The 144,179-nt window shown below is 39.3% G+C and overlaps 2 protein-coding genes across 2 annotated transcripts; one reads left to right on the top strand and one right to left on the bottom strand.

Moving 5' to 3' along the window:
- The first annotated feature begins 1,467 nt into the window (after positions 1-1,467).
- Positions 1,468-54,453, top strand: ATP6V0D2 (ATPase H+ transporting V0 subunit d2). Its single transcript, XM_003408375.3, has 8 exons — positions 1,468-2,128; positions 18,373-18,544; positions 38,821-38,999; positions 40,499-40,578; positions 42,158-42,235; positions 49,796-49,972; positions 51,354-51,431; positions 53,399-54,453. The coding sequence occupies exons 1-8, from the start codon at positions 1,999-2,001 to the stop codon at positions 53,558-53,560; spliced, it is 1,056 nt and encodes a 351-aa protein (XP_003408423.1). The 5' UTR covers positions 1,468-1,998; the 3' UTR covers positions 53,561-54,453.
- A 61,530-nt stretch (positions 54,454-115,983) lies between these two features.
- Positions 115,984-138,378, bottom strand: SLC7A13 (solute carrier family 7 member 13). The gene is made up of 4 exons (XM_003408242.3): positions 137,694-138,378; positions 124,401-124,532; positions 120,226-120,587; positions 115,984-116,256 (listed from the first exon to the last, which is right to left on the bottom strand). Exons 1-4 carry the CDS (start codon positions 138,376-138,378, stop codon positions 115,984-115,986), a joined length of 1,452 nt encoding a protein of 483 aa, XP_003408290.1.
- Positions 138,379-144,179: the final 5,801 nt, after the last annotated feature.

The raw sequence follows: 144,179 nt of genomic DNA on the forward strand, positions 1-144,179 counted from the left end.
GCTTAACCATTTGCACACCCAGGGATTCATATTCTCTCTCTCACACACACACACACACACACACACACACACACGCACATACACAGAGGAGTCCCTAGGTGGCCCAAATGGTTAAGTCCTCAACTACTAGTTGAAAAGTTGTCAGTTCAACTCACTCAGAGGCTCCTTGGAAGAAAGGCCTGATGATCTGCTTCCCAAAGGTCACAACCTTGAAAACTCTATGGAGCACAGTTCTACTCTGCAACACATAGGATTGCCATGAGTCAGAACTGACTTGATGGCAATTAGTTTCGTTTTTGGCTTTTATACATAGCGACCCTATAGGAGAAACTATAACTGCTCCATGGAGTTTCCAAGGAGCACCTGGTGGAATTGAACTGCCCACCCTTTGGTCAGCAGCCATAGCACTTAACCACTACACCACCAGGATTTCCTTTTATACATACATGCATATATGTGCATAAAACCCGTTGCCACCAAGCCGATCCTGACTCATATCAACCCTACAGGACAGAGTAGAACTCCCCCATAGGGTTTCTAAGGAGTGGCTGGTGGATTCAAACTGCTGACCTTTCGGTTAGCAGCGGTAGGTCACTGTAGCTCTTAACCACTGCACCACCAGTGCTCGCTCTCTCTATATGTATATACTGTATTTTTATGCAAATAATGTGCACATTCTATGTATGTTTGTTAACCATACCCTCCCCCCACCAAGATATTTTGTAAGCACACTATGCTAATTTTTTTACAGCAACATGTACAAAAAATAGGCTTAGCAGCACTTATGAAAATACCTCATGGGGGGAGAGGGTGCAGTTGGCAAACAAACATAGAAGGTGTGCATTATTTGGGTAAATGCAGTATACACATACACATATACGTACATACATATGAAACAAAACTTTTGCAACATTTAGCTATGTGCTAAGCAGTCTGAAATTTTCCATTCTATCTCATTTTTGAATGTTGGGAGGGGTCCACTATCTTGATTTCATGATCTGCTACTGCAATTTGAAAAATGCGATAGAGAATAATCTCAAATATTTCTCTATCTCCAAAGCCTGTTTCAATCTAATAAAAATCTGAGAGTCTAGATTAATTCCTGGCTTGAGTACAACCAGCTATGCATGTTGGGGTACCTCACAGCTTCTGAGAGCTGGTTCCTTTTCTGTGACTAGGTTAATAATACTCACTGTCCAGATATACTTCTTGGAGTAATTGTGAGATTCAAATGGGAAAAAAAAATGAGGAGCACCTTACAAATGGTCAAATTTTACCAGTGCAGTGGCTTATTATTATAGAATGGTAGTATCTGCTTCCAGGATTTTTTTGGGGGGAGGGGGTTTAGGGGTGGAGATGGAGGGGTACTGCCCCTTACTGGGTGGGAAGCAGCTCCCAGCTTTTGGCAATTTTAAGACATTACTAACCATTTGTTTTACCAACAACTGTGTTTCAGAATTAGCATCTTAAGATTCTTCAAACTGCCTGCTCATATATGGTCTACTCGCATAAGTTCACACTTAAAATTAAGAGAAACAGGCTTTTTCTTCATATTAATAGTCCTCAAGAATGTGATTTACAATTAGCCCTTGAATTTAGGTAAAAGTTTGGGTTGGGGAAGAAAGGTTTACAAAACAGCCAGGGATCATGCTTTCCAAGAGCAAAGCTGGGGAGGGGTCAGTTTCAATGGGAGGGGAGGGGGTTGAGCCCTGACCCTCCCTCCCTATGGCTCTCCCTCCCCTCGTAGTGGTTTGCCTCCTGGGTATACTTGGGTCATCTGGCTGATTCACTGTTGCTGTAAAAACAAAACCTCTGTGCTGAAAGCCGCTGGAACTGGGGAAAACTAGTCATGAAAACCCTGACTATCAGCTGACAAATTGCTTGTTTTGCTTGATAACTACCAGCTAGTCTGATAGCTTCCAGACTAGCACAAGTCTTCAGGGGCTAACCAGGACTACAGGTCTGCTTCAGCGAAAATCTGCTGAAATCTCCTCCCCGATGCCTGACTGTGCAGAGCTGTACTTCAACGTAGACCATGGCTACCTGGAGGGCCTGGTGCGAGGGTGCAAAGCCAGCCTCCTGACCCAGCAGGACTACCTCAACCTCGTCCAATGTGAGAACTTAGAAGGTACGTGCAGCTTTTCTCCCCATTTTTAAAAAAAAAAAAAAAGGAGAAATGATGTCTCCTTCTGGAAGCATGTTTCCATGGCTTGAGTGTTGAGACCCGCCCAAAAAAACCCAAAGCAGGTCCTTATTCCCAGGGTACAGACTTTGGCAGTCCACGAACTTGAATGAGGAAAAAAAAAAAGGCATCTATACTTTCAGTATTCTGTTAAGTGAGATTCAGCATTTCCTTTCATTATCAATCTAGACAACAAATCACGGTGGTTAGTGTCAGCAGTACCTGTGACTTTGTCACCAACAGAAATGATCAACACTTTCATGTCCCTTTACAGTTCTTGCAGATACCTTGAAATCCATTTGTGCTTTCCCTATTTCAGAATTACAGTAGATGTCACGCTCGTCTTTTGACCTCAATATTTAATGCCTTACTAAAGAAGCACAACATTTATTGCAATTTTTAAAAATATTTTGATAGCTGTATTTTAATATATCTGGTTTCCTTTTAATCCTATATATTTTTATTATATGCATTTATAACATTATTCAGGGAAAGAGGTCCATAGTCTTCACCAAACTGCCAAGGGGACCATGGCAATAATAATAATAATAATAATAATAATGCTAACAAGGTCTGGTCTAGAGAATTTTATTCTAGACCCAGTTTTTCAGTATCTATTGATTTGGGGGAGTCTCTAGTGGGTGCAATACAAAAAGGTTGGAGGTTCAAGTCTACCCAGAGGTGCCTGGAAGAAAGTTTCCGCTCTGACACACATGGGGTCCCCGTGAATTGGAATTGACTCAATAGTAACTGTTTAGTTAGTTAGGTTATTGACTGGGGAGTTTGAAATTTGTCTTTAGCTGAAGCTTAAGAAAAAACTAAGAGATGTGCCAGTTTCGGGGTCAACCCAGATTCTAAAGTTCCAGCTAAGACCTCTGCCAGGTCTAGGAAAATGACCTGGGGGTTAAAGATTCCTGATTTGTAAAATGTGATCGAAATCCCTGCATGCTGGGTTGTACGAAGAAATCAGTGAGACAGTATACAAGAGGACGCTTTAAGCCACAGCATGTTCAAAGTTTTACCAAAGATGATTTCACATCTGTGTAGTGTCGTTATTATTAAGGACGGCTACACTCACTCATTTTGAAACATATTTAAGAACTCAGTGTATGTCAATTAGGTGCTCTGAACGGCCAGATTATTCTAGGTAAAGCAAAGAAGCATTAAACATCAAGCTTCCTAGGAAGAGTATTTGGAAGGCAAACAGAAAAAAAAAAAAAAAAAAAACCTGTGAAGGTGACTTTGCAGGCTGCTCCAGCAAAGCCGAACGCCCGCTCTGACCTGTTAAAGCCAAGTACTGTGGAAATGTCCAAGTTTTGATTCTCTCAGCTGATAAAACTAACTCTGTTGGCTAAGACCCTGTAATCCCAAATCCTCAAACATTTCAGTATCTTAAATTAGGAGTTGGGTGACTGGAGAATGTTAATACTGTATAGAAAAGCTACCTAAATTGAGATAAAAAGAAAACCAAACCCATCGCCGTGGAGTCATTCCAACTCATAGCGACCCTATAGGACAGAGTAGAATTGCCCGATAGAGTTTCCAAGGAGCGCCTGGGGAATTTGAGTTGCCGGCCTCTTGGTTAGCAGCTGTAGCACTTAACCACTACGCCACCCAAACCCAGAAACCCAGGCCACTACCCCACCAGAGTTTCCTAAATTGAGATAGAAAACATTAAAAACATGGGACAGAGTATAAGTTCTTCCGTAGAAGCCATTCGAATGAATTTAATGGCCAAAGGAATGCGACTTTAAGCCCTAAACAAAACATAAAATATCTTTGTGATACAAAACATGGTTTAGGCCTCTTACAAAAGAGTAAGAAAGAAACCAAGGGCAGCCATTCTAAAACCATATAAAGAATTCCAGATAATATAAAAGTAAAACATAAAAATCCGGAATTTTAAAGTTGCTCCCAAGTGTTTTCTGCTAAGGGATCTTTTGACCAAATGATTCAGTTGATAGAGGAGGCAAGAGAAGAGGAGGAAGGAGCACAAGTTTACACATCGATGTTGGCGCCCTGGTAGTGCAGTGGTTAAGAGCTCAGGCTGCTGACTAAAAGGTCTGCAGTTTGAAACCACCAGCTGCTACTTGAAAACCCCATGGGGCAGTTCTTCTCTGTCCTATAGGGTCGCTATGAGTCGGAACCGAGTCTAGGGCACCTAACAACATCTATGTCCGCACTTAGATGACTATGGTACCTTAACAGTTTCAATTTGGGAGAGAAGGAAAGGTTTCAGGCCCTTTTGAAGACCTGAAGAATGACCAAACCCGTTGCGTCAGACGGATTCGGACTCATACCGACCCATTGGACAGAGTAGAACTGCCCCATAGGGTTTCCAAGGAGCGGCTGGTGGATTAGAACTGCCGACCTTTGGTTAGCTGCCGAGTTCTTAACCAGAAAAATACACATGCATGCATACATACAGAAATTTCGGTACAATGTCAGGGAGTTCATCCCCCGCCCCCGCAAACCTATCCCTGCACCCTGCCATGTCATTTTACCTCCTGGTTTCTACCTTTCTTTCCTCCCCAAGTTTTTCAACCATTCATTTCACAATTATATTTGAATCTGTGTGCTATTCTGCTGTTTGGAGACTTCCAGAAATAGCGAATACGAGTCATCAAACCATGTTTGGGTTATAATGGTTGCTGAGAAAATTGACCTAAATAATGATTTCACTTTCTCAGTTAACAGTTGAAGACTCTGAGGCTTATAATGGTGGTGACCAACCTAACACACTGTCATAGAGGATAGAGATACCTGGGTCTCTTTTTTTCCCCTCTAATATGTCACTGCCTCCTGAATATGAATTGAAGATGTAGGAAGAGGTCTGTATCGAGTTGACGTCAGCTCCATTTTGTTCTAGAAATAAGGACTGTCCTATCTGATTGTTTCACAGGGTAGTGGGAAACAATCTGTGAAGAGCAATGCAACTGTCGTATCTGTGAATGCACTTAGAGGCCCAGCCAGCTTCTCAGCTGGATTAATAGCTGAAGACAAGAAATCAAAGACATATGTTGAGACAGAAGTTACTTTTGTGCAAAATATGCATTTCCGTTTACTTTTGCACTTCATGCAAATATGAATATAATTTTTTAATTTCATACAAATTATGGCTAAAGAAGAGCAGTGTCATTATAGTACTGCTCTATGTTAAACCCAAACCCAAACTTGTTGCTGTCGAGTTGATTCCGACTCATAGCAACCCTGTAGGAGAGAGTAGAACCGCCTCATAGGGTTTTCGAAGAGCAGCGAGTGGATTCGAACTGCCGACCTTTTGGTCAGCGTGTTTTAGAGTCATCTCATCTTCAAAAGAAAAATGTTCTGATGTCAACAAATTGTTTTTGAACCACTGACAGGGATCCCATGCTTTTGAAAAAGAAAAGATAAAGATTGTACAGAAAAGCCTTGAAAAGTCCTAGTCTTTATAACCGTGCTTAATTGTGTGCACAATTGTCTAAGTGTGGTCAGAAATACACATCTATTCCAGGGTCTGCCCCTGACTAACAGAATAACCATGACTAGTCACTAGAACCCCTTGTGACTCAGTCTTTCCAAGGTACAAAAGAGGGAAGCTACTTTGAGTTGCCTTTGTCACTGGTAGTATTTTGAGGTGGTATTCATAAAGAAATTTTAAGTTCTTTAAAAGTGGCTTTGAACCAAAATCATAACCTTAGAGGAACGCAAAATATATATTTAAAAGAATAAACACTACTATTTTCATTGGAATGTTGTTTTTAATTACAACTAAGGCTGCTATGTTGTAAGTATTCGTTCTTCTTTGAAAAAGATGTGGTGATGAAACTAACATTTTAGAGTTCTAGAATTTAGTAATAAATGGGATTTTCTAAAAAAGGTGGTAGAAGTGTCCACCTGGCTCTCAGGACATGGTGAAGACATACTGGAGTGAGCTTCTGCTTTGTCTCGCTTGCCATAATTTTTTGAAAGGGACTGAGGGTAGCTGATTATACCTTACTAAGAATTATGTCACAAGGGACATCACCTTCATTCTTTTTCCACTTGTGTCTTAGTTCAACAACTGCATATTAAATACCTTCTAGCTAGGGTCAGAAAGTCACCGGGTAGCGCAAACAGTTTGCCTTTGACTACTAACCTAAAAGTTGGCTGTTTGAACACACCCAGCGGCTCCATGAGAGAAAGGCTGGCAATCTGCTTTTGTAAAGATTACAGCCAAGAAAACCCTCTGGAGCAGTTTTATTCAGTAATACGTGAGTTTGCCATGACTCAGAATTGCCTCAACAGCAACGGGTTTGGTTTTTTGTTTGGTAGCTAGAGTCGAAGAAGTAAAGATGCATAAGACATATTCTCTGTCCTAAAGAGACCTTCACTTCTAAAGAACGTAAGTATTAGAAAAATAAGGAAACTTTAAAGAGGACAATGGTTCAATACCGATCAAAATCCCAAATGTTTACGTACTAGGCCTAGGAATTTCAAGTCCTGCAGAGAGGCCTGCATATATGTGAGATAACAGGTGTACAAAACTCTTCATGTAGCATTGTTTGTGATACCAAAAGATGGAAATAAGTCAAAGGTCCATCTACAGGCAAATGCTTAAATAAATAATTCACATAATATTCTTAGGCTATTAAAAAAAAAGAATGAGGAAGCACTCTGATATGGAAATATCAGAAGATATATTAAGTGATAAAATCTAGGGGGGATAAATAAAAATATATGTATATATTCTGTATGTTTGTCTAAATACAAAGAAACAATGAAAGGATCCACAAGAAACTGATTATAGTAGGAACCCAAGGCCAGGGTGAGTGGTCAAGGGGAGCAGGTGGGTTGTTGTTGTTAGTTGCCATTGAGTTGATTCTGACTCATGGCAGCCTGGTGTGTGCAAAGTAGAACTGCTCCAGAGGGTTTTCAAGGCTGTGACCTTTTGGAAGCAGATTGCCAGGCCAGTCTTCCGAGGTACCTCTGGGTGGGTTTTAGCCACCAACCTTTCTGCTTGTAGTGGAGCGCTTAACCACGTGCTCCATCCAAAGACTGTGTTGGGTGGGTTTGTGGGTGATAGCTGTGTACCTACTACCTATTTTAAAATTTAAAGTAAAAAATAAATAGAGGACTCTTATTTCCCAGAGCTTTCCTCTATGCTCCCTTCCACTCCACTACCCACTGCTGTCAAGTCGATTCTGACTCATAGCGACCCTAAAGGACAGAGCAGAACTGCCCCATAGAGTTTCCAAGGAGCGCCTGGTGGATTTGAACTGCCGACCGTTTGGTTAGCAGCCTTATATGCTCCCTTAGACATTATTTATTCCTCTAATTATAGCACTTATTTTTTTCTGCCTTGTATTAAAAAAACAAATCAGTTTTGTCACTTTCTTGTTCAAAAATACTTCAATGGCTTTCATCATAAGCTTTACTCTTAGTTTAAAAAGCAGTGTTGCCTATCTCAGGAGTCCTGGGGTGATGCAAACAGGTAGACACTTGGTTACTAACTGAGAGGTTGGTGGCTCAAGTTCACCCAGAGGTGAAAGATCACAGTCATTGACAACCCTGTGAAGCTAGATAGCAATTGCTCTGCAAAAACTTTCCTTGCAGCCTTGCCAAAATCGACATTTTGAGGGAAGGAGTAAAAGCCATATTGGCCTCTGGCCCAAGTAGTGATCACTAATACATATTTCTCAGATATTAAAGAAATATTTTGATCTATCATCCACTCTTGTGTCCTTGTCTCAATTTGTTCAGCAATCAAAGGTGAGACATGAGCCAACCCCCTTTTCTGCTGCTCCTACTCTAAGGGCTCGTTCTAGCTCCTCAACTTCCTTGTTCTAACTTAACCCTGCCCTGCAATTTCCACCCTTCTGTTGGAAACCCTGGTGGTGTAGTGGTTAAGTGCTACAGTTGCTAACCAAATGGTTGGCAGTTCAAATCCACCAGGCGCTCCTTGGAAACTCTATGGTGCAGGTCTACTCTGTCCTGTAGGGTCGCTTATGAGTAGAAATCGACTTGACGGCACTGGGTTTGTTTTTTTTTTTTTGGTTTGGTCTGACCCAAGCTTGATTCATTTAGTCTTGTAAACGCTGAAACTAAGCTGTGCTTCCTCACCCCAGACTTATTCCTGCTGAGAAACACTCTGAGCCATAAGCAAAGGCCACACAGTGGTGGCACACATTGACAGTGTAGAAGGAGTAACTTCTGACTAACCTATGTTTATCCTCCTCCCTATGTTTATCTTTTTGTCAACTCGGAACACATTTGCCAGGGTTCTCTAGCCTAACTCATTCCCATTAAGATGTGATGGAGCTTAGATCTCACTGAGAAATTGGTCACATGTGAGCGTGAACTTCATCAACTATCTTACCCAAATGAGTTGTGTGAACTGGTGGGTATGGGAGTTTTATCATCCAACAGTCAAAAAAAAATCAATTCCCCTCTCATTGAGGAGAGCCAGAGAGAGGGTGAGGGGAGACAGCCATTTTGACCCAGTTTGCCTCAAAGAGGAAGGTCCTGGGAAGGGTGAGGCAGGCATATGGAGGAATGGACAAGTAGGAAATTGCAGAATGTAGAGTGCAGAAGACCTCCTCAGCAAGATCCTAGTTACTGTAATGAAACATTTGAGAATTCCTCTGAAGTCAAAAAAGCTTACTTAGACCACCTCTCACCAAAGCCTATAAACCAAACTCATTGCCGTCAAGTCCACTTCCACTCAAGAGCACCTCTATGGGACAGAGTAGAACTGCCCAAAGGGCTTCCAAAGCTATAAATCTTTACAGAAGCAGACTGCCACATCTTTTTCTAGCAGGGCAGCTGGCGGATTCGAACTTTTGACCTTTAGGTTAGCAGCCGAATGCTTAACCATTGCATTACCAGGGCTCCTTGGCCACTTTTAGATAAGAAGAACATTTTTTGTCTGATTAAACTTAAAATTACCATGTTGTTGTTGTTAGTTGCCATCCGGTCACTTCTGACCCATAGAGGCCCTATGTACAGCAAAACAAAACACTGCGCGGTCCTGCACCATCCTCACAGTTGTTACACGTGAGCCCATTGTTGCAGCCACTGTGTCAGTCCATCTCATTGAGGTTTTTCCTCTTTTTCACCAACCCTCTACTTTCCCAAGCATGATGTCCTTCTCCTGGGACTGATCCATCCTGATAACATGTCCAAAGTATATAAGAGGCAGGCCATTTGTCTCATTTGTCCTTCTAGCCCCAGAGACTGTCACTGCCAGGGGCTTAATTCTTGAGTAATGGCTCTATGTCCAATACTGTAAGCTTAATCAGAAACCTCCGAAGATGTTTTGTAAAGTGTAAATCTTAAGTATTCTTGAGATACACCCCATGAACTGAAGTGTATGGATAACCAGTACGGGCAGTCCTCGGTTACAGAGCATCTGACTTACATGCAACCTGTAGTTACAAACCAACCCCCGTAAAGCCTATTATATTAAAAGCCAGAGGTACATACATCGGTTTGTAGTAACCAATGAGTGCTACTTTGCCATGTGCATCAAAACATTATTACTATTATTACTACTGTATTATGTTAAAGATGTTTTAGTGTATCTGAAAGTGTTTAATGTTTTTGATGCGTAGAAAGGTATGCTATAGACTAAGATAAATATTTGACTGATATTAGATATGAACTGTACCTAATTGCTCCTATTTACATACAAATTCAACTTAAAGACAGATTTAGGAACCGAACTGTTTCATAATCTGGGGACTGCCCGTATTAGTTTTCTCTCCTCTGCTAGACTTGAATTCCTGAAATAGTTGGTCCCATTTCATTGTTTTTGGTTAATGGTGCTTGGTATACGACTCTATCTAGTTGATTCCATTCTCCTTCAGAGAATACCAGTTTGTTATGGAAATATTCTTTCTGGTACAGAAGAATCTAAATGAGGAATTTTGACACTGGTAACTCACTGGGAGCCCTGGTGGCACAGTGGTTAAGAGCTCAGCCGCTAACCAAAAGGTCAGCAGTTCAAATCCATCAGCCACTCCTTGGAAACTCTGTGGGGCAGTTCTACTCTGTCCTATAGAGTTGCCATGAGTCAGGATCAACTTGGAGACAATGGGTTTGGTTTGGTTAACACTCACTGAACTACGTAATGAAGTGCTGTGTGACTGCACATCGTTTATTGACTCCAGGTTTTAATTACAAATTGAATCTACTAATTTTTGAGGGTCATCTGTATGACAATAATTATACAGTGAAAACTGAGAGCCGGAACTCGATGGGACTGCCTTGTTTTTCAGGGTCTTGCAAGTTTTCTGTCTTTGACAGAGTGTGGTCTTACCACTTTTCTATCACTTGTTTTAGTGGAAAATATTTGAGTTTTCCTTCTCTGACAGGTTTCTGCCTTCTACAGTTTCCAGCTTTCACAGATTTTACTGTGTTAGGTGCTATGGAGAATATGAAAAAGAATAAGATTATACTCACTTCCTAAGTAACTATCGAGTTGAAAAAACCAAACCAAACCCATTGCCGTTGAGTCGTTTCTGATTCATAGCAACCCTATAGGCCAGAGTAGAACTGCCCCGTGTGGTTTCCAAGGAGCACCTGGTAGATTCGAATTACCAACCTTTTGGTTAGCAGCCATAGCTCTTAACCACTACGCCACCAGGGCTTCCAATCTAGTTGAAAGTTATCATAATAAGTTAAAAAATTGATCATTAAAAGTATGAGAACAGTTCAAACTTATAGACAAGAATGCAAACAGTAATTATGTCCAGAGAGGGAAAGAACACCTCAGGTAAGGTGAAGGTTTTGCAGATACACTTAAATGGGAACCTAAAGGATAATACCAAAAAAACCAAAAACCAAAAAAAGACCAAACCCAGTGCCCTCAAGTTGGTTCCGACTCATAGCGACCCTATAGGACAGAGTAGAACTGCCCCATAGAGTTTCCAAGGAGCGCCTGGTGGATTCGAACTGCCGACCCTTCGGTTTGCAGCCGTAGCACTTAACCACTACGCCACTAATAGACCGTGAAAAGGCCAACGAGATTAGGGGGTGGAAGAGGTGGATTGGGATGGGAAGACATTCTAGACATTTTAGAACTAGTGAATTAAACAAGTTACTTTTGTGCCTCAATTTCTTCATCTATGAAGTGGGGATTATTGTTAAGGTTAAGAGATAATGCATATTAAAACCCTCCTGTCAGTGATAAAACACTACAAACATTATAAAAGTTTTTTTTTTTTTTTTTTAATCTGCACAAAGTTCTTATTTGCTCCAATTTACTTGGGTCATTACAAGATCAAAACAATTCTTAGGAAACTTGAGGGAGGGAGTGGGTGTGGAGAAATGAGGGGGAGAAGCAATTAAGAGATCACCACAGTAATCCAGTTATCAGATCCTAAACCAGGGAGCGAAAAGTGGAAATCAGAAGAAATGGAGGAACAATCCAGGGGATTTGGAGTAATGAGGCACCAAAGAGGACACTGAAGTTTCAGCATCGTAAGAATAGTAGTTAAGTTAGAAGAAATGGAGGAAGTGTCTGGTTAGGAGGAAGGATTTCACTGATGTTTGAGTAGTAATGAGATCTGATGGATCATAATGGTCCAATCTTGTGGTGCATGGGGTCACCATGAGTCAGGGGCTGACTCGATGGCAGCTAACAACAGCAAGGACTATTGAATAGGTTATGTAGAAATCATGAAAACGTTTCAGAGAGACATTCCAAAAACTAAAACTCTACAGCCATTGAAAACCATATGGAGCACAATTCTACTCTGACAAACATGGGGTGACCATGAGTTGGAATTGACTCACGGCACCTGGTTTATCATCGCATCAGAAGAAATATTTCAGATTCTAAGATTTTTTTAGAATCTAAATGCAAGTGTCCCTTTGGATTCAAGTTCTTGTTGGTTGAAGAAGAGGGGTTCCCTCTTGTTGCCTCTTTGCCCCTCTGTCAACTACAGTATTACAAGATTTCTACAGGCTCTGGGACATTTAGGTTCAGGATCTCACTGGCAGCTGAAAGGTTACTCTGCTTAAAAGAAACATATGTCACATGAGCAAAATATCATGGTTTTGAAAGAAATACCATTTGTGACACTTCTGTTGGCAAATATTCCCGTGCTGAGAATGTAAACTGTCAAGTAGCATAAATACCTGAACTGCCAAAATAAAAGCCAAACAAGATATGACAAAAAAGAAAAGTGTAATTGTTTTAAGTCAATTAAATAGATAACTGAACAAATAAATTCTGCAGGCAAAGAAAGAGGATGTGAGATGCATCATCTGCTCTAGACATGTCGACGAATGCCCCGTACCCTGAATCTTCACCACACAACCACATCCTGCCTGACTGCAGACCCACTCTCCCCACCTGCCCCCTTCAGCGACCAGAGTAGTCAGTTTGTACCCCATAGTGGCTTGTTGTTCTCAGCATAAAAGACGTCATACCAAGCCAACCCTGCCTACCTCCCTAGCTTCATTTCTTACCTCTCCCTTTCTCTCAATGCTTCAGCAACACTGAGCTGCTTTGAGCTTCTTGCACATACCATGTTGTTGTTGTGTGTCACTCAGTCAATTCTGACTCAGTCATAGTGACCCTATAGGACAGAGTAGAACTGCCCCATAGGGTTTCCTAGGCTATAATCTTTCATGGGAGAAAATCACCAAGTCTTTTCTCCCTCAGAGCTACTGCCGGGTTCGGTTAGCAACTGAGTGCTTAACCATTGCACCACCAGGGCTCCTTTGCACATACTATACCTCTCCTGATTCGTGGAATGCCTTCCTCCTACTCTAACATGACATTTTAAGGCTCACCTCTATCTAGCTTAACCTCCTTCGGGAAACTTTCCTGGACTTCTCACAAGTTCCATTCCTATGGTTCAGTCTCTACTTTTTCTATGTTCCCATAAGTCAAGGTTCTTGTCTATATCATTAAACTTATCACACTGTTTGACTTCTCTGTTTGTGGTACCATTAAGTACAAGAAATATGTCTGGTTCATTTTTGGGTTTCTTGTAATTAACAGCAGTAAACCCCCCAAAAATCAAACCTGTTGCTGTCAAGTCAATTCTGACTCATAGTGACTCTTTAGGACAAAGTATAACCACCCTGTAGGGTTTCCAAGGAGCAGCTGGTGGATTTCAACTGCCAGCCTTTAGATCAGCAGCCAAACACTTAACCACTGTGCCACCAGGGCCATTGACAGCAGTAGTAGATGCTTAATAAATGTTTGAATGAAAGAATCATGACTTATTAATTTCTAGGATGTTATACTGGCTCCAACATGGTGCTTAAGATATTTTCAATATTCAGATATTCATCAATATTTAATTGCTAAATACTGTGCAAGGAACCACAGATAAAAGATAATATATCTGCATTTTTGGAGTTAACGTACTTAAGACTACATAATACACTGAGTAGGTACTATGCTAAAGGTATTATCAAAGCACCTTGAAATTCAGATGAGTGAACTTGAATAATTCCGCCTGAGAGAATTAAGGCTTTAGAGAGCAAATGACATTCTCATTTAATCTGTTGGCACTATAATACAGGTTTTAAGTGGCTTTGAAGTCAGACAAATCTGGCTTTGAATCCCAGTTTATCTATGTGATTTTGAGCAAGTTATGAACCTCTCTGAGTTTCAGTATTCTTATTGTTCCCGCCTCATGGGGTTGCCATGAGTTTGGAAGGAGATCATACCTTCATACAATGTTGTTGTTAGCTGCCATCCAGTCAGCCCAACTCAGAACAAAACACTGCCAGGTCCTGTGTCATCCCCATCATCAGTTGGCAGTCAAACCCATGTGATCCATAATCTTCTCACTGGCTGATTTTTGGAAGTAGATTGCCAGGCCTTTCTTCCCACTCTGTCTTAGTCAGAAAGCTTGGCTGAAGAATGTTCAGTATCATAGCTCCACACAAGCCTCCACTGACAGGCGGGTCGTGGCTGCCTATGAGATGCATTGGTTGGGAATCAACCCGAGTCTCCCCCATGGAAGTGAGAATCCTACTACTGAGCCACCAATGCCCTCATGCTGAATACGATACCTGGTACATAATGAGCACTCAACTACTGGTGACCTTGAAGGATATGTTACAATGAGCAAGTCTGAAAGCCAGGGGTGGGGCAAGGGGAATTCTGGAGAGAGGGGTCAGCATTAACAAAAGTATTCATGCTTGGGACACAGGGTTTGTTCAGGAGGAAGTGACAACAAATGTACCTGGAATTTAACTGAATCCCATTAGTTAACAGCCAGAAACATTGCCATTCAAGGGATGCTTGGCATGCTGCAGGGAAATGATGTTGGATTTTAAGAGTAGGAAGAACTATCCCCTAGCCCAAGCACTACCACTATACAACTGTCCTTTAATCCTACTGAGCTTCAGTTTCTTTTTCTGTAACAGAAAGATATTGAAATAAAATAGTGATTATTCTCCATCCTACCTCCAGCATCTGTAGCAGATATTACTAATAAATTACACTTTTCCACCAAACTGGGATGGAGCCTTAGAACTTGCCCATCTCAACAGTTTTCTAAGCAGCTATTCCCAATAGACTGAAACTGGCTAGGTAAAACTTTTTGGCCGTGTCTGGACTAGATGTTTGACAATGCTCTTTTCAGCTCTACTTAACGATACAGTAAAACCTGCGAAAGCTGGAACCTGTGTAAGGCAAAAACCTGTCAGAGAAGGAAAACCCAAATATTTTCCACTGATAGAGAGCAATAGAAAAGTGCTAAGATTGCACCCTGTCAAAGGCAGAAAACTTGTGAGACCGGGAAAAACAAGGCAGGGCCTTCGGCTCTCTCAGGTTTCGATGTACTAGATTTTTTAGGTACTTGAAAATGTTAATGGTGTGCTAAGCCAAAAATCTAGTTGCCATGCCTTTGGGTGGGTTCAAACCCTCAATCTTTTGGTTAGTAGTCGAGTGCTTAACTTTTTGCACCAACAAGAGACTGCTAATTTTGTACTAGAATAGCTATGTTATTGTTAATCCACTGCCATGGAGTCATTCCAACTCATAGTGACCCCATAGGATTTCCAAGGCTATAAATCTCTGTGGAAGCAGAATGCCACATCTTCCTTCTGAAGAGCCACTGGTGGTTTCAAGCCACCAACATTTTGGTTAACAGTCCATCCGTTTAACTATCTGAGTCATGATGACCCCCTATGTGCAGAGTAGAATTGATGAATAGGGTTTTCAAGGCTGTGACCATTTGGAAGCAGAACACCAGGCCTGTCTTTGAGGCGCCTCTGGATGGACTTAAACTGCCAACCTTTTGGCTAATAGCCGAGTACTTAACCGTTTGCGCCACCCAGGGACTCCTAGAATATCTACATTAACATTGAATTTTCCATTGCTTTAGAGATCAATACTGAAATCTAAATTATATATGAGTCTATGTTAAGGCCACACATAGACTCGTATATAAGGTCGACCACTTGTCCGTTACTTTGTCATGCTGCGGTGGCTTGCCACCGGTATTCAAATACCAGCAGGATCACTCATGGTGGAGAGGTTTCAGCAGAGCTTCCAGACTAAGACAGACTAAGAAGAAGGACCTGATGATATACTTCTAGGAAAAAAAAAAAAAAAAAGACCAGTGAGAACCTTACGAATAGCAGCAGAACATTGTCTGATACAGTGCCAGAAGATAAGCCCCTCAGCTTAGAAGCCACTCAAAATACGACTGGGGGAGAGCTAGCTCCTCAAAGTAGAGTCGACATTAATGACGTGGATGAAGTCAAGCTTTCAGGACCTTCACTTGCTAATGTGGCATGACTCAAAATGAGAAGAAACAGCTGCAAACATCCATTAATAATCAGAACATGGAATGTATGAAGTATGAATCTAAGAAAATTGGAAATTGTCAGAAGTGAAATGGAACTCATAAACATCAATATCCTAGGCATTAGTGAGCTGAAATGAACTAGTATTGGCCATTTTGAATCAGACAATCATATGGTCTACTATGCTGGGGAGGACAAATTGAAGAGGAATGGCGTTGCATTCATCATCAAAGAGAAGATTTCAAGATCTACCCTGAAGTACAACGCTGTCAGTGGTAGGATAATATCCACACACCTACAAGGAAGACCAGTTAATATGACTATTATTCAGATTTATGCACCAACTACTAATGCCAAAGCTGAAGAAACTGAAGATGTTTATGAACTTCTGCAGTCTGGAATTGATCAAACATTCAATCAGGGTGCATTGATAATTACTGGTGATTGGAATGCTAAAGTTGGAACCAAAGAAGAAGGATTGATATGTGGAAAAAACGACCTTGGTGATAGAAGTGATGCTGGAGATCACATGATAGAATTTTGCAAGACCAATGACTTATTGATTGCAAATACCTTTTTTCAAAAACATAAACTGCAACTACACACATGGAGCTCACCTGATAGAATATACAGGAATCAAATCCACTACATTTTGGAAAGAGATGATGCAGAAACTCAGTATCATCTGTCAGATTATAAAGAAATGTGCAAAGACCTGGAGTTAGAAAACCAAAAGGGATGAACACGCTCAGCATTTCTCAAGCTGAAAGAACGGAGTGAAGAGAAAATTCAGGCCTCCAGTTGCAATTTTGAAGGATTCTTTGGGTAAAGAAAATGGAAGGAATACACGGAGTCACTGTACCAAAAAGAATTGGTCGACATTCAACATCATTCATATCACACTTAAGTAAAATTTTGCTAGGATAATTAAAAAACTGTTGGAGCAGTACATTGACCGTGAACTGCCAAAAATCCAAGGCAGATTTGGAAGATGATGTGGAATCAGGGGATATCATTGCTGATGTCAGATGGATCCTGGCTGGAAGCAGAGAATACCAGAAAGATGCTTACTTGAGTTTTATTGACTACGCAAAGACATTTGACTATGTATCATAACAAATTACGAATAGCATTGCAAAGAATGGGAATTCTAGAATACTTGATTATACTCAGGCAGAACTTGTATATAGACCAAGAAGCAGCTGTTTGAACAGAACAAGGGGATACTGAAAGGTTTAAAATCAGGAAAGGTGTGCATCAGGGTTGTATCCTTTCACCATACTCATTCAGTCTGTATGCTGGGCAAATAATCTGAGAAGCTGGATTATATGGAGAAGAACGCAGCATTAGGACTGGACGAGGACTAAATAACAACCTTCGATATTCAGATGGCACAACCTTGCTTGCTGAAAGTGTAAAGAACTTGAAGCACTTACTGATAAAGATCAAAGACTACGTACAGCCTTCAGTATGGATTACACCACAACATAAAACAAAAATCCTCACACCTGGACCAATAAGCAACATCATTACAAATGGAGAAAGTGTTGAAGTTGTCAAGGATTTCATATTACTTGGATCTATAATCAATACCTATGGAAACAGCAGTCAAGAAATCAACCAACATATTGCATTGGACAAATCTGCTGCAAAAGACCTCTTTTAAGAGTTAAAAAGCAAAGATGTCACTTTGAGAACTAAAGTGCACCTGACTGAAGTCATGGTGTTTTCAATTTCCTCATACGCATATGAAAGCTGGACGATGAATAAGGAAGACTGAAGAAGAATTGACGTCTTTGAGTTGTAGTGTTGGCAAAGAATATTGAACGGATTGCCAGAAGAACGAACGAATCTGTCTTGGAAGAAGTACAACCAGAAAGCTCCTCGGAATCAAGGCTGCCAGGACTTCATCTCATGTACTTTGGACATGTTATCAGAAGCGACCAGTCCCTAAAGGACATCATGCTTGGTAAAGTAGAGGGTCAGAGAAAAATGAGATGGATTGACACAGAAGCTGCAACAATGAGCTCAAACACAGCAGTGATTGTGAGGGTGGCACATAGGGTTGCTGTGAGTCAGAACTGACTAGATGGCACCTAACCAAAACATCATGTTAAGGTACGTAGGGGCCTTGGTGGTGCAGGGGCCAAGTGTTTGGCTGCTAACTGAAAGGTTGGCTGTTTGAAGCTTCCAGCCACTCTTTGTCAGAAAGATATGGCACTCTGCTCCTGTAAAGATTTACAGCCTTGGAAATGCTATGGGGCAGTTCTACTCTGTCTTAGAGGATTGTTATGAGTCAGAAACAACTCAATGACAGTGACTATATTAAGGCCTAATGAGGTGTAACAATTAATTATTTAATATAAAGTTATCATAAATTCAGTTAATATTGTAAAGGCTATCATGCACGCCCAAAATTTAATCTAATTTGGGATTTCGTTTAATTTCAGATCTGAAAATTCATCTCCAGACCACTGATTATGGCAACTTCTTGGCCGATCAAACAGGTCCTCTTACTGTTTCCATCATCGATACCAAGATGAAAAAAAAGCTATGCAGAGAATTTGAATATTTTCGAAATCATTCCCTGGAGCCCCTCAGCACATTTTTCACCTACATGACGTAAGTGACAACAGATAAACCTATTAAGCCCCAGTTTGATTGTGCAAATGACTCATAAAAGTTACAGGTAGGGTATTAAGCTGGAGTGGCCTTTCCTATTGTTTGTAAGCTGGAATACCTCTAAATTTTAGCAACTATAAGCTCACAGAACATTTTTACTATTAGAAAACAGATTTTATTTACTTATAAAAATAGCCACGTGGGTGGTACTATCCTCCACATAAAGGATTGTTTTCATTTTTCATCTTAAAAAATAATCAGCAGTACTGATGGTTAAGGTGTTCTGGCTATTTCTACTGAAGGCGAATATTATGGGACATTTTTGGATCATTTGTCTTTGAATGGAGGTGGGACTGAAGTATCAAAAATTGTCAAGACCGCACCTAACCCTTCCTGATTCCCATAAGACAGACAGAAAGAGTGGCCCTGTCACAGTTATATGTGTTCTATTTTTTTCCCCCTTCATTACCAATGGTTCCAGCTTTTTCAGTTTGAGGGCTCCTCATTCTTAAAAACGTTTGAACTCCCGCACAATAGCAAATTGTACTTTTATTAATTCAGTTAATGAGTTTTACTTAGTGATTAAAAGGGGCATTTGAAATGACTTTGTGCCTCTCCAATAGTCTTAGCTCACAAGCCAGAACAAATGTCGTCAATGGATGAGCTGTTTTTTACATAGACACATTTTAGATGTAATGTACACAATTGTGCGTGCCAGGTCCAGTCCTGAGACTGGTGCCCAGCACATGGGGATTCAATATATTTGTTAAAAGAAGCAAAAAATGAAGAAATGCAACATTACAGAAACTAGAAATTAATCAAAAGGGAAGAGAAGAATAGGACTTTTCAGTGAACACTGTGCTTGGCTGTAGAGGTAGGAAATTAGAGAAATTTTGTATGAACAAAAGAAACAGATCATTGGGGTTTGTCGAAGTGTGATATTGGGAAGTGACCACGGATTTCCAACTGAATACGAGAATGGCTGAATGATGTCAATGGTGCCTTCTGAAATGAAAAGCCAACTTTGTACCTCTGCTTCAACCTCCACCTGGTGGATTGGGCTTGGGCAGGGGCCTATCTATGGAACATGGCACCTAGGGCAATTAGTGTTAAGTTGCTGAACAATCTCTCGTAGCTGGCAACGCACCTTCCTGCTAAGGTATAGCCTTAGCTACACCTCTACTTGGAACCTTGTAACATGACTTCATTGCCTCAAGCACCAGGCACTAAAAATGATCAGCTTATCCAACCAGAAGGATACTCTTTCCATTCTTTATGCTTTCTTCTTTCCATCTGTTTCTCTATCCGTCCATTCTTGTGTTCTATAAATAACAGTGACTCTCTCCATCAGGCACCTTTATAGTCGGTGAACAAGACAATGGAGCTAAGAATATCCGAATGTATCTGTGAAGCTGAACAAAGCTAAATAGACTCTAACTGCTGAACATGACTTTAATTTGAGGGTAAAATAACGCATAAGTCAGCAAGATTCCTCACACTGTGCCAGATATTTCTTGAAATCTAAATATGGCAATCAGAAAATATTCTGGAAACAGAACTGCATTTTCAGGCCTTAGGCACAGAGGAAAATCAGTGTAACCTTCCTGCTGTTGATAGTGGACAAGACCAGAAGTAAAGGCCCTTTTGTTTGGCATTTAATATCACATCACACTATTCGAATATCAAATTTACTTAATGAATAATTAAGGAAACAAACAAACAAAAAAAAAGGTAAGTCAAGGGACAAGATTATAATTGCTCCAAGAGATCAGAAAGGTATCCCTCCATTCCACGTGTCCCCTTGTTCTCACCCAGTTCCTCTCCCCAAGTAACCACTTTCAGTTTCTCAACTATTTTTTCCAGAAAAAAATATTAATGTCTCTGTGTGTATTAATACACACTCTCCACATCCCATCCCCACATTTCAAATTTATACAAGTGTAATCATATTCCTTCAGTACTTTTTTCACACAACTACCTAGATTTTCATGTTTCGTGTGTACCATGACAGTTTACAAGTCATCCATTGATAAGTAACTAAATTGCTTTTTTTTTCCGTTACAAAAACATTTGTGATTCATTTCTTTCTATGCAGCTCTTAAACTTATTTTTAAGTGGTAAGCTGAAGGGATATCCATTTTTTATTTTGGTAAATATTGCTAAATTATTTTCCACAAAGGTAGCACCAATTTGCACCCCCAAAACAGTGCATGTGAGCACTTGTCCTTACACCATAACCAACACTGGATATTATCTTTTTAATTTTTGCCAGTCCAGTAGGTTAAAAAACAGTATCTCTTTGCTTCAATTTCTATTTCTTTGTGAGTGAGATTGAACATGATTTCACATTTATTAGTCATATGTATTGGCTGCCTATCTTAGTTACCTAGTGCTGCTGTCACACAAAAAAATACCACAAGTGGGTAGCTTTAAAGAAGAGAAATTTATTGTCTCACAGTTGTGGAGGCTAGAAGTTCAAATCAGGGCATTGGCTCCAGGGGAGGATCCTTCCCCATCGGTGGCCCCAGGCGTATTTTTCTTTTCGCATTCCTTGGCTTGTAGACAGTTCTGCCATGGTCTCTTCTCCTTGTCTGTATCTTTCTCTCTGTGTCTGTGTTCCCCTTTATGAAACACAACTCAGAAGTAATTATGTTTAGGACCCAACCTATTCCAGTATGACTTCATTAGCATAACAAAAAACCCTATTTCCAAACCAGGTCATATTTACAGGTATAGGGGTTAGAACTTCAACATAACTTTTGGCAGGACACAATTCTATCTATAACACTCCACCCTTTGTCTCCCCAAAATTCGTATCCTTCCCACGTGCAAAATATATCACCCCATCCCAGCATTCCCAAACTTTTAACCCATTCCAACATCTACTTTTAATGCTAAAGCTTCATCTTCTAAATCACTTAAATCAAGTATGGGTGAGACTCTGGGTGTTTTCCATCCTGGGGCAAAATTCCTCTCTGTCTGTGGGCCTTTGAAATCTAGAATACAATTTATCTGCTTCCAAAATACAATGGTGGGATGGGCATCAGGTAGATATTCCCATTCCAAAAGGAGAAATTGGAGGTAAACAAGGTATCATGGGTACCAAGCAAGACCAAAACCCTGCAGGACAAATCTCATTAGATCTCAAGACTTGAAAATAATCTTTATTTTAAGGTACCATGTGGGTGTTGGCCTCACCCTCTGGGCATTAGCCCCATTCTCCCAGCCCACCGGAATGGCAGCCGCAGTGGCTGTAACCCAGGTAGCATCGCCCTTTGAAACCCTAGAAGCAGCAGCTATGTCCCCTCCCCAGTGCTCCCTTCAACATCCTGCTGGGCTCTGAACTGCTCCTGGGAGCTCCTTTCCTTTTCTTGCGGGACAGCAGACAACCTAATCTTAGACCTGGAAGGAGCCTTAGCATTAATCAGGCAAACATCCCTATTTCACAATAAACTACATGTTATTCTAGTTAAAATATACTTTGTTTCTTTGAAACACACACACACACACAAATATTTATAGCCATTGTTGTTGTGTGCCATCCAGTCGATTGCAACATAGCTACCTTTTAGGACAGAGTAGAACTGCCCCAATAGGGTTTCCTAGGCTGTAATCTTTATGGGAGCAGATTGTCAGGTTTTTTCTCCCACAGAGTGGCTGGAGGGTTCCAACCAATGACTTTTCAGTTAGCAGCCGAGCGCTTGACAATTTCACCACAAGAGCTCCTTATTTATATAATCATTCTCCCATTCTCCAGTTGCTGTCAAGTCGACTCCAACTCATAGTGACTCTATATGACAGAGTAGAACTGCTCCATAGGGTTTCCAGGGAGCGGCTGGTGGATTCGAACTGCTGACCTTTTGATTAGCAACTGAGCTCTTAACCACCAGGGGTCCATAGAGTGATGTATAAAAATTGTACACAAGAATACAGATAGTCACAAGGCCTGGGTAGAGTGTTTACACTACAAGGGAAGTAGGAAGGCAGTTTTGGTAGTGTTCGTATTTAGTAAAGAAAACCTGTTGCTGTGGAGTTGATTCTGACTCACAGCAACCCTAAAGGACAGAGTAGAGCTGCCCCTTTAAGGTTTCCAAGGCTGTAAATCTTTAGGGAAGCAGATCGCCCCAACCTTTCTGTCAGCAGCTGAGCGCTTAACCAGGGCTCCTCAGCGTTAGTAACAGACATTTTCATTTGCCTTCTCTCCCTCTTGGTTATAAATTTTTTGAATTAATTCTTTAAGTATATCTGCACTTGGTATAGTACATTGTTGTTGTTGTCTTGTGACATCAAGTGAATTCCAGCTCGTGGTGACCCCATATGTTATAGAGTAGAACTGCTCCACAGGGTTTTCTTGGCTGTAATCTTTATAGAGAAGCCCTGGAGGTGCAGTAGTTAAGTAATTGGCTGCTAATCGAAAGGTTAACAGTCCGAACCAACCCAGTGGCTGTGCGGGGGGTGGGGAAAAGGCCTGGAAATCTGTTCCCTTAGAGATAGAGATTACAGCGTAGAAAATCCTATGGGGCAGCTCTAGACTATCGTATAGGGTCACTATGAGTAGGAAATTACTCGATGGCAATGGGTTTTTATACAGAACTAGAAAAATGTTTTCACAGAACTCAGCATTTTTATGTTTTATATAGCACTTGAATATTGGTTATTTATTGAGCCAATATGTTAGGGGAAAAAACTTGATGTCGTGTTTACAGATATATTTCGTTTGGCCATTTCAGTGTTTTTTAACAATTTTTCAAATACATTTAAGCAGAGCTTGAGTTCTCCAGTTAGCCACAATCTCCAACACTCCTTATGGCCTTACCATCTTCTTCATGCACTTAGGTTACGTATCAGACCCCTGAAGATACTTGTTTATGAAATCTGACCTAGATGTTTTAGCTATATCTCTACACTGGTGGTGGGTTCTACACAAGAATACTGTAAGAAAGCGGTTTTATTTCCATTTTTAAATTAGAGAAACCGAATGTTGCTGAGTTAATGAGTTTTCTGAAGTCACAAAATTATTAAGAGTCTTGAAAGGGGTTCTACTCCAGGTCCATTAGTCTAGAAAGCAAATAACCTTGGCACTGCCCCAGTAGTTTATAACAAGTCAGACACACCAGAAATACCTGTGTGATTTAAAAAAAAATATGTATGTTCCTGATCCTTGCCCCAGGAAATTCTGATTTAGTGGAGCTTTGAGTGAGGCCCACCTGTGTTTTGAAAAGGCTCCCAAGGTTATTCTGATGTTCCCCTCTGATTAAAAGTTCCTTTTGATGGTGTCTTAGCTCCATGGCTTGGGAGGTATTTTCACAAATATCTCAGGAGTTTCCCCCCATACTTATCTACACTGATAGCATCATCTCCCTGTCAGAGACAAAAGAGATCAACTGCACCAAAACAAATGTCTTCTGAATGGCAACCCATGGTTCTTTCCGCCATTTGCATGTCTCTTGCCAGCACTGGCAGCACCAACTGTCCCCTGCAGAGCCTAGAGATTTATTACCATAGCAAAGGGTGTACGAATGAAGGGGAGGTCTCACAATTCTGAAACCATTTTTTTTTATTTCTCTTCTATAGTTTGCAAAGTCAAGTATCTGTCTAGCACCCATGAACTTCTATCAAATAGATTTACCTCCTGTCCTGTTAGGAAGTGTCTAGGACAATCTTACAGAAATGATTAAGTCAACCCTGTACAGACAGCCTAAATTTAAGTTGGTATATCAAGTTCATCCTAAGCATTGCACATTTTGTGGGATATAATTACTGTATGTGTGAAACTTGTTTTGAAGACGTGGAATAGATATTTTTAAATACCTAATAGCAGGACGATCTGGAGGTTTTATATACTATAATTATACACAGTTGTGTGAAACAAAGGAACGAATCCAACAGCATTTTAATGAAAAGACTGTTTAATAGAAGCCTGAGTTGTTTTATTTTTCTTGCCTCCTACCTAACACTTCCCAGCAGCATCTCAACTTCTCCTCCCTTTGGAAATTAACCATCTTTTTCGAATTATGTCTTCAGCATTCAAAGCATTCCATCTCAGGGTCTGTATTCAAATTTTCAGAATATAGGATCATCATGGAAATAGAGTCTTCGGTACTTACATAGTAAATCAAGAATCTTGTTAAGGATCACACACTGAAGAATTCACTGGTTAAGGCTAACCAAAGTTCTAGATGAATCCCAGTGATACAAACATTCTACAGGCTCTGCACTGTGCACTACAAGAGAGTGACCAACCATCCTGGTTTGCCTGGGACTGAGGGGTTTCCCAAGATGTAGGACTTCCAGTGGTAATACTGGGAATGTCCTAGGCAAACTGGGATAAACTGGGTAATCTTATCACCTGACAGTTAAAAAATGAATTTAATTAGAGCTACTGGGAGCTGTAGAAGCCATTAAACCAAAAAAAACCCAACCCAGTGCCATCGAATTAGAGCTGCTTTAAAAAACAAACAAACAAACCCCATTGCTGTCAAGTCGATTCCAACTCACAGAGACCCTATAGGACAGAGTAGAGCTGCTGCCCCATAGGGTTTCCAAGAAGCACCTGGTGGATTCAAACTGCAGAGCTTTTGGTTAGCAGCCAAACTCTTCACCTAGGAGCTTATATGCCAATAGAGCAACCAGATGTGTCTACAAATGGCCATAACATCAGACAGAATTAGGTAACAGCTATGGTAGAGTCTTGAGCATTCAATTGGAGGAACCTAGAGGGTAGAACAACCAATTCAGATTTTAAAAGATTTTGCAGGGAAAGTAGAATTGAACCGATGTTAAAAATGGGCATTAGATTGAAGGAATAACTTGCGCATTAGAGAAGGATGAAAGGATTTTGTGTTTGGAAATGATAAATCATCTCAGACATGGCTGAGGCCTAGACAGGAGCAGAGGTGTAGACTGAGCTAAGAGAGTAAAGAGCCTGGATGCCAGGTTAAAGGCTTTAACATTAAGTCTGTAAGGCCAGCCTGGCTGCTAACCAAAAGGTCAGTAGTTTGAATCCACCAGCCGCTCCTTGGAAACCCTATGGGGCAGTTCTGCTCTGTCCAAAAGGGTCGCTATGAGTGGGAATCACTTGATGGCAGCAGTTTTCAACTTTTGGAAAAGGATAATGGTAATGGTAGCGCAACAAGTTGAGTGTAATCAATGTCACTTTATTTATACTTACAAATGGTTAAAACGGCAAAGTTTTTGTTTTATATGTTTTACAACAATTAAATTTTTAAAAAACAAAGGAAGGCTTTTCAGAAAGGACACTACCATTTGCATGCTTCTTGTTTGCTGTACCTGTCACTTAACTGTCAGCACCATTGAGATGAGGAGTATTTTCCTACCGGGAGGCTGTATGACAGAATTGTTGAGCACTGGGGAGCCTGATTCTACCCCTGGGACTTAAGACAATTTAACCTCAAAGCTTTAGTTTTTCATCTAGAAAATGGAAGAATACCTGTTCTTAGGATTATTGTGCATCGTGCCTGCCACATAATGCTTGTTCAATAATCAATAATTGCTATTATAATGCCTTATTTCTGGAGCATACATAAAATAAAGTGATCAAGTCCTCATAGCCAGTATGTTGTTGTTGTTATTAGCTTCCATTAAGTCAGCCCCGACTCATAGCAACCCCATGAACAGTGGGATCTGACCATTGTGATCCATAGAGTTTTCATTGTCTGATTTTTTGGAAGTAGATTGCCAGGCCTTTCTTCCTAGTCTGTCTCTGGTGAAACCTGTTCAGCATCATAGCTATACACAAGCGTCCACTGACAGACAATTGGTGGCTGTGTATCAGATGCGTTGGCTGGGAATCAAACCTGGGTCTCCCTCATGGAAGGTGAGAATTCTACCTGCTGTGATTCTACTGAACCACCACTGCCCCCTTAGCTAGTAAGTAGAGAAGCTAAAATGTGACATCAGGTGTGTCTCCAAAGGTGATGTTTTTTCTTTTTACTTTTCAACTCTAAAACCAAAACCAAGTCCGATGCCGTCAAGTTGATTCTGACTCATAGTAACCCTATAGGAGAGAGTAGAACTGTCCCATAGGGTTTCCCAGGAGCAGCTGGTGGATTCGAACTGCTGACCTTTTGGTGAGCAGCTGAACTCTTAGCCACTGAACCACCACTGTCTCCTAATGTGAGGGAATTGTTCTGATGTATATATTAGGAAGATGTTCCCCTTGGTGTTATAAAAGAGGCCTTGAAATGATGGGGCTTGAACCAGACAAACCAGTGAAGAAGCTATTTAAAATATTTAGATGACGGAGAGGGGGACAGAAGCTGGCTGAATGGACACGGGGCATACAGGGTGGAGAGGAGGAGTGTGCTGTCTCCTTAGAGGGAGAGCAACTAGAAGTGCATAGCAAGGTGGATATAAATTTTTGCATGGGAGACTGACTTGAATTGTCAACTTTTCAGTTAAAGCGCAATAAAAATAAATAAAATATTTAGATGAGAAGTAGCAACAGTAAAGATAAGAAGAAGGGGACAGTGGTTAGATACACATTTGGGAGATAGGCGTAATAGAATTATGTATTTTGATTTATGTCAGGTGAAAGAAAACATAGTGGTTCCTAAGAGTTCTAAGCTAAGGGAAGAGAGAATTTATAAGATAAAGAATTTTGATTCTTATTTCTAATAATAAAAAAAAGAATACGAAATGCAGGAAATTATATAAATAAATCTCTTAATCTCACCATATTTCTATATTTGACATATTTCTATGCTCTTCTATATTTTGCAGAACTAAAATCACTCTGTCAGTAAAATTTTGAATCTTAATTTTTCTCTTGTTCTATCAGCATTTTTCTCATGTCAAAAAAGAAAATTAAACCAACATTTTTAAATGACTATATAAAACTTTCCATCCATCACAGACATTTTGGATGTAAGTTTGTCTGCCCCTTACCCCAAAGTCTGCATTAGTGTTTAATTTGTTAAACTGATTTTGGTAATCAGACTCTCAATTGTATTGTTAGGACTGACTATGCGACACCATTGTGATTTGTGATTCTGAACCTCTATTGCCCAGAAAAATTTCTTCTGAAGCCTTAAAGATTGTGCTGTCTTAAAGGTTTCATATCGGTAGATTCAATAAGAATGTTTCAATCTGGAGCAAGTACAAGGCAAAAATGTCTCAACTGTAGCTGCTGATAAGGTCTTCAGCATTTCAAACTCTCAAGTGCTTTGCGAATTGAAAAACACTGGTACTGTTCTGCAAAAGCAATACTTGCTGCATCTGTACCTCAGTGACGTTCATTTAATTAGGAAAACATTTATTAAGTGACTGCTGTGGGTGAAACCTGTGCTAGATTCTAGCATTAGAGATGAATTGAATATAGACGTTGCTCTCTAAGGCAGTTGCTTAAGGGGTAGATTCCGAGACCCAGTAACCAAACCCAGTGCCTTCAAGTCGATTCCGACTCATAGATTCCAAGACAGTGCCTCTGAAATTATGATTCAGTAGGTCCTGGAATGTGTCCTTTTAACGAGACTTCCAGCTGTCTCTGATGCAGGTGAGAAATACAACCAGTAGGTTTTAACTTTGATCCACAAAATACCAGCTAAGGGATCTTGAAAAAAGTCACTCAATTCCTTGCTTTCTTCATCTGTAAGACAGAAATAATAATTATATGCAAAATCGAGCTGTGAGTTTGAAAACAGGACAGGCTATGTATTTTGCAGGGCCTAGTACAAATTTTTTTTTTTTTTTTAGTACAAAATGAAAATATGGGCCCCCTTTTTAAAAAATAAGAATTTCAAGAGGGCGATGTTATTGTTGTTAGGTGCCACCTAGTTGGTTCCAACTTATAGCGACTGTGTACAACAGAACAAAACACTGCCGGGCCTGCGTGATCCTCCAATTGTTGCTATGTTTGAGTCCGTTTCTGCAGCCACTGTGTCAATCCATCTCAGTGAGGGGCTTCCTCTTTTGTGCTGACCTTCTACCCTACCAAGCATTATGTCCTGCTCCAGGGACTAGTTCCTCCTGACAGCATGTCCACCATCCAAGGAAACAGCAGAGCATTAAACCAAGTGTGGGGTCCTGTGCAACTATCCAGATTGTGCTCCCATGAAGCTGGCCTTGACTGAAAATGTATACATATAAACTATATAAATGTACCCACACACGTATATGTACACAATGCTCAAAAATAAAATATAATGTTCCACCTGGGAGCAAGAAAAGATTTTCCTAAAGAAGATGATGCCTGAGACTTGAAGGATGGGAGCATGTTTGTATGTGGACATGGCTGGGACAACGCACACCTGGCAGAGAGAGCACAGACTAAGAGGCTTAACTTGCAAGAACTACTGCTAGGTTGCTGATGCCACACAAGGTCAGCAAAATGATTGTCTGAGGATTAAGGAAATAATGGATGTGAAAGAGCTTAGGATGCCGTCACAAATAGTTCTCCCCTGTTGTCAGTTGCTGTGGAGTTGATTTTGACATTGCTCCCCTAAGATTTTCAAGGCTGTGACCTTTCAGAAGCAGATCACCAGGCCTGGCTTCCAAAGCACCTCCGGGTGGGTTTGACTGCCAAGCTTTCAGCTAGTAGTTGGCACCACCCAGGGACTCCCCTTGGTGTTTGTTGTGGAGTCAGGAGTGACCATATAGGACAGAATAGAATTGCCCCATAGGATTTCTTATATGGGAGCAGATCACCAGGTCTTTTCTCCTGCAGAGCTGTTGGTGGATTTGAATTGCCCACGTTTTGGTTAGCAGCCAAGCACTTTAACCATTGAGCAACCAGGGTTCCTTGGGCTCCCCTTGCTGTGGCATGCTAAGAGCCGTGTTCTTTCCTTTGTTGTTCATCCACTTGCTGGCTAGGCATCAGTCAACCACCAGGGGGCATGTTTGATCCCAGGAACCTGTTTGCCAAAGTAATACTCCTTCCCCAACGAATTGTTTGGTGAAACAAATTTGAGAGATTAAAATCCACCGTGGTACAAATCCAGATATTCACTACTCTAGAATAATGGAAAAAGAGCACATATTTTTTAAGTTTTTATTAAAATTTATTTAGTGCTTTTTTTTTTATAACCCAGCACTTTTACAATCAGTTTCAATGTATTAATTCATTTAATTCTCATGACTTTGTGAGGTGGCATAAAAATTATTGGGTTTTTTAAAAATAAGGAAACAGAGATCCAATAAACACTATATTTCAATACCCATTTCCCAAAGTCCCGAGGTAACTACTGATAAGTTTGGTGCATATCTCTCGAATTTTTTTTTTTCTATGTGGAAACAAATTTCATATGTATCTATATTTTTATATATATTAAAAGCAACCCTGGTCATGCAGTGTTTAAGTACCTGGCTGCTAATCAAGATGTCGGCCATTTGAACCCACAAGCCACTCTGTGGAAACAAGATGTAGCAGTTCACTTCCCTAAAGAGTACCCCTTGGAAACTTCTCTGCTCTATAGGGTCATCATGAGTCAGAATCAACTTGACAGCAACAGTTATATGTGTAAAATATAGATAGTTGGTTTGATTGTTTTAGGAAAGTGGGATCATGTATGTATTGTCTAAAATTTGTCTTGTTTTTTACATAATCTATTTAGGCATTTTCCGTAAATGTGTATAGATCTATCTCATTTAACAAATATGTCATCTCCCATTGTGTGAGGTGTACTCTAATTTATTTAGTCATTCACCTATTGACCATCTAGGCTGACTCGCTTCTCCGCTATTTCAAGTAATGCTGCGTTGGACTTCATTGTACATGTATCTTTGCTTTCTCATGCCAGAATTTCTTTAGGACTGATTCCCAGCAGTGAAATTGCTTTGTCAAAGCATATGCAGGTTTTAGATTTTGATAGATATTACCAGATTGTTCTCTCAGACTTCAACAATGTCCAGAAGTCTTATTTCTTTCCTACCCTTTGGGCTGTGTGTTTTCTTTCCTTGTTAGAAGAAATAAGATTCTCCGGTCTGCTGTGACTGGTGTTTTGAATACTCTAAAGACTATGATAGACACAGAATGTTTAACCTGGCTAACGGGCAAGAAGAATTTCCTTATTGGTGTTTTCTTATGAGTTACCAGAATATTCATATGCATGGATAGGGAAGGGGCAATATTGGAAGAACCTCTCTAGTATTACAATAATTTCTCCTGGATGGAGAAATTAAAAAAGGACAAGCAAGGAACAGGCAGCTATAACTCCTAGAAAGGGAGCTGGGGGTAAGATACCTTCACTTCTGTTTACTCTGTGGGTAGCAGAGCTAATATATTCATATGAACATAGAGAAAAACTTACTCGTTCATTGAAAAAATGCTGTTTATGTTCCCAGTCTGATAGAAGGTCTGATCCAGGTTAGAAACTGGCAAAATTGTCACGAAAGGAGAGACTGGAAGGGGGAGAGTAAGTGGGAGTATGGAGTAAGGTGTATATAAGCTTATATGTGACAGAATGACTTGATTTGTAAACGTTCCCTTAAAGCTCAATAAAAATTATTAAAAAAAAGTACTAAATAAAGTCCCTACCTTCAAGGATATTATACTACATAAAGATGGATAAGCATTACCTGCAAATAACTATATTTGAAATTAACATGTAAAATGACTCACCTAAGAGAACATAGCCAATTAGTGGCAGACTTAACTACAGAAATCCATACCTTATCTTGTATTAGCTATGTAATATGTGTTTGAGATTGACAGCTAAATATTCTCAACATATACCACTGATACTACCAATGTATATTGAAAACTAATCCTAAAACAGAAAAAAAAAAAAATGCATTGCCATTGAGTCAATTCTAATTCATAGTGATCCTATAGACAGAGTAGAACTGCTCCATAGGGTTTCCAAGGCCATAAATCTTTAGGGAAGCAGACTGCCACATCTTTCTCCCATGGAACAGCTGGTGGGTTAGCAGCTTTTTGGTTAGCAGCTGAGCACTTTAACCACTGCACTATGAAGGCTCCTCTAATTTAACCATAGGATAAGTATAATGCAGAAATTTAGAGGGGAAAAAATGTATTATCACTTCTAGCTGGAGACATTTAGAGGTTTAATGGCAAATGTGGTATTTGAATATGAACTTGAAGAGTGGGAAGGATTTCAACTTTTAGTGATTGGTGGGAAAGGGAGGAATTCTATGTCTAGAGATGAAGAGGACAAACAAGTTTGGGGGATTTTGAATCCAAAACATGCTAAACCAAGATTGTAAAGAATTCGAAATGCTAGAGAAGAGAGTTTTCCTAAAGATTCCAGAGCTATCAAGGGTTTGGGAAATGCATAGTGAGCCGTAGTTTTGTTCTAGAATATACTATCATAGGCAATGTCGACCTCTCAAGTAATTTTTCAGGACTTTATTTTGCCGGAAGGGAAAATGAATGGGACATCAAAATTAATTCCCCTTAAAATTATTTCCATTTTCACCTCCTCTACTTAAAAAAAGGAAACTTCAGGGAAGTAAGAAATGCTACCAAAAATGGCAAATTTCAAGAGGAAGCAGGGTGTTTATCTGATTATTCTAAACCTCAACAGACTATTCAGCAATTAGGCAAAATGGCATGGCTGCCCCATTTGAGCAGATGCGGTGAGCTTCAGATGGAACAAACCTGGGATGTGACTGAAATGTTCACCAGTGTAATCAAGGAAAACTTTCATTTGAAAATTAATATAGTACATTATATATAGTATTTTAATTAATATAGTACATATATAAAACAAGTATCTTTTCCACTTCCAACACGGCTCTTATCTTCCATGTCATGATCATTAATGGTACGAAAAAAAAGCCAAACCAAACCCATTGTCATGAAAATTCTGACTCATGGCGACCCTATAGGACAGTAGAACTGCCCCCATAGGATTTCCAAGGAGTGCCTGCTGGATCCGAACTGCCGACCTTTTGGTTAGCAGCTGTAGCTCTTAACCACTACATCGCCAGGGTTTCTTCACTAATGGTACAACATATTAAAAGTGAATCAGCACCCTAAGGAAAGGTAACCGAACCTGTAAGTAATGAAGTCACTTAAAAAATGCACCAAATATATTTCAACGCCCCTCCCCTCCCCCGGCTTTCCATGGACAATGACCTCTGAAGAGGCATTTTATGTGCCTGCATTGTCCATGCATACAAGTGTGACCCAGCTAATATAGCACATAATTCTGGTCACCAAAAACAGAAAATCGTTGCCTTTGACAGCACAGTCTCAGGCATTGCGGAGGAAAGGGTGCTGACTCTGTCTTCTGAGTAAAAAGGAACTCGTAGCAATCAAGGCCTGACATAAAGATGTGATTTCAAGCCTCCTGTGATGAAGCCAGATTTTAGCTGCAATGCTTTTAAATAATGAGTCTGTCGTAATCAGCAAGTTATTTACTATTCAACTGAGCCCAAGAGGAGACATTTCAGACTGAAAAGCATTGAAGTGCCTTCATCTAACAAAGGGATTCAGTCCTTTCTATTTTTTAAAAAAGTGGCTACCGTTCATGACAACCTGTTAGCAAGTGTTGTTTTGCGAGATAACATTAAACATTAATGTTCAGACATCTCAAAGGAAACATATACAAAGCAGTAATCACACAAGGACACACCTAGGTTACAAGATGCAGAACAGAATTTTATAAAACAGGTTTTATAAAATAGGTGTAAACCAGAGGTGGGGCCAGTATCCCAACAGGTAAAAAGATTTATGGTCTTGGGGATATTTCCATCCTTCCAAATGACTGTACCATTCACCACACCTGGGTTGATAACTCCTTATTTTCCTAGAGCAATCAGCTAATTTAGAAAGGATTGTATTGCCTAGAACTAAATGAAAAACAACAGAGATGTGGTGATCTCAGGCTTAATAAAAGAATATAAATAATTGCAAAATTTTCATAGATTATGTGGTTTATATAATTTTAATTTTTTCACAGATTATATAGTTATACAATTTTGATTTTTTACGTGGTTTATATAATTTACAATGTTTTGCTTCCATTCTTGCGAAGTCCAGTTTATGGGCAAACATCTGTCTCTAACAGTGCATGATCCTTTATCCTATCCACCCTTCTAGTACTTTTGTGTGTATTACTAATCATAATGTCAACCATTTAAAGTTAAAGAAATATTTCCATGTTAAAACCAAAGAAATGGAGCTTTTGTTAAACTGGTTTTTAAGTGGCAGAGCTGGGCTTACAATCAGGTTTAGCTCTTTCAAAGCCTGGGTTCAGTCTACTATGACAATTTTTTTTATGGTTTGCAATCTGTTTATGTCAATGGTCTGATTTAATTTTCACGATGACCATGTGAAGACATGGTATTCTCTTCTCTCCTATCCCTTACTACCAAGCTTTTGAAAGGGATCGTCTACAGTCGCTTTTTCTACCTTCTCACTTAACTTACTCAACCCTCTTTAGTCTTGTTTCCTATCCCATCATATCACCAAAACCATACTAATTGCTAAGTCCTTTCATAACTCACCTTGGTATTTACAGCTCTCAGCTTCCTTTGTCTCTTGCATTCTGTGATAACACTTTCTGTTTTCCTTTTAACATTCCAGCCCCTCCTCATTTTTCCCTGCAATGTCTCCTTCCAGGCTTTTAGGGTTTTGGGGCGGAGGGGGGGCGCTCTGCCTTATTTGCTCTTCTAAATATACACTTACTTTTTAATGGTTTAATTCACATCCATAGCTAGAGAAGTAATCAGACCAACTAATAAAGGGCCTTGAACACAATGATGAGAAATTTGTGTATTATTCTAAAGGCAGAAGGAAACCATTGACAGATTTTTAGGAAGGAAAATGACATGATGGGATTTGTTTTTTGGAAAGGAGCATGGACTAGAATGAGTTAAGACTAAAGTAGGAAGTTATTACTGCAGTTCAGCAAGAAAATCAGATGACCAAACTAAAATGTAAGACTGCATTAAAAGAGGAATTTAGGAGACAAAAGGAACTGGGACTTAATTGATTAAATATGATATGCAAGGAAAAAAAAAATGGAATGACTCCCAGTTTGACTTTGATGGCGATTAGGTCGTGATATCCCTGCTTAAGACAGGGATTGCAGAAGGAAAAAGAGATTAGGGGAAGTGAGGTTTTGAGACAATAGGAATGAGATACCTATGAGAAAATCAGGTAGCCATATATCCTGGAAAGAAAGTAAGAGAATATGGATCTGAGATTGGGGAGAGGGTTTGACTAGAGCAAAAGATTTTCAAATAGTCAGTTTCTACACAGTAGAAGAAAGTCATGAGTGACATCTTTGAAGTGGAACTTACTGAGTGAGAATAATACTGAAATGAAACTCTTGAAAAAATAAATATAAAAATTAAATTAAAAAAAATAGTATTGGATTACAAGCCAAAGTATAAAGCAAACATCCATAAGTTCATACTGATAAAAACAAAAAGCAAATGAATTAGTAAATGGGAAAGAATAATTTCAAATGATTTATGCAGCTGCTCAGCACTCAAGGAGGGGGATCGTGACTCCCCATTTCTTAAGTGTGGGCTGTGCAGAATGACTTCCTTCTGAAGAGTACAGTGTGGAAACCTACCCCCCACCCCCCACCCGCCAAAGACCCCATTGCCTTCGAGTTGATTCCAACTCGTAGCGACCCCATAGGACAGAGTAGGGGTTTCCAAGGAGTGGCTGGTAGATTCAGGCTGCCAACTGACCTTTGGTTAAAAGTGGTAGCTCTTAACAACTGCACCACCAGGGTTCCTCAGTATAGGGTTGGGTGGGAAGAGTCACTTTACAGTAGAGAAACTGACCAACACCACTGAGCCAGGTGAGCAAGGTCAACATTAATAGTTATAAATTATGTTAATAGTATCCTTGATATGAGGTGAAGAAAATACCACTTTACCTCTGTGATTTTTCTCCCAATAATCCATACCCCCAATCTTATGAAAAAGACAGGAAACTTCCTATAGTGGGGCACTCTACAAAACACCTGACCAGTATCCCTCAAAACTACCAAGGTCATCAAAAACAAGGAAAGTCTCATGACAACTAAATGCAATGTGGTGTCCTGGATGGGATTGTGGAACAGGAAAAGGACATCAGGTAAAAACTAGGAAAGCTGAGTAAGCTATGGACTTTAGTTAATAATATCAATATTTTTTCATTAATTATTAACAAATGTACCAAATGTACCCTATGTTAATAATAGGGGAAACTGGGTGCAGGGGATATTGGAACTCTCTGTACTGTCTTCAGAATTTTTCTATAAATCCCAAACAGTTTTAAAAATAAGGTCTATTTGTAAAGAATTGAATGCTGGTTTTTAATACCTCTGCCCACCATTCTAGTGACTGTGTCTTCAGAAAGGGCCTGGCTCATTTCTTCTGAACTCGTCTTAGCTTCACAGAGCTACGTTTGCCTTACAGCATGTTTCTCTTTTTCCGTTTCATGCCAGAGTGCTGAGTGAACATCAGCCATTTCTTAACTGTTGCTTCTGATACTTAAGCACTCAAAATTTTTATCCATAGAGCAAGAGTTCCTCTAACTCACCAAATTATGGCTCTATGTTATTTGGCCATTTAACAGCTATTACATCAGCCCAGAATTTGGTAGTTAGCAAAGGGGAAATATGTTTTAGTTATCTTCACGATCCTTTAAAGAAGTCAGGGAGCAAGATAAAAAAGAGCTCTAAGACAAAAGGGAAAATGTTCAAATATTGTTTGGTTTAAGCTGTTTTAGTTGAAACTAATCAGGAGCCACCGCATTAGCTTTGGGGTCCTAGCTTTGCCTCTTTACAACAGTGTGACCTTGGGCAAGGTCATTAATCCCTCTCAGCCTCAGTTTCATTGTATTTTTTAAAGTGGTGGCCGTTGTGGTCTTTACAGCATTGGACTGATGCCAGGCTTGAGTGAGAACATATATATAATGCCTGGCATACAGGAAAATCCTCAAAAAGAATTGGCATTTTAAAAAATTACTATTATTACTATTTTATTAGTAGCAATTATTATTATTAATTTTTTTTGAAATTCAGTAATTTATCAGTTTTAGGTGACTTCATGATTTTCACAGGTGCCAATATCAGAGTTTTAGAATAAAAAATTTAGGACTAAAAATGAGGACATATGTGGTACAGTGGTTAAGGGCCCTGCTGCTAGCCAAAAAGTCAGTGGTTCAAACCCACCAGCCATTCCATGGTAGAAAGCTGTGGCAGTCTCGTCCCATAAAGATTACAGCCTGGGAAACCCTATGGGGCAGTTCTGTCCTGTCCTGTAGGGTTGCTATGAGTCAGAATCAACTTGATGACAATGGGTTTGGTTTTTTACGTCTAGACCATGAGTAGCAGAAAAGTTAATTCTGCCTCTGTCACTACTTATGAGCACGATTGTCGAAAAAATGAGTTTGAACTAGGTGAATACCCAGGTGTGTCTTTAAGCTCAAAAATTACTCAGGCAACATCAGCAATTATTTCATTCTTCACCTCCATATGAATGTCCCTGGGGAAAGTAAACTGTCCTCTAGGCACATGACACCCCTAAGGGCCAATTATAATTTCGTGTCTGGTGCATATGTATGATGCGGATGAGGGAGAGGGCAGGAAAGAGAATCTCCTTACCACGGGCCAAGCCCTGGGTTCTCACTTGGTTTCCTGAACTATGAGAACTGGTGTTATTGTCCCGAAACAAGGACACTTAATAAAAGTTGGAATAAATTTGAATCCAATCTACAGAGCCCTTGCTCTTCACAATGTAAGGCACAACCTCTCCAGCAGCAAAAAAAAAATAATAAAAATACTGAATACACACACATGCACACACACAGACACCTATGTACACAACCACACACACCCGCTATACAGGCATAGGCCTGAGTGTTACAGGTGGGCCAAATCTTTAGTGTTGTTGCCCGTCAACATTGGTCTAGTAAACCCAAACCCACTAACGTCAAGTTGGTTCCAACTCATAACCACCCTATAGGACAGAGTAGAAGTGCCCCCTAGGGCTTCCAAGCCTGTAAATCCTTTACAGAAACAGACTGCCACTTCTTTCTTCCGCATTGGTCTAATAAAACCAACAAACAAAAAAAAACCAAACCCATTGCCGTTGAGTCGATTCCGACTCGTCGTGACCCTATAGGACAGGGTAGAACTGTCCCGTAGAGTTTCCAAAGAGCGCCTGGTGGATTCGAACTGCCAGCCTTTGGGTTAGCAGCCGTAGCACTTAAGCACTAAGCCAGGAGGATTTCAGTCTTCTGTATATTGGGAGTGTTAGCAATTCACATGCTTTCACATTACAGGGCTGCTGTAGGGAACAATTAAATGTCTGGAGCCTGCTAAGGATTATCAAGGGCTAGCAATTTCCCTCTGAGGTAATTACTTGTGAGTGAGCCATAAAGGGACAGTTAAAAACCCACTTCTATTTTAATGTCATTTTCAAGAGATAAAAAGGATTAAAAAAATTCCATAATATCTAAATTTGGTAGTGCTGTTTTGGAGGGGAAGAAGCTTTACAGCCCTGCGCTTTTTAAAAAGGCATAATTGGCCTGCTTCAAAAACTTCTGTAGTTAGAATTTTTATTGGGGGTAAATCATTAGAAGCTCCACTATGAAGCAGACTCTCTTTTCCAGCCATAAGTGAGTTCTTACACAGGCAATCGGTAACCCATGCAGCCAGCGCCAGTAACAATGTTTTCAAGTGTCTCAGTTAATTTTCATCCAGTGATCTGTGGCAGTGGTTAAGACTATACAGGGCCTCGATTCAAATGGCCAGTTTTTTAAAGCAGATGTAAGATTCTCTAGGTCTGTGTTTCTTGACATCTCAAGCCCCAGCCCATTCAGATAAGTCAATTTCATACCTTCACCCACTCTCACTACATCTGACAATTACTGTGTAGGGTCCATCTCCTGTATATTCCTGTCAGTCAAGGTTTCATTTAGCTTTAGTTGGTTATTTAAAGTCCCTGGGTGGTACAAATGGTTTGCAGCCGTCTGGTAACCTAAAGGTTGGCGGTTGGAACTCACCCAGTGGCAGTGCAGAAGAAAAGGCCTGGCAATCTGCTTCCATAAAGATTACAGCCAAGAAAGCCTTATGGAGCTCTTCTACTCTGTCACAGGGGATTGTCATGAATCGAAGCAGACTTGACAGCACGAGACAACAGTTGGTTATTATGGCACTGCATATGTCTTTTCCACCCATGACACACTCAGAGCCAAACATTTTAGCCCATGCACATCTCCCAAACCCCAGAGTTTAAAATAAAATGGGACTCACTTAGTGGAAGAGTGTGTGCCTGAACTGTGGTGTGTGTTATTTACTTGGAGGATGCTTCTTATCCTAATAATTGTACTACTTATTCTAAACCAGGTGCAGTTACATGATAGACAATGTCATCCTATTGATGAATGGTGCACTGCAAAAAAAACCTGTGAAGGATATTCTGGTGAAGTGCCACCCGTTGGGCAGTTTCATGGAAATGGAAGCAGTCAACATTGCGGAAACAGCTTCAGATCTCTTTAATGCCATTTTGGTTGAAACACCGTTAGGTATGAATGCATAAAAGCAATTCTATAGCTGCCTACGTAGGCTATCAAAGTTATCAGAAAATGTACTTTCAATTCAAATTTTCCCCCATGAGTACGGTGTCATGCTATACAGGTTCCTAGGAACTGAAGGAACAGTAAAGAATCATCTAGTCTAGCTCCCTCATTTTTCTGGTCAAGACAAGTGAAACAACTTGCTTTGGGTCACAAACAAGCTATTTGTAATAGTGAAGGAACTGGGCTCATCTCCTAACCTCCAAACCTTTGTACTTTGTACCCTACTGTGGAAATTAAAGATAGAATTTGTAACTTTTAAAAAAAAATTGTCTACTTGGGTTTTACGTGACTAGTTCCTTATGTTTTTATTTTAGGCTTCTGTGTAAACAAAGTTGCATATAAACCAACAACAACACCCTGTTGCCATCGAGTTGATTCGGACTCATAGCAACCCTATTGGACAGAGTAGAACTGCTTCATAGGGTTTCCAAGAAGCGGCTGGTAGATTTGAACTGCCGACCTTTTGTTTAGTAGCCGAGCTCTTTATCACAGCACCACTTTATTTAGTATTATCAGGAAGCCTGGACAGTAGCAATTTACTTTTTGTGTGTATGTGTGTGTGTGGCCATTTCAACATTTTTTACCATGTATAATTCAGTGGTGTTGGTTATGTTCATCATGGTGTACTGCCATCATTATTCATTTCCAATTTTCCCATCACCCTTAACAGAAACTCAGTGTCCCCTAAGCAATGCCTCCCTTTCTGCCCCTCACTCCCTCCTGTCCCTAGAAATTCACTATTAATCATCTGTCAAAATAGTTGCCCTTCAAAACAGAAATTTAAAAAAGTCTTATGTCGTCATTAAGTGTCTAATACTGGAGGCAGCATAGCATGGTGGAAAGGGCATGAGCTCTGGAACTGGACAGCCGGGTGTGAAGCCGGGCTCTCTGCCCAGTCCTAACAAGTGGCTCGGGGCAATTCAACTCATTTAAGCTCCCTCATTTTAGAAATAATGGCATCTTACTATAGCACAAGGAGCCCTGGTGGTGCACTAGTTATGTGCCCAGCTGCTAACCAAGAAGTTAGTAGTTTGAACCTGGCCAGTGGCTCTAATAACTCCTATTATCATCATTAAGACACCCTCGTGGCACAGTGGTTAAGCACTGCTAACCAAAAGGTTGGTAGTTCAAATCTACAGGCTGCTCTGCAGGAGAAAGACATAGACGTACCAGTCCACTTCCGCAAAGATTTATAGCCTTGGAAACTCTACGGGGCAGTTCTATCCTGTCCTATGGGGTCGATATAAGTTGGAATCGAAAACAGCAGCAGGTTTGGCTTTTTGGTTATTATCATCATTATTGCTACTTTTATCTAGTCCGGGTTACCAGTTCATGCACTCATCTAATCAGGAGTGAGCACGGAGTGGTGTGTTTGGGATACATTTTTCTAAAGTTTGTAATCATGCTTTTGATTATTTGTTGTGTGTGATCATTTCTGCTTTCAGCTCCATTCTTTCAAGACTGTATGTCTGAAAATACTCTAGATGAACTGAATATTGAATTACTGCGCAATAAACTGTACAAGGTAACTGTTTCTCCAAATATTGTTTTTCTTTATTTAACAATATATCATAACTAGAGTTCTATATTAAAAGTTGCTTCGTACATTAGCCAACCTCTTTTTTTATAGTTACCAAGCTCTGCATTTTGTAATATAGCTCTTATCATCCTGCCCTGTCTTCTAGTTAAATACGTGCATGTCAACTTTCCCTAACCAGTAAGATTCTTGAGAGGGAATAGCATGCCCCATTCTTCTCTGTTGGGGCAGTTCTAGCTGTCCTATAGGGTTGCTATGAGTTGGAATTGACTCGACGGCACTGGGTTTTGGGTTTTCTTCTCTGTATCCCTAGCTCCTTGCACAGTGTGCAGAACATAAAAAGTGCTGATTGGATGGATGGGTGGTGGGTGTGTAGAAGATGAATGGGGTGAACCATATCAATTCATTTTAAAGCCACCAGCGTATATAGTGAATCTTCTGTTATCTAGTGTTCATCTCTGCCCTTGATCCTCTGACAGGTTCCCTGAATCTCCCAATTCAGTTGTAATCTACTGCCCCTGTGCAGCATACCAGATGACTGCCTTATGTATATATAAAGCATGCTATGAAGAAACACATGGTCTTCCCAAAAGCATAATATCACAGGCAATCTTATTTTTATAAAAAGAGATATGGGCTCAGAGAAGGCATCCTTGAGAGGCAGCTAACAGAGGCACTGCTCTAAGCAATGTAAAGGTGTTAATGGACTTAATCTACTCAGTAAAACTATGATATTTGTACCATCCCACTCCTCAGATGAGAAAACTGGGGTGTGGAGAGAGAAGGTGGACTTAGCAAGAGTCCATTGCTGTTGTTGTTATTGTTAGGTGCCTTCGAGTCAGTTCCTATGTACAACATAACAAAACACTGCCCTCTCCTGTGCCATACTCACAATCATTCCTATGCAGAGCCCGTTGTTGCAGCCACTGTGTCAATCCATCTCATTGAGGGTCTTCTTCTCTTTCCTGACCCTCTATTTTACCAAGCATGATGTTCTCCTGCAAGGACTGGTCCCTCCAGATAATATGTCCAAAGTTTGTGAGATAAAGCCTTGCCATCTTCACTTCTAAGGAGCATTCGGGCTGTAATAGAGTAGGAATTCATACACATCGATCTGGCTCTACAGCCTGGACTTCTGTGCCTTTCCAGTATACCCTCCATGCTCAAAGCCATCCAAAATGTATATTCTGGGCACCATGTCAGTATAGGATCAAATCTAGAATTATTTGCTGAGCTTGAGTCTGAGTTCTGTCCATAAAAGAGCTTGTTACTCTTGTTAGAACAGTAAGACTTAACCGTGTGAAATAACCTAAGAACCATGTAAAAAAATGCTTGGTAAGGAAATATAAGTTATGGTAAGTGCAATTGAGTTTATTCTTTAGTGGAGTTTTCTTTTAGTCTGTACAACGTGTTGCTAGGTGAACATTTGCACCAAATGTATTATAAGATAGCTCCCTAGGGGAGAAGTGTTTCAATCTCCATTAAAGCATTTTATAAGCCTTGAAAAGCTTATCTAGAAATTTCCTAAAGGAAAGTATATTTATTTTATCATCTCTCTTTTTTTAAGTCTTATCTTGAGGCATTCTATACGTTCTGTAAGAATCATGGTGATGTCACAGCAGAAATTATGTGCCCTATTCTTGAGGTAAGAAAGAGTCCTTGAGCTTTTTTTTTTTAATGCCAAATAATGTCCTTTACAGTTTTCATTGTTTAACCCCATTTCTTTTTTTTTTTTTTTTTAGCCTTAGAAGCACCTTTATCTAGAGATAAAATGAACAGTACATTTATATACATATATATAAAATCATTATATACACAGTATAATATATATGCTAAAAAAACCATAAAAAAACAAAAACCATGTGTAATACATAATCAGTATATATTACACATAACTATATATACAATCATTTGATGTCTTCAGTTAAGAGTAATATTTTCCAAGCTTTCCACATAGAAGAGATTATTTGGAATTAGAAAAAAAATAACACATAAAAATGCTTGATCATGGTTAATTTGATGTAGCATGCAGAAAGTAGATAATACTTAGTTAAAAACTTAATAGACCATGGGCAATTGTGGACTATATAGATAATTACCTATATATAACACTCGTAAAAATCACCCAAATTCCCTCCGTAGGGAATCTTGGGGAGCTGGGAAACCCCATAGCATGACACCAAAGTTCACTATGTCTCTGTTCACAGGGACCTAGTTCCTTATAAAAAAATACGAACCCTAAAATACAGAGCTGTGCAAATTAACTACTGAGCAAGCATTCCAACTCTGAGCAAGAAGACTTCTTGGAGCAGGAGATTCATAGTTTGCAAGTATATTTAATTGTGTGTCAAATGTCATCATTGGTGTCTTCCTCTTTAATTAATGTTATACTCTTTTTAATTCTTTATTATAACAGATTTCATCTGTGCTCTTTAATACCGAACAGCATTCTGGACTTTCCTAAGGCTTTGCTTTGCTCTGTGAAACTAAGTTTCATCTAAAGAATCTCTTTAATCATTAGATTTTCGCCTCAGTAATTTCATCAGTGGGTAGATACTTAGATAAGCTCAATGACTTCTCCAATTTCCAGAAAAGCCTGATAAATATTACCCTTTGGGGGGAAAAAAAAACAGAATAACTTCATCTGCATATATTTTAGCCTAATGTTCTAGAACTATGTATGATAAAATTAGTTCTTAAAGCATTAAAATTTTACAGTTACAGCTTTTCATGTTGAAAGTTTCAAAATAAAGGCAAAATAAAGCTCTTTGAAATAAGAAGCTTATCACTGGGGAAATCCAAGAAATATCATTTATACTTATCCATATTACACGGAAAGTAGACATCAGATAAATAGCATCTTTTCATGGCATAGTAAATGTCAGAAAGTAAGTTTATCTCTTTCAGATATGCTAATCACATTTATAACATAAGTAACATAGTGACCCTATGAAGCAGTCCCTTTCTTTTTATAAATTCAACTATTAGCCATGACAGAAGAAGCCACATTGTCTATGGCTCAAAAGTATAGTTTCTATCTGGCATAATTCTTGTGGTTTAGAAATGGTTTGTGTACTTTATACTCAAAAATATGTGAAGTAGAAGTTACATTAAAGCTCATAACTTTACAAAAGGTATACAATATGGCACTATTAATAGCAAAAATTTATTGTGGGTCACATACTATGCTAAGTGCTTTATATACCTGAATTTACTTGGACTTCAAAATAGCATGGAGATGAGTGACTTAGTATCTCTATTTTTCCAAAGTGGTAGCTGAGGGACAGAGAAGGCTAGTGACTTGCCTGACATTACACAGCTAGTAAGTGGTAGTCAGGATTTGAACCCAGACAGCCTGCCTGGCCCCAGAATCTGTATGGTTATCCACTATATCACATTGCCACTACATTAAATTATCATTCACAATTCTTTTTGTGTAAAAGTAAGCGCTAAATTATAAGCAAGATCATACTATACTTACCTATACCCGTTGCCGTCGAGTTGATTCCAATTCATAGCGGCCCTATAGGACTTCTCCATAGGGTTTCCAAGGAGCGACTGGTGGATTCAAACTGCAGATCTTTTAGTTAGCCAAATTCTTAACTACTATGCCACCAGGGCTCTAAGATCATACTGGGGTACTATAAAAATCAGAAATAATACAGAATTGTGTCTTTGCAAACCTTGGTAATGTGAATAGGACAGAATATGATTCAAAAAAGCTCACTGTTGAGAGGGTTTGATGAAATTCTCTATGCCCAGTGTTCTCATGGCCCCTTTCCTATCCCATGATACTAATGCATTAGATTTGATATAGAAATCCATTTAATTATCTTCATATATTTATATAGAAATATCAGTTGCAATAGCATGCAGTTATAACCTTTCTAATGATATAATCACAAGAGGTTTATCAATTTTACATAAGTATCTTAGGTCATGCAATTACCCCTCTTTTATTTGTGCAACTGGAAAGTACTTACGGTTTATAAACTTCTGTATATATTCTCATTAAATCTCATTTGACAGGAGGCTTCAAAAGATTTAATATGGTGGGAGAAAAAGCATTCACCCAGGCTTGCGTAGGAAAATTTGACCTAACTACAAAATTGTAACTTCATACAAAAAAATAGACACCAATTTATGTTCCAGGCAAGTGCGCTGAACTGTACCGTTAGGTTTTTCTCCCTGTTTTTCTGATTGTCTGTGTGGTTAGTGAACTATAGTGAAAAAATAAACACAGAATGTGTTTATGTTCTCTCCACTGGTCAGCACACACTGCTAATAAGGCTGGCCTTGATTCCAGTTCATTTCATTCTCTTCCATTGCCATCCACACCTCCACCCACTGGCTTCCACCAGGTATACTCTCCCTCGTGCAAGGAATGGGCTAGAATGTGTGACCTGAGCAGCCCAACTCGATCATGCGCAAATAATAGTGATCTTGAAGAATTTACTCCATAAGTCGACAGTGCATTTTTATTTTTTGCAACAACAACAGAAATTAAGTTATGGCTTTAAAATGAATGCCTATTTGTAGGGAGGAGTAAACGGTAAGTAAGAAGAGACATAAGACATCCGATTTACACTGCCAATCATCGCACCAATCCTCTGCGAAGAAGCAGCGGTTAAGTGAGACTAATACCATCCCACTCACACTCTTTTACAATCAAATGTTGTCCTAGGCTGGGTTCTGTAGAGGAGCAAAACCAGTGATGTGCATATATAAATACATATATATAGAGAGAGAGAGAGCGCCATTATTAAGGAATGGCTCACTTGATTGTGAAGGCTGGCAAGTCCCAAATCCCCGGGTCAGGCATCAGGCTGGAGGCTCTTTCTGACTCACGTGGCAGCAGGGTTTGATGAACCCAAACTTTGCAGGTCAGATGGCAGGCTGCTGGCTCATGGGGCAGCAGGAGCTGGTGAATCCAAAATCTGCAGGTCAGGCAGCTGGTAGTTTTGTCCAAAGAACCAGAGGTCAGAAGATGACGAGGCAAACACAGGATCAAGAGAGTGCGAACTTTGCCAGAACATCCATATTATTGGATGCAGCCCCCACTTCTAAGGAAACTCCCCTTTCAACCGATAGGCTACTCACATCAGACCACAAAATGGAGGATGAGTATATAATATCTGCCAAACCACTGAGAATCATGGCCTAGCCAAGTTGACACATGTGTTTAATTAACTGTCTGCTTAGGGATTGTCAAAGAACAATGTAGCCCTTTTATAATTCCAAAATTATAGTCCTTTTCAAGAAAAGGATACACACACTCATACACGGAGAGCTTCTAGACTAGAAGAGATGAGTAAGGTAGGCACACAGACAGTTATAAAAAAGAGGAAAATTAAGGTGTAATACCAGTTCAAAAGAAGTCATATCCAGTTAGAGAAGTAGAAGAGCTTGTTATTGAAAAGGTGGAATTTGAGGAGGCCTCTTGAGTGGAGTTAAAATTTTGATATGCCGAGTTATGGAATGGAATATATGCTATTGTATAGAAGAGAGAAAGAAGCATTTGCAAAGACAAAGAGTTGGAAAGTGTGTGGAGGATTCAGGTAACTTGTTGTATCAATCAAAGACTTCTTGGCATGTCCTCTCCCCAGCTACTTGTCCATCCTACTTTTCCAACTCTTGTTGTTTAGTGTTGTTGAGTTGGTTCTGACTCATAGCGACCCTATGTACAACAGAACGAAACACTGCCCGTCCTCCGTCTATCCCTGAATGCCCTTTGTAGTGTGCCCTCTCCCTCCCTCTCAGACCATGTCTCACATCACTTCCCCCTGGCCTTCTATGCTCTGGTCACACCAGTCTTCCTTGAAATCCTTGAATATGCTGGATTTGTTCCAATGATAGGGCATTTACATTAGCTGGTTTCTCACTCAGAATGTCATTCTTTCTAAATTTAGCAACTGCTTCAAACTGCAGAAAGATCTCACTAAATACTTTGTTCTTGTTGTTAGATGCCATCAAGTCAGCTCCAACTCATTGACCCTCTCTGCAACAGAACGGAACACTGCCCAGTCCCACACCATCCTCACAATTGTTGTTATGCTTGAGCCCATTGTTGCAGCCACTGTGTCAACCCATCATGTTGAGAGTCCCTCTTTTTTGCTCACCCTTGCTTTACCAAGCATGACATCCTTCTCCAGAGACTGATCCCTCCTGACGACATGTCCAAAGTATGTGACACGTAGTCCCTCCATCCTTGCTTCTAAGGAGCATTCTGGCTGTACTTCCTCCAAGACAGATTTGTTCCTTCTTTCAGAAGTCCATAGTATATTCAAATTCTTCACCAACGCCATAATTCGAAGTCATCAATTTTTTGCTCTTCTTTATTCATTGTCCAGCTTTCACATGAATGTGAGGCGATTGAAAACACCATAGCAGCTGCTTCCCTAATACTTGAACAATAGTCATCCCTCCAAAATGTCACGCTTTTCTTCATGCAGCCTCTTCCCCCAGGATGGCTTCAGTTGCCTTGGGTGCCTGTAGTGTAGCCTACACTATCCCATTTCTCTCCTTAAAATCATAACATCTTAGAACTAGAAAGCTCTGTATAGAACATCTAAGACGGTTACCTACATTGTTGCCTCCTCCTGCTCTAATTTTTATTTCAAGGTTTCTTATTGCCATGAAATCTCCATCTTGCATTTCTTCTTTTTTTCTTGTTGTTTGGTGCTGTTGAATTGATTTTCACTGATAGTGACTTCATATGACAGAGTAGAACTGCTCCATAGGGTTTGCTAGGCCTTTCTCTCCTGGAATTATTGTTGTTGTTGTTAGGTGCTGTTGAGTCGATTCCAACCCATAGCGACCCTATGCACAACAGAACGAAACACTGCCCAGTCCTGCACCATCCTTACAATGGTTGTTATGCTTGAGCTCATTGTTGCAGCCACTGTGTCAATCCACCTTGTTGAGGGTCCTCCTCTCTTCCACTGACCCTGTACTCTGCCAAGCATGATATCCTTCTCCAGGGACTGATCCCTCCTGACAACATGTCCAAAGTATGTAAGACGCAGTCTCACCATCCTTGCCTCTAGGGAGCATTCTGGCTGCACTTCCTCCAAGACAGATTTGTTCGTTCTTTTGGCAGTCCATGGTATATTCAATATTCTTCGCCACCACCACAATTCAAAGGTGTCAACTGTTCTTCGATCTTCCTTATTCACTGACCAGCTTTCACATGCATATGATGTGATTGAAAATACCATGGCTTGGGTCAGGTGCACCTTAGTCTTCAGGGTGACATTTTCGCTCTTCAACACTTTGAAGAGGTCCTTTGCAGCAGATTTACCCAATGCAGTGAATCTTTTGATTTCTTGACTGCTGCTTGGAACTATTAGGTGGGGTCAAACCTCCAAACTTTCAACTAGCAGCTGATCACTTCACCCTTGTGCCACTAGGGCTCCTCCTCTTATTCCTAAAACCAAGCCCAATTCTGACTCATAGCAACTCTAGAGGACAGAATAGAACTGCTCCATAGGGTTTCCTAGGAATTTTTATGGAAGCAGGCTACCACATCTTTCCCCCGTGTAGTAGTGGTGGGTGGATTCGAACTGCTGACCTTTTGTCTAGCAGCCAAATGCTTAACCAGTGCATCACCAGGACTTCTCTTATCTCTATAAGGTCTAAAATTACTGTCAGGACTGATTAATTTCAGTAGCTAGAGGCACCCGCCTTTGCCTCCAAGTAAGGCTACTCCCTGCTTCTGGCTCATCCATAATTTCCATGAGGACAATCAAAAAGATTAGATAAAACTAAACTTTGGCTCTCCTGACAGGAAACACCTGTTCTAACAAAAGAGTTCCAGTAAAATCTGTTGCAAGTCTGGTTTTGTTATTGGTTAGTTAGTCAAAATGTAAGCGAATTAAAAAATTTTGTACAGCAATTCTTTTTCCAGCCTTAATGCAGAAAAATCACCTTGGAATTTTATTAAAATACAGATTCTGGTTCAGTAGGTCTGGAGTACAGCCTCAGACTCTGCATTTCTAACAAGCTCCCAGGAGATGCCAAAGCTGCTGATCTATGAAGCATACTTTGAGAAACAACACTGTAGAGAATACTGGAGAATTTCAAAAGTGGTAGAATCATAAACCATTCTGTTTGATTCAGTAAACAGTTAAGATCTTCTTATGTGTTGGGCAATGCATATTAAAAGATGAATGATGAACAAAATAGACAAGTCCCCTCAAAGATTTTACTGTCTAGTGGGGAGAAAAATACAGATTTTAAATACATAATGTGGTAAGTTCAGGATGCTTTCGGTATATAAAGAAGAGTTTCTTAAACCAAGGACACCATGGCCAGCACCCGTGGTGGGCAGAGGAGGAGCCTTGGAGGACAGACTGAGATGGAATGGTTAGAGTACATAGGAGCAGAACCAAGAGACCGTAGAAACATGGAGACCACAGGAATGAAGAAAGAATTTTAAGAAGGAGTGAGTAATTAGGTAAAACAAAAGTCTGACATGGGTAGGGGAGCTCAAGTGCCCAGCATACAGAGTATGGCAGTATATGGCCATGAGTATATGGTAACCTACCTTAAAGATGACGCAACCAAACACTATCATCTTACAAATAAGAAAACTGAGACGCTGAGAGAAAGATAACTTGCCACAAGCCATGGATCATTAGCTACCAAGCTAGATTTATTGACACCTAACTCAGGATATTAAAAAAGAAAAATAAAATCATGAGAGTGTCAGCAAATGGTAGGTAGCACTAAGTTTCACTACGTAAAAAGTATGCTAACGTCAACTATTAGAAAGTGATACTAACATGTATTATGTGCATTTATTGTTCTAAACCCTCGGCTGGGCACTTCCACTTGTCTTGTTCTCCTTGAATGAAGCCCAAAAAGCAGGTAAGTATTATTAGTCCCGTTTTTATGGAAAGGACTCCAGTGGTGTACGTGACAGAGACACATAACTAGTTGCAGGGTGCCTGGGAAATAAAGTGTAGTGAAACTTCAAGAGTCATAGGCCATCTTCTCTGCTGTGTGGTCTTTTTCGGGCAAGTAAATTTACTCCATTATAAGAAGAGTTTAAGGGAACATTAATAACACATGTCTGCTTTGTAATTAGACGTAGCTCCAGGAAGGATTGCAAACCACTTTGGAAATGAATTTGTCTACATAGAGTTCTGTTTGTACCGTTTAGTGGATGATTAGATTTCACCAATATTATGTTTTGCAAATTTAGTTTGAGGCTGACAGACGTGCTTTTATCATCACTCTTAACTCCTTTGGCACTGAACTGACCAAGGATGACCGGGAGTCCCTTTACCCGACCTGCGGCAAGCTGTATCCTGAGGGCCTTCGCCTGTTGGCCCAAGTAGAAGACTTTGAACAGATGAAGAGAGTAGCAGATCATTACGAAGTACGTGATTACACCGGGTTCCCTGAATGTCTTACCATTCCCAAATGGCACGACATAGTTCATCACATGTACTTTAAAAGCTCATATGTCAAATTATTATTATATTTTTTTATCTAAAGCAAGTACAATGATTTTAAGGTAGCAAACAGTGTCTCTTGCTGTAACTATTCTCCAAAAGAAATATTTCAAGTTTCTAGCCCAAACTGGTTTTTTTTTTAAAGGTTCCTGCCAAGTGAGTACTTGTTTAATTCCCCAAGGGGTGGTCATTTGAGCACTTCTTTTGAAGTGCTCAATAAAGCAAGTTCCCCATGAGACTGCTGCAGTGTTCTGGAAATCTGAGCTCACGCCAAAGTTATGTAAAATAACCTGACCCAGCAGTCCTTTCAAGTGTGGATTGGGTAAACAGGGCAAGGTACAGAATGTCTACACGGACTGCAAGGGAGAGTATGCATGCATTGGCTTGTATGACTCCCTTTGCTGAGTGGCCAGAAATAGGGGAAGGAAACAGGGCTGTTCATGTCCTTCTCCTACTCCAGCATCCAGCTGCTCTTGGAGAGCCTGCAGTGTCTCAGCTCACAGTTATGAGCCTCCTCCCTTAGAACTGCAGACATTGATACACATACCCTCCAGGTGACTTTTCCAGACTACGGTGACACTCTTTTCCTGCATTTTTCTCAAGCCCTTCAGGAAAGATAACCAATAACCAGTTGAGTAGACTCATGGCGATCCCATGTATGTCAAAGTAGAACTGCACTCTCTTGAATTTGACTGGCTTATTTTGGGGGGAGCAGATGGCCGGACCCTGGGTAGACTCAAACCACCAACCTTTCAGCTAGCAGCCAAGCTGTTAACAATTTGTACCACCCTAGGAACTTCGCTGGAAAGACAAAAGTTGGCAAATTATGGATAAACATTTGTAATATGTCATATGAAGTTGCATGAGGCTTTTTTTTAGCATAGCAATAAAATTTCCTCAATTTCCACACCCCTCACTTAAAATTCCATGTGAATTGTATCGATTGTGACAGAACCCATACTTGACAAGCCACAAGCTTTCACTGAGTCTCTATAATGTGCCTCACTAGCCCTTTTTTTTTAGCCCTAGGAAACTGAACGCGGAAGTTGGCTCAAACAGTGTACCGTACATTGAGAGTAGAATTGTTTTTTCCTCTTGCCTTGTAAGCCTAAATAAGCCAATAGGCTAGAATAGCATCCACACTCTCTCCTTACTTGGAATTTTTTTTTTTTGCATTTTCTCAGGAGGCCAAAGATCCTACAATAAATAGGTGCACGATTTCTATTTTGCTAGGAAAATACATTTGTATACATTTATGAGAAGTGAATATTTATTTAAAAATAATCTTCTGTCTCTGTTTTTAAGGTATACAAGCCTTTGTTGGATGCTGTAGGTGATAACAATGGGGGAAAGACATTGGAGGACGTGTTTTTTGAGCATGAGGTATAAGTGGAAATGCTATTAACCTATGTGCTCTTTTTCTCTTACTCTGGATTTTAAATGTTTTCTTACTTTGTAGTGGTGTTACCAGGGCGGTGTGAGGAGTGTGGACCACACCGGGGTGATACCAAAATGGCTGTCCGTAAAATTTTTGTGCAGTGCGAGCTGTGGGCACTGGTGTCCGAGACGCTGACAGGCCAGGCTGGACACCTGCAGGTGACATGGCAGCATGGGCTGGTCCAAGTCTTGGCACATGTGGTGGGGGAACACCTAGAGGTGGCAGGCCTGGCCAGATTCTGTATGGTCTGGTACAGAAGAAGATCCATTGGTGGGGAGGGTGACACCACGAGTTTCTGCACTGGGTGACACCAACCCTAGTGATGTTACTGTTACTTTGGGTTTTCTTTTTACAGCTGATTGGGCCAATTAATTAGGCACAATCCTAATTTGACAGGGCATAGTTAATGGTTAATTAGTGTCTCCTCCTTGAAGAGACAAAGCCACCACACATGATGGCCTTGTGCACAATTGCCCTACTCAGATGGATGTGCACAGAGCGAAGCTCTGAAAGGAATGCAGCTATTCAACAATTAATAAATATAGAGAAGCAAAGCTAGGACATACTTATGATCAAATACTAAGTATTCTCATGGTACACACTCTATCGGCGTATCTGCTCCATCCTTTCTTCCACAATGGGTCTAACTATGGTTATAATTATAACTGATGGGCACAACTATAACTCTCAGGAATCATTTGCGTAAAAATCTATTCAGAAGGTCTAAATTTTTCTGTTCCCCTAGAAAAGGCAGGAGAATATTGAGCCCATTTATAGTTCATTTCTGGGCCACTTACGGTTCAACACAAATTTTTGGTGCTAGGTAAGAGTCCTCAAGTCTAGAGAAATTTTCTAGTGTATTACTATTCATTTGTCTGAAACCCCTGGCTCTTCCATGTCAACCTGACAGGGACTAACCAAGAACGCTGACATTTACCCAAGCTTTGTGGTTAAGAGTTGCTCTTGGGAGCAGTATGTTACCTTTCTCTAGGGACTGCTCTGTAGGCATTTTCCTGCAGCTCTCTAGTGCCTGTCCTGGGAAGAAGTAAAAATGATGCAAGTTCCTCAATATGTTGGCGATGTTTAAAAATTTCACAATGTTGCACTACTGCTTCAAAGGAGGCTGTTAAGGAAGCTGCTCTTGGCAGAAAATATGAGCCTCTATTCCTGAGAGCGGGAGCTCCCACTTCCTGATTACTTTGCTTGATGTTTTCAGAGCTGCCTGTGGGACTCAGCACCTTGCCTCCTTTTTCCATTCTAAATGTCAAAGTGGAAAAGAACAAAGGAGGAGCTCCTTTCCGACTTTATCCCAGTTTTAAAAAAAAATTTTTTTTTTTTTAAGTTTCTTTTGCGCATCTACCTTTCTGCAGAAAGAAAACATTTCAACTGTGTGTGAAGTGGCTGCAGGGCATCCTGAGAAAGCTCAGAATATCACTCAGTCTGAATTCCAGGGGCTCATGGCATTGCTCAGAGGAGGAACAGACAGCCTGAAACCTTTTGAAAATTGCAATAGTTGTGGCTGAGGAGAAAGACTTTACTTACCTAAATGAGATGAGCCTGATAGCTGGAAGACAGATACTACTACAGAGTTACACACACACACACACACACACACACGAGAAGTTCTCCTAGGAATCTTTGTGCTGGTGTCTTGTGATTCTACCAAACTTATTTTTAAAGCACAGTTGTCTCTACACTTATCTGCAGATTGACACCATCGCTTTAGCACTTGCCACTTTGCCACTGTTTTCCTGTATTTGGCCTGACTCAGATATCGTTTGCTTAAATAGAAGCGAGCACAGCACAAGTAGATTAAGTGCAAGCTGTAGTTTAATATTATTTCACAAATGCAGTGTGTTCCAAAGAAGTTCATGGTTCATGTTATTTATTTATTCATTTTTTCCTTCCTCAGGTAAAGATGAATGTGCTGGCATTCAACAGGCAATTCCACTACGGCGTATTTTATGCATACATAAAGCTGAGGGAACAAGAAATGAGAAATATCGTATGGATAGCAGAATGCATTTCCCAGAGACATCGAACTAAAATCAACAGTTACATTCCAATTTTATAACCCAGGAGAGGGCCTCAAATGCAGAAAATCATAAATGCTAAAAGGAGGTTATACAGGAAAGTAAGAAATCTGTTACGTTATCTAGGATACGCAAAAGTAAACTACACTCTACCTTCCATAAATTGCAGAATCACTGGAAATAAAATAAACCAACCCAGAAATACAGCATGTCTTTTTTTTTCCAGCGGCCTTAAATCTGGCTTCCACATTTATGTCTCATTGTTCACTGTCCCTTAGACTTTGATTTCACTTAACCCTATCGTACTTTTTGTATTCTTGTTGTGCTGTGCTAAAAATCAAGACTAATAAAAGTATTTTACTTCTGCTTTTTCCATGCAGCTCCACAGGCCCAAATGCTGAATGGTTGTTTTACTTTTTACCTTTTACTTCCCTAGTTCCATAAAAGTCCAGAGCCAGGGGTAGCCAACATGGGCCACATGTGATGGGAAATATTGTAGATCTTCCCTCCAATAAAGTTTGATTTAGTAGGCTTGGGAAAGCTACACAATTCCAAATCATATTCCCTAAATGCAAACTGGAGCGCTGGTGGTACAGTAGTTAACAGCTCATGCTGCTAACCAAAAAGGTCGGCAGTTGATCTACTAGCCACTCCTTGGAAACCCTACAGGGCAGCTCTACTCTGTCCTATAGAGCTGCTACAGTGACAGTAACAGGTTAAGATGGAAGTAGTGTTAATTTTGTTATCAACAGGCTACCCCTTATAAAGTCATTTCTCACAACTTTAAATAAAAGGTGTATCTCTCTTTCCTGTGGTTTCCTCATGCTTTGCCTGAGAAGAAAAAAACAAGCCACGGCTAATTGTATCTCATTCATGCAGAAGTATGAATCACAGAGTCAGTACATGGGTTATGGATTCTCCATGAAACCCCTGAAGGACGGGCACATAAGCTATCCAGAAAGAGAAGTCAAACTCTGCTTCATTCCTTCCTTTAAAAATAAAGGAGATTCCTTAAATGTAAAATCTATATTTGCTATATTTTAAAATTAAACATATATAAAACCAAACCCACTGCTGTCGAGTTGATTCCGACTTATAGCGACCCCATAGGACAGAGCAGAACTGCCCCATGGAGTTTCCAAGGAGCATTTGGTGGATTTGAACTGGTGGCCTCTTGGTTAGCAGCTATAGCACTTAACCACTACAGCACCAGAATTTCCTAAGTGTATAAAAAAAAAAAAAAAAAAGTGTATATACATATGTGGAAATCCTTTGAATGAGAATATTGTAGAGAACTAACCTATAGTAGTATCTACAATTAGCTGCATAGACCAAGGAGTAAATCCATTTTTCCTCAAGAATCCAACCTTTATATTAGCAAAACACTTTAGTAGTTTTAGTGTTAGTATTTTTTAAACATATGGAAAAATAGTGACAAAGTCAGGGCCTCACCTCACATCTGTGTGGGAGGCCCAGGACACATCCAAATTTTGTAGAGGGTTCCAGTGCAGACCAACCCACTGAGGCCAAAGACCCTTCCCAGGTGCTACACCTGATCTGGAAAGCTTCCTCTGCTGACCTGTTCCTGGTTCCTGCAAGAGGCCGCTGTCTCTCACCCCAGGGCCTGGGTCAGGAGGTGTCTCTACATTTTAACCTTGATGGCCACAGTGGAAGGTTTAAGATTTAGGGGCTTCTTTAGAGGTTGTTGCTGATGGGAAAGGGGTAGCTTAGAGAAAGGTATGAGATGATTCTCAGTCTAACCCCCCACTCCTACCCCACCTCTGCATGCTATGGATGGGACTCTTAATGTGTGACAAGGTTATAGGCTTAAGTTATAACTTCTCCCTTTTCCTCTATAAGAACAACGAAGGCCACAATCTCCCAACCTCAGCTCTTCAGGTCCCTGAAGACTCTAACCATTATATGAATATAGAAGAAAGGAACTTCCCTCACAACCCCGTGGGACAAGTACTGTGTGCCCCCGTTAGTGATGAGACACATCTCAAACTTGAACTTGAAGTCTCATAGCTATTAAGTGGTGAAGCTGGTCTCTGAACTTAAGTTTTAGCTGTCATGCCTCAGGGAACGTGTCTACCGTAGAGAACCACAGATCATTAGAGAAATTTTATCTTCTATAAAATGAGGTCAAAAGATTAGGTATATATAACAAAGTAGAAAACAGTAATGCAAAAATGTATTTCTTGTTCTGAGTAATTGAAACTGAGGCTCTTGTCTTCCCTTCCCCGCTGATCTCCAGCAAATACCTTCCAGCATTTCCTTAAACCCTCAGATTTCCACCTCTCTAGTCTGCTGCATTTGGTCTTGGAACATTGTTTTCCATATACATTCTTACGCCTGGACTTCCTCGCAGTCTGCAGTCAATACTGCCTGTACACTCCAGCAGTCTTTTCAGCCACTGTCACTCTCCATCCCTCACTCTCTAGCATTGCTATCATAGGTTTGCTTGTTGCCCCTTCCCTGGTGACCCAAGAGCAGGAACTTTGAGACCTCCAAAGGTTTCACAGTCTGGGGAAAATTTGTGATGCTCTAGTAGGGGCATTGATGGTTAATGGTAGAATTCTCACCTTCTGTGCATGAGACAGCTTCAACTCCTAGCTAGTTGTTGTTAGGTGGTATCCAGTCAGTTCCCACTCATAGCAACTCTAGGTACAACAAAATGAAACACTGCCCAGTCCTGCTCCATCCTCACAATCGTTATGCTTGAGCCCATTGTTGCAGCCACTGTGTCAGTTCATCTCATTGACGGCCCTCCTCTCTTTTGCTGACCTTCTACTTTACCAAGCATGATGTCCTTCTCCAGGGACTGATCCTTCCTGACTACATGTCCAAGGTATGTAAGATGCAGTCTCGCCATCCTTGCTTCTAAAGAGCATTCTGGTTGTACTTCTTCCAAGACAGATTTGTTTGTCCTTTTGGCAGTCCATGGTATATTCATTATTCTTTGCCAATACCACAATTCAAAGGCGTCAACTCTTTTTCGGTCTTCCTTAATCATTGCCCAGCTTTCTCATGCATATGAAGTGATTGAAAATAGCATGGCTTGGGTCAGGTACATCTTAGTCTTCTAGGTAACATCCTTGCTTTTCAATGGTTTAAAGAGGTCTTTTGCAGCAGATTTACCCAATGCAATGTGTCTTTTGATTTCTTGACTGCTGCTTCCATGGGTGTTGATTGTGGATCCAAGTAAAATGAAATCCTTGACAACTTCATCCTCTTCTCCATTTATCATGATGTTGCTTATTGGTTCAGTTGTGAGGATTTTTGTTTTCTTTATGTTGAAGTGTAATCCATACTGAAGGCTGTGGTCTTTGATCTTCATCAGTAAGCACTGCGGGTCCTCTTTCCGCAAGGAAGATTGTGTCATCTACATAATGCAGGTTGTTAATGAGCTATTAAAGAGCTGGAGCTAGAAAACCAAAAGGGAAGAACACACTAGGCATTTCTCAAGCTGAAAGAACTGAAAAAAATACTCAAGCTTCGAGTTGCAATAGTGAAGGATTCTGTGGCGAAAATATTAAATGACGCAGGAAGCATCAAAAGAAGATGGAAGGAATACAGAGTCATTATACCAAAAAGAATTGGTCGACATTCAACCATTTCAGGAGGTAGTATATGATCAGGAACCGATGGTACTGAAGGAAGATGTCCAAGCTACTCTGAAGGCATTGGCGAAAAATAAGGCTCCAGGAATTGATGGAATACCAACTGAGATGTTTCAACAAACAGACGCAGTGCTGGAAGTGCTCACTCATCTTTGCCAAGAAATTTGGAAGACAGCTACCAGGCCAACTGACTAGAAAAGATCCATATTTATGCCTAGTCCCAAAAAAGGTGATCCAAACCAATGTGGAAATTATCAAACAATATCATTAATAGCACACACAAGTAAAATTTTGCTGAAGGTCATTCAAAAATGGCTGCAGCAGTATATTGACAGAGAACTGCCAGAAATTCAGACCGGTTTCAGAAGAGGACGTGGAACCAGAGATATCATTGCTGATGTCAGATGGATCCTGGCTGAAAGCAGAGAATACCAGAAAGATGTTTACCTGTGTTTTATTGACTATGCAAAGGCATTTGACTGTGTGGATCATAACAAATTATGGATAACATCGTGAAGAATGGGAATTCTAGAACACTTAATTGTGCTCATGAGGACCTGTACACATAGATCAAGAGGCAGTTGTTTGGATGGAACAAGGAGATACTGAGTGGTTTAAAGTCAGGAAAGGTGTGTGTCAGGGTTGTATCCTTTTGCCATACCTATTCAATCTGTATGCTGAGCAAATAATCAGAGAAGCTGGACTATATGAAGAAGAACAAGGCATCAGGATTAGAGGAAGACTCCCGGCCGGTACACGTCATGAAAAGCTACCACCCGTGGAGTTTTTGTGTTGCTGTGATGCTGCTGGTTTTAGCAAAGCTTCCAGACTAAAACAGGCTAGGAAGAAAGGCCTGGTGATCTACTTCCAGAAATCAGTCAATGAATACCCTATGAATCACAATGGTCTGATCCACAATGATCAGGGAAATGACGCAGGACGGAGCAGCATTTAGTTCCATTGTGCATGGGGTCACCATGAGTCAGAAGTTTCACTTGACAAAAGCTAACAAGAACATGGGAAAGTAGTTGCAATTCTGAGGACATTTGGAAAACATCAAAGGAGAAATTTAGTCATTTCTTCTTTTTTTTTTTTTTTTTTCTGATGAATGAGGAACATTGACTGAGAGCAGTTGGAAATAATCTTTCTGAATCTGGGCCAGTTTGGCCGAGCATTGTTAGGTAATGATGGAATTCATCTGACCCGACTGAAGACCCTCCGCCAATAGCAGCAATGTAATAAGACAATGAGAAGGTTAAGAGAAATCTTTGTAGAGGGAAAAAAACTTCAGTGATTGGATTTCAGGGACTTCATTAATATTAATTCTTCAGTTTACCACTTAACAATTATTGTCAACAATATCTTAACAGATCTAACAAATAAGACATAGATATGAAAAAGAGTATGATTATAGTTTCTTTGTATTTTGTCTTGTTAGTTTCAGGAGCATACAATAGTCTCCCTATTCCTTGATTCATTTAATTACTTTTGAATCATTTTCTTTCTGCTTCAGCAAATAGCAGCATTAATACTTATGTGTATGGAGTAGAACTTCTGAGGAATGTATGGGGTATTATTCAAGGATATCATTCTTAATGAGTTCATCCCTTCTGTCTCACTATGGCTGATGCTTCAAGTATGGATGGATACATTATAACTACAATACTAGGATGATTAAACTATAAGGCCCAAACCACCTGTCCTAAGTAATTGCCCATCCTTTTTCTCCTTTACACCTTCAATATTTCATTTGGCTTCCCGTTAATTACTTTCCCACTTTCTCTTCAATCACTTTGTGCTGCAGTTTTCAGCTTCCATCACTGACTTGATCACTCATTGAAGTTCAATTCACCAGAGCGTTGTTCAATATGGATAAAATCTGGCTACTAATGCAAAGGAAGTCAAGTTGGAATTGTCTTTGAAAAGATAGAAAGAGTCCAGTGTGAATATCAATGTATTACAAAGGAATTGTCTCCAGAGAACTAGCCCTGACCAAATACGCGAACACCATTGTAAAAGCTAGCATCTTTGACAAACTAAAAATACATCTGTAGCTCTATGATAAGAGTAGGGCTATCAGTAGCCTTCTGGTCCCCCTGAGCCTTGTGTACTTGCTAGCCAGTAAAAAAAAAAAAAAACGCCAGTAGAAATCTCTTATTGTAAAAGTTGGAAACAAGTTAAAAAAAAAAAAAACTACAAGAAAACGTAAGTCATCTTTCAGGTAGCAAGAGATAGGCCCCTAATCAATAGAGGTGACTATCATTATGGCTGGCTGTGGTGGTTTTACAACATGTCAACAAATAACTTAGACACTTCTCCCACTAAGAAGTGGAAACCTTTGTCTTCTCTCATTGAATCTGAACTGGCCTTGGTGACTTGCTTATAATCGACAAAATACAGAAGTAACCCTATATGACTTCCAAGGCTTGGGATAAACGGCAATGCACCATCCACTAGTGCTTGGAGTCCTGAGCCACCAGGAAAGTAGTCCAACTTTCTTGAGCCTTCCATATTCTGAGATAGCCAAGCCACATGGAGAGGCCAAGTATGGGCACTCAGGACAGAAGCCCCAGTTTAGCTCTTAACCAATAGCATCAACTACCAGCCAGGTGGGAAACCCTGGTGGTGTAGTGGTTAAGAACTACGACTGCTAACCAAAAGGTTGGCAGTTTGAATTCACCAGGCATTCCTTGGAAGATCTATGGGGCAGCTTTTCTCTGTCCTATACGGTTGCTATGAGTTCAAATCTACTCAACAGCAATGGGTTTTTCCAGCTAGGTGAAAGAGCCGTCTCGGAAATCTAGCCAATTGAGCCTCAAATATTAAGGCTCAAGCCGATACCTGACCACAACTGCATGAGAGACTCCAAGTGAGAACTACCTAGACAAGCCTTTCCTAAATTCCTGAACTGCAGAACCTAGAGATAATAAAATCATTGTTTCAAATCACTAAGTTTTGTTACTTTATTTTGCAATAACAGAAAAGGAAACAATGTGCTCAACAATCATCACTTAATATGTCAAACATATTTTTGTATTCTCCCATAAGTCCTTTCCCAATGTGCTGCAGTCATCTCTGCAAGTAGTCAGGAAGGGTGTAGCTTTCCACACACAATCACCTACAAATGAGCTTCACCTCTAACCTAGAGGGACTACCTCTGTACCATTTGAAGACAGAACGCCAATTCCAAGAGGCAGATGTGACCAAGCAACACCAGTTGCCAATGGAATAGTTTTATTTCCCAGTAAGACTTGGCTTTGAATTTAGCTGGGCATCTTGTCTTGACAATGAATCTAGCTCTCCAGGGATGAAAGCCATTATCTTTGTCATCTTTTGAACAAACAGCAATTCCAAAATTTAAATTATTTGTACATTTTTAGATTCCACTTCTATGGGTTGTTTTTAATTCAAGCATTTAATTCGATATTCAGCTATAAATGTTGTGATGCATATTTCATTGTTAGATGCTCACTTTTCACATTTTTGCTTTCTTTGTTTTTTGTGTTTTGTATCAATGTAGTGGATTACTAATACATTTCAGCTGATTTCTACAACATGAGGCATTTTTAAAAATTAAGAGATTGAATGTAGGCCTTTCCTTTTGGAAAAAAAAAAAAAATTCATATAGCACCTTTTCTACTCATGTTAACCTTGTTAACCTGACTGAACTAGGCCCAAAATGGAGTTGCTTGTGCTGAGTCCCATGTCGGCAAACCAAAATCTAAATTTCTATTTCTCGTAAATGCCTAACTTTCCCTGGCACAGAAGTCCAAGTCAATCCACTGACTCCCCCAGAAATGGAAGCCTAAGCTAGGAATCAGGACTTTCCCGCTGAGCCTAACCTCGTTCGAAATTTCCTCTTAATACCAAAGGAGGAGAGAAGATGCTGCCAGCCAATCCAAAATTTGTCCAGTATAAGCTTCCTTGTTATAAAACCTTTTTGCTTTGTACCATGCTTCAGAGCTCTTGTCTGACTTCTAGACTAGATGTTCCCCAGTTCATGAACTGAAAAATAAAGCTTATGATTCATAACACACACACACACACAAAGCATATAGCTAAGACTTTAATAATCTTCATGATCGGGTATTTTTTTAATTCAACAGTGTATTTCTTAGGACTTTTGGAGGCATGGAAGAGAAGGTGACCACAAATCTCAGTTCCCCTGTGCCCATATCATGTGGTTGTACACAAGGATTTACCCTGGGGGTGATGATCACATGATTTCTGCTGAATAAATCAAAAGGCTTTTCAGTAGAAGGAAGAAAATTATGCAAGATCCATACATGAAAAGGAACACAAATCACGTTTTGAAGAATCAACATATTGCGGCTGAACCCTCTGTCCTGCGCTGGGTGTAATCCTGTGGAATACCAGGATTATCCTGGCCATGGGATTCATCATGAGTCCCTAACAGTGGTTTGAATCCTTTGGGTTTGTATAACCCTTTAAGAATATGATAAGCACTTTGGACATCCTCAGAATAATAGACATCTGCACATTCACCCCAAATTTTGCATAATATTTGAAGGGACAATGGATTCCCTAAAATCCACTCATGGACAACCTCAGGGTCTATAGATTCTAGGCTGAAACCTCTATTGCACAGGTTATCAGCGGAAAGAAAATGATGAGATAGAAAGTAATGGATAAGATAGGATTTTAATCTGAAAAAAAAGAAAATATAGGTACTCATACACGCTTTCCGCCTCTTAGAAGGGCATCTTATTCAACTGAGCAAGAAGCTTGAGGATAGAGGCACCGTGCTTTGGTGGAGAAGGTCTCCGCACCTGGCCAGTAAGATTCAGTCACATCAATCATGGGGATGAATGGAGTGACAGAAGTCACAGCCATTTTGCCCTCATACTAAACCAAAATTATAAGCCAAAGCATCTGTATCTGTTTTTAAAACTATTGATACTCAGATCCACTAAATGTATTACGCAATGATACTGCTTTTTTCGCAAGAAAAGTAGGAGAAAACTCTGTGAATTGATTATAAATAAACTCAGACCTGCGACGTTTCCTGAAGCTTTTCTTCAGGGCTGAATGGTCAAATAGGAAAAAATACTTTTAAGGCTTCCTCTTTGGTGAAATAGAAGAAAATTGGGCTTTCACATTCCCTCCTGGCACCTGAAATGAATCATTTCTATCTTCTTAGTCATCTTTTATTGCTTAAAGTCAAATAAAAGTAAGTCAAGTGGAAGAGTGAAGAGTGGGCAGGCCAGATGCATAACCTCCTTAGTAAATATTATAAATCCAGGAAGAGCAGGTGGATTTAAATCAGTATATTTCCCAGAAGAAAACATATATTTTTATGTGCAGGAAGTAGCCTGCATTACCCTGCATCAGCGAGGCCTTTTTCAGGCAAGATTGTGGAGAAAATGATTCTGTGTAAATAAAAACAGCTGGACACACTGCTTGCACCCTCGTAAGCCACATGGAAACCATAAATTGGCTTACGACAGGAGTGATTTTAAAATATGGGAAGACAGCAGAAAGGAGAAAAGGGATGCTTCTGTAAAAACAAAGCAGGAATCATCAGTGGAAACCTCCACAGAGCATACGATTTTTTTCAAAATTGGCTCTGGGTTCAAGCCATGAGAGTAGCCTACTTAGAGAGACAACTTACCTGAGGAAAAGCCAGTGAAAGCAAATGTCAGGTGGTTGTTGAATGCGAAGCATACTCTTTTAAAGTCAAGCTAATATTTTAACCTTTTTCTTCCTACGTTTTATTTAGGTTTCTCCTATGTATTTGCCCAATAGGATATAATTATCAATAGTGCTAAATTGAATCAGGCAAAAGTAGACTCACACATGAAGGCTGATTTCAAATATTAACTCTCAGGCACTATGGAACCAAAAGGCTTTAACCTCTTAGAGACCAAAGTAAGGCAGTATGACAGCTTTTGTTGAACATCCAAGGACCCTCTGGAATAATTAATTAAGTGCTCCATATACACCTTAAGAAGGCTCTTCTCAAATTCAGCAAATTGAGATAGTTAATAGAAAATGAGCCCCCACCTCTAGCATTCTATAAATGTGATTGTGGGCACAAAAGAAAAACTGCCTTTTTATTAACCTAAAACCAAACCCACTACCATCACGTCGATTCTGACTCATAGCAACGCCATAGGACAGAGTAGAATCACAGGGCTTCCAAGGCTGTAAATCTTCACGGAAGCAGACTGCCATGACTTTTCCACCAAGTGGAGTGGCTGCTGGGTTCGAATCATCAACCTTTTGGTTAGCAGCTGAGCGCTTAACTATTGCACCACCAGGGCTCTTAACCTTTTAATTAGTCTTCTTATTTTATAAAGTAGATGTAAATTGAAGGTTTTTCTATTCAAGCTCATAAAAGTGCTACCAATCTGCTGAAACAAGTTTTGAGGGACTAATGGACACTGCCAACCAATGTGAGCCCAAACCCAGAATTTTAGAGTTTTTTGAGTGTGTGTATATGTGTGTGTGTAAACATATACGTGTGTGTTATGGACAAGGGCGGGTTATCCAATAGCACAGTGCTAACCTGGTTTACCAGCTCATCTCTAGTGAACAATTTCACATGGGTTTCGCCACATCTTTTATTAAATTGTTCACTATGGATTAGTAAGTAAGCACAAGTAGGCTGGTGCTTACCTTGCTTACTGGGTCATCCACCCCTGTCAGGGACTGTAAATTTGAAAAGAGGCTTTGATTCTGTACGAAGGTGCTTTGGGGTTGGGGAGAGAGACAGATGTCAGGCATACCCAGAAGTAGAATCTTTGATGTGGTGAAAAAATGTGGAATTGTTCACTACAGATGATCTGGTAAGCAAGATAACCACTGTGGTTACCTTAACAAAGTGGTTACCTTGTCTATTGGGTAATCTGCCCCTAGTTATAGATTGAATTGTGTCACCCACAATATGTGTTGCAAATTCTAACTTCCTATACCTGTGATTGTGATTATAATCCCATTTGGGAATGGATTTTCTTCGTTAGGAGCCCTGATAGCATACTGGTTAAGAGCTCAGCTGCTAACGAAAAGGTCAACAGTTCAAATCCGCCAGCCACTCCGTAGAAATGCTATGGGGCAGTTCTACTCTGTCCTATAGGGTCACTATGAGTCAGAATCAAATTATCGGCAATGGATTTTTTTCCCTTTGTTATGTTAAAAGGCAGTATTAGTGTAGGGCATATCTTGAGTGAATTTCTTTCAAGATATAAAAGTAGCAGATTAAGCAAGCAGAGATGGGGGAAAATAGATGCCATGCCACATGAAGACCACCAAGGAACAAAAGAACATAAGCTGAAAAGAGACAAGGACCTTTCCCTAGAGCTGACAGAGAGAGAAAGTCTCCTAAACTATGATAAAATAAATTTCTGTTTGTTAAAGCCACCCATTTGTAGTATTTCTGCAACAGCAGCACTAGATAACTAAGACAATATGATACTGGCATATGTGAGTATGTGGGAGAGAGACATATTTTTTAAATCAGAGTTTCTCTGGCAGCTTAGCAAAGCACACAGCTTTGCTTTAGGTGGGTTATAGGGGTGTAGAGAGGTTGATTCCCGCAGACTCAGGGTGCCTATGGCCTCCAGTTTCCTCTCACCAGGATCATCTCGTCTGCTTTTGCCCGAGTGCCATACAAACGTCATCATTTTGCATGCACATAATGAGGTGGAAGTAAGGAAGCACTGTTTTAACCAAGCGAGATAGCAGATGCCTCTCATGGTTTCTCCAAAGTGATAAAAGTCCAGACTATCGGAGCCCATTTTTGTATTTTTATGATATCCTTCATGGGCTTCAACACACCTGGTCAGCATGTTTGGTTTGTATATGCCGGAGAGATTCACCTCCTCTGTATTTTTGTATTACTTGTAGCTAGGCCTTTGTTGTCTTACAGCACAAATTCAGACTAAATAGCTACATGATATCCCTATAAATAAATAGACATCCGTATATGACTATTAATGTTTCTATAGTAAATTCATCTTTAATCACCATAATCTTGATCTGACAACCTTAGTGTGTGCACTTGAATATTCTTTTGTTTCCTTGTTAATTCAATATAGCCATCTAAGAAACTGAAACCCGTTGAGGTTAAGGGCTGCAGCTGCTAACCAAAAGGTCAGCAGTTAGAACCCACCAGGTGCTCCTTGGAAGCTCTATGGGGCAGTTCTACTCCGTCCTTTAGGGTCTCTATGAATCAGACTTGACTCAATGGCAACAGCTATCTAAGAAATATCTTTATTTCTCACTGCTATATCTACCCTAAGGGACCAAGAAATAAGATGCATTATTTAAACTGGATACTGAAATATAGGCTTAAAATGGGTCCTTAGAAACAAACACGGCATTTCAGAGCTAGAAGGCACCCTAGTTTTCCAAATAAGGAAACTGAAGTCAGTGGAATCAAAACTAGACCTGTTTTTCAAGTGTCCTGACTTCCATTCCCATTATCTCTTTCTTTCCCTCTCTCTCTCCCTTGTCTCTATCTCTAGGCCTCCCTCACCGCCACCCCCCCACACTTATTAGTGTTGGCTCCATTTTTTATATTCCCCTTAAGTTATAGCCTCCAGTTTGACTAAGGTCCTTGTTAGGTCAGAAGACGAACTGTGACAATGATGCAAATACCATGAAACTACCTTACAACACAAAAAGGAAATTGGTTGTCTCATGTTACTGGGAAGTTAAAGGGCAAATGTACCTAGATGGCAGGGTTTAAAGATTTCATTGGAACCTGTCTCTCTGTCTCTGCCCGTGTAGTGTGGTCAGAGATGATCAGTAGCAGTTCCAGTTTACGTTCTACCAGCTTCCAGCCGTAAGAGTCCCTCTTCTCCAATAGCAACAAAAAAGTACTGGGATTGACAGCGACTTGTCTGCTAAGGCATTTCACGTGAACCTTTCCAATTACAATATTTACCACTCTACTAATATTTGGGAAATCAGGAAAAAATATAAACAATGATATGCTTTTAATTTGTTTTTATAATTATTGGATAGTAGAAACTCTTTATTTTATTTATATTTGAATACATAGTAATTACCAGGCCATATCATGCTCACAGCAATTTAAGACTTCTAGTTGGAAATCATTTTGCCATTGTCCAACCTTAATGCCAAATACATAAAATTATTTAGAATGTGTGTTACTAAAGCTTTGGTTTATTTAAAATATTTAATTTAAAATGTTAATAATTAAGTTACATTGTGACATCTTAATCTCTCTCATCCACCATATACAACCAAAAACCCTCCCAATTCTACTAACAAAAAATATTTCTTTCATCCATTACCTAAATTTAATCTTTTATCATTTCTTATCTAGATTAGGGCTATAAATTCCTGGCTGTCTCCTTTCTGTGCCCTTTTAATCCATTATTCTCACTGCTACCAAGATAGCTTGTAAAAACCTAAGATCATATCATCTCCTAGTTTAAAACCCTTCTATATTGCACACAAAACAAAATCAAACCTTTACCGTGACCTACAAGGCCAGAAATGGTCAGGCCTTTGGCTATCTTTCCAATCTCTTTTATTGGCTTCTGCATGTCTATAACCTCACTCTCATTGATCTTCTTTAAGGTTTTCAATACCCTGAGCTCACTCCCATCTCGGGGCCATCACACATGTTCTTCCCTCTACATGAAATGTTTTTCCACTGGATTTTCACATGGCTGGCCACTTCTTTCTTTGTGGTTTTAATGTTACCATATTGTTGTGTTGGCCAGCTTCAGTGGGTGTCTTTCATATCGTCATCCAAAAACTTGAAATATCAACCTTTGGAATTGTGCAAAGGTCAACCAGTACACAGCAGTGTTGCATAGTACTTCATCAAAGAGGTCCTTCAGTCTTACAGGGATACCTTCTGTTGGTCTCTTTCAAAGTATCCAATTCTTTTACCTTGTAGTTCTTATCACAATTTGTAACCATAAATTTATGTATTTGTTTTGTAATATTGGTCCTCCACATCTAACCATGCTCTCTGAGAGTAGGAAATTGATCTTTCTGTTCACTGCTGCATATACAGTATTTGGCAGAAAGCCTAGCCTAGGGTAGCATTTAATATGTATTTATTTAATGAACGAATGAGCTCATTCTTCCACCTGTAAAATTCTATGATTCAAATATTAGAAGAAAAGGCCGGAAAAAAAAAAAAAAAAAAAAAAACTAGGCCAAGGGATCCGTAAATTCCCATCCGGGTACAAACATTTTTAGTGCGAAGGAAGATAGAGAAGGCAAAGCAAGCGAAGCATACTGCACATGGTTGGCACACAGTAGGCATTAACACATATTTGTTTAATGAATAAATCTGTATATGGGAAAACTATTCCATCAGTACCCACACCTGACCCCTGCAACAAAAGGGGGAAGCAGATTCTGGGATCTGCACCAAACACAGCATTCACTGAGTATGTGGGGGCAGCCAGATCCCAATTCTTTGCTTGTGGTAGCATTTGGCATAGTGCTAACAGTCAGAGGCCAAGTCAGTTCCAGCCCTGAAATATACTTCGGCCAAGAACTACTTTACTAATAGAGCCTATTTCCTGTGGTCTACAAATAACGGGTGTTGTCAAAGGACAAACCCAAGAGATAAGTAAGTACACCAAGATTGTTCCATGGTGTCTCCCGAACACCAGCACAAGCCTAGGCAATGACTCTCAATCCAGTCTGCCTGCCCAAACACTGAACATCCACCTTGGGATTTATAGACTCTAGAATACATGAATAACTGGTTAATTTCCTCATTTATGAAGTCATTAAAAGAAAAAGATTGGACTGAACTACCAAAGGAGATATACTCTACCATGCACTGCTTATTCAACTAATTATGTTATCTCTCCTTCAAAGTGTTCAAGGCATATAGATAAAAGCAGAAACAGAATATTCCACTTCAGTAATGAAAATTAATGGGTATATTACAGGGGAAAAGACAAATGATATTAAGAAAAAGGAGAGGGATAGATATTATTTCAAACATCTACAAATAGCATCTAAGGTTAATTGCAAAGTTCCAAACATTACTGAACCCAGTGTCTGTCTATAAAGCTCCAACCTGAATATCATCCATCCTACCAATATGGAACAATCTTAGATAGGCTACTGTACTATTAAGCTAAGGATCCCTGGTGGCACAATATTTAAGTGCCGCGCTGCTAACTGAAAGGTTGGCAGTTCAAACCTACCCAGCTATTCTGTGGGAGAAAGACCTGGCAATCTGCTCCCTTAAAGATTATAGCCAAGAAAACTCTATGAGGCAGATCTGCTCTGTCACATGAGGTCACTATGAGTTGAAATCGACTTGATGGCACCTAACAACAACTATTAAACTAGAGAGGCATTTTCTGAGATTTTCTGAAATAGCTGTTTTGGGGCCTCCACAATTATTACATCTGCATAATATGCTTTTGTGGTTGTTATGTAGCATTTAGGAATCTATTCAAAACAAACAATTAAATGTGGAAGCCTTGAGGTGGGTGGGAGGAACATTCCATAATGGAGTACTTCAGGAGTTGGTTAAGATTAAGCAAGACCATGTCCAAACATAGACTAAAAGCTACACGAATGCGTTGACTCTTATGAAACCTCTCTGCAGTTATGCAATTATTTTTCAAGGTGAGGGATGCTGGGAATGTACTTGCTATGGAATAGCTTTGTATTTCCTCAGTGATACTCAGTCCTTTTAGGCTTAATAATAAACATCATCTTGTCAAATATTTCTCAAATTCATCATTCCAAAAAGAAGAGAGTTTCAAGGGAGACACTCCCCAAATAAATCAGCTCAGTAGCCCTAACGCTTCAACATATTAACTTAGGAAGACATATGAAATACAGGTCTAGAGGAAGGAAAGTAATAAAAGATAAAGATGTTTGGGCATATCGGTCTTTATTTGTTGCTCTTCTGACCAGCTGCCCCTTCTCTAGAACCTATGTTATATTCATGCAGGAAGATTTTTTTGAGACAGAGCTACATCAAAGATTATTGTTTGCATTGATAGTATGGGAGAATGGAAATTTAAAAGATCAAGGGGTCAAAGGGCAAAATGGTTTTGGAGATGAACTTCATTCTCCATATTCTTGATAATGGAGAGGTGCCCCACCTGCATGGAGGACCTCTCTTCTCAATATGTTATCGCATCACTCTCCAAAATGGGTCTCCTTTACTCGCTAGGCAGAGTTTAGCAGATGAGGTTTCATAAACAAATGATTTGAATTGTTGGGCATTAAACAAACAAAACTGGGCTCTTAGAAATCAATTAGTTAGAGGAGAGAAGCCCTTGAAGAGACAAATCTTTCTTTGGAGTCTGAGAATTTCAATCATTTCTAATTTCCAGAATATTGTGGCCTTGGCAAGTTACTTAATTTTAAAACTCAGTTCCGTCATCTGTGAAAGTGAGATTGTTATCTATACCTCTTACATTTGGTTAAAAAAAAAAAAATACCTGTTGCTGTCAAGTCAATTCCAACTCATTAGAAAATATGTTTAAATCCTTAATACACAGCCTGTCACAAAGTAGGTACTCAATAAATATTCTATTTGTATCTCATTTAGACTTGGGTTAAAATGACTTTTGTGTGTCATTTTACCAGTATCTCTGTTACTAGATTGAAAGCACCTGGAAAGTGAGGCCATTTCATATTTACCTTTGTATTCCATTATTTCACAACACAATGCTTGCTCAAATAAATCACACATGCTTTTTAAAATAAAATCAAACATTTGATCTAGGATATTGACACACATAGATATATGATTAAAATAATTTTACTTTATTCCCAGATTGCTGTTGGCTGCAGATTCATAAATTCTAATAAATGATAACCCTCACTCTCCATACTAACCTGCACAACGCCGTGTAGTCTCTCTCTCTCATTTCAGCAATTTCTTCTGTTACTAACCCAAGGCCTCCTTTTCCCTTCCACCTTCCCCTAACCAATTAGAGCAGTTCATGCGTTTGTCCTGTCAATTCCAGTTACTCCTTCCAACTCTCCTTCTCCTTTCCCTTCCCAAGTCTTTCATGGTAACATCTGCATCCACAACGGACTTCTTGGTCATGTCTCCTGTTTTGTTTCCTGGGACTTATTGCTCCACTTCTTTCAGTGTCCTTCCCTGCCCAGGCCTCTACTTAGTCTTTAGTAACTTCTTACAGAAATTTCAATAAATATGTGCTTGCCTTCTTAAACAGAGGGCTCCACACAGGACATAAACTCTTATCACTCGAAATGCCTGCTCCCCCACTTCTGCTGGTAAAAAAAAAAATACAGTGTTGGCTTGGGAACTGCTAAGCTGAATAGGGTTGTTAGCCCTTCCTTGAAATGACTCCAGATAAACGTGTGGTGTTTTCTATAATTTTCATGCCTCCTTTCTTGCTCTTAATATAATGCTGTTGTTGTTGACAAGTGCCGTTGAGTAAATAGCGACTCCACGTGACAGAGTAGAACTGCCCCATAGGCTTTTTGAGGCTGTAATCTTTATAGGAGCAGATTTCCAAGTCTTTCTCTTGTAGAGCTATTGGGTGGGTTCTAACCACCAACCTTTCAGCTGGCAGCCAAGCACTTTAACTGTTGCGCCACCAGGGATCAATGAAATAGCCGTTATTTTTTATTACCTTTCTCTAGCTCCCTTCTAGTGATTCTGATTGATGCTTACCTACTGGGGGCAATAAAACTAAATTTTCATGCCAGTTCAAATCGTCTAAAAATAAGACTACATAGAGCTAAATAAGCCTTCACACCTGGACTTTGTGATGCTGCTTTGAATTCTCAGTAATTTTTTGGCTTGATGGATTATTTTCTATTTCCTGAGTGCTGAGATTACTTTGTTAAATAACTGCTGGGTACGTGAAGGGTTTTTATACTATTAGTCTTGTTGTTGACAGGAAGTAGTGGAGCTGAATCAGCAGACTGATATGTCCTCTAAATCAGTATGAAATAATGTCCTGTGACCATACAGAGACCTCGGGTACAGGCAGTGCCAGCTGCCAGACTTAATTACAAAACCAAGCCTTTAATGCCTTCTGATTATTAAGTATTCCACTGAGTATGTGTGTGATAACAAAACGGCAGAGGATATTTTCTTCCCAGTGTTCTGCCAAATCTCAGCTTGCACTTAACTCTTTGGCTGAGCATATTTCCCCTTTCTGTTTCATTTAGGTAAATTTTGCTTTTTTGGCTTCCTGTCATGTGAGGTTATGTTTACAAAAAGGCCATCTCTTACAGCCTGTATTCTTTGGGCAGAAGGAATTTCACAGCCTACTGTCTGGCTAATTAGTAAGTAAAGCTGCTTAGACGCGAGCTTCTATGGAAACATCAGATACTCCCTTATGTCAGACTATGTGTTTTAACTGACATTGAAAGAAAATGGACCTAATGTTAAGGAACAGTTTAAATCAAGATCCTTTACTAACTCAGCTTGACTTTTAAAATTGGAAGTGAGTAGAAGTCAGTTTCTTGAAGGGGGAAATATGTGCCTTTAGTGAGAATAAGAAAAACAAAACAAAACCTGTTGCTGTCAAGTCAATTTCTACTCATAGTGACCCTATAGGACAGAGTAGAACTGCCCCATAGAGTTTCCAAGAAGCACCTGGTGGATTCGAACTGCAACCTTTTGGCTAGCAGCTGTAGCTCTTAACTACTACATCACCAGGGTATCTGAAATAAAAAGAGAGAGAGATACAATTTGTTTCATACAGTTTGTGGAGCCTACCTTTGTTTCTATTAACTTTAACCGCTTAAAGGGCTATGAAACCTGTATGCTCAAAGAGCTTCTCTGTCTGAGTTTGTGTAGTTGTTATGTGCTGTCGTGTAGGTTCTGACTCATAGCAACCCTACGTACGAAAGAAGGAAACACTGCCTGGTCCTTCACCATCCTCACAATCATTGCTATGTTTGAGCCCATTGTTGCAGCCACTGTGCCAATCCACCCCATTGAGGGTCTTCCTCTTTTTTGATGACCCTCTACTTTACCAGCTTGATGGCCTTCTCCAGGAACTGGTCCCTCCTGATAACATGTCCAAAGTAGACGAGATATAGTCTTGCCATCTTCACTTCTAAGGAACATTCAGGCTGTACTACTTCCAAGACAAATTCGTTTGTTCTTCTGGCAGCCTGTGGTATATTCAATATTCTTCGCCAAAGGCATCATTACTTCTTCGGTCTTCCTTATTCTTTGTCGAGCTTTCACATGCATATAAGGTAACTGAAAATACCATGTCTTGGGTCAGGCACACCTTAGTCCTCAAAATAACATCTTTGGTTTTTAACACTTTAAAGAAGTCTTTTACGGTAGATTTGCCCAATGCAATACATCATTTGATTTCTTGACTGCTGCGTCTGTGGGCGTTGATTGTGGATCCAAGTAAAACGAAGTCCTTGGCAACTTTAATATTTTCTCTTTTTATTGTATATTGCTTATTGGTCCAGTTGTGAGGATTTTTATTTTCTTTTTGTTGAGGTGTAATTCATACTGAAGGCTGTAGTCTTTGAGCTTCATCAGTAAGCGCTTCAAGTCCTCTTCACTTTCAGCAAGCAAGTTGTGTCATCTGCATATCACAGGTTGTTAATGAGTATTCCTCCAGTTCTGATGCCCCGCTCTTCTTCATATGCTCAGCATACAGATTGAACAGGTATGGTGAAAGGATACAACCCTGGCACACGCCTTTTCTGATTTTAAAACCACGCAGTCTCCCCTCATTCTTTTCAAACGACTGCCTCTTGTCCTATGTACAGGCTCCACACGAGAACAATTAAGAGTTCTAGAATACTCTTAGCAATGTTATCCATAATTTATTATGACCCACCACTTGTCTGTCTGTTTATCGTACTGTGGTGGCTTGCACATTGCACTGGAAGCTGGTATTTCCAATACTGTGCTCATGGAAACCTAATTATTAGCCCACAGAGCAGACAATTAGCCAATATGTCTGCAGTCTCTTCACATGTTTTTAATTGATGCTCTGGCTAAGATTTTTTTCTCTGCGAGCAATAGAACCTGACTCTGGCTAATCCAAGTGACATAGTTCATTGAAAAGTTTGCTTACAAAATCAGAGGAAATGGAGGATACATAGACTTTGAGAAGGACAGAAATCAGAGTAGATCCAAGGAAGTTATTAGGGCTGGTTGCTCACAAACCTTCTCTCTAGGACACTCGCATCAGGTGACTCAGCCCTGAGAACCTGCCATTTCTGAATATCTCAATTCCTTTGCAAATGCCTGGGTAGGGAGTATCCTAATGGACCAATCAGAATTAGCATCTCTACGCTTGGATTAATAGCAAATACCAAGGAATACGGAGTGCGAGGTGTAAGGGAAGGCAATACAGACAAGCAATACAGACACTTGGAGAATTATTATGAACTGAGCAGCCACCCCAATTTCCCTTGACTATTATTGATGAGCTCATAATCAGGCTCTTGATTCACATGGCTATCAATAAAGCATTGGTTTTCCTATATTTTTACCTTTTCAAATTAATAATTTCAACACTTTATTAAATTCCTACAGTGTGCCAAGCAGAAAACAAAACCGCAGGCATAAAAAAGATAATTTCTTAATTAAGTGGGGGATGCAGGTGTGTAAATAATGTCATTAGTAGATATCCTGCAGGGCTCCACCTATTTAGGAAGTTAAAAGCCTTGAAGAAAAGCACCAATCTATATACACCTAAGATGTCAGGGAAAACTTTCCAGAGGAAAAATGTTTGGGTTGAGTCTTGAAGGATATGTGGGACTTTGTTGTGAAATAGTGGAAGAGAGGCATGCACTATAGAGAAAATGCATTTTCAGTGCATATAGAATCTATAAAGTGTAACAGACAGCATGGATAATTTGGGACCTGCAAATAGTTCATTATTGCTGGAGCTTTGGAATCTGAAGGAAAAGTTGATGAAAATGAGTCTGTACAGAAAGGCAGGTCCCTGAAAGTTCTATTATATAACATTAAGGTGAACGGACTTGATGCTTTAGGCAATAGTGAATCACTAAGTGGTTTATTATTTGGGGGAGTTACATGATAAAGTTCGGTTTCAGAAAGATCACTTTGGCAGCAATGGGGAGGAGAGTGTAAATAAGAGGAGACCAGGTATAAGAGAGCAGCAATAGAACAAACAAGGTAGATTATGAGGCTTTGAATTAAGCTAGCAGCAGTGGGAATGGAGAAGAAAAATGAAGTTGAGAGACATGCAATAGAATCAACAGATCTTGTAAATCAATTGGATGTGAGGAGTGAAGGAGAAACAGCCATCCAGGAAAAATCAGTCTTCTTTCTCAGGCAACAAATTCGATAATGGATGGCTAACTGAGATAAGGAACTTAAGAAGAAAATGATGAAACTCTTTTGAGCCCAACTGGATACATGGGTCTGTAGTCAGGAGAAGAGGGAATGACAGCTGTATTTCTGAGTCAACAACATCATGTAGCAGACCAAAGTATGGGCACTGATGAGGTCTCAATGTATAATCTTTAGAACAAGCAAAGATCTGAGGATGGAATCCTGGAGACAACAATTAAGGGATGGATCAAGGAAAAGAAGATTGAGTTGGAAAATCTAGAATAATAGGAAGATCAGTTAAGAGCAGAGTCACAGAAAGTATACAAAGAAAAAGGGAGTTTCAAGAAAGAGAATGTTTCAGTTGAATTAGACTTAGCTTCAGTTTTTTTTTTTTTCAGTTTAGTTTACAGTTTACAGTTCTTTCTCATATAAATCAAGTACAGAGCCAGGCAGCCAGTACAAGTGTGGTGGCTCCATGATCATCAGGTTCTTTCTACCTTCTACTCAACATCCTGATAGTCTAAGATAGTTGCTCAAGATTCAACCCGGTGGAAATGAGGACACGATCAAGGCTTTAAGGACACTTTTATTTGCATCTTATACAACACTTCCACTTTGAATCCACTAGCAGAATTTAGCCACATGGCCACATCAGGCATTAAGGTAGGCTGGGAAATACAGATTTTATTCTGGGCAACCATGAGTCCAGTTGATAATAGGGCTCTATTTTACTAATGAAGAAGGGAAAAATAGATCCTAAGAAGCAACAGGAAATCTCTGCCCCACAGTAATTTGTGAACAATAACATAAAATGAAGAGAGATTTTGTAAGGACTGAAGAGCGGTCATTGAATTACTCAGTGGCAACCTTGGCCCAAGTAGTTTCTTAGAGTGGTAAGAATGTAAATCAAATTGCAGTATATCAAGGACTGACCTTAAGATAAGGCAACTGAAGATGAATATAGATTCCATTTCCATAAGCTGGCCCGTGAAAAGGAAGGTGAAAAGTAATACCATGGTTAGTTCAGCACCCTCATGAGAATGTAGCTCAGGAAGAGCCTAGGACAAAGAATTTGTTCAGGTGTCTTAGAATCCTAGGGTTGCTATGACAAAATACCACAAAATGTGTGCCTTTAAAGAAAAAAAAAAAATTATTGTCTCACAGCTCTGGAGGCAAGAAGTCCAAATTCAGGTTGTCAGCAGGGCCATGCTTTCTGTGTCTCTCCCAGCTTCTGGCAGCCCCAGGAATCTCTTGGTCTTCTTTTGCTTGTAGATGTATCTTCACATGGTGTCTTATCTCTGTGTAACTTGTCTCCCTGTCTGTTTATGCCATTTATGAAACACCACTCAGAATGGATTAGGTCCCACCTACTCCGGTATGACCTCATTAATTTAACTGATAACATCTACCAAGAAAGAATCTATTTCTAAACAAAGTCACATTCACAGGTGCACGGGTTAGGACTTAAACATATCTTTTCTGGGTGGAGGGGTACAATTCAATCCTTAACACTGGGTCATGTGCAAACTGAAGCAGAGAAAGTCAGCCATCAGAAAGGGAAAAATGGAGCAACTTCCTTCTCCTGGAAACTGCATCCCCCTCCCGCCTTTTCCCAAAACAGTTCCATCTACATGGTATTTTTGAGAGATGCTGTGTTTTTAGATGACCCACTACCTGGTCAAGGTTGATTGGCCAAGGATAAGTCTGACCCAAACTGGTCCAAAGAACCCAGCTCCATGAACCACTTGAATGAATGAGGAATGGCTAACTGACTCAAGTTAGGCAATGCTTCCCTACTATGGGATTTTCAGATTTTAGACTAGAAAAATATCAAGTCAATTTTTTTACAGTGTTTGAAACTATAAGCTGTAAAATTTGCTTTCATCATGTGTTGAAAACCAAATTGCAATTAGAAAAAAGAATGAAGTTAAGATTTAGAGGAATTAAAGATAAAGGACTGACAGAAAGAAGGAAAGATGGGCTCTAGCAACATTTAGATCTTTGTATCTGGTCGTTCCAGAGACCCGGGCAGCATAGTTTCCTTTGAGATTTATGAGATCATCAGGTTCCTTATAATAAAATTCGCCTTGCTGCTTAAGGAAGGTCCACCTAATTTTCTACCCTTTCCAATCAGAAGTGCCTAATTAATACCGAGGGGAACATGTTTATATGTTCAGGAAAAAGAAGCAGGAAAAACACTGAACACACAAAAAGATGAAAACCTGAGTGTATACTCAAGACAGCAGTCCTGTTTCTGGCTGCCCAGAGCACCCTTCTGAGGTAGTAGTCCTTGCCCATGATTCCTACAGTCTTTGCCACCTCAATCCGTGGCCACAGCTATTTGAATCAGGAGAAGGTACCTGATTCTTTCTACGGTCTGGAAAGAAAAGATTCTTCTGTAGCGTTTGGAGTTAAGGTGTGTAGAGACTGAGTTCATGAAGAGTCAGGGCTAAGACTATGATATGCCATGTGCAAGCTGCAGCTGAGGAAGCCACCCTCAAAAAGAGGAAAATGGAGCCCTCCTACAGAGAGAAGCACAAGTTACAGTGGGCCTCTGAGAGACAGGGTCATAGAGGGAGTACCTGCTGCCTTGGTTCATGAAAACCTGTATAACTTTCAAGAATATGATCTTTGGAATTCGTTAAACCTAGGTTTGAGCCCTAGATCCTCTACCAACTAGTATGACCTCACAAAAATTGCTGAACCTCTCTAAAACTCAATTTCCTTATCTGTAAAACGGAGTTGGTATCATCCTCATAGGCTGTTGTTAAAATCAAAAGATGTATGTGAGGTGCTGAATAGCCTCTGGCCCATAGTAAGCTTATAAATCAATTATAATGTAATATGATGTGATAATATACTACATAATTATAAACTGTATAATATAATGACATAAATATACATAACTATATGTAGCATATAATAGTATATGATATGTATTGTATAGCATATATTTGACAATAAATAACAAATAGAAGTTAAGCTTTTTTCATTTCTAATTCCCATAAATTTCAGATCCTGTACTAATTTCTCAATAAAATCCATGAATCTTTGAAATAATCTTTCCTTCTATTTTACCTGGTTAGACTGAGCTTCTGTTTCTGACTGGCAGAGTGAGAAGGACTAGATCCTAGTCCACAGGGTGAGCTTGGACAAATTACCCCCTGAACCTGCATCCAGCAGTGTTGACCCCTCCACCCTTTCAGAAGAACTCCTTTTTCTTGGCTTCTGTGACACTACACTCCTAGCTTTCCTCCTGCCCTGCTGGCCATGGTGTCCGTCTTTTGTTGGCTCAACTTCGTTTACCTGACCTTAAATAGCAGAGCTCCTCAAGGCTTGTTCCTAGGTCTCTTAATTCTTCTCTCTTCATATTTTCCAAGTGCATGGCATCAATTATGATTTAATTAAGTCCTTTACTCTCAAACCTATCTTTAGTCCAGACCTATTCTTCTAAATTCTAAATCTGCATATCCCACTATCCACTCAACATTTCTACTTGGAGGTCTGAAAGGCATGTCAAAATCTACAAGTCCATGGCCTTTTGTTCCCAAATCTAGTTTCTTTCCATGTTTTCTATTTTGATACTACCACCCACCCAACCATTCAATTTTGCAAGCCAAGAGCCTGTAACTTCTATTCAACAGCAATCCTCTCCCTTACACCCCAGTCTATGACTAAGTCCTGCCAATTTTACCTCCAAAATATTTCTTGAGTTCTTCTACTCCTCTTTCTTTATCGCCATCACCTAGTCTAACCCATCCTTATCTTTCACTTGGCCCTCGCAATAGCTTCAGAAGTTGTCTTATAACATCCTATCATATTTTTCTCCATCTGTTCTCCTTATTATAGCCAAAGTTACATTTTAAAAATAAATTTCCTCAATGGCTTTCTGTTGCTCTTAAGATAAAAACCAAATTTTGTATCATGGCATAAAAGCTGCTGGGTAATCTGGTCCCTGTATACAACAGGAGTGTGCTGTAGCTCGCTCATACCAGCTAGTACTGGCTCTTGAGACCCAATTGTTGAATTTTCAGGAATTTTGAAAGCTGATTGCTGAACCATTGGTAGTTTGGAATTGACCATGATGGGAGAATGTACACCATGGACATCAACAAACTACAAATCAGGACTTTTTCCCCCCTAGAGAAACAATTTGCCGGCACACCACTGCCTATCGCTCTCTCCAGCCTTAATTCCCTCTTGCATTCTGTGCTTTCAGCACACTGACCATCTTTAAGTTTCTCTAAGTGGGTGGTGTAGTCCCTGGGTGATGCAAATGGTTAACACACTTGGTTGCTAAATGGAAGGTTGAAGGTTTGAGTCCGCCCAGAGGCACCTTGGAAGAAAGACTTGGTGATCTGGTTCCAAAAAATCAGCCATTGGAAGCTCTATGGAGCACAGTTCTACTCTGACACGTACAGGGTTGCCATGAGTTGGAATCAACCCAAATGCAATGGGTACGGTGGTGTAATATGTCTTTCTTCCTCCTACAAAAGACTATCAAATGTATTTCCCTCTCTACTATAGGAATTATAAACTCTAAGAGATTATGACTGTGTTTGTTTGCCCAGCATGGTATCCTCATTGCCTAATAGTGCTTGGCACATAATAGGTGCTCAATAAGCACTTACTAAATAATTATCTGCTCTTGCATGAATTTTATAAATCTTAAACTATGTAATGCCTATGGTAATGTCTTGAAAATTATAAAATAAGATGTACATGTGATTATTTTTAATGAAATATTTTGTTTCTTGAATATATGCTTTTCTTTATTTCTATTAGATTCTTTATCTTCCACTTAAGATGGTATCACAATTCATTTTCTAAATTATGACATTTTTATTTCTTTAAATCAGTCATAGTTGAACATGATATTAATTTGAATTAGATATGGCTTTTATTATCATAATAAAATTATATCAAAAATAGATGAGGGTGATATTTACAACAGGTTCTTTGAAATTTCTTCTTTCCCATGTCAATTCAGCTTTCCAAAAACACATACTCTTTCTCTTTATATACTGATATAATTAAAACAAAATGTTAAACAATTTCTTCTCAAAAGAGATTTGCTTAAATTATCAGTACTCTCCTGAAAAACACTTAGAGTAACTAATGTAGTGAAATTTCCATCAGCATCATAATTATTAAGATGATATCCACTGGCAGAATTTTCCATTTATATGGGAAAGGAGCATGTTAATGGCTATTTTCTTACCAATATTTTTAACTATTTGTTCATTTTTCATGCTGCTTTCTTCCTCCCAATGCATATTTTCTTTTATCCTTAAGGCACTAAATGAAAATTACATTTAATTTAGCATGTGAACTAATTGGTCCAGTCAATACTTTCTGCAAAGACCATATTTTTTCTTGATGTGTCTATTTCTTCTACATAATTGCATCTTAACTTGGAAGATTATGATGCTCCATCATGGGGTAATACGGGGTAATTTTTGCAACTTTTTGCCATAATCACTGGGTCAGGGGGAGGGGGGTGTTTTTAATCGAGTGGGTATGTTTTAGCATAATATTGAGGATCTAGTCAATTCCTTGTGGCTACACGTCCAAATTATCCCCATTTGAGACATAACAAAAACAAAGATCTTTTATAGAGCAAACAGATTAAGTGGTCAGTTTTAATCTGCGAGTTGGCCTGTCCCCACTGGTTTTCTTATTCAGATACCTGGATATCATCCAACAATGCAACGAACCTCTGTTGTAAAATTGTGCATTTGTTCATCACCTTGTTAAAACTGCTTGAGTGTCTATCATACTGAAAATATTTCCTGTTCATCAATGGAGCATTGCTCTAGTTATATATTGTCTTTCCCTCTCAGTACACAATCAGTTGTAATTAGTCTCTGGCTCCAAGTTTATACAAAGTGAACAGAGAGTTGTACAGTCTTTCTGTTGTATCGGATCATTGTATACAGCCAAGCCATAAATTCAGATGAAAAATAACCTCATTCTCTGGTAAGAGAAATAGCTTGGAATTTTTTTTTTTTTTTTTTGGCTTGGATTTTCTCTGTATAGTACTTCAGCTGTCCTCATATGACTATCTATGTGGATTTACCTTCTACAAACATCTTTCTCTTCCCTTTATTTTTTAAGTCAAACATAATTTACATACTAATAGTGTTGTTCTGCTCAGAATTTAGGATTCTTTCCTTTTTATAATACTTATAGCTCATATGTCTTGCATATATACTATTGTTTGAAAATTCATCCTAATTCGGTGTCTTACAAAATGCTACATTTTTTTTCATTTTATTGTAATATCTCACTGGACTATTCTGTGTATTACATTTGTAATCTCTTCCTCAAGTCCAAGGACCACATCAGGCAGAGAAATTCATACAGAAAAGTGTTTAGGTTATGGTTTAAGGTAAAAATCACTACTTTTTAAATTATCAAATACTGTGTTTGATATATCTAAGTGCTTACTCCATCCTTGCTCTTTCTCCAATCTTCCCTCAACTCCCAGACTAGGTCAAATCCCCTCACTATGTTGTTGTTGTTGTTGTTAGGTGCCATTGAGTCAGCTCTGACTCATAGTGACCCTATGCACCACAGAACTAAATACTGCCCGTCCTGCGCCATTCTTACAATCGTTGTTATGCTTGAGCTCATTGTTGCAGCCACTGTATCAATCCGTCTCATTGAGGGTCTTCTTTTCCACTGACCCTGTACTTTACCAAGCATGATGTCCTTCTCCAGGGACTGATCCTTTCTGACAACATATCCAAAGTATGTAAGACACAGTCTCGTCATTCCTTGTTAAATGCTCTTATAATACCATGTTCTTTTCCTAATGACTTTTGTCTCAGTTTGTAATAACACATTTATTTTTTAGATACATTAATTAATGTCTAAATTTCCCTTAGACTGTAAGCTCCATAAAGATAGGCACTGCATTACTGAATATATAGGCTAAAGTGCTTTAACAAAGAGAACCCCAAATAATGTGACTTATACAAGTTGCAGGTTTTTTTTTTCTCTCACATAACATTCCAGAGCTGGGCAATCCAGAGCTAGTGGGATAGCTCTGCTTCCCTCGACACATAGTTTCCATCTCCAAACCAAGAAGGCTGCCAAGTTCTTGTTATCTCCCAGTCAATGGGAAGGGAAAGGGAAGCGGAGAAACACAAGCACAATCCTTTAAAGGGTGAGAGCCCAAAGGAGCAAACATCACTTCTACTTTCCTCCCATTGGCTACAACTTAGTCATATGACCACACCTAATTGCAAAAGAGCCTAAAAAATGTAGATTTAGGACATTAGGTGAGATTGGACACAGAGGGATTACTACCTGTTTCTGCTGCAAGATCAGTGTCTATTATTACTAAACATTGTATCTCTAGAGCTTGCCACAGTGCCTGCTCCAGAGCAAATTCTCAATAAATATTCATAGACTGAATGTGTGAGTTGATTTCCGATCTTCACCCCCTCACTGACTTTCACCCATATCTGACCCTGCCACCTACCCACCCACCCCTAGCCCCACTGAGATAGCAGCGGGCCCAGAAGAAAAAGCAGAAGAGATACAGAAATGTGTGAGAGGATGTATGTGTAGGCAGGAAGCAACTCTTTTTTTTAGGGTGAAGCTGACAAAGTTAATTGATACCTGTACTGAGAATCCTTGATTTTTAAGATGAAATGAAGACATTTCAGAATACATCCAGGTAGTGAGGTCTTCCAGGTGCCGTCATCCTCTTCATCACCCATCACTCTCAGTTGAAGGCATGGCAGTTAGTCTTCCAGTTGAACAGAGAGGCTTGTTAAAAATGAACACACACACACATATTACACACACCTCCAAAAACCAAATATTAATTCTAAGAGACAGTGCAGTATAAACCAATAATAAAGAAAAGAAACATTTTTTCTCTTCCACAATTGAATTACTACTTGACATCATCAATGGAGGAGCCCTGGTGGCACAGTGGTTAAGAGCTATGTCTGCTAACCAAAAGGTTGGCAGTTGGCATCCACCAAGTGGTCCTTAGAAATCCTAAGGGACAGTTCTACTCTGTCCTATAGGATCACTATGAGTTGGAATCGACTCGAAGGCAAAGGGTTTATTACCAACTAAAATAAATGGGAAATAAGATCTTGGCTGTCCAAGGAAAAACGCTTTTTCTAAATTTTATTGATTTTGTTGTTGTTGTTATTGTGGATTAGAATATACACAGCAAAACATATACCAATGCAACAGTTTCTACAGGTACAATTCAGGGACATTGATTACATTCTTTGAGTTGCATAATTTTTCTTTTCTGAGTTTTTCTTCCACTATTAACATAAACTCACTGCCTTCTTAGTTTCTATCTCATCTTTTGAATTGCTGTTGTCAGTCTGATCCCATATAGATAGCTCTTAAAAGAGCATAATGCTCAAGGCAGTTATTTTTTACTAGGTAAGCTAAACTATTGTTAGGTTTTAAGAAGATTCAGGATATATTTTTGGTTTAAGGTTTGAAGGTTATCTCAGGGCAATAGTTTCAGGAGTTCATCCAGCCCCAACGCCCTGGGAAGCCTGGAGTCCATGAGAGCTTCTCCAAGGAAAAGTTCATTGCCACCAGTATAAACAAATTATCACCTATTCGCAATTTAAATGTATCATCTGTAATCTGGACACTAATTTTAAGCCCAGTTATTAATATGCACTAAATTTACATATATATGTGCATGTATATACATTTTTTGTGTGTATTTAATATATAACTATTCATTTCTCTGTAAAATCTCTATCATTTTTCCGTGGAATTTTTCCATATTCCCTAGTTAAAGGATATGTATTCAGCAGGCATTCAGTAGTTATACACGAATGGTGACCATGAAAATGCTAATATGGGGTGTACCAAAAAAACAAGCCAAACCCACTGCCGTCGAGTTGATTCCAACTCATAGTGACCCTGCAGGACAGAAGTAGAACTGCCCAACCGAGTTCCCAAGGAGCGCCTGGCAGATTCATACTGCCCACCTCTTAGTTAGCAGCCGTAGCACTTAACCACTAGGCCACCAGAGTTTCCATATAAGATGAGTTACATTCAAAATTTCCTTCTCATTCAGCAGGCATGGATTATTTCCCCGTGGCAGAATTCCGGGAGCAGAAGAAATCCCAGGAGGGACAGTGGTATTTGTCCCTGACTTTGTGTGCACCTCCCTTACCTTTTGCTCCAGGCCATCTCCCACAGTCCTCTCCAAAAAAAAACCAAACCCACTGCCGTCAAGTCCATTCTGACTCATAGCGACCCTATAGGACAGAGTAGAACTGCCCCATAGAGTTTCCAAGGATCGCCTGGCGGATTTGAACCACCGACCTGTTGGTTAGCAGCCGTAGCACTTAACCACTACGCCACCCTCCAGTAAGCATAAATGGTAGCACCTCGAGCTCTGCCAGCTGCTTCTCAGCTGCCTTTTAGAGTGGATTAGATAGCCCCAGAAGTGGTCCCAGGCCTCCTCTTCCTCCCAACAGATTCTGCACTAGAGCACTGCCCCACCCCCACCCTCAACATCAATTAGATGGGCCTTTAAATGCTCATGGACCCCTGGTGATGCAGTGGTTAAAAGCTTGGCTGCTAACCAAAAGGTAGGCAGTTTGAATCCACCAGCTGCTCCTTGGAAACCCTATTGGGCAGTTCTACTCTGTCCTATAGGATCCCTGTGAATCGGAATCCACTCTACAGCAACTGTCTTGGCTTCGGTTTTAGAATGGTCATATACCTAGATCAGTGCAGTACCATTGTTGGTAACAACAAGGGCAACGCAAACAAAATTTCACATAGGGATTTTCACTTTAATGTCTGACTGGGTTGGCACTTCAATCAAAATGACAGTTGTGAGAAATTTCTTGAACTTGAAACTGGTTAGAGTTTTCTTAAGCGAAAAGCCAGTAACTTGGATTCACCTTTTATTAATTAATTAAACACATTAAGTAATCTCAGCTGGCCCAATTAGTTCATTAGTTTGGTCCTACATTAGGCTGGATCTGGTCTCTTTGGCAGCTGTCTTTAATGCCAACTGAAACTGTTGTTGTTAGGTGGTGTGGAGTCTATTTTCAACTCATGGAAAAGCCCATGTGAGGGAGTAGAACTGCTCCATAGGGTTTTCTAGGCTGTAATTTTTACGGGTTCAGATCGCCAGGTCTTAGGCAGAGCCGCTGGGTGGGCTTGAACCACCAACCTTTTGGTTAGCAGCCAAGCACATCAGGTAAATTCTGCACTGATTCAGGGCATTTTCTCCAGTACCAGGAAAGCATCACTGTACAAGAGGTTTATCACAACTAGTGAGTCAATGTTAACTGAGCCATGATTTTATAGCTTCCTATTTATCAGATTATTTCCCATTTCCACTCTCAGAATACATTTGAGGTCCTGAAAAGTTTTTGCCTGCCATATGGTAGACGTATAAATGTTTCTCGAATTAAAGAATATTTTTAGCCTCTTTCTTACTTTATAGGACAAAACTTTTCTCATTTATTATGTTATGTGTAGGTTTCCCAAATTATGAACCATTTGTTTTTATAGGTGGTATTATTAAAGGGATTTCTATGGTTAAATATGTTTGGAAACTTTGAGTAAAATAAAGTTCCTTTTCTGAATCATTTAGTGGAACTGGGTTGTCTGAGGTAATAACAATCAAAATAACATTTTGGGAATGCCCAGGACATGATTTATTTGATTCTCTAAAAGCTGGTGTTAATTAATTGACCATCATAATTCAATACGCCTTGGTAAAGTTAATATAAACCAGATGAGTTGGATTTGCCTAGTCCCAGGAACTAAAAAATAGTTTCCAAATAATGCTACTAAAAATTGTTCTAAAGATAAAGGCCTGACAAGCCAAAATTTCAACCTAAGGCCTAGATTTAGTAGAAAATACAATGATACATTTTTTGGAGTTATCGAATTGTGATTTTTTTTCAGATATCTAATATATTTTATATGCAACATTACTAAGTATTATAATTATTATACCACACAACAGTAATAAGTATTATGCTAATTCAATTGTATACTATTTTTCAGTATGATATCTCAAGACACTGGTTTTGGCATTTCATTAGAAATTATAAGAGATAATATCAGGACATTTTGTCCAAGATGTGGAGATAGCCAAAAGGGACTCCTAGGTGTCCTTTTAGTGGAGTCCTAGGTGTCAACAGAAAGATTCTTGAGAATTATCTGATTCTTTATGGTCGCTATGAGTTGGAATCGACTTGATGGCAAAGGGTTTGGTTTCAGAGCCCTGGTGATGCAATGTTTAAGAGCTTGGCTGCTAACCAAAAGGCCGGCAGTTCGAATCCACCAGCTGCTCCTTGGCAACCCTGTGGGGTAGTTTTACTCTGTCCTATGGGGCGGCCATGGGTCAGAATTGACTCCACAGCAACGGGTTTGGGTTTTATACAGGTTTTATAGGGGTATGACCTTTGACATTCTTTTGTTGACTAGGTCTTTTTACAACTCTGGGGGATAGAAGTTAAATTGTAGAAAACTGATAATAATTCAAATAACTCTAGTTCACGGCAATGCAAATTAATTTTGTTTTGAGAAGAATATAAATCTCTGTAAGTCAAATTCTCATTTGAACTAGTTTTAGCATCTTCTTATCCCATTAATTAATAACTTAAATAAAATGTTGATAGTTATTCATTTTATATTTGTTCATGATTTTACCATTTTGAAATTTCTACATTAACAATAAAAGATGTCCCTGTCTTTTAGAAGCTCACAATTTGAAATGAGGAGCTATCCCTATGCACTAGACCTATAATAACCAGTTGTCTTCAAGTTGATCCTGACTCATGGAGACCTCATGTGTTGCAGAGTAGAACTATACTCCATAGGGTTTTCATGGCTGTGACCTTTCAGAAGCAGATCACCAGGCCCTTCTTCCAAGGTGCCTCTCTATGGACTCAACCCTCCAACCTTTCAGTTAAGTAGCCGTGTGCTGTTTGGCCCAGCCAGGGACTCCTGTACCTATAATACATGTCAGAATATGGCAAGTTCAATATAGGAGTCTGAGAGTACTATGGGAGCTCATTAGGGAGAAGATTACTTTTACTCAGAAAGCAGTGATTTCAAGAAAGGATTCGGACCAGTGTCTTTTGATGAAAAAGACAGAAAAAAAGAAAAGCAGTTGAGGAGGGGGTATAAATACATGGAGATGGAGAAATAAATGGAATGTCGAATAAACACCAACTAGGTCAATTTAATCAGAACAAAGGAAATTGTAAAATTTAAGGGCAGAAAAGGAGAGACAGCTTTTGTTAAGAAAGACAGTCAGAGAAGAAGAAGCAATTGTTTCTCTTGGGTACTTTCTCCAAAACTGATACTATTTCAACAGCTTTAAAGTAATATGTCCTTATTATGGCTTTGAAGACTATGATAAAAATACATTAGAGAAAAAAGTGTGAAAGCAACAGCCTGAGACACTTAAAGAGGGAGTCAGAGAGTGGTGCCATCTTTATACACAAAACACAAAACCTCCCATATCTTCCGCTCTTCATCCCATCCCCAACCAACAGTGTAGCCTCACTCCCTGATGTTAGATTCTGGCTCATCTCTAGCTAAAAGGTAATGTGCAGGTGGAAATAATATGACTTTTGACACAGATTTAGGTTCAGCTCTTGATTCTGCCATTTTCTAACTCTGGCCTGGAACAAGTTAATTATGCTCTCAGAGTTTCAGAATCTTTTTATGTGAAATAGTTTTATTTTGGTTCTTACGGTCCTTACTTTTGACATTGGGGGTGACAAGGGTAGTGAAGCTGAAGGAGATGGGCAAGGGATTCAGCATTAGTATTTTCCTAACTTCTCTTTCTCACACAAAAACTGAAAGGGTGTCAGCTGCCTGCTATTGTTGAATTGGCCCTTGAGGGTGAAGAGGAGTTTCTATTACTCTACGCAGGAAATGGCAAGCGAGGTTCAAGAAGCCCTATCTACGCTCAAGTTTCCAGTGATAAAATCCAGATGACAGAGACTGGGAAGAAGAGTAGCATTTCATCCTCTATTCTGGTCATCATATAAGAATATGGAACTGAACTGCCCCGATCTTTAGGCTGTCCCCAAACAAATATTTCGTAAGTCAGCAGATTGTCCTACATTGACCCTGTCTACATTCCTTATGCTCCTTCTTACCTTCTCTCCACCAAAGCCTCAGCTTTCCCCATCATGTTCTTCTCCCTTTGCAACTTCCTGGGCACTACCATTTTTCAACCTTCTCCAGAGTCTGGAAAATTTTATTTGCTTCCAGCATAAGTTGTGAATTGTAGTCATTCTCCCCTTTGCCTGAGTCCACTGTGGGGTAGGGAAGAAGAAGCTGCAAAGTGGAAGAGGAAAGAAAGACAATCTTCCAATGTGAGTTGGTGTTTGAGGTTTCAGTTTGTTTTTCTCTGGTTGTCCTCAAGGATATAAAACAAGTCAGATAGCCTCCATCCATAAGTCTCTAGAAGAGATTCATATCCCCCTGCTAGTATAACTTTAGATCCTATATTAGAAGAACAGCTGTCCTCTTCTCTCCTTGGTTGTAATTCAAAGTTCCTACCCATGGACTTAGCACAGGAGGGTTACATGCTCAACTGTACCTTCCCAATAACTAAACTCACCTCCCACCCCAACCCAAGTCAGGAAGTGGGGGATAGTTGGTAGAGCCTAATCACATTGACCTAATTATGAGAAATAAAGATAATATAGATGAAAACTCTATCATTTCCTAAGACGGATGTTTAACAAATGATGGACATTTTAAGGATCAGAAGTGTATGTAAGTATCTGAAAGAACTCTAAACATTATCCTAAGCTTAATGGGATATAAGCATTGTAAGATTTTGAATAGGTGAATGGCATGTCCATGGCTATGCTTCAGGAAGATTAAATGATACCAATGAGGAAGATGGACTGGGGAAAAATATAACTAGATGCAGGAAAATTAATTAGAAGGTTTTTGTAGTAACTGCTATTAAAAGACATTAAGGGCTTACACTAGAAAAGTAGATGTGGCAATGGAAAAGACAGAACCAATATGAGAAATACTGTCAAGATAAAATTAAGATAGATAGCCGTTTGAGTATTGGGGTTGAGGGAAGGGACATTGCTGGAAAGATATTAAAGTCATTGAGAGGTAAAAGTAGAGTAGTTTTGGTAGGGAAGAAGTTAAATTTTGTACATGCTGAGTTTCAAATACCAGTAAAACATCCAAGTGCAAAAGGCTCGAGTAGGCAAATGGAAATATCAGGGTACAGTTAGGTAACAATTTACCTCTTTGCAATTGAATCAAACAATATAAAGCTTTTGGACATGTTGACAATTTATTCTCTCCATCAGATAAATTTTAAAAGAAGCACAAACATTTGGAAATAATTTTTGCCATTAAAAAAGTTGAGAAAAATAATATCAGTCATTTTCAAGATAAGAAGAAAACATAAATTATAACTGAATCCCAGAATGGTTTGCCTTCAGACACTTTCCAGAAAATGTGTTATCAATGACCTAGAGACTAGACGTTTTTGTCTGTGTGGTATGCTAATTATACTCCTGTTTCTGAAGACTGGTTCGTATCGTCTTTTGCTCTTCCGTGTAGTTTTGATTGGCTTTCTTTCTGTTTTTCTTTATTCTGGAATGCATTCCTTCAAAATAAGAAAATATCACATGGCTTAATCATGTCCTTTAATATACTCAAGCTTTTTCTCAAGTAACTAACCATAGCTAATCCTTGTTCAAAATAATGAAATAATGCAAGAGAAGTTGGGTAGATCTGGTGGGGAGGGTAGCAAAAGGGGTGGGAAGGTTTGGGTGTGCTACAGGGGAGGCTTGCTGGTTACTTCTGCACAATCCCAGATTCAAAACACACTGTTTGGCATTTGAGTTCTAATTCTAATAATCAGCACTCTCATTTTCAATTTTGCTGAAAGTTTTGTGGTGTCTTTAAGGTGCCTTGATACTTGTGGGATGAAAGGCAATTCTGCCTTAAAATGTCAGAAATTCTTTCATCCATTCTATCTTGTTATAAAACTAAGAATCAGGAAAGCATGGATGTCTGAGATCTCATGATGGACTTGTTCATTTCATTGTTGCCTGAGTTAATGGAGCATCTAAAGAGAATTTAAATAAAATTGCCTCTGTGGTACAGTTATTTTGTACAACACACATAATAACAATAAAAAAAAAAAAACCAAACCCATTGCTGTCGAGTCGATTCTGACTCATAGTGACCCTCCCTATAAGACAGAGTAGAACTGCCCCATCGGGTTTCCAAAGAGCACCTGGTGGATTTGAACTGCCGACCTTTTGGTTAGCAATCATAGCTCTTAACCACTACACCACCAGGGCTTCCATAGTAATGATATCCATTAACAATTACTGAGCCCTTATTATGGGCTGCGGTGCAATTAATTACCTTTGTGTGCGGCCTTTCTAGCCATGGTATTGTAACTCCCACCTAGGTGATTGTGTGATAGGGTAACTGTGGCCTACCAAGGAGACTGGGCAGTTTCGCCTTAAAAGAGAACCAATTCCAGAGCAGAGAAGAGGAGCCCAACATCACCAAGGAAGGAGAGACAAGCAGGGGAGATCCGGTAGCAGGAGATGGCACATTGGGCTTCCCGGCCCATGGAGTGAGGAGGCTGAGTGCCTTTGAGGAGAGACTAGGGCCAGGGAGAGGCATGCCTGTGAACACGGCTGGGAAAAGTCTATCCTGATGGAAGAATTGTATTTTGAGTGTCCCTGAGCCTGAATTGTAGTTGTTACTTCCCTAAAAGAACTCCATAATTGTGAGTATGGTCTATTAGTTCTGTGCGGACATTGCAATGAATTATCTAACCCAGCAGAGAGTGTTGTGGGAGGGACAGTTAAGTGTCAGAATTGATAGAGATGGTGGAGAGAGGAGATTTATCTGGCCACTGACTTATAGGAGTTAGCCTTGAGCTGTTGATCTTGGTTTTCCTTTCCCTTTGTGGGGTTAGAGGAGGTCAGACACGGCCCCCGTGCCAGTTTTACATGTGCTAAGCAATTTATATACATAATTTCATTTAAGTCTCACAACAACCTTAGGAAGATGAGATATTGCCAAACACACTTCCACTGCCAATGTGAACCAGCAAATAAAATCTCCATCTCCACTGTGGAGAGTGATAATTGTCCTTCTCCAATCTTTTTGTATACCCTGTGTATACTCTTTGAGCATTCTCACGAACTGGTGTTTAAGGCCTCATTTCACTAGTTGTAAAAAACCAGCCGCCATTGCGTAGATTCCGAATCATGGTGACACCGTGTGTGTCAGGGGAGAACTGTGCTCTATAGGGTTTTCAATGGCTGATTTTTTGGAATTAGATCACCAGGCCTTTCTTCTGAGACGCTGAACCTGAACCTTCAGTCTTTCAGTTACCAGCCAAGTGCTTTATTCATTTACACCACCCAAAGGCTCCTTACTGGTTTACCGCAGCTGAAAATTTTTCAGTGCACTTGTGTTCTACCTAAGTCAGCCATACTGTCCCTTCTGTTACTACTTATTCATGAGTTTGCGAATGAACGTTTGTCCTTATCCGACCATAAGCTGAGTCTTCCACTGACTGAGGATTGAAGCCTACTAATACTTTGGGATTCTACAAGGGCCACTCTTCAGCTGCTAGACAAGGTGAAGAAAGCATATGGCACTGTCCCATTAGTGGCTTTTTCCCTTATCCCCAGATATGTGCCCATAATCTTTCAGTGGCTTTCCAGAAAAGAAACCGAAGAAACTACAGCATTAATTCTTCAATGGTTTGGGTTTTCAAAACCATATCTCTCTGTTTCAGCCTTTAAGCTTATAAAATATTCAGACATAAATTATTTACTTCATTCCAGAAGACTTTACACAAATTTAATAACTGGTTTAAGCCATTTCCTTTATATTGACCTGAGGTAACTTGGATTCTGTTGAATGAGCATGAAAAACAGCACAGACATTTGAGCCCTTGCTTTTTAGACTGTGATTTCTGCAGAACTTGCAATCAGACTTTTTAAAGATTCCAAAACAAGAGTGGGTTTTAAGTTCCATTGTGACGTCAAGAAATATGTGAGCCAGACTTTTTCAGTGAAAAACACAACGCACGTTTCCTGTGGACAAGAGAAAATAATATTATCTTTCAATTTTATGTATTCCTTTTAAAAATACAAATTGTTGTGATAAGATTGGGACCAAAAGATGATGGAACTCTAATTGGAACTCTTTCTGGTGCCCAGAATGAGCCCGACAGTTCAGAAGGGGAAAAGGATTATAGAGGCCACAAGCTTTTATGAGGAACACTCTGTTCTATGGAAACCTCTCTGCTGCATTCCATTTGTTTTAATGAGTTCTGTTTAACACAATGCTAAATGTATATTGTATGAATTGAAATTTGATGTCACATAATCAAATATGATATTTAGTATAAAACTCCAGATAGGATTAGCCTCTTAGTGCTGCTGTAACAGAAATACCACACACACACACACAAAAAAAAAAACCCCACAAGGGATGGCTTTAATGAACAGAAATTTATTTCCTCACAGTTTAGGAGAGTAGAAATCCAAATTCAGGGCACTGGCTACAGGGGAAGGCTTTCTCTCTCTGTCAGTTCTAGGGGAAGGTCATTGTCTTTTTTTAGTTTCTGTTCCTTGATTGTTTGGCAGTCTTCATGTGGCATTGCATCTGTCTTCCCCATTAGTGCTTGCTTTCTTGCTTCTGTGACTAATGTGCTCTTTTATATCTCAAAAGTGATTGGCTTAAGACACACCCTGCAAGAGGCCTCAGAGAAGTAAAGCATTACTGAAAAAGAAGAAAAAAGTGGGAAGCCTCACACTGCCTGATTTTAGAATCATTATACTATCACGGTTGTCAAAATAACCTGGTACTGGCACAACAACCGATACATAGACCAATGTATCAGAAATGAGAATCCAGACATAAATCCATCTACATATGAGCTGATATTTGACAAAGGCCCAAAGTCCATTAAGGGGGAAAAGACAGTCTGTTTAACAAATGGCGCTGGCATAACTGGATATCCATCTGTAAAAAAAAATGAAACAAGACCCATATCTCACACCATGCACAAAAACTAACTCAAAGTGGATCAGAGACATAAATATAAAATCTAAAGTGATAAAGATCATGGACAAAAAAACAGGGACAATGCTAGGAGCCCTAATACATGGCATAAATGGAATAAAACATTATTAGCAATGTACAAATGCCAGAAAAGAAACTAGATAACTGGGAGCTCCTAAAAATCAAACACTTATGCTCATCCAAAGGCTTCATCAAAACAGTAAAAAGATTACTTACAGACTGGGAAAAAATTTTTGGCTATGACAAATCTGATCAGCATCTAATCTCTAAAATCTACAAGATACTGCAACACCTGAACAACAAAAAGACAAAAAAAAAAAAAAAACTATTAAAAAATGGGCAAAGGATATGAACAGACATTCACCAAAGAAGACATTCAGGTGGCTAACAGATACATGAGGAAATGCTCATGATCATTAGCCATGCAGATCAAAACTATAATGAGATACCATCTTACTCCAACAAGGCTAGCATTAATCCAAAAAGCACAAAATAATAAGTGTTGGAGAGGCTGTGGAGAGACTGGAACACTTACACATTGCTGGTGGGAGTGTAAAATGGTACAACCACTTTGGAAATCAATTTGGAGCTTCCTTAAAAAGCTAGAAATAGAAGTACCCTAAGGTCCAGCAATCTCACTCCTTGGAACATATCCTAGAGAAATAAGAGCCCTCACACAAATAGATATATCCAAATCCATGTTCACTGAAGCACTGTTAACAATAGCAAAAAAGATGGCAACGACCTAGGTGCCCATCAATGAATGAATGGATAAACAAATTATGTTATATTCATACAATGGAATACTACCCAAAAACCCAAAATGGAATACTATGCAATGATAAAGAACAATGATGAATACACAAAACATCTCCTAACGCAGGTGAATCTGGAAGGCATTATGAAATTAGTTGCAAATGGACAAATATTGTATGAGACCATTATTATAAGAACTCAAAAAAAGGTTTAAACGCTGAAGAAAACATCCTTTGATGGTTACAAGGGTGGAGAGGGAGGGAGAGTGTATTTACTAACTAGGTAGTAGACTAGAATTATCTCAGGTGAAGGGAAGGACAACATACAATACAGGGGAAGTCAGCGCAACTGGACTAAACCAAAAGCTAAGAAGTTCCCTGAATACAACCAAACACTTTGAAGGACAGAGTAGTAGGGGCAGGGGTCTGGGGACCATGGTTTCAGGGGACATCTAGGTCAATTGGCATAACAAAGTTTATTAAGAAAATGTTCTGCATCCCATTTTGGTGAGTGGCATCTGGGGTCTTAAAAGCTAGCAAGCAGCCATCTAAGATATATCAATTGGTTCCAACCCACCTGGAACAAAGGAGAATGAAGAACACCAAAGACACAAGGAAAATATAAGCCCAAGAGACAGAAAAGTCCACATAAGCCAGAGATTCCATCAGCCTGAGACCAGAACTAGATGGTGCGTGGCTACCACTAATGACTCCCCTGACAGGGAACACAACAGAGAGTCTCTGACGGAGCAGGAGAAAAATTGGGTTAAGAGCTCAAATTCTAATAAAAAGACCAGACTTAGTGGTCTGACTGACACTGGGGGAACCTCAGAAGACATTGCCCCTGGACTCTGTTAGCCCAGAACTGAAACCATTCCCAAAGCCAACTCTTCAGACAAAGATTAGACTGGACTGTAAGACATGATATATACTCATGATGAGAGTGCTTCTTAGCTCAAGTAGATACATGAGACCTAATGGGAAGCTCCTGTTCAAAGGTGAGATGAAAACGTAAAAAGGGACAGAAGCTAGTTAAATGGACATGGGAAATCGGGGTGGAAAGGAAGAGTGTGTTGTCACAGTATAGGAAGAGCGGCTAAAGTCACATAACAATGTGTGTATAAATTTTTGGATAAGAAACTAATTTGAACTGTAAACTTTCACTTTAAATAAAGCTGTCCCTGCCTCCTATTTGTATAGTCTGATTAGGCCAAATCATGGATGTGATTAAGACGGTTACCAAAATAAAAGAAGGTAAAGATCTTGATTTATTTAAGATAATGTTAACTACCATTCATTTAGAGTTTACTGTGTGCCAGCACCAAGACAAACACTTTATCTAGTTTTTATATATATCTCATTCAATTCTCATAACAAATCTAAGCAGTAGGCAGTAACTTATGTTTATAAGTAATGAAACAGGTTTAAAGGTGATAAAACAGGTTTAAAGAGATTAATTACCCTCTCTCTCTAAGTGCTGAGCATCCTGCATATAACCACTTTTACCAGTTAAGATGATTTTGTCTTGAAGTAGAATAACTGGGTAAAAGTGTCTTACACAATAATATTCAATTAAGGCACATAATAAGAAGTCTAGGGCAGGCAGTTGTAGTGTAAGTTAAGTTTGCCTCCATTTCTCCACGGTTAAAAAAAAAAAAAAATTGTCAGAAAAACAGTGCTTACAAAAAAAAAAAAAAAAACTCCAAAAAATTATTATCTATATCTTCAGAGACATAAGTGAAGATATTGCATTCATGAGCCAAAACAGCATGCTATAAGTAATACAGGAGGAGGCGGGGCCAAGATGGCAGAGTAGTCAGATACTTCTGGTGGTCCCTTACAACAAAAAAAGACCTGAAAAAACAAGTGAATTGATAATATATATGACAAGCTAGGAGTCCTGAACATCAAAGGCAAAGTTAAGAAATCAGACTGAGCAGCAGGGTGAGGGAGAGATGGTTCAGAGGAGTTGCCGAACCTAACTAGATGGGAACCTGCAGCCCTCATCCCTGATCCCCTGGCGCCACTGCAGCAGGGCTGGCGGTAGCATTTTGGATGTGGTCTCTTAGGCACAGAGAGCTGGTGGCACAGAGTCTACTCACGCCTCTGAAATTAGTGAAGAACTGTGCTCTTGGCATAAAATTAGTGCTTGCATCCCCTTTCGAAAGAACTCTCTCCCATTTATGTGATCCCTCCTACCCTCTACCCCAGGCCCTGAGCTGGCTTCGGTGATGGTCGATTTCCCTGGGCCTGAGACAGGTCCTGCTGTGCACACAGACCCCTTCTCCTAGCTTTGGAGAAGGAAAAATTTACAAACAGGGAAAAAACAATCTCTTGGCTCCCCTAAGCTGGGAACTTAGGGCAGAAGTGTCTCCTATCCAGGCACAAGTGGTCCACCAACTTTGAATGCCTTTGACCCCTGCATGGATCCATGTGCCCCCATTTCAGTAATGAGGCCCTTGTCACAGTGCAAGGGTATATGTACCTGAGGTCTGACTTTTACTGTTTCAGCTGTGCAGTGGAGAGGCAAGTTTTTGATGTTTGACACCGCTCTGCTATTAAACAGGACCCTCACCTACCCACATCAGGGACCTGAGGACTGGAGGCTCCACCCACGCCACCTAGCCTCCTGCAACATGAGTCCAAAGATAAGTGGTGCCTCCCAGTCCTTACAGTTAAAAGCATTGGGTGCCTATGGTAAGGCTACAGAACCCACCTACCTGTGAGCTCTAGAGAACAGGGGCATGCCTTCCTCACAGACACTTGGGGGATGGTTATCAGCCCCCTGTCTTGCTCAGAGTGTGACCCCTACTGCAACCATAAACCTGTACACACACCACTGCTCCTCTAAGAACATAGGAGAGAGCCTATACCACGCACTTGCTGACCAACTACTTGGACACCTGAGCTGAATCCATACAAGAAAAGTGAATGAACTTCTAGGCGCATATACCTGGTAATAGCTCTAGCCATCTGATGACAGGACATTAGAGCTTTAAAGGCTCCAGTAGTCAAGCTAGTTCACTCAAGCAGCCTATTTGGGTATATCAAAACAAAAGAAAGCAAGAAGCTAGGACACAGTGAGCAAACATAAAACAAATGAATACAATAACTTATAGATGTCTCGGAGGCAACAGTCAATATCAAATCACATTAAAAAGTGACAATGATTGCTTCAATAAGCTCCCAAAACAAAGAATCAAGGAATCTTCTGGGTGAAGATGTATTCCTGGAATTACCAAAGGTAGAATACAAAAGATTAATACGCAGAACTCTTCAAGACATCAGGAATCAGATCAGGCAAAACACAGAACAAGGCAAGGAACACACAGATAAAGTAGCTGAAATTAGGAAGGTTATTCAAGAGCATAATCAAAAAGTTAATAGGCTGCAAGAATCCATAGAGAGATAAACCCACTAACAATAAAATTTCAGAATTAGACAATGAATAGAAAGTCAGGTGAGCAGAACCGAGGAAATGGAAGTTAGAATTAGTGAGACTGAAGACAAAACACTTGGCACCAACGTATTTGAAGAAAAATTATACGAAAGAATTTAAAAATTGAAGAAACTCTAAGCATCATGTGGACTCTATCAAGAGAAATAACCTGTGAGTGATGGGAGTACCAGAACAGGGAGGGAAAACAGAAAATACAGAGAGAATTGTTGAAGACTTATTGGCAGAAATCTTCCCTGATATCATGAAAGATAAGAAGATATCTATCCAAGAAGCTCATTGAACCCCACACAAGGCAGATCACAAAAGAAAGTCTTCAAGACATATTATAATCAAACCTGCCAAAATCAAAGATAAAGAGAGAATTTTTAGAGCAGGTACGGATAAATGAAAAGTCACTTACAAAGGAGAGTCCACGAGAATAAGCTCAGACTACTTGGCAGAAACCATGCAGACAAGAAGGCAATGGGATGACATATATGAAGCCCTGAAGGAAAAAAATTGCCAGCCAAGAATCATATATCGAGCAAAACTGTCTCTGAAATATGAAGGCAAAATTAGGACATTTCCAGATAAACAGAAGTTTACAGAATTTGTAAAACCAAACCAAAACTACAAGAAATACTAAAGGGAGTCCTCTGGTTAGAAAATCAACAACATCAGATAACAAACCAAGACTAGAACACAGGACAGAGAAACCAGATATCTACCCAGATAGGGAAATCACAAAAATAAATCAAGATTTAAAAATGCTCAGAACAGGGAAATAGAGAGGTCATTATGTAAAAGATACGAACATTAAATCAATAAAGAGGGACTAAAAAATGTAGTCATAGATCTTTCTTACGGAGAGGAAGTCAAGGCGATATAGAGAGATAAAAGATTGGTTTAAACTTGGAAAAATAGGGGTAAATAATAAGGTAACCACAAAGGAGACTAACAATCCTACACATCAAAATAAAACACAAGAAAAACATAAAGAATCAATAAAAACAAAATCAACGACAATGAAAAAGAGGAAAAGACAATTTATAAAGAAAAACTACTTGGCACAAAAAATTAAGTGGAAAAAAGAAACTGTCAATAACACACAAAAAAAGTCATCAAAATGACAGTACTAAACTCATTCCTATCCACAATTATACTGAATGTAAATGGACTAAATGCATCAATAAAGAGACAGAGAGTGGCAGAATGGATTAAAAAAACACGATCCATCTATATGCTGCCTGCAAGAGACACACCTTAGACTTAAAGACACAAACTAAAATTCAAAGGATACAAAAAAATATATCAAGCAAACAACAATCAAAAAAGAGCAGGAGTGGCAATACTAATTTCTGACAAAATGGACTTTAATGTTAAATCTACCACATATGATAAGGAAGGACATTATAGAATGACTAAAGGGACAATATACCAGGAGGATATTATCATATTAAATATTTACATACTCAAAAAGTAATACAAAAAGTCTCTTGCAAATTAAAATATGCAATTTAGGGGGAAGATATAAAGAAATCTCCAAGAGTTAGAGCAAAAATCAAGAAGTAAACAAACAGAGAGAGAGAGATTAACTAAAAATAGGGGGAAAAAAGATAAGAAAGTCAGAATACCAGTCCAGGAGGTCAACATCAAAATAATAGAAATACCAGAAAAAGAGAACAACATAAAGGAGAGGAGGAATTTATCAATGAAATTATTTTTTTTAATTTCACCAAAACAAAAGGTAATAATTTTCATACTGAAAGACTCCATGGAGGGTCCAACACAATAAGTAAAAACAGAGTCACATCAAGATACAATATTGTTAAATTTCAGAATACTGGAGACAAAAAAAAAAAAAATCCTAAAAGTCTTCAGAGGGGGAAAATAAACAGGTCACATTCAAAAGATTAGGAATTAAGATGATTTTGAATTTTTCAACAGCAACATTGGAAGTTCAAAGTCAGTGGAGAAAAAGCCTTCAAGATTCTGAAGAAAGACTGTTTCGACCTAGAGTTCTATAACCAGAAAACTATCAATCAAATGGAGAATTAAGGACAGTCTGATATATGGAATATCTCACAAAATTTGTCTCCCATTTCCCTTTTTAAAGGTAATTAAAAGTAAGCTACTGGAGGACTTGCTCCACCAATACAAAACAATAAACCAAAAAAGAAGGGATGTATGGGATAAAAGAAACAGGCGGAGGCAAAGAGAACTCCCAAAATGTGGGCAAAGAAGGACCCCAGGATGACTGCTGTGCATGAGGCATGAGGGTAAGCAGTTGAGATTGGATCATGTTCAATACTATTTTTAGAAAAGCACAGGGCCCCATACCTGTAGTCATTCTATGCTCTAGGGTGAACTGATAACCGTAGTGAAAGTCGGTGGACCATCAGTGTACTGATGAGATCTACAGTGATAAAGGAGGATGCCAGAGATGGAATGAGGAGGCAGTCAGGCATGTGCCTAATAGTCATGGTTACACAGAAGGCTCATATCTCTCTTTCAACCAATAACTTAACATGAGCCTTCTGATCACTGTAAACTGAATACAGAGAGAAAAAGGAAAAAAAAAAAATCTTCCAGAACAAGAATTCTCCTATAAATACATGTGCACTTGTATATGTCTGAAATTATCTCTAGAAGAAGCTAGTAACAGTGTTGCCTCTGGGAGAGAAACTGAGTAGATTTTTAAAATCACTTTACCCTTTTGTCCACTTTAAATTTTGTACTATGGTCTTGAAGTATCCAAAATAAGATAAAATAAAAACAAGTTGTGGTCAGATTCATGGAGATCCCATGTATGTCAGAGTAGAAGTGTGCTTCATAGGGATTTCAGTGGCTGATTTTCAAAAGTAGATCTCTGGGCCTTTCTTCCAATGCACCTCTGGGTGGACTTCAACCTCCAAACTTTTGGTTTACAGCTGAGTGCTAAACACATGGGGTTGCTGTGAGTTGCAGTTGACAGCAACTGGTTTAGCCTGCCTTACCTTTGCCCTGGAGGGAAACATTATACGTATTACATTGGACATTAAACATGACTATCCTTTTTCTAGAGAGAAACACTGTATCTCCCAAGGCTCCTTCCTTATATTTCCTATAGAAGAATCCGACCCGCAGCGACCCCATAGGACAGAGTAAAACTGCCTTATAGGGTTTCCAAGGAACAAATGATGGATTCGAACTGCCAACCTTTTGGTTAATAGCCAAGTTCTTAACCACTATGCCACCAGGGTTCCAGAGCAAAGACTATCAGAACATATACAGTCCAGAACAAAGACTATCAGTGCTTCTACTTGCAAGATGTCCAAATAAGTGAGAGACTCTTGGAGAATCATCTCCCATCATGCACTAATAAAATACATATTCATACACACACACACACACACACACACACACATGTCATGGATTGAATTATGTCCTTCCAAAAATGTGTGTATCAATTTGTCTGGGCCATGATTTCCAGTATTGTGTGGTTGTCGTTCATTTTGTGATTATAATTTTGTGTTAAAGAGGATCAGGGTGGGATTGTAACACTCTTACCCAGGTTACACTCCTGATCCAATGTAAAAGGAGTTTCCCTGGGGTGTGGCCTGCACCAACATTTATCTCTCAAAAGATAAAAGGAGGGGGCCAAGATGGCTGACTAGGTAGAAGCTACCGTGGATCCCTCTTACAACAAAGACTTGGAAAAGCAAGTGAATTGATCACATACATGACAATCTATGAACCCTGACCATCAAACACAGATCTAAAGAGTTGACCTGAGTGATATGGGAGTGAAAAGCCATGCCCTGAAGCAGTGACCACCTCTGGAACCGGTGTCCCGTTCCAGTCTTGAGCCCTCACGGTTCCCTGGTGCCGAGTGGCAGGGTTGATTGTGGCTTGCTGAGGCAGGGCAGGCATGGGACACAGCCCTAATTCCTAGACCCCTGGGGTAACATCGGTAGAGACTCAGCCAGCGCCAGGAGGCTGCACACTGATGCGGCTAACGAGAGAACAAGCAACCACGGGGAAGCAGTGACTGTTTTTGGAGCCTGGAGCCAGCATCTCAGTCAGGAAACCTTGGTGCCAGGCTTTGGACTGGGTGCAGGGGAGCTGAGCATGGCTTCCTGAGACAGCCCAAGCAAGGGCCGCAGCCCTCGCCCCCTGAAGTGACCTCGGGGGAAGCCCAGCCAGCCCAGGCAGGCAGCACAATGATGTGGCAGACAGGAGGAGAAGACACCGGGAGGCAGCCACTGGTTTGGGAGCCTGAAGCGCGGCATCCCAGCCAGGGAACCTTGGCGCCAGGCTTTGGACTGGGAGCAGAGGAACTGACCACGGCTTCTGAAACAGCACAAGCTCTGGAAGGGTGGGCCTGACCCCTCAGGAATCTCAGATAAAACAGTCATCTCCAAGCAAGATAAGTAACTTTGTCTATATTGCTGGGTGCTACTCTCTCCTACCTATATGATCCCTCCCCTCCCTGCACCAGGCGGCTTAACATTGGAATTTCCTGGGCCAAGGAGTGAAGTGCTCTGCCCGTTTTTTTTTTCTTTTCTTTTCCTAACCCATTCTCCTGGCCTGAGAGAAGCACCTACTAAAAACACAGGGATGAGAAAACCTTCCCTGACTTCCCTAAATTGGAATAAAAATACAGAACCAGCTCCAGCCAAGCATATGGGATCCATAGTCTTTGGCTTTCATCCCTACTGGGAACAAGGTGGCTATTATAATGCAAAGACAATTCTGATAGAGATCTGACTGTAATTGTTTTAGCAGATCACTGGAAAGACAAGTTTTCCAGGTCTGATATCTCTACCTATTAAACAGAGCCCTCACTGACCCACAATGGGGAACTGAGGGCTGAAGCTCCACCCAAACTACCTAGCCTCCTGCCAAAGGGGTCTGAGGATACTGACACCTACCAATCTTTAGAGGTACATGCATTGGGTGCCTAAGGTACAGCTCCAGAGCCCACCCACCAAAGTGCTTTAGGAATAGAGGCACACCTACCTCACTGGCACATGGGGGAAGGATTTCAGCATCCTGCCCCCCCGGAGTGTGACCCCCTGCTGCTACTAGAATCTGGTGCACACAACTATCACCACTACTCCTCTAAGTTAATAGGTGACAGTCTGCACCACACACTTGGTGACCCAAAATCAGAACACCTAAGCTGATTCTATTCAAGAATAGTGAATGGACTCTTAGGCTTATATATCTTGTAACAGCCCAAACCAGCTGGTAATAGGACATAAGTGATTCAAAGGCTACAACAATCAAGACAGCACAATCTAGTAGCCCATCTACGTATATTGAAAGAAAACAAAACAAGATAAGACTCAGTGAGCAAATATAAAATAAATCATCACAATATCTTATAGACGGCTCAAAGACTGCGGTCGGTATCAAAACACATAAAGAAGCAGACCATGATTGCTTCTACAACTCCCCAAATTAAAGAATCAAAATCTTTCCCAAATGAAGATACAATCCTGGAATTGCCAGATGCAGAATATAAAAAACTAATATACAGAATGCTTCAAGACATCAGGGATGACCTCAGAAATGAAATAAGGCAATCTACAGAAAAAGCCAAGGAACACACTGATAAAGCAATTGAAGAAATCAAAAAGATTATTCAAGAACATAGTGGAAAAATTAATAAGCTGCAAGAATCCATAGAGAGACAGCATTCAGAAATCCAAAAGATTAACAGTAAAATTACAGAATTAGACAGTAGGAAGCCAGAGGAGCAGAATCGAGCAATTGGAATGCAGAGTGGGAGACTTGGAGGACAAGGCAATTGACACCTACGGAGTTGAAGAAAAGTCAGATAAAAGAATTTTAAAAAATGCAGAAACCCTAAGAATCATGTGGGACTCTATCAAGAAGCATAACTTGGGTGTGATTGGAGATCCAGAACAGGGAGGGATAACAGAAAATACAGACAGAGTAGTTGAAGATCTGTTGGCAGAAAACTTCCCTGGCATCATGAAAGATGAAAGGATATCTATCCAAGATGCTCATCGAACCCCATATAAGATTGATCCAAAAAGAAAATCACGAAGGCATATTATCATCAAACTTGCCAACCAAAGATAAAGAAAAAATTTTAAAAGCAGCCAGGGATAAAAGAAAAGTCTCCTACAAGGGAGAATCAATAAGAATAAGTTCAGACTACTCAGCAGAAACCATGCAGTCAAGAAGGCAATGGGATAACATATACAGAGCACTTAAGGAGAAAAACTGCCAGCCAAGGATCAAATATCTGGCAAAACTCTCTCTCAAATACGAAGGTGAAATTAAAACACTTACAGATAAACACAAGCTTAGAGAATTTGCAAAAACCAAAGCAAAGCTACAAGAATTACTAAAGGAAATTGTTTGGTCAGAAAATCAATAATATCAGATACCAACACAACACAAGGTCACAGAACAGAACATCTTGATATCAACTCAAATAGGGAAATCACAAAAACAAATTAAGATTAATTTTAAAAAAGAAAAAAATGCTCAAAACAGGGAATCACTGAAGTCATTATATAAAAGATCACAATAATCAAAAAGAGGGACTAAATACAGTAGGCATAGATCTTCCATATGGAGAGGAAACGAAGGCGATATAAGACGATACAAGTTAGGTTTTTACTTAGAAAAATAGGGGTAAATATTAAGGTAACCACAAAGAGGTCTAACAATTCCATAATTCAAAATAAAAACCAAGAAAAACATAACAACTCAGCAAACATAAATTCAACTACTATGAAAATGAGGAACACACAAATTACAAAGAAAAACATCTCGGCACAAAAAAGTAAGTGGAAAAATGAAACTGTCAACAACACACACAAAAAGGCATCAAAATGGCAGCGCTAAACTCATACTTATCTATAATTATGCTGAATGTGAAGGGACTAAATGCACCAATAAAGAGACAGAGAGTCTCAGACTGGATAAAGAAACACAATCTGTCTGTATGCTGCCTATAAGAGACACACCTTAGACTTAGAGACACAAACAAACTAAAATTCAAAGGATGGAAAAAATATATCAAGCAAACAACAATCAAAAAAGAGCAGGAGTGGCAATATTAATTTCTGACAAAATAGACTTTAAAGTTAAATCCACCACAAAGGATAAAGAAGGACACTGCATAATGATCAAAGGAACAATTTACCAGGAAGATATAACCATATTAAATATTTATGAACCCAGTGACAAGGCTGCAAGATACATAAAACAAACTTTAACAGAATTGAAAAGTGAGATAGGCACCTCCACAATTATAGTAGGAGACTTCAACACACCACTTTCGGAGAAGGACAGGACTTCCAGTAAGAAGCTCAATAGAGACATGGAAGACCTAATTGCTACAATCAACCAAGTTGACCTCATAGACTTATACAGAACACTCCACCCAACAGCTGCAAAGCATATATATTTTTTTTTTCTAGCGCACATGGAACATTCTCTAGAATAGATCACATATTAGGTCATAAAACAAACCTTTGCAGAATCCAAAACATCGAAATATTACAAAGCATCTTCTCAGAACACAAGGCAATGAAGCTAGAAATCAATAACAGAAAAACTAGGGAAAAGAAATCAAATACTTGGAAACTGAACAATACCCTCCTGAAAAAAGACTGGGTTATAGAAGACATTAAGAAGGGAATAAAGAAATTCATAGAATGCAATGAGAATGAAAACACTTCCTGTCAACACCTCTGGGACACAGCAAAAGCAGTGCTCCGAGGTCAATTTATATCGATAAATGCACACATACATAAAGAAGAAAGAGCCAAAATCAGAGAACTGTCCCTACAACTTGAACAAATAGAAAGAGAGCAACAAAAGAATCCACCAGGCACCAGAAGAAGACAAATAATAAAAATTAGAGCTGAACTAAATGAATTAGAGAACAGAAAAACAATTGAAAGAATTAACAAAGCCAAAAGCTGGTTCTTTGAAAAAATTAACAAAATTGATAAACCATTGGCCAGACTGACTAAAGAACTACAGGAAAGGAAACAAATAACCCGAATAAGAAATGAGATGGGCCATATCACAACAAACCCAACTGAAATTAAAAGAATCATATCAGATTATTACAAAAAATTGTACTCTAACAAATTTGAAAACCTAGAAGAAATGGATGAATTCCTAGAAACACTACCTACCTAAACTAACACAATCAGAAGTAGAACAACTAAATAGACCCAAAACAAAAAAAGAGATTGAAAAGGTAATCAAAAAACTCCCAACAAAAAAAAGCCCTGGCCCAGACGGCTTCACTGCAGAGTTCTACCAAACTTTCAGAGAAGAGTTAAACACCACTACTACTAAAGATGTTTCAAAGCATAGAAAATGATGGAATACTACCTAACTCTTAAAAAAAAAAAAATTTTTTTTGTTTTTTCATTCTATGAAGTCAGCATATCCCTGATACCAAAACCAGGTAAAGACACCACAAAAAAAGAAAATTACAGACCTATATCCCTCATGAACATAGATGAAAAAATCCTCAACAAAATTCTAGCCAATAGAATTCAACAACATATCAAAAAAATAATCCACCATGACCAAGCGGGATTTATACGAGGTATACAAAACTCTTTTTTTTTATACAAGATTGGTTCAATATTAGAAAAACCATTAATGTAATCCACCATATAAATAAAACAAAAGACAAAAATTATATGATCTCATCAATTGATGCAGAAAAGGCATTTGACAAAGTCCAACACCCATTTATGATAAAAACTCTCAGCAAAATAGGAATTGAAGGAAAATTCCTCAACATAATTAAGGGCATCTATTTTATTTTATGCAAAACCAACAGCCAACATCATTCTAAATGGAGAGAGCCCGAAAGCATTTCCCTTGAGAACGGGAACCAGACAAGGATGCCCTTTATCACCGCTCTTATTCAACATTGTGTTGGAGGTCCAAGCCAGAGCAATTAGGCTAGACAAAGAAATAAAGAGCATCCGGATTGGCAAGGGAGAAGTAAAATTATCTCTATTTGCAGATGACATGATCTTATGCACAGAAACCCTAAGGAATCCTCCAGAAAACTGCTGAAACCAATAGAAGAGTTCAGGGGAGTTTCAGGTTACAAGATAAACATACAAAAATCACTTAGATTCCTCTACATCAACAAAAAGAACATCGAAGAGGAAATCACCAAATCAATACCATTCACAGTAGCCCCCAAGAAGATAAAATACATAGGAATAAATCTTACCAAAGATGTAAAACACCTATACAAAGAAAACTACAAAGTACTAGTGCAAGAAACTAAAAGGGACCTACATAAGTGGAAAAACATACCTTGCTCATGGATAGGAAGAATTAACATAGTAAAAATGTCTATTCTACCAAAACCCATCTATATATACAATGCACTTCCGATCCAAATTCCAATGACATTTTTTAATGTGTTGGAGAAACAAATCACCAACTTCATATAGAAGGGAAAGAAGCCCTGGTTAAGTAAAGCATTACTGAAAAAGAAGAAGAAAGTGGGAGGCCTCACTCTACCCAATTTTAGAACATATTATACAGCCACAGTAGTCAAAACACCCTGGTACTGGTACAACAACAGGCACATAGACCAATGGAACAGAATTGAGAACCCAGATATAAATCCATCCATGTATGAGCAGCTGATATTTGACAAAGGCCCAGTGTCAGTTAACTGGGGAAAAGATAGTCTTTTCAACAAATAGTGCTGGCATAACCGGATATCCATTTGTAAAAAAATGAAATAGGACCCATATCTCACACCATACACAAACACTAACTCCAAGTGGGTCAAAGACCTAAATATAAAGACTAAAATAATAAAGATCATGGAAGAAAAAATAGGGACAACGTTAGGAGCCCTAATACAAGGCATAAACGGAATACAAAACATTACTAAAAATGACGAAGAGAAACCAGATAACTGGGAGCTCCTAAAAATCAAACACCTATGCTCATCTAAAGACTTCACCAAAAGAGTAAAAATACCACCTACAGAATGGGAAAAAAATTTTCAGCTATGACATCTCTGACCAGCGCCTGATCTCTAAAATCTATATGATTCTGTTAAAACTCAACCACAAAAAGACAAACAACCCAATTAAATATTGGGCAGAGGATATGAACATGCACTTCACTAAAGAGGATATTCAGGCGGCTAACAGATACACGAGAAAATGCTCTCAATCATTAGCCATTAGAGAAATGCAAATTAAAACTACGATGAGATTCCATCTCACTCCAACAAGGCTGGCATTAATCCAAAACACACACACACACACAAAAAATGTTGGAGAGGCTACGGAGAGATTGGAACTCTTATACACTGCTGGTGGGAATGTAAATTGGTATAACCACTTTGGAAATCTATCTGGCGTTTCCTTAAAAAGTTAGAAATAGATCTACCATACAACCCAGAAATCCCACTCCTCGGAATATATCCTAGAGAAATAAGAGCCTTTACACGAACAGATATAAGCACACCCATGTTTATTGCAGCACTGTTTACAATAGCAAAAAGCTGGAAGCAACCAAGGCGTCCATCAACAGATGAATGGATAAATAAATTATGGTATATTCACACAATGGAATACTACGCATCGATAAAGAACAGTGATGAATCTGTGAAACATTTCATAACATGGAGGAACCTGGAAGGCATTATGCTGAGTGAAATTAGTCAGATGCAAAAGGACAAATATTGTATAAGACCACTATTATAAGATCTTGAGAAATAGTTTAAACTGAGAAGAACACATTCTTTTGTGGTTAAGAGAGGGGGGAGGGAGGGAGGGTGGGAGAGGGTTATTTACTGATTAATTAGTAGATAAGAACTACTTTCGGTGAAGGGAAGGAGAACACTCAATACAGGGAAGGTCAGCTCAAATGGACTGGACCAAAAGCAAAGAAGTTTCTTGGGTAAACTGAATGCTTCGAAGGTCAGCGGAGCAAGGGTGGGGGTTTGGGGACTATAGCTTCAGGGGACTAAGTCAATTAGCAAAATAAATTCTATTAAGAAAACATTCTGCATCCCACTTTGAAGTGTGGCGTCTGGGGTCTTAAATGCTGACAGGCTGCCTTCTAAGATGCATCAATTGGTCTCAACTCACCTGGATCAAAGGAGAATGAAGGACACCAAGGTCACAAGTTAATTACGAGCCCAAGAGACAGAAAGGGCCACATGAACTTACATTATCCTGAGACCAGAAGAACTAGATGGTGCCGGGCCACAACTGATGACTGCCCTGACAGGGAGCACAACAGAGAACCCCTGAGGGAGCAGGAGAACAGTGAGATGCAGACCCCAAATTCTCATAAAAAGACCAGACTTAATGGTCTGACTGAGACTAGAATCCCGGCGGTCATGGTCCCCAAACCTTCTGTTGGCCCAGGACAGGAACCATTCCCGAAGACAACTCATCAGACATGGAAGGGACTGGACAATGGGTTGGAGAGAGATGCTGATGAAGAGTGAGCTACTTGTATCAGGTGGACACTTGAAACTGTGTTGGCATCTCCTGTCTGGAGGGGAGATGGGAGGGTAGAGAGGGTTAGAAACTGGTAAAATGGTCATGAAAGGAGAGACTGGAAGGAGGAAGTGGGCTGACTCACTAGGGGGAGAGTAAATGGGAGTATGTAGTAAGGTGTGTATAAGTTTATATGTGAGAGACTTGATTTGTAAACTTTCACTTAAAACACAATAAAAATTATTAAAACAAAAAAAAAGATAAAAGGAAAGGGAAGCAATCAGAGAGTGGGAGACCTCATACCACCAAGGAATCAGCACTGGGAGCAGGGAGCAGAGTGTGTCCTTTGCACCTGAGGTTCCAGCACTGTGTTGCTCTCAGACCAAGGGAAGACTGATGCCTCAGAAGGACCTTCCTCCAGAGCTGACAGAGACAGAAAGACTTACCCTGGAGCTGGTGCCCTGAATTTGGACTTTTAGCCTACTGGACTGAGAGAATAAACTTCTCTTTGTTAAGGTCATCCATTTGTGGTATTTCTGTTACAGCAGCACTAGATGGCCAAGACAATACACATGTATACATACATACACACACACATACATGTGTGCGTATATGTGTGTGTGTGTATATACATATATACCTTCTTTGGCCCCCAGCCCAAAGAAGTCTACATCCTAACCCCCAGAACCTGTGAAGATGTTACCTTACATGGTAAAAGAGTGTTTGCAGATTGTGATTAAGTTAATGATTTTGAGATGCGGAGAGTATCCTGGGTAATCCAGGTGGGCCCAATGTTACTACCAGCATCTGTATAAGAGGCAGGAGGATCAGAGTTAGTCGTAGGAAATGTGATCACAGAAGCAAAAGGTGGGATTGCTATGAGGAAGGGGCCATGAGCCAAGGAATGCAGGAAGCCTCTAGAATCTAAAAAGACAAGGAAATAAATTCTCCCCTGAAGCCTCCAGAATGAAGGCAGGCCTGCTGATACCTTGATTTTAGACTTCTGACTTCAAGAAGTGTAAGAGGATAAATCTGTATTGTTTTAAGCCACTAAGCTTGTGGTAATTTGTTATAGCTGCAATCAATCCTGTTCAGTTGATGTCAAGTCAGTTCCGACTCATAGCGGCCCTATGGGACAGAGTAGAACTGCCCCGTAGGGTTTACAAGGAGCAGCTGGTGGATTCGAACAGCTGACCTCTTGGTTAGCAGCCATAGCTCTTAAACTCTGTGCCACCAGAGCTCCAGAGCAGCAATAAGAAACTAACACACACACACATATATGTAGTTGGGTGGTAGTGGAACAGTAAGAGGTAAGTTTTATTGTACACCCATTTTAGACCTTTTGATTTTTGAACCACGTGATTGCATTGGTATTAAAAAAATAAATTTAAATTAAACTTTTTAAATTATAAAAGCATGTTCTCATCTAATTTAAAACTAGATGGCCCTTTTGACTGTATTATATATGGCCAACATTCACTCAGTTTTATAAATCTTTGTGCTTTTTTTTCAGACATTGCTCAGCATCTTAAAACATCCGTGATTTGAATTTTAGGTTGAAATAATCAAATAAGGATAGGTCATGAAATAAAGGTTCTCTTTTCTTTTAAAGCTCAAAACACAGGGTTTTATTCAGATATATAAAAATTCCTACAACTCAACCACAAAAAGACATACAACCCAATTAAAAAATGGGCAAAGGACTTGAAATGACTTTTCCCCAAAGAATATACACAAATGGCCAATAAGCACATGAAAATGACCATATCATTATTCATTAAACCAAAAAAATCAAATCTGTTGCCATTGAGTCAATTCTGACTCAGAGTGACCCTACTGCACAGAGTAGAACTGCCCCATAGGGTTTTTTAGGCTGTAATCTTTATGGAAGCAGATTGCCACATCTTTCTCCTACCTTTCAGTTAGCAGCCAAAGTGCTTAAACCACTGTGCCACCAGGGCTCCTTATTATTCATTAGGGAAATGCAAATCAAAACCACTATGAGATACAATTTCATACCCACTAAGATGGCTATTATATATATATATTAAAAAATAATAATAATAACAACTGCTAACGAGGATGTGGAGAAATTGAAACCCTTATCCACCGCTAGTGAGAATGTAAAATGGTGGAGCTGCTATGGAAAACAGTTTTGAAGCTGCTCAAAAAGTTAAATACAGAACTCCCGTATAGCCCAGCAATTCTACTGCTAGTACATACCCAAAAGATTTGAGAGCAGAGATTCAAACAGATACTTATATACCAATGTTCACTGAAGCATTATTCACAATAGCCAAAAGTTGGAAACCATCCAAGTATCAATCAACAGATGAACGAATCAACACAATGTGGTATATACATACAATGGCATATTATTCAGCCATAAAGAGAAATACAGTTTTGAACCTTGCTATGAAATTTTTTTTTTTTTTTTATGACATGGATGCTATGACATGGATGCTATGACATGGATGTGCCTTGAAAACATGTCAAGTGAGATATCAGACATGAAAGGATAAATATTGTATTATTCCACATACACGAAATATCTAGAATAGATAAATGCATAGAGACCAAAGTAGACCAGTGGTTACCAAGGCTGGAGGTGGGGGGAAATGAGGAGTTATTGCTCAATGATTACTGAGTTTCTGGTTAGGGTGATAAAAAACCTTTTGAAAACAAATAGTGATGATGGTTGTAAAATATTGTGGGTGTAATTAATGTCACTCAGTTGTACTTAAAATGGGGAATTTTTTTATTGTATATACTTTACCACAATAAAATTTTTTAAAGTGAAAATAAATGGGGAGATTTGAAAGATATATATATTTATTTTACAGGAATAGAAAGTTTTCATTAACATATTGGTTAAGTAAATATTAACTTACTATCCTGTATCAATAACAGTGTGAATGAGCATAATGGGCCCTCAAATGGCCTAAAAGAACTAAACCAAGTTCTTTCGATGTTTGACAATGTAACGCAGGCTCAAGAACACATGAGTTTGGCATTCGTTATACCTGGTAGTGACCTGAGAAATCATGCTGTTTGTTTTATGGTTAAATAAAGGAAAGCTTGATTTTTTCATCTTAAAGTAACAGAATTTCCTTACATAGAAATACAACCCTGAAACTTTGCTCCCTACAAATTACAGTGTGACTTCTGTACTTCCAGGTGGTTTGTTTCTCGTGCTTCAAAATGAGCACATACAGTATATTCTGGGACATATCTCAGCATGCCTGAGTCACTGGCATAGAACTGACACTTAGGCAAAATGACTTCTTTCCTTCCCACTGGCTTCTTGTACAAGGTATTAAACAAAGCTGCAGTCTGCAGCAGCTCAGAGAGATGTCAGCTCGGTCTGCAAGTCATTCAGACACACCCAGCCCATTTTCTAAGCCTAATGGAAAGACGTCAGCAGAGCCACTAAAGTACCATTATTTCCTTCACCATCACGTTGTTAGTCAAGACAACAAAACATAGTGTTAATAGCAACATCAAGAGTCTTGCTTGTCAAGAATTCCCAGGGCTCTCTTTGTCTGCTGGGACGCCCTGACATCAGGATTATAGTAATTCAGCTCTAGAAATTACCTGGCTATGTTCCTGAAGCCAAGTTTATGGCTTATTTTGAAATACTCATCCCAGCTTTTCAGGAGACATTGCTAAGATAGAGGCTTAGAGTACTATTTTCTGCGGGTAAAGTTTGAGATCCTTCCAAAATTTCAAATTTTAGTTCCAACTGTAGCATGCTACAGTATGCTACCTACAAAGAGAAGCAAAAACAGAGTAGCCTTCACGAATCAGCATCTGTAGCTGGAAGAGGTCACCACACACACTGGGAATTGAGTTTGATAATTACGAGGACCTAGGTTAGCCCTTTGTAGTAGGGCTGAATACTGTCTCCCACGAGACGTGTCCATCTGGAACCTCAAAAAGTGACCTTATTTGGGTCTTTGCAGATATAATTAAGGATGCCAAGGTGGGATTATCCTGGATTTAAGGTGGATCCATAAGAGAAAGGAGAGGGAGATTTGACACACAGGGAGACACAGGGGAAAGCCATGCGAAGACAGAAGCAGGTATGGAGTAGAGTAACGCATCTACAAGCCAAGGAATGCCAAGGAGTGCAACAAGGGGCCATCAGAAGCTAGGAGAGAGGTACGGAGCAGATTCTCCCTCAGAGCTTCCAGAAGGAGCCAAACCTGCCAACATCTTTGATTTTGGACTTGCAAGAGAATAAATTTCTGTTGTTTCAAGCCAACATGTTCGTGGTAAATTTTTACACAGCCCTAGGAAATTAATGCACCTTCACAGAGCTATTTTAATCTGCTCTGGAGAGAGAGGAGACCAGGTTGCACAGTGGTTAAGGTTTGGCTGCTAACCAAAATGTTGGCAGTTCAAATCCACCAGTCGCTTTTTGTAAACCCTGTGCGGCAGTTCTACTCTGTCTTATAGGGTCACTGTGAGTCAAAATCGACTTGATGGCAACAAGTCAAGTCAATTCTGGAGAGAGACGAGGTGTTAGCTTCTCATGCAGCATCTGCTCTGCTGATTTCGGGTGCAAACAAGAAGTAATATCTCTAAGGCCCTATATCCACAGTGAGTATGAAAATATGTATGTTCATATGCAACAAATTAATTCCCAAAGTATCTCTGGGACACATAGGCAATTGTCATTAATACCACTTTAGAGAGTACAGCAGATAATCCTCTTATCTAATGTCATCAATAAAATTCTTGATGAACAACAACAAAAAAAAACCAAACTCGTTGCCATCAGGTTGATTCTGACTCATAGTAACCCTAGAGAATAGAGTAGAACCACGCCACAGTTTCCAAGGAGCAGCTGGTGGATTCAAACAGCTGACCTTTTGGTTAGCAACCTGAGCTCTTAACCGCTGCACCACTAGGGCGATGAATTCTTGATAGATGGCTTCAAAACAGACTCCTCTTAAGGTAAACCTGACAGGAAGGCTAAACACTGATGTTCAGGAGTGGTACAAAAGGAATTGGAAAGCAGAATATTTACTGTTCAAATATTCTATAAGGTCTTATTTTCAAAAACAATAAAATACAAATACTATATAAATTCATGTTGCAATCCTCCTGAGAGACAAATTTAACCCTTGTTTTCTTGTTGTGGAATGACATTTTCCCTGAGAAATTTCACTGAGTTTTCAGGCTTTCCTGATAGTCATACAATCTTAGAATGGGCAAGTCTAGCCCTAATGTAGGAAAGACTTAGGTGTGTTGTGGTGTCAAAGCAGTGACTGGAAATATAGTATTTAGAACAAAGGACGTGATCGCTCTGCTTTTCCCTGATACACTCGTTACCCGTCTGTTGGTTTGTTGTACAGGAGTAGCTCTCATGTCGCTATGCTACTGGTATTTCAAATACCAGCAGGGTACCCATGCTGGACAGGTTTCATCAGAGCTTCCAGACTAAGTAGAAAGGCGTGGCAATCTAGTACCAAAAATTATCTGGTGAAAACCTTATGGTAAATGTGCCAACAATCATAAAAATGGCACAGGACTGGGCAACTTTTTGTTCTGTTATTTTTAAGGTCAGCATGAGTTGGATCCAATTTAACAGCAAGTAACAACGAGAACCCTAATATAGTCAGACCATTACCTGGAAAGTCTTCATTGTTTACAGCATAAAAATACAGGGCACTTTTATGTAAAAAACAAAAGGGTATTGTCTGGGGGTGGGGGTAGAGGGTGTAGGGAGGTCAAGGTATTCAAACAGAAACTCCTGAAGACTGGGGATGTTTAATCTGGAGAGGAGAAGGCTCAAAGCCATGTCGTCAAATATCTGAAAGAATGTCACATGAACAAGAATTAGACTTACTCAACAAACAGGTAGTACTTACATTTAGCTCCATTACAGGAAAAGCTTTTGGTAAGACAGATCTGTCCAAAGATAGGACCAGCATCATCTCTAGCAAGTAGTGATTCCCCCCACCTCTATATGATCATTGGCCAGGCAAATTATTTTATGGGTGTGCAGTAGATGTTTAAGCTTTCTCCTAGTCTGATATTATTCAAATCTGTGGTTCTTCTCACTTGTAATCTGAATATCTTTCAGGTCTCCAGATTCTGAAGCTCTGATCCTGAATCTGCTCACGACTTCTATGGAACTGAAGCACAGGAATCATTTTTCCACATACTGTGTTGAAAGCGCATAGGAACGGGACAGTTAGGTAGTTGTATAACTGGAGTGGAGGTACATATGAAGGGAACATTTGATTCGTAAACCCCACATGGGCAGCTGTCTAAGGGAATAAATAAGTAATATGATATTTTTTATCCTGTTAGCCTGAATGTGTTATTGTTTAAGTTTGAATAATGTTTACGGATATGCCAAAAGGTAATGGGGCATGAAGAACGGGGAGAAGTTGTCCTTAGTAAGCAAGAATGGGGTTTCCAAGTTGGCTGATAAAGCCCATGGATTGCTCCTCATACCTGACAAATCGCTTAACACCTGTGACCTCTGAGAGACGAAAGCAGGTAGGGAGCAGGGCTGGTTAACGAAGGTTGCTGACCGTTTCCCGACACTGCCTCTCTGCTTTCTGAAAGGACACCTCCAGATCCTGTAAAATTCTAAGCTAAGTAAGTGGATTTTTAAATTGCATGACACTGGATGCGTGTGAGTGTTGGGATGCTACCCACTTAATGGAGCCTGGTGGCAAAGTGGTTAAGAGCTCAGGCTGCTAACCAAAAGGTCAGCAGTTTGAATCCACCAGTTGCTCCTTAGAAACCGTATGGAACAGTTCTACTCTGTCCTATAGGGTTGCTATGAGTCAGAATCGACTCGATGGCACATAACAACAACCCAGTTAACTATCTTTTATAGACACTTTACACTTAAAACTACATAGTTGTAAGAGGGCAATGGTAGTTCAGTGGGAGAATTCTCACTTTTCATTTGGGAGACCCAGGCTCGATTCCCAGTCAATGTACCTCAGATGCAGCCACCACCCATCTGTCCATGTGGGCTTGCATGTTGCTATGATGCTGACCAGGTTTCAGTGAAGCTTCCAGACTAAAATGGACTAGGAAGAAACCCCTAGTGATGTACTTCTAAAAATCAGCCTATGAAAACTCTATGGATCACTACGGTCTTGTCTGCAACCGATCACAGGGCTGGTGCAGGACCAGGCAGTATTTCACTCCACTGTGCATTGTGTCACCATGAGTGGGGGCCAATTGGACAGCAGCTAACAACCACAGCAACACAAAGCTGTAAGCAGGCCACATTTTAATCAAAAGAAGACATAGTAATGTTATTCTTCTAAGGCACCTCAGAATTTAAAGAAAGATGCCCCAAGCAAAATACCTAAAAACTCATTGTTCTAAAATAGCTTTTAGGTGTAAAAAATACCACTAAAGGGGAAAAAAGCTAACAGAACTACTGAGGTTATTCTTTTATCGTCAAATCAGCATCAAAAGAGGACTCAGGAAAGATGAAGGGAATGCTGTTTCATTTTTATCATTAACTTTTATTACAAGGTCACAAATTCAGTAGAAAGAAGTGGGGTGCAGAAAAAAAATGGAAACATAGGGAAGACATCATCAAGGTAACAAGCTATGCAGAGAGACTTGGGTTTTTTATCAAATAAAACAGAGATTTAATTATGCATAAAGATTTCTATGTGATTTTTAAACCATGGATAGTATTCTTCCTCAGGTCAAGGACTGTCCTGGGCACTTTTATGCACATTTTCTCATTTGAGAAAAAAAAAGTTACTAAAGGAATTTCACCACTAATGTGCCATCGTGTGTTTAATCTTGATTTGGAATTTGGTACATTTTTAGAAGGCTGCATTTTTAACAGTTTCTACTTCTGTCATCTGTTCATCAGACTCATCCGGGAGACAAATACTGCATAGTAATTGTAAATAACAAGTCATTTTCTCAAACCAAACCAACTTTAAGTTAAAATGGATTAAAGGTATGTAAAACCCGAGTCCGCTAAAAATAAAGAGAACGATATAAATATAATGCATTTTGGGCGATTTCACCAATGGTATCAAAACCAAGCACAGGTTGACGGCCACTGTTACCAATAGAAATGGCAAAGACACCTGAAAAGAACAAAATTAAAAAGAAAAATTAGACATAAAATTCCTTATAAGGTACCTGCACATTTCTGTAAAGACACAGAAAATAACATACAAACTAATGATACAAACCAGGCTAATTATCTATGCAGTTAGATAAACTTGACATAAACCCAGAGGAGTTAAGGTAAATGCCTGAGCAAAAGAAAAAGTTTAAGCCTCTTATTCCCAGGGTATTGGTCAAAGGGAATGAGTACCACATTTGCACCGGTAGGATTTACTGGTAAGATTACAACCATCTGTTGATTTAGGTGGCATGATTTTGTTAAGACAGAGTTCCTGAGATTCAGTGAAAATCACAAAGATAGATGTTCCCTGGAAAACACCTCAAGGCAATAAGACATAATCACAAAAAGAGATCATCACACCCTCTGTTACTCTGAGTTGATCAACAGATAAATATTATGAGTTCATAGACTCAGCATACGAAAAAACAAAATGAATAATTTGGCCAAAACAATTCTCTCTCTCTCTTTTTTTTTTTCCCCAAAAACCTTAAAGCCTCATCCTTGGCACCCCCTTTGTATAAGGATTGTAAGGGTCCTGCATCAAACTTTTTCCAACCTGGAGAAAATTCAGCAGGCAGCCACTTTTGAGGTATCTTTAAGAGACAGATATGAATCCATACCCTCGAAACACAGCATAGCTAGCCACCGTTTATGAATTCTTTTAATTAGATGGTTCTTTATTTGAGGCTTAAGTCATTAAGAGTCTTTTCTTAATTTGTAAAATACCCTGAGAAATACAGCCTATCACTGACTGCTTAGTATTAGCTATGAAATAATTGAGAGGGAGAAAAAAGCACTCACACGGGTATGCAAGACAAATTATACCCATATATTCAACCACTTATATCTAAGTTGTCTTTACCTTCCTTTTTGGTGCAAATTTGTTGAATAATAGCCATCAATGTCAGACCTTGAGCTGTTTGCAAGCCTTAGCTCATTTCACCCAGCATTCCTAGAAACCCTATGAAGCAATTCTACTCTGTTCTATAGGGTTGCTAGCAGTCAGAATTGACTCAATGGCGATCGGTTTCCCAGGAGGTAGGGGTTATTCATTCCCATTTTAGAAATGAAGCAACTGAGATGCAGAGGTTAAATAACAAGTCTAAGTTCAGCTAATAAGTTGAACAACTGGACTTGAGCCCAAGCTCTTAATGATTACCTTATACTATTTCTGAGTGCTGTAACAAATTCATCATCAGTTAATAACTTTTTTAAAACTGCATCTAATTAGGGTCACTGATCTAACAAAAGTGGGGGTCAGAAAACAGAAAAGAGAGGAGAGATTAAAAAGATGCAGTACGTGAAACTATAAGCAAAGTGGACCTTGGAGACCCATCACCAAAAGGGACCATAGACTTTAACCCTGCTCTAGATTCTAGATTAGGAACGCTCCCTCTCACGTGTTCTCCAGTGGCCAATTTGTGGGAATTATACTATGGTTTCCGTTCACCTGACAGTCCAGATAGATTACACGCTGCCTGAGGGCAGGGGTCAAGTCTTATTCCTTTTTGTATACACAGCACCTAGCAAGGCTCTTAAAGTATAGTGCCTTCTCAATAACTGATACCCAAATACACAAGCAGTTAGAGGACTGAATGAAAGAAGTAGAAGGGAGGACTGAAAAGGAAGGATCGCTATAAATCAACCAGAGTTGGTGATTAGAACATTGCTTTCTTTCTTCCATGTTCTTTCTCATATCTTGCACTTAGTGAGAGGCAAACACCTTCAACAACGCTGCCTGGATTTGAATCTTGGCAACATCCCATGCTAGCGTGAACTTGGGTGAGCAAATTAGCTTTTCCTAAAACCTTTCTCTTCATCTGTAAAACAGGGATTATGTTAGTACTCACCTTTTGTATTACTGGGAGGATTAAATGTGACAATCCAAGGAAAGCTTTTAACATGATACCTAGCCAACCAAGACTATACTTTGATAATCAGAATATCAGGGCTGCCTTTCTCCAATAGTCTCTTTATGCTGCCATGTTTTTATTGTTTCCTTTTCTGTGATTAAAGAACTGTACTCTCCTGTGAAATTCCTCCTCATTCAGACTCAAAGTAAAGTTGAAAAAGGAAGAAAGACCTAGCAATCTACTTCCGAAAATCAGTCAGTGAAAACCCTATGGCTTATAATATTTGTACACAGGGTCACTATGTTACAGGGGCCGACTCAATGGCCACTAACAACAATAGCAGCAACAAAGTTAAAAAGGTGGAGTTTGCTGATGATCAAATAAAGTTGATGTTTCAGGACAGATGTTATCACTTGTGATCCCACAGAAGTACTTGCCTTGTCCATTTCTCATCTGCTCAATCTCATATTGACTGCAGAAGTCACAGACAATACTAGCTCTCAAATGACCCACTAATGGCTTCCATTCTTACTAGCATGTATAAGTAGCTATATAAGAAAAAAAAGTAATCTCTAGTCAAAGGACTAGTAATGATCTGACTACTCAGAGGACTATCTTTTTTTTTTTTATTAACTTTTATTGAGCTTCAAGTGAACGTTTACAAATCAAGTCAGACTGTCACATATAAATTTACATACACCTTGCTCCGTTCTCCCACTTGCTCTCCCCCTAATGAGTCAGCCCTTCCAGTCTCTCCTTTCGTGACAATTTTGCCAGCTTCCCACTCTCTCTATCCTCCCATCCCCCCTCCAGACAGCAGATGCCAACACAGTCTCAAGTGTCCACCTGATATCATTAGCTCACTCTTCATCAGCATCTCTCTCCTACCCACTCTCCAGTCCCTTTCATGTCTGCTGAGTTGTCTTTGGGAATGGTTCCCGTCCTGGGCCAACAGAAGGTTTGGGGACCATGACCACCGGGACTCCTCTAGTCTCAGTCAGACCATTAAGTATGGTCTTTTTGTGAGAATTTGGGGTCTGCATGCCACTGATCTCCTGCTCCCTCAGAGGTTCTCTGTTGTGCTCCCTGTCAGGGCAGTCATCGGTTGTAGCCAGGCACCATCTAGTTCTTCTGGTCTCAGAATAATGTAAGTCTCTAGTTCATGTGGTCCTTTCTGTCTCTTGGGCTCTTAGTTATCGTGTGACCTTGGTGTTCTTCATTCTCCTTTGATCCAGGTGAGTTGAGACCAATTGATGCATCTTAGATGGCCGCTTGTTAGCATTTAAGACCCCAAACGCCACATTTCAAAGTGGGATGCAGAATGTTTTCATAATAGAATTATTTTGCCAATTGACTTAGAAGTCCCCTTAAGCCATAGTCCACAACCCCCCGCCCTTGCTCCACTGACCTTTGAAGTATTCAGTTTATCCCAGAAACTTCTTTGCTTTTGGTCCAGTCCAGTCCAGTTGAGCTGACCTTCCATGTATTGAGTATTGTCCTTCCCTTCACCTAAAGCAGTTCTTATCTACTAATTAATCAGTAAAAAACCCTCTCCCACCCTCCCTCCCTCCCCCCTTCATAACCACAAAAGTATGTGTTCTTCTCAGTTTATACTATTTCTCAAGATCTTATAACAGTGGTCTTATACAATATTCGTCCTTTTGCCTCTGACTCATTTCACTCAGCATAATGCCTTCCAGGTTCTTCCATGTTATGAAATGTTTCACAGATTCATCACTGTTCTTTACCGATGCGTAGTATTCCATTGTGTGAATATACCACAATTTATTTAACCATTCATCCATTGATGGACATGGACTATCTTTTATAATAGCCTAAAAACTCATTCTTCTAAAAACCATTTTGACATTAAACTAAGCCTAAGAGATTTTATATCGAATAAAACCTATCTAAAAAAATGAAAATTAAAACCAAGACCAAATTATCCTTGCATTTCACAATTTGTTGAGTAGTAAAAGGATCTACACATAGATGTTCTGAATGTAGTCTTCAAATACAGTTATTACCAATGTCTTCTATCTACACAGAAAAAAATAGAAAATCCATTTTACCTTATAAGGTCTTGGTAGATTAGGCTCCTGGTATCTCAGTTTTATTAGTCCTGCTATTAATAATAGAGTCCAAAAAGAAAACACAAAAAAAAGATAGTTTATCAACTCAATTAGGCTTGTTGAAACAATCATGAAGGATGCCATAATGACAATTACTAGCACAGCTATTAATGGAGAGGAATGAACATTAAGCATATTAAATAACAAAGGCAGCTGGCCCTCTTGGCTAGCAATATAATTCACTCTTGATGATGTAAATACAGAACACCAAACATTGCTAAATAATGAGGCAGAAATACCAAGAGGAATAACCCACGTCAATGATGGGATAACTCTGTCAGCCCATGTGATAACCACAGTATCTGGAGAAAAACAAGAATACACAAAATGCAATGCATTAAAAAAGAGAAACTAATGATAAACCTTTTAAAATTATTTCAGAAGGAAAGCAGGAAATTTGAAGCACAATAAAGAATATTGACGTTTGTTTAAGTTCACTGTCATTTCCTTATTTTATACTTACATAATACCTTCTGCATATGTGTATTTTCGTTCTTATCACATTATATCATATGTGTATTCTCCAATAGACCACAAACTTCTTGAGGGCAGGGATCATTCATTTCTTTTCAGTAAATTCAGTCCTTCACTCAGGGACAGACATTTAGTAAATCTCTAATAAATATTTGTTAAATGGGTTGATTTTGTTGAGTGCAAGATCAAATGCATGCATATTTTCTAAAACTAGTTTACAGAGTGCTGATAGTTGCACTCAGAGTCAAAAAAAAAAAAAAACCACAGTGCAAATCTGCTAACTCAGGAATTAAACTTACAATGGACCCATATTATAGGTCAATTTGAAATACTTCACACAAGAAAAAATGAACCATGCAGACAGAGAATACAAATTACACACAGATAAAAATATTTATGAATTTGGGAGCTTGTCTAAACTATAGACCAGTGGTTTCTTAACTGGAGGTGATTTTACCCCCTTGGGGGACATTTGGGAATTTCCGGAGATATTTTTGGTTGTCACAACTGGGGAGGGGAGGGTAGGAAGCTGCTACTGGCATCTATTGGGTAGACGATTACAAGGATTCTTCTGAACATCCTGCAATGTACAGGACAACTCTCCATTAAAAAAGAAAAAAAAGAATCATACAGCCAAAAATGTCAATGGGGCTGGGATTGAGAAACCTTGCTACAGACCAACATTTAGAAATTGTTCTCATCTTTTCTTTTTTAAATTTAAAGGTGAAGAGACCTACCCCACTGCGGTTACGACTCGACGGCAGTGGTTTTTTTTTATGAAGAGACCTACAGAACAGTAATTCAGTGTAAATCGGTAGACACAAAAAGGTTGGTGTAAATAGCTTCAAGTGCTTCTTCACTTTCTCTTTAACACTATTCTACCACACTGGGTCTTGTTTAAAAATATCCCCTGTCTCATTTCAAATAATGTATTATTGGTTATACCTCCTGGACACCCATGCCTCCACATATCTTCCATTTCAGACACATTTCAGAAACACTCCTTTTTCTAGTAAAGAAGTCCTTGTTCTCCTTTGATTTCCCATTTTGCATTTACAAATGTAATTGGTTATAATTAGTGTATCTTTTAGTTCAGCTCTGCCCGCACTGTCTGGCAAAAACCACACCACTTTCTACATAGTCTTTATCTCTTTTCCACAACTGATTTTTTTTTTTTTACTCTTTTCCACAAGTTATTTTTTCTTTTAAAATTTTTATTACACATGCACTTTGTAAAAAGTAAATAAAGTAAAAAGTAAATGTCCTTTTTCTCACCAACCCATTACTCACACAGCCGAGATGTAACTACTGTTAACATTTTTTAAATATTCTTCTAAGAAATGTTCTATACATATACAAGCATCTGTGGGGGGGGTGCATGTGTGGACGTGTATGTGTTTGTGTGTATGTATGTGATTATGCATGCTTTTTTCACTTCCAATATATCTTGATATTAAAACAAACAAACAAACAAACAAAAACCATTGCCGTTGAGTCAGTTTCCACTCATAGCAACTATAAAACTGATGGGATTTCAAAGGAGTGACTGGTGGACTCCAACTGCCAGCCTTTTGGTTAGCAGCCAAGCCCTTAACCACTGTGCCACCAGGTCTCCATCATGATTTTAGTAATACAGTCATCTAATAATTATTTAAATGAATCCCCGATATTCCATTCTATAGTTGTAAATGAATTTATTTCCCCATCCTGTATTGGTGGATTTTTAGGTTGTTTCCAGGTTTTTTTGCTAATATAGAACGTGCTTTAATGAATACATTGTGCCTTCAGCTCTTCGTAGTTACGCAATTCTGCTCTTTGAGCAAATTCTTAGAAGCGGGACTGCTGACTCAAAAAATATACATGCACACATACATATGTTTAAATAAGCTAGATATTAAAAAATTACCTTCCAAAAATGATTGCACTAATTTATGTTCACACCAGTAAGTGATTTTAAAATGTCTACTTTCTTCTCAGAATTCTTAGCCACTCCTGGACACTTGTGGCCAGCTATTGGCAGACTGTTTCTGGTCAGGGAAATCTTTTAACCTGTGCTTACACTTGGTGTTCTTGAGAGTTCTATGTCATATTTAAAACTAGAGAACATTGGCACAGAAAAAAATACTCTAGAATGGTAACTAAATTCTATGGGGGCAGAGGCTAAAAGATTTCCCTAAGGCTTATATGCCTGAAACAATAAGTTTTGTAAATCAAATTACAAGCAACTATAGTAAAAACATTTCATGAGCCTTCCACACATGCCAAACCTATTACGCCACCCACAAAATTGTTGTACTCACTATGATATACCAGAGGGTATATTCATAACATTTTAACAGTCAGTATGGCTACAGCACTGGCAGTCATGACATATGCCAGCCTCAACCAACCACAGCAACCGCACCAGCTGATCAGTGGCCCTGACCATACTCATAATTGAATTCAAAAATGTATTCTTTCCATAGTCAAAGCATGTAATTGATCACTGCGTGCTTACATCCAGTTTTGCACTTGGTTTGTTCCCACAAATACTGGGAATTTTCACAAACCCTTAAGATAGCTAGACCATTATGAGTCAACATTAGATACCATGTGGCTGCATCCTGCATGGCAGTAACAAAGAACTGAAGCAAAGCTTGCTAAGACTGTTATTTTAAAGCCTCCGTTAGACTTACTTCCAGTGCCTCAATGATTCAACAAAGTAATAGTAGCTGCTCAATTGAGATTAGTCCTAAATGTACTGGATTTATCTTAGAAGGTGGGTGACTCAAGGTTTAATGCTGTTTTGAGGAAATCACTAGTCTTCCACTTTCCCTGCTTCTCATTTCTTTCCAAATTTCCCTTCATTCCTTGAATCTGTTACTCATTTTTAAATGTATGTTTATCTCTTTAAAATATTCTTTTCATTCTTTATTCTACAATTAGAGTCCTAAGATAGTTACCTTTCAGTCAAATTCCAATAAATTCAGGGCCTCTTGCTACCATAAATTTTAGAGATATGTATGGTTGTTGTTACTGTTAGCTGCCATCATGTCGGCCCTGACTCATAGTGACTCCATGCACAATGAAACAAAACGCTGCCTGATCCTGTGTCATCCCACGATTGTTTGCAGATCAGACAACATTTCATTGCGATCTATAGGGTTTTCACTGGCTGATTTTCAGAAGTAGATCATCAGACTTTTCTTTCTAGTCTGTCTTAGTCTGGAACAACTACATTATTTTACGTCTTAATAATGTTAACTATGCATCAATTGACCGTTAGCATCTACTCTTTCAACTGCTAATATCCCACGTTTCAAATTCATCATTTTTCTTGTCACCTAAAAGAACATCATAAATCAATGTTTTGAAAGTTTTAGTAGATAAAAGCACCAATTACATAATGTCCCTCAGTGAGAAGAAATCATAAAAGGCATACCAATATCTCGAATCCTATAGAAAGTCCATAACCATGTTTAAATATGAAACTCCATCCTAAGCCAAATCAGACTCTTTGGTCCTTCTGTTTATTATAGAAAATTACAAGTTGACTCTATATAAGCAGAGTAATGAACAGCAATCCTGGCTGATAGAGTGATACTTAAGAAATGCCCAAAGACCAGAAATTTATTTATCACCTTAGCCACTTGCATACATACCTGAAAAGAGAATTTCTCTGGGCGTCAGAACACTCAGGTAGGAAATGTTAACCAGTAAATAAACCAGGGTCACCAAAAATACTGCAGTAAACATGCATTTTGGAATTGTCTTGTGGGGTTTCTTCAGCTCTCCTACAATACATTAAAAAGCAAAGTCATAATCAATAAAAATTAGTTCTTAAATTTACCTTAAAAACTACTTCACATGTTAAGTATTGGGTTGAATTCTTCCTCCCATCCATCCTCCTCATGCACGCACACACACACACTGGGGAACTGTTACACACGCACGCTCTTTCTGAGTTTGGCACAAAATGAAAAAAAGGGAAAATTTTCTTCATTTTCCCTGTAGATGGTAAAATTATGAAGAATAAACACACTTGGATTCTTTTATCAAAACAATGCCTTAGGCCAAAAAAAAAAAAAAAGTAATTCTTGGTAACATGAAAATTCTGATTATTTTGTAGCTAATCCAGCCTGAGGTTGAATTATAGAGGGTTTCTTTTTTTCTCCCTTTCCCAATTTCACTTACAGTTTTGATACCTCCATTCTCTCCACTCTGATTCCTATGAGTAGCAAAATCAGAGACAGGAAAGAGAGGTCGGTCACAGGAAGGGAAAACTAATAGGTTTAAGTGGTTTAAAGGTAGCCGATTGAAGCTACAATGAAAAGTCCAACACCATCTCCAAGTGAGTAGAGGAGCAGGAGAAAAGTTGACTCTCTGAATTCATAGTTAAGGAATGTCTTGCACACTCTTCGTATCTTCCTATGGGTGGTATACCAGCCACCAGCAGTAATGATGATGGACAACACCAACCCTTCCTCATATTATTAAGTATATTGTAATGGGTTACATTTTGGGAGCTGCTCCCCAGGATTGTTGAGTTGTTACAAGATGAACAACTGTCAAGATTTGAGCCAAGATATGGCTTACCATGGAGTTAAATTGTTAGTTGAATGGTATTAAGCAACAAAAACAGACCCAACAAAAACAGTGATTGTGCTAGTAATTTGCTGACAATCTGCAGAAAGATGTTATTCAATACGGGATGTTTCAATCACTTAGCCAGACCAATACTGAATGAGATTATTTCTCACCATCTCTACTGTTCCCAGTCTTATCCAAGTCACCACGTTCTCTCACCTGGAGTATTCAATAGTCTCCTAATTATTCTCCCTGCATCCATTCTTGCCCACTCTCTACAGTCAAAGGTATGTCAGACCTTGTCACTCCTCTTCTCAAATCATTCCAAAGGCCTCCCTTCTCACTCAAACTTAAAGTCAAATTCCTTACAAAGACCAATAAAGTCCTTTATAATTTGCCTGTCTCTGCTCCATCACCTGTTTTCCTCTCCTGCTATTCCTTCTTTCATTCATTCTGCTCCGGCTACACTAGGCAACTCACTTGTTATCTATCACACCAGAAATGTCCTTACCTCAGGGCCTTAGTAATTCCTTTGTGTGAAGTACTACGCCCCCAACCTCCCCAGATATTTGTATCTCTATCTCCTTCAGTTCTTTACTCGAAAGTCACTTTTCCCATTTATGCTTTCCCTGGAAACTCTGTCTTAAATTTTGCAACATGACCACCTATAATCTGTTTTATTTTTCTCCTTAATATTTAGCACTAAACCCTGGTGGCGTAGTGGCTAAGTGCTACGGCTGCTAACCAAAAGGTCAGTGGTTCAAATCCACCGGGCTCTCCTGGAAACGCTGTGGGGCAGTTCTACTCTGTCCTGTAGGGTCGCTATGAGTTGGAATCGACTCAACGGCAGTGGGTTTAAAGACAGTATATGGAAACCCTGGTGGCATAGTGATTAAGTGCTATGGCTGCTAACCAAAATTGGTGAGCAGTTCGAATCCACCAGGTGCTCCTTGGAAACTCAATGGGGCAGTTCCACTCTTTCCTATAGGGTCGCTATGAGTCACAGTGGACTCGATGGCAACGGGTTTGGTTTTTTTTTTTTTTTTTTTTGGTTTTGGTTTTGGTAAGATACTATATACTCTGCTTACTTATCTTGTTCATTATTTGTCTCCCCCACTAGAATGTAAATTCCAAGAAGGCAATGATCTGTTTACTACTATATTCCCAGTGTCTAGAATTGGACTTGGCATATACTAACCGCTTGATAAATATTTGTTGAATGAGTTAACAAATTAGCCCCTGCATAAGATTTCTCCTAGGAAATTCCAGGAGGAGGTGGCCTCTGGAGTATAAACTGCACCGTCTAACACAGGATTCATAAAGACATTTAGAATGCTTCAGGAAATGTGAAAAAGATGAGAAAGGCCATAACTGGAACTTCGGATCTATTGGTCTATTCCAAGGGAGATTCAGACCCATTCTAGCTTTAGGCTTCCAAGACTGAGTAGCTTGAGAACAAAGTTCCAACAGTTTTGACTTCAATGATTCCCCAAAAGATGGCAGAAAATATTACAAATAAATACATGAACTAGATGTTAAATATTTTTGATCCCTGAATTGAGCATGGGCTATGAGAAAGAGAAGCAATGCCAAATACAGTAAAATGTAGAAGTAAAATATATGAGAACAAAAGAAAAAGAATAGGAAAGGGGAAACTGTGGTATGATTGTTACAGCATACATGAAGTAGCATATTATTTAAAGAAACACTGTAATAAGTTAAAGATGCACATTATAAACTCTAGCTCAACCACTAAAAAATAAATCAAATAGATATGCTAATAAGCCAACAGTGGAGATAAAACAGACTACTAAAAAAAAACCCATACAACTAATCCAAAAGAAGAAAGTAAAAATGGAACAAAGAATAGACAGGAAAAACAATAACAGCAAGATGACAAACTTAAGCCCAATGTATCAGTGTTATTCTTCTTAGGTGCCGTTGAGTCAGTTCCAATTCATAGTGACCCTACGTACACCAGAACAAAACACTGCCTGGTCCTGCACCATCTCCACAATCTTTGTTATGCTTAAGCCTATTGTTACAGCCACTGTGTCAATCCATCTTGTTGAGGGTCTTCCTCTTTATGGCCTGAATATTCCTTTTAAAAGGCATAGGTTGTAACGTTGGGTAAAAAGTCAAGAACTAACTATACGCTGTCTACAAGAAATCCACTTGAAATAAAGACAGGATAGTGTAAAACTAAAAAGGTGGAAATGATATACCACATTAACATCATACCCCCCAAAAAATATGGAAACAAAATAGACAATTTAATGAACTGGGCAAACACCTAGGGTTACCAAAACTGACTGCAGAAGAAATAGAAACTCTGAATAGTCCTATGTCTATATGAAACTGAATTTATAATTTAAAAACTTCCCTACAAAGAGTGTTCCAGGTCCAGGTAACTTCACTGGTGAAGTCTTTCAAACGTTGAAAGAGAAATGCTGCCAATATAAAAGAAACTCTTTAAACAAATAAAGGGTGAGGAAACACTTCCCAAATCATGTTATGAGGCTAACATTATCTGACAGCAAATATAGAAAAAGATATTACAAAAAAAGAAAACTACAAATGAATATCCCTCATGAATCCAGACACAAATAATAAAACAAAAACCTCCATCATGAATATGGCAAAATATTTGAACAGGAGATTGTGAATGGCCAATACATACATGAAAAGGATGTTTAACATCTTTAGTCATCAGGATAATACAAAGCAAAACCAAATAAGATACCATTACATATACATTAGAATTATTAAAATTAAAAAGACCAAGTGTGGAATAACTGACTATACATTGCTGATGGAAAGGTAAACTAGTACAGCCACTTCAGATTACAGTTTGGTAATTTGCTGTCAAGTTAAAGACATACTCGCCATAAACATCCACTGCCGTAGGGTCGATTCCGACTCATAGCGACCCTATAGGACAGAGTAAAACTGCCCCACAGAGTTTCCAAGGAGTGCCTGGCGGATTCGAACTGCCGACCTCTTGGTTAGCAGCCATAGCACTTAACCACTACACCACCAGGGTTTCCATACTCACCATATGAACCATCAATTCCATTCCTATGTGTTTCCCCAAGAGGAAAAAAAAAAAAAAATAGTAATCCACAGGAAGACTTGTACAAAAATGCTCATAATAACTGTATTCGTAATAACCAAAAACTATAAACAGGCCAAACATATATCAACAGGTGAGTAAATAACCCAAGTGTGGTATGGAACACTGGACAGCAATAAAAATGAACTACTGACTGAAATAGCAAATCTCAGGAACATTAAGTTGAGTGGAAGAAGTCATATACATACTGTATGATTCTGTTTATCTGAATTTCTAGAAGAGGCAAATCAAGCTATGCTAACATGGACAGAAAATCAGTGGTTACGTGGAGTCGGGGCAAGAGGAAGCGATAGACAGCAAAGGGACACCAAGGAACTTTTTGGAGCAATGGAAACATTCTATATCTGGACATTGATGGTAGTTACACAGGCTTACTACTTTGTTTAAACTTATCAAACTATACACTTAAAAGTTGAGAATTTTGTACTACGTAAATTATACTACCACAAAGTTTCTTTAAAAAAAGGAAATAAAAACAAAGTTACAAATTTGCCGACCTTTTCTGTGATGACCAAAGGCTATCAGTAGTGTGCTAGTACCTAGAAGATACTTTGGAAAAAAAGAAAACATTTAGCCTGTCCTTTTTCAAGGTAAATATAATAATAAGGAAGAAAGAAACTACTTTTGGGAAAGAAAAAAAGCTCATGCTATACAAAGAGCATTTTGAAAATGATTGTTTGGAATAGTTTCCATTATGATGTGATTTTGTTGACAACAATTATATATGCATCACTTTAAAAATTCTTACAGCTGCATACTTTTAAGGAACTTTAAAATGTTTAACTCATTTAAAAAATGTTACAAATTAATACTTGTGTGGGCATTGAACCTATTTGTTAGCAATTGTGCTGCAACAACGTCTGATTAATTTCTATCAGGAAAGATGTTCATTTATTTTTCAAGTTAAAAAAAAAAGCTGATTCATAACGGTATTAAAAGAAATGAATATCATGATTTCGTAAGCATGCTGTTGTTGTTGTTAGGTGCCGTCGAGTCGGTTCCGAATCAAAGCGACCCTATGCACAACAGAACGAAACACTGCCCTGTCCTGAGCCATCCTTACAATCGTTGTTATGCTTGAGCTCATTGTTGCAGCCACTGTGTCAATCCACCTCGTTGAGGGTCTTCCCCTTTTCCGCTGACCCTGTACTTTGCCAAGCATGATGTCCTTCTCCAGGGACTGATCAGTCTTGACAATATGTCCAAAGTATGTAAGATGCAGTCTCGCCATCCTTGCTTCTAAGGAGCATTCTGATTGTACTTCTTCCAAGACAGATTTTTTCATTCTTTTGGCAGTCCATGGTATATTCAATATTCTTCTCCAACACCACAATTCAAAGACGTCAACTCTTCTTCGGTCTTCCTTATTCATTGTCCAGCTGTCACATGCATATGATGCAATTGAAAATACCATGGCTTGGGTCAGGCGCACCTTAGTCTTCAAGGTTATATCTTTGCTCCTCATCACTTTAAAGAGGTCCCCTGAAGCAGATTTACCCCCATGCAATGCATCTTTTGATTTCTTGACTGCTGCTTCCATGGCTGTTGATCGTGGATCCAAGTAAAATGAAATCCTTGACAACTTCAATCTTTTCTCCATTTATCATGATGTTCCTCATTGGTCCAGTTGTGAGGATTTTTGTTTTCTTTATGTTGAGGTGCAATCCATACTGAAGGCTGTGGTCTTTGATCTTCATTAGTAAGTGCTTCAAGTCCTCTTCCCTTTCAGCAAGCAAGACTGTGTCATCTGCATAATGCAGGTTGTTAATGAGTCTTCTTCCAATCTTGATGCCCCATTCTTCTTCATATAGTCCAGCTTCTAGTATTATTTGCTCAGCATACATATTGAAAAAGTATGGTGAAAGAACACAACCCTGACACACACCTTTCCTGACTTTAAACCAATCAGTGTCCCCTTGTTCTGTCCAAACAACTAACTCTTGATCTATATAAAGGTTCCTCACGAGCACAATTAAGTGTTCTGGAATTCTCATTCTTTGCAATGTTGTCAATAATTTGCTATGATCCACACAGTCTAATGCCTTTGCATAGTCAATAAAACACAGGTAAATATCCTTCTGGTATTCTCTTCTTTCAGCCAGGATCCATCTGACATCAGCAGTGATAACCCCGCTTCCATATTCTCTTCTGAAACTGGCCTGAATTTCTGGCAGTTCTCTGTTGATATACCGCTACAGCCGTTTTTGAAATGATCTTCAGCAAAATTTTACTTGTGTATGATATTAATGATATTGTTCTATAATTTCCACATTCAATTGGATCACCTTTCTTGGGAATAGGCATAAATATGGACCTCTTCCAGTCAGTTGGCCAGGAAGATGTCTTCCATATTTCTTGGCATGGACCAGTGAGCATCTCCAGTGCTGCATCTGTTTGTTGAAACATCTCAACTGATATTCCATCAATTCCTGGAGGCTTGTTTTTCTCCAATGCCTTCAGAGCAGCTTGGACTTCTTCCTTCAGTACCATCGGTTCCTGATCATATGCCACGTCTTGAAATGGTTGAACATCCACTAATTCTTTTTGGTATAATGTATTCCTTCCATCTTCTTTTGATGCTTCCTGGGTCGTTTAATATTTTCCCCATGAAATCCTTCACTATTGCAACTCCAGCCTTGAATTTTCTCTTCAGTTCTTTCAGCTTGAGAAACGCTGAGCATGTTTTTCCCTTTTGGTTTTCCATCTCCAGCTCTTTGCACATGTCATTATAATACTTTACTTTGTCTTCTCGAGATGCCTTTTGAAATCTTCTGTTCAGTTCTTTTACGGCATCAATTCTTCCTTTTGCTTTAGCTGCTCGACGCTCAAGAGCAAGTTTCAGAGTCTCCTCTGACATCCATCTTAGTCTTTTCTTTCTTTCCTGTGTTTTCAATGACCTCTTACTTTCTTCATGGATAATGTCCTTGATGTCATTCCACAACTTGTCTGGTCTTCAGTCACTAGTGTTCAATGCGTCAAATCTATTCTTCAGATGGTCTCTAAATTTAGGTGGGATATATTCAAGGTCGTATTTTGGCTTTTGTGGCCTTGCTCTAATTTTCTTCAGTTTCAGCTTGAACTTGCTTGTGAGGAATTGATGGTCTGTTCCACAGCTGGCCCCTGGCCTTGTTCTGACTGATGATATTGAGCTTTTCCATCTTCTCTTTCCACAGATGTAGTCAATTTGATTTCTGCGTGTTCCATCTGGTGAGTTCCATGTGTATAGTTGCCGTTTATGTTGGTGAAAGAAGGTATTTGCAATGAAGAAGTCGGTGGTCTTGCAAAATTCTATCATTCGATCTCTGGCATTGTTTCTATCACCAAGGCCATATTTTCCAGCTACTGATCCTTCTTCTATGTTTCCAACCCTTGCATTCCAATCACCAGTAATTATCAATGCACCTTGATTGCATTTTTGATCAATTTCAGACTGCAGCAGCTGATAAAAATCTTCTATCTCTTCATCTTTGGCCCTAGTGGTTGGTGCGTAAATTTGAATAATAGTCATATTAACTGGTCTTCCTTGTAGGCATATGGATATTATCCTATCACTGACAGCATTGCACTTCAGGATAGATCTTGAAACGTTCTTTTTGACAATGAAAGCAACACCACATTCCTCTTCAAGTTGTCATTCCCAGCATAGTAGACTATATGATTGTCCAATTCAAAATGGCCAATACCAGTCCATTTCAGCTCACTGATGCCTAGGATATTGATGTTTATGCATTCCATTTCATTTTTGACAATTTCTAATTTTCCTAGGTTCATACTTTGTACATTCCAGGTTCTGATTATTAATAGATTTTGCAGCTGTTTCTTCTCATTTTGAGATGTGCCACATCAGCAAATGAAGGTCCAAAAAGCTTTACTCCATTCACATCATTAAGGTCAACTCTACTTTGAGGAGGCAGCTCTTCCCCAGTCATCTTCTGAGTGCCTTCCAACCTGGGGGGCTCATCTTCCAGCACTATATCAGACAATGTTCCGCTGCTATTCATAAAGTTTTCACTGGCTAATGCTTTTCAGAACTAGACTTCTTCCTAGTCTGTCTTAGTCTGGAAGCTCAGCTGAAACCTGTCTGCCATGGGTGACCCTACTGGTATCTGAATACTGGTGGCATAGCTTCCAGCATCACAGCAACACACAAGCCCCCACAGTACAACAAAGTGACAGACACATGGGGGAAGGAGGAGAGATAGTAGACAGAAAATAGTGAGCTAACTAGTGGCCTCTAAAGGTGTAAACCTAACTTGGGCCAGAGTATAACATCTACCAACTCAATACATAGGTCAATATAAATGGGCTTTGCTAACGTAACTCAAACCAAACCAGACCAAACCTGTTGCCATTGAGTCTATTCCAACTCATAGTGACCCTACAGGACACAGTAGAGCTGCCCCATAGGGTTTCCAAGGAGCAGCTGGTGGATTCGAACTGCCAACCTTTTGATTAGCAGCCGAGCTCTTAACCACTATGCCACCAGGGCTCCAACGTAACTCAAGGAGTGAGTTATTTGATAATTAATTAATTAATGAGTTATTGTTAATTATTTAGGTTGGATTCCATCATGCACAATTTCAGGAACACTTTTTCTAACACTGTTCCACCTATTTTTTTTCTTTTGTGGTTTGCATTTCCCAAAACCTCAATATCGGAAATACTCAGCTATCTGCTTGAGTATGTTGGTGGAGTAGGTCACACAATATGAAGAAATAATTCTGGTATAATTTCATGGGCAAGAAACACAAATGAGTCCTCAATCTACTCTATTTGACTCAATCTCTTATTCTCTCCATTGATCTTTCAAAATTTCTGCACTTCATACACCTATGACTCTCTCTACCTCCCTATCCTTCTATGTAGACCTCAAGTTGTGCTTCGTGGACAAAAGAAAAGAAAAAAAAAAAAAAAAAGGAGGGGGGAGTCAAAGAAAATACCTTCATTGTCATGTATACCAAAAATTCTAACCTAAACTATCTGTGGAATTCTCTCATTTCAAACTTAACACTGTTGAAAATATCCACATTTTTTGGAGTCTCTTCCTTTGTCTTCCATGACACAATTACTCATTTTTCCCTATTACCTTAATCATTATTCCTTCGTTGTTTCCTTTATATAGTCATCTTTCTAGACTTAGCACTACATGTTGAAATCCTTCAAGATTCAGTCCTAAACTTTCTTCTGATTCTATACTTTTTCCCTAGTCAATCCCATCAAAGCCTGCATCTCCAAATACATTTTAGGTTCCAATGACTCTCAAATTTATATTTCCAGTTCAGTTCTCACTTCAAAGTTATAGACTTGAATATCCAACTGCATACATTATATCCGTACTTAGATATTTTAGAAGCACATTAAATTCGGCATATTTTAAATCTCTCAAAAATGTTCTTCAGTGCAAAACTGATGATCTGTTCTCTATCACAGGAAATGAAGCCATAATCCAAAGCAATTACGCAAGCCAAAAATCTAGGAATGATTCATGACATCTCCTTTGCCTTCATCTCCATTTAAACCTTCCACCAAATTCAGGCAATTTTATCTATAAATAAATATCTCTCAAATCTATCCACTTCTCTCCATCTCCACTGCCACCGCTCTTGTTCAAAGTGCCATCATTTCTGCCCGGACTACTGCAGAAGCCTTCTAATTTATCTAACCGTTTTTACTCATACTTCCTTCCAATCTGCTCTTCGTTCTACAAAGGCTATATTTTCTAAAAGTAAATCTGATCATGATCATGTCAACTTTCCCACTGTTCTTAGAATTAAGACCAAATTTATTAGCTCAATGCACAAGGCTCTGCATGATTTGAAGCCTACCTATGTCTTCAGCCTCAACTACTAGGCACTAGACACTGAGCTTGGATAGTGGGACTACACCGATGAGCAAAACAAACATGAAGCTTAATATCAAGGTGGGGAGTTACACATTAATTGAATAATCACCCAAAAGAAGTTAAAATACGACTATGTTAAGTGCCCATATGAAAAGAGACATAGTGTTTGTTGTGGAAGTATATATGACAATTTGATGGTTGATGGTCACCTTTTCTACCCATACTGTAGGCACCCTGGCCTTTGTTCAGTTTCTCAAAAATGTGATGCCCTTGACCATACTATTCTCTTACTCAAAATGGTCTTTTCTTTCCTAGTTGCCTAGTTGACCCTTATTTTCCTTCTGATCTCAGCAAAACTATTATTACTTTTGGTAAGATAGGAGATGATACTCTCTCCCTGATAGCAAAATTATCCTACTATATGTTCTCATAGCATATATTGAAAGAGTCACTCATAAATTTTCTCTCCTGTAGGCTCTTCATCATTCCTGTATACAAATCACAAGTGAAAAAAGAAAAGATCATAATTTAGCATCATATATAATGGATTTTCCAGGATAGTCTCATTTTAAAATATTGTCCCATTTGTCACACCATTTCTCCCAATTTTGCCATTCTCTGAGAATTACCCTCCTACGCAAAGCATTGATCTTCTATAGCCATATGTGTACCATGTGACCCTATGCCTTGCCACTGATGATAAAGCCAAATATAGACATCTAACTCACTGGAAGCCAATTATTGCCAGTGTACAAGAAAATTTCTCTCAAGAACTTGAACAAAACATTGGCACTAAGAAAATCAAGAGAAAAGTAATGTAATGGTGGCAAAAAAAAAGAAGGGAGGTGCTGAATACTTGTTTTTTTAAGTACTAGACCTTCCCTAATTCCTGTTGTTCCTGAAGATTGGCTGCTCAGATCTTCCTTGATACGTAGCACTATTCTTTCAGTATATTTCCCCTTACTCTTTTGAGCTAATTTGTGTAGGTTTCTGTTACTCAAAACTAAATTCCCCTGACTAAAATATGTCTCTCCTTTGACATATGTCAAAATTCTTCCATCTTCATTTGCTCAGGGGTTGAATCTAATGTCCATGAGGGACACGTGAGCTGATTAAACACTTAAAATGTAAATAATTACAAAGCTCTAATTTAAGCCCTGCCTGAAAGATTTACTAGTTGAAGGCTTCTGGACAATTGGGGGAAATGGAAAATACAGAAACAATAAAATTTCAATCACGTTGTACAGCACTTAATAAGTGCTTAAGAAGTGGTTGTTAATTAATAACTATGGTTATTAGTCAAAAATCTGGAACAAGATAAAGGGTAAGTTTTTAGATTAATTACACTTTTCTCTGGGCCTTATACTCTTTCTTATTATGTACCGACTGTATGGAGAGAAGTGGGGATTAGAATTTAATTTATAACAAAGGCTTATAATAGCTGGACAGGTAGTGAATACCACTGAGTCTTGAACTTAGAAGATAAATGTTCTTACACTCGGCAAAGTCAGCTGCCTGAAAATCACCATTTCACAGGTGGGAGTATTACTTAGAATTAATTTAGTAAATTAACAACCCCGGCACATACTGGAATTCCTCCAGCCTTTGTTTACTGCTAGCTGTTTTTGTCAATCTATTTTCAGAAAAGAATAATTATCTAAAATGAAACATCTCTGGCAATGGAACAAGATAAAATTGGCTCAAATAGAAGCCAAAGAGATCTCTTTTATCCTTAACAGAGACAACGTGAGACAGAGTTTTGCTCATTCTGCTAAACTCTCAAATTGCAGTCACCCATTTAATCATAAACTACATAAAAAATTCTTCTCTCATAGTTTTATACTCTCATCAATATCTCATTTTTTAGCTCAGTGCAAACTGACTTCCTTCTCTGTCAATGACTTCTTATTTAGTCAGTGAAATGTTTTTTGATCAGTCCTCACACTCCTCAACTTCAGCAGCATTCAACCATTTTGATTACCGCCTCTTTATAAAACATGTGGTGATTTTCCTTTACAATTCTCTGAACCTCCTGTGGGTTTTCCAAGGCATTTTTTTTCTCCTCTTACCACCTAAAAGTTGGCATTCTCCAGTCGTATGTCTCCAATCTTATACCATTATATTATTGCTCTCTGTACTTACTTCTCTTACTGACCATATCTCTTATCAGGCTCTCAGACAGAAACCATGTTGCAGTCACCCAAGACCACCTGCCATGTCTTTTATGTACCCTACACACCTCTGTTCTCCACAGCTTCACTCGTATTTTCCTACTGCCTAAACCGTTAGATTCAATTCAAATTGCCACGATTTCCACTTGAGGACACAGTGAAAAGTGACCTTTTCTTCTGTTGAATTTCCAAAGCAATTATATTGTTCCCTTACGGCAACTTATTAGATACTGTCGTGCCAATATTTATCTACAAGGCACCAAATTATAATGATTTTGAGCCATAATGCCCATTTTGCAAAAAAAAAAAAAAAAAGTTAAGTCCAGAGAGGGGAAGTTACTTACCACAGCTGGTGTCAGAGTTCAGGCTGAAATACAGATGTTGCCTGTTCTACTAGATTGTAAGCCTTTTTAGTGCAAAGAATACATCTTATTCATCTTCAAGCACTAGTACAGAATATTAAAAATGGTGTTTTAACAGATGCTTGCTGATAGAATGATTTCATGAATTATTGACACATCAGTGACTAGAAAGGATTCTAAGATTTAAGGAAAATATTTTTTTTAAGAACTGAAGAGTCTGGTTCACGTTTAAATTTCAAGCCTAAAAACTGGTAGAAAGGCAGAAGTTGAAAAAAAAAAAAATGGAATAAATGCATAAGAAAGGTCCCTAAGGAGGTGGGAGGGAAAGGATGCAGAGTCTAAGGGAAGAGGTTGACTTTGAAAAAAAAGAGAGAAAAACTCCTGTCCTGGCATCCAATAGGGAAGGTTATTAAATCCAGCCTAAGAGCAATTTTTTTTTTTTTATGATTCTCTTCCCTTTAAAAATACTTAAGAGCCGAAGTGTGTCACATGTACCCACAACCTAAATACAGCCTGTATTCAATTAGTTTCATGCGAAGCGAATATTTCCACAACCACAGCATTCCCACATTAACAGAAAAAAAAAAAGATTAACATGGTGGTCTGATATCTCTGGTTCCAGGAAAGAAAGAAGTTGTTGATAAAACAGGTACTTTGAATAGATGGAAAAATAATTAAGAGGAAGTGGCAAGGCTGGTATACTCTGACCTGATTAGGAAAGTCACAAAGAATTAAAAAAAAAAAAAAAATTGAATCATTTATTTAAAATAAAACTCCAAATCCAGCAGAAGATGTACATTTCATATTGCATGCAAAAATAATAGCTTACGAGATTTTCTTCTCAGTGGATTGTAAATTACCTGCTATAAACATGAAGCTGTCTCCGCCAGAATATGCGAAAAATGCTTGGAAGAAGGCTTCTGTCATCTGGGAGGCATCTGGAAACTCAGCATCGAAAGTATTCTGAAACCTCTCTACATTCTCCTTCCTTCCTCTCACTAGTATCACCACTCCAGTCAGGGAAACGAGACCAAGTATGGCCATTTTCAGCATTGTGCTGGAGGTCTGAAGCCAAACCATCTCTTTTACACCACGAGTATTCAGGATTGCCACTATCCATACAATGGCCAGTGCCAGACATTTCTTTGGGAGCTCTGGAGCAGAGCAGCTGCCATAGAAAGGCTGGATGCCATACTCAGCGAGGAGCAGGGTTTGGCTAGCGACTATCCCCGGCCCCAGAAATAAGCCTGTCCAAAGTTTTAGGAAAGCGATCACGGAGCCAAAGCATTTCTTGAGAAAATAGTACTGAACCCCACTGCATGGGAAGGTTATACCTATCTCTGCAGAGCAGAGAAAGCTCATCATGGACAATAAAGCACAGGCAGCCCAAATACACAGGGATAGCCCCACATTCATGCAAGAGTACTTCAGCACCCCTTTGGGAGCCACAAAAATTCCTGTACCAATCATATTAATGATGGTAAAACATACGCCCTGGTAATATCCAAATACCCTCCGGAGCTGTCTCTTCTTCCCTTCATCCATTTTCTTTAAGGAATTTAAATTTTCTACATATATTACAATTTTTGAATTTTCCTGACTATATTGCTAAATAAAATGTTCATCGATTCTCTGAAATAGAACAGGGCAGTGCTTTTCATTCCACCTTTATTACACATAGCTCATGTTTAATGATTAACAAAATACGTGTGAAACATTAAGGAAAATAGTGTGAGATTTCTTGGAAGAGTTTAGTTTGCTTGTTTTTTTAATTATTATCAAAATAATACATTCAAATGGATAAATGGAATTTCAAATAGGACAGAGGGTATTACAGTGAAAAGCAGAAATCGGCTGTGTAGTTGATTTTCTCCCTGTCTCCTCTTAAAGTAGATAAGTAAGAGGGGAGCAATGGGTAGGACCACAGACAGTTCTGCACTCTGCTACTTTGCGTCTTTCTGGAGGGGAGGCCTGGTTTCATTTGGGATGTGGACTTGGTCATGTTTACTCAGCTCTGTACAGTATTACCGTAGATTTTTTGGATGCAATCTTCCAGAAAACTGCCATTTTTCCCACAACCAAAGCAAAAACATGGACAATTTAATTTTCACATACCCTTAGGGGATACTTCAGAAATACTTTACTTCCAACCTGGGGCTGTGCTCCAGGCTTAGGAGCCTTCGGAAATACTCTTGACAATGCTTTTCATTGTAAAATCAACATATGTGAGAGCTACTCAGGTCCAGGCCTTGTTCAGATGGTTAGAACCCTCCTTCCCCTCGTCCTTGGGGTCAGGTCTTCTCCTCTACTTCCCATTCACATCTCTGTGCCTGTGACCCGGGGTACCAGAGTGATGGCTGATCAAGAGACAGGCTCATTTTGCAAGTGAACCATGCCCATGCATGTACATGTGTGCATACACACAGGCTATGCACTAAATCCAAGCGATCATATGACTGCTAGGATGAAGATGATCCAATCCAATTGGATTACACACACAAGACACACAATATTGGCAACTAAAATCCATTGTTATTATTTGAAGAAGGTTAACAGTAAACAAGAAGAGATTACTTACAGAAAGCAAACAGTAAACAATAGGAACAGATTTGATGTGAATCGGTCCTTTCCCCGCCCCCAGGAGTACCCTACTTAGTATCATAGGAGAGAACTCTTTTATGTCTAAAAGGGAACTCACTCTCCCTTCTCGAATTACCTGTGTCCATGTCTATGCCGCCAGGTGGGCAAGACTTGGACCAAGTGTTAGCAGGTGTCTCTCTCTCAGCAGGTGTGTCATGGGGTCAGGTCAGGTGCAACATGGCTGTGTTCATCTCTGTGGCTTTTTTTTTTTTTTGATAGGAAGGTTTTATTGGGAATTTGTAAAATTTTTCTATTGGGTTTTAGGTGAAAGTTTACAGTACAAATTAGTTCCTCAATCAAAATTTATAATTTATACACAAAGTGACATTGGTTGTAATCCCCACAATGTGTCAGCATTCTCTCCCTTTCCCTTTATACCTGTGGGTTCCCTCCCATCCATTCATCCAGGTTCCTGTCCTTCCCTGCCTTCTCCTCTTTGCTTTTGGGCAAGTGCTGCCCATTTGGTCTAGTGTACTTGATTGAACTAAGAAGTACCTACCTCATGAGTGTTATTATTTGTTTTATAGGTCTCTCTGATCTTTGGTTGAAATCTGAATTTCAGGGGTGGCTTCAGGTGTGAGTTAGCAGGGTGTCCAGGGCCATAGTCTCAGGGGTTCCTCCAGCCTCTGTCAGACCAGTAAGTCTGGTCTTTTTTTTTGCGAATTTGAATTTTGGTCTACATTTTTCTCCCACTCTGTCCAGAACCCTCTATTGTGATCCCTGTCAGAGCAGTTGGTGGTGGTGGCCAGGCACCGTGTATTTGTTCTAGGCACAGGTTAGTGGAGGCTGTGGATCATGTGGTCCATTAGTCCTTTGGACTGATATTTTCTCTGTCTTTCGTTTTCTTCACTCTCCTTTGCCCCGGACATGATGGAACCAATGGATGTATTTCAGATGGTTGCTCGCAAGCTTTTAAGATCCCAGAGAACTACTCACCAAAATGGATGTAGAACATTTTCTTTATGAACTTAGTTATGCCAATTGACCTAGATGTCCCCTGAGATCATGTTTCGCAGCCCTCAGCCCCAGTAACTCGGTTCCTTGAGGTGTTTAAATGTATCTAGGAAGCTTCTATGGTTTTGCCTTGGTCCAGTTGTGCTGACTTCCCCTATATTGTGTATTGTCTTTCCCTTCACCAAAGTTAACGCTTGTCTACTATCTTAGTTAGTGAGTTCCCTTCCCCATCCCTCCTCTCCCTTGTAACCAACGAAGATTGTTTTTTCTGTGTATAAAATTTTTCATGAGTTTTTATAACAGTGTTCTCATATATTTGTCCTTTTGTGATTGACTTATTTCTCTCAACATAATGCCCTCCAGATTCATCCATGTCGTGAGATATTTTGAGGATTCATCATTGTTCTTTATCATTTTGTAGCATTCCATTATGTAAAATAATTTGTTCCTCCATTCATCTGTTGATGGGCACTTAGGTTGTTTTCATCTTTTTGCTATTGTGACTAATGCTGCACAGAACATGAGTATGCATATGCCTATTTGTGTGACGGCTCTCATTTCTCTAGGATATATTCCTAGGAGAATTGCTGGATGGTATGATATTTCTGTTTCTAGTTTTTAAGGAGGCACCATATCATTTTCTGTAGTGGTTATGCCATTTTACACTCCCACCAGCAGTTCCTAAGAGTTCCAATCTCCCCGAACTTCTCTAGCATATCTCATTTTCTGGGTTTTGTTTTTTTTTTTTTTTTTGTGCCAGTAATGTCGGGGCGAGGTAGTATTTCATTGTAGTTATGATTTGCATTTCTCTAATGGCTAACGATCAAGAGCATTTCTTCATGTGTCTGTTAGCTGTATCAATGTCTTCTTGATGAAGTGTCTGTTCAAATCCTTTGCTCATTTTTTTAATTGGATTATTTGTCTTTTTGTTATTGAGGTGTTTCAGTATTCCATAGATTTTAGAGATTAGACCCTTGTTGGATATGTCATAGTCAAAAAATTTTTCCCAGTCTGTGTGTTCTCTTTTTACTCTTTTGGTGAGGTCTTTTGATGAGAATAAGTGTTTAACTTTTAGGAGCTCCCAGTTATGGCACAGTGGTTAAGAGCTCCGCTGCTGACCAAAAGGTTGGGAGTTTGAGTCCACCAACTGCTCCCTGGAAACCCTATGGGGCAGCTCTCTGTCCTGTAGGGTTGCTATGAGTCAGAATCGACTTGGTGGCAATGGGCTTGGCTTGGGCCAGTTATCGAGTTTATCTTCTGGTGTTTGTGAATTGTTAGTTACGGTTTGTATTGAATTTATGCCATGTTTAGGGCCCCTACGTTGTCTTTATTTATCTATTCATTTATTTTCTTCCATGATCTTTAGAGTTTTGGGTTTTATATTTAGGTCTTTAATCCATTTTTAGTTAGTTTTTGTGTATGGTATGAGGTATGGGTCCTGTTTCATTTCTTTACAGATGCACATCCAGTTTTGCCAGCACCGTTTGTTAAAAAGACTGTCTTTTCCCCATTTAATGAACTTTGTTTCTTTGTCAAAGATAAGCTGACCACAGGTAGATGGATTTACATCTAGGTTCTCGATTCTGCTCCACTGGTCTATGTGTCTGTTGTTGAACCAATACAAGGCTGTTTTGACTACCGGGGCTGTATAGTAGATTCTGAGATCAGAGAGTATGAGGCCTCCTACTTTGTTCTTTATCTTCAATGCTGCTTTGCTTATCCAAGGCCTCTTTCTTTTCCATATAAATGGTATGGAGCCCTGGTGGCACAGTGGTTAAAAGCTGGGCTGCAAAACAAAAGGTTGGCAGTTCAAATCCAGCTTCCTTGGAAATCCTATGGGGCAGTTCTACTCTGTCCTACAGGGTCACTATGACTTGAATCGATGGCAATAGGTTTGTTTTATTTTATAAATGGTATTGTTTATCTGATTTCTGTTTTGAAATTCTCTTTGTTGATGTATAAGAATCCAACCAATTTTTGTATGTTGACTTGTATCCTGCAACCCTGCTGAATCCTTCTATTAGTTTCAGTAGTTTTCCTGTGGAATTTTTGGGGTTCTCTATGTATAAGATCAAATCATCTGTGAATACAGATAGTTTTACTTCTTCCTTTCCAATATGGATGCCTTTTGTTTCTTTTTTTTGCCTTATTGCTCTAGCCAGGACTTCCAGCATAATCTTAAATAGGAGTGGTGAAAAAGGGCGTCCTCGTCTTGTTCCTATTCTCAGGGGGAATGTTTTTAGCCTCTCTCCATTGAGAATGATGTTGGCTGTTGGTTTTGTATACATGCCCTTTATTATGTTGAGGTATTTCTCTTCTATTCCTATTTTATTGAGAGTTTTTATCAAGAATGGGTGTTAGACTTTATCAAATGCCTTTTCTGCATCTATTGAGATGATCATGTGCTTGTTTTCTTTTTTTCTATTTCAGTCGTGGATTACATTCATTGATTTTCTAACACTGAACCATCCTTGCATATTTTGTATGAATCCCACTTGGTCTGTGGTGTATTATTTTTTTGATATGATACTGAATTCTATTGGCTAGAATTTTGTTGAGACTTTTTGTGTCTATATTCATGAGAGATATTGGGTGCAATTTTCTTTTTCCATGGTGTTTGCCTGGCTTTGGTATCAGATTTATGTTGGCTTCATAGAATGAATTCAGGAGTATTCCTTCCTTTTCTATGCTCTGAATAGTTTGAGTGGTATTGGTGTGAGCTCTTCTCTGAATGTTTGGTACAATTCTCCAGTAAAGCCGTCAGGGTCAGGGCTTTTTTTGGGGGGGTGGGGGAGAGTTTTGTTTTATTACTTCTTCAGTCTCTTCTCTTGTTATGGGTCTGTTCAGATTTTCTGTTTGTTGTTAGTTTATGTAGGTAGTGTGTTTCTAGAAATTTGTCCATTCCCTCTAGGCTGTCAAATTTGTTGGCGTACAATTTTTCATAGTATTCTGTCATGATCCTTTTTATTTCAGTTGGGTCTGTTGTAATGTCCCCTGTCTCATTTCTTATGTGTATTATTTGCTTCCTCTCCTGTTTTTCTTTTGTCAGTTTGGCCAATGGTTTGTCGATTTTGTTGATCTTTTCAGAGAAATGGTCTTGTTGATTCTTTCTAGTGTATTTCTGTTCTCTATTTCATTTACTTCTGCTCTAATCTTTATTATTTCCTTTCTTCTGATGCCTGTGGGCTACTTTTGCTGTTCTCTTTCTACTTGTTTGCATTGTAGGGTTAAAGTTTTAATTTTGGCCCATTTTTCTTTTTCTTGATATTGTGTTTATTGCTATGAACGGATCTCTGAGCACTACCTTTGCTGTGTCCCAAAGGTTTTGGTATGATGTGTTTTCAATCTCATTTAATTTTAGGAATTTTTTTATTCCCTCATTGATTTCTTCTATTATCTAGTTGTTTTTAAGCAACTTGTTATTCAGTTTCCACGTCTTTATCGTTTTCCCTTGCTCTTCCCATTATTGATTTCGACTTTATTGGTGTGATCAGAGAGAAATTTTGTATTATTTTGATTATTTGGATTCTACGAAGGGTTGCTTTGTGGCCTAAAATGTGGTCTGTTCTGGAGAGCATTTCATGTGCACTGGAGAAGAAGGTATACTTTGCTGCTGTTGGGAGCAGTGTTCTATATATGTCTATGAGGTCAAGTTGGTTGATTGTGGCCTTTAAGTCTTCAGTATTTTTGTTTAATTTCTTTCTAGATGCGTTCTGTCCTTTACCAAGAGTGGTGTGTTGAAGTCTCCTACT

The sequence above is a fragment of the Loxodonta africana genome, chromosome 14, assembly GCF_030014295.1.
Source record: "Loxodonta africana isolate mLoxAfr1 chromosome 14, mLoxAfr1.hap2, whole genome shotgun sequence".
In the NCBI taxonomy this organism is placed as follows: Eukaryota; Metazoa; Chordata; class Mammalia; order Proboscidea; family Elephantidae; genus Loxodonta; species Loxodonta africana.

Bases quoted from the DNA above. Each gene is read 5' to 3' on its own strand.
- ATP6V0D2 (XM_003408375.3), top strand. From the start codon at position 1,999: ATGCCTGACTGTGCAGAGCTGTACTTCAACGTAGACCATGGCTACCTG. The intron at 42,236-49,795 runs GTAAGAAAGAGT...TTGCAAATTTAG, and splicing joins TTATGTGCCCTATTCTTGAG to TTTGAGGCTGACAGACGTGC. The intron at 51,432-53,398 runs GTATAAGTGGAA...TTCCTTCCTCAG, and splicing joins ACGTGTTTTTTGAGCATGAG to GTAAAGATGAATGTGCTGGC.
- SLC7A13 (XM_003408242.3), bottom strand. From the start codon at position 138,378: ATGGATGAAGGGAAGAAGAGACAGCTCCGGAGGGTATTTGGATATTAC. The intron at 124,533-137,693 runs GTAATTTACAAT...AATGTATTGTAG, and splicing joins CAGCTTCATGTTTATAGCAG to GAGAGCTGAAGAAACCCCAC. The intron at 120,588-124,400 runs GTATGTATGCAA...GTTTTTCTCCAG, and splicing joins CAGAGAAATTCTCTTTTCAG to ATACTGTGGTTATCACATGG.